The sequence below is a fragment of the Perca fluviatilis genome, chromosome 19, assembly GCF_010015445.1.
Source record: "Perca fluviatilis chromosome 19, GENO_Pfluv_1.0, whole genome shotgun sequence".
NCBI classification, from domain to species: Eukaryota; Metazoa; Chordata; class Actinopteri; order Perciformes; family Percidae; genus Perca; species Perca fluviatilis.
This window is the reverse complement of record NC_053130.1, coordinates 25,915,557-26,022,353: the sequence shown is the minus strand read 5'-3', so window position 1 is coordinate 26,022,353 and position 106,797 is coordinate 25,915,557. Positions and strand designations below refer to the sequence as shown.

Here is a 106,797-nt window from a genome sequence, read left to right as displayed (position 1 = left end):
CTCTAGCTCCCCCAGTGGGGTGGCTGAGGTGTCTCTCAGGCATACTGCATCCGTTTGTCATGTTCTTATCTGTCATCCATTAAAGCATAATGGAGAGCAGATGCCCTGGAGATGGATAGCTAACCATAACACCCACCTACACACGTGCACACACTAAAACACACACACACACACACACACACACACACACAAGACATCTGCAGCATCTATAGAACTAGGTATAATAACGCAACACTTGCCTCGCTCCCTGTGGAACACTGTCAACCGTGCCAGGCTTTCCTAAATCAAGAGATGCTGGGGTGATAAGTGACACCCACTCACATAAATATACAAAATGACAACTTAAATGTACACAATGCACACTTAAACAGAAGGAAGTGCATACAAACATTTTGCACAAATATACAAACTGACTGAATATTCACGAGCAGGAAAAGGCAAAATGCACGCACCCAAACTCGATCGGTCACACATTCAGATGCAGTGATGTAGCGATGGGGAAATGGAAGAACAATTAGCTTAACGCCTTGGGAGAACAACGCCTATAAACTGCTAAGGACGCACAGCCAAGAATAGACCGTCAGAGAAAGGAAGAGAGAGAAAGAGGGGAAAATGTGCACTGTCACTGGGACTGAACCACCATCAAGCCTCGTCACCTGCCAAGAAAAACAACCATCACCAACAACACAGAAGGAGAAAGAGGAAGAGAAAGAGAGGAGGGAGGGAAAAGAAAAAGGCAGACGGGGAGCAGAAGCAGAAGGACAAAGAGAGAGCTACAAAGGGAAAGAATAGGGAAGCCAATGTTAGATGAATAGTTTGCAGTCAGAGGTCATTGCTAGAGGGACGACGTAATTGGACGGCCCCCTGAAAGCAATGCTGATGATGATGCCGGGCGCTGATTGGAGGTGAAGGGCCAACGCTGTGAAGACGGGGGCCAAAGTGACCGTCCGTTTACAGGGAAACAAACATTGTTATGAGTACGGTTTGTCCTCTGATGTCATCCTGCTGCTTCTCATGGCCTGGCCTTCAGCCATACCGCCGCTCTGCTGGTAGCACACACACGCAAACACACACACACATACACACACACAGTGACACACTAACATACACAAAAAAAAATATACGAAAATGTAAATAATCACATAACTCTACAACTCTACTAACTAATACAAACACACACTTTAACATGCAAAAGTGTGAAACAGCAACAAAGACCTTATAAATTCAACACCACTAGGACCACTTGCTATTTAACCATAAAACAACAAAGTGATGATGATGATGATGATGATGATGATGATGATGATGATGATGATGATGATGATGATGATGGGGATGGGGATGGGGATGGTTATGATGATAAAAAAAAGAGGTTCCATTAATGGAAATGCAGCAGGGAAGAGTTGAGAACTTTCCGGCTCCTTCTCTATGGAGATTTAAGCGTCTGAGCAGAGGGTAAGTAAGCCGTCTTCCCGCTCCAGGCTCGGCTCTCGCTGACTGATTCTATGTCCTTCTGGGTTTGGCGAACGCTGACGGATTCTGTCACCATTGGCAACATGGGTCTCCACATGCACAGTCACTAGTCTCCACCCTGCAGCCTCTTAACACACACACACAGGGAGCAGGACATATACACAGTCTACTGGCTTTTGGGTAGCATGAAAACTATCTAATGCAACATGATTTTCTAGTATATTCCAGACATGTAAAGAGTCAACCTTTCCATTAAATATGAAAAGACTGCAAATCATTCAAACTAACATTCATCATGCTAATGTTTTCGTATATGTAAGTAATTACACGCAATTGGTATTATACAGAGACAGCTGGAATACTTTCATGCCAAACGACTTACATAAAGTTTTTAGCTACAGTATGTAGTACGCTCCGAAAGCCAGCCAAGTTGGGTCAAGTTAGTGGCCAGCTAGTGAATTAAAACAAGAAGTTCTTTCTGAGATGTTTGCATGTACAGGAACAACTGTACCAAGTTATGTCATCAGAGAAACCTATATGTTCAGTTTAAAAGCAGATTGATAAAGGCATGGCCAATGACTTCATAAGATCTTGATCAACTTGATCATTTTCAGATTTCACACTGAGCGGTATCAGATGTTAGATGGTACAGGAGAGTTAATCTGTGAGTTATAACAGCTTCAATAATTGATGTTTTCCATTCATTATTTGTCAGTTTTGAGTGTTTGTTGTACTATTAACCTTAACGGCTCTGAACCATGGTTGGGAGACCTCTGATTCAAAGCTAATTTAACATGGCTCGTAATAGTAACATAGCTGAAAACAATAACAAGATTTCTCTTCTGTGGCTTCAAATACAACACATGTACTAGGCTTTATTCAGAGCTTTAGCCTACTACTGATGAACAGTATAAAAGCAGGGCTACTACAATGTAGTGACACTTCCCATGGACACATACGTTGTAAAAGTCTTGCAGTGAATTAGAATCATCAGAATCAGAATACTTTATTGATTCCATCAGGGAAATTATTTAGTTGCAGTTGCTCACAGTCACAATCAAGGTAAAATAAGAGTAAGAAAGAGCAAGTCAATAAGTGTATACAGTAAATAAGTAACATATCTACAATAAGACATAAATAGCAATGTTAAGTAAAAGTAAGTGAGATTAGTTTACCAGTCAGATTAGGTTAAAAAGATTGTTGTGGGCTGCTAACCCAACTACAACACAGGTACAGATACAGTAACTCTCTCAAAGGGGCATGCATTTGCTTCTAGTGACTGTTAGAGGTCCATCCAGCAGAGACACAAGGAGCCTGACAGTGGCTGGTCATGGCTGGTTAGCTCTGACTAACAGCACTGTGTCACGCAGGTCCCTATCCATGTGCTGAGGGGTTAGCTCAGCCTCGTGTCCCCACACCCAATGGACCATCACTCACTATGTAGCGTGCCTGACAGATGTTTGACCTCCACCCACCCCGCACTTCTCTGTTGTATTTTCTTTTACATTTACTGGAAGGGAGGGTGCTGGCAGCATTTGATGGGTTTACTTACTCTTTAATGGCTATTTGAAGAGGTTTGAGGGGTGCAAACTTTGGCTGATTTGCTTTGAGAATCAGCTCAAACCTGCAGCACTTGGGCTAGGTTTGGGGCAATGCTGGCTGGCACCCAATATTGGACCAGTGTTGGACAGACTCTGAAACCTGAGACCAGGTCTGGCGTCAATCCCAAAAGCAGCCACAATGGATTTAGGCTTCTGTTGGGCACATTTTGGCCTCCTGGGAATCTAATATCATCTTCTCTTAGAAACAATATTGGTAGCTTGATTGGGTAGTTAAAATTAAATTAAAATCAGTACATTTTTAATGTCATATTTCATATAATGTTTACCTGTCAAAACAACCGGACTAGCCATATCAACATATTAAACACACGATTCTGAAGTGCTAGGAGCCATCGTCCTACACAGTGTATGCCAAGCGATTTACATGGGGCACATGGATGACGATGGTTGACTGTGACTTTTTCCTACGGCTAAACATGTCCAACAGGCCAATTTACCTGTGTACTCCATTAGAGCAGAAAGGAAATCCCAGTTGCTGAAGAGCAGCAGCCAGAGCTACAGTTACTGAACTCTGCTGTAGGTGAGGCCAATCAAGACTCGACCTGCTTCACGCATTGGATTATTAACACATGACTGGATGTGTTCTTGTTTAATTAGGCTGGTTGATCTGCAAACAATCGGAGCAGGTTTATTTTGGTTAATGTGTCATCACTGACTGAGTCATGTCTTGACAGATGAGGTGATCCAGGTTCTTAAGCTAATTATGCCTATAGATTGTGTGATTCAAAATGTCCTTTGTTTTGTTAAGTCCGTAATGTTGTCATAGACATCCAGAACAAGATAAAGGAAGCTATCATATTTCAGACAGTTGGAGTCAACAGTATTGGATATTGGATGAATTACTGAAGGCAGTTCAGTAAGCGTCCACTCTTCATTACCGCAGTAGCCTGAGGGCAGCAGTGAGTTTGATCCTCCCTTCAAACACTCACAGCTGATGGCTGCACTGCAGAATCACAATTACATATCTGGGGACTTGAACTAGCAGCCAGTAGGTTGGCCTGGTGTTAAGGAGTGCCGACCTGTGAACGGAGGACATAGGGGGAGTCCCCTCACCACCCAAAGGGATGTATATACCCGTTAGGATGTCTTTAAGCAGGGCGCCATATATACCCCAACATATATGGATATCTATGTGTGTCGCAACGCGTTGGTGCATATTTTTTACCTTTTGCATCAATAAAGGCTTTTTAGCTTTTTCTTCCACAAGAGTGCCTGGGTTTTCACGCTGTCATGATGCTATTGGATCAACCATGCACCAACAAGCACGTTGTAAGACTTTTTTCAACCACCACCAAAAAGAAGCGCTCATTTTCTCTGTCTTCCCACATATATGGATGTTTATTGAAACAAACATAAGGCAAGAAGGCACCACAAGATAAGCAAAGTGTAAAGGTCAAAAATATTTTAATGACAGATAGAAAAGTAATTAAATCAGGTTTATAATTACATGTTTAATTGGAAGTGGTTTAATAGATGACTATGATTAAGCAGCCTTATCGGTTTAACCTCTAAGCCAAACTCTTTATAGTTTGTTTATACTGGTAATACGGCGACCAAAGTGCTCTGACAGATATGTAAGTGTTCTCCGGGGCCTGATTGGGTGGGTAGGTCCTATGGGAAACCCAGATAAGTGAGTCATACATTTGTATAGCTTTCCAGGGGACTGAATGTTTTTTGGGCAGAAATGATTGACTGCCGCTCCAAGGGTCATTATTTTCTGGGTGAGTGGCTACATCTTAGAGGAGACAGCGAGTAACTCATGCCTCCAGGACCAGGGCTATAAATCTGTGTGTTCGCACGAGTGTGTACGGATACGATATGTTTGTGCTGTATCTCTCTGCGTAAGTACGTTGCCTCAAGGCTCAGTCGATGCTGATGTGGAGTTTGCCTTTTGCCCATCAATCAATTCTCACTTTATAACTGTAGAGTCTCGCACAGAATCAGGGTAGAGCCAAATGAGTTACCTCTGACCTTAAAGTATGAGTGATTGGTGGATTCAGACGTTAAACATCAGAGTGCTGGAGCCACTTACTGTAAGATGTCTAACTATTCTCTCCCCTAAAGCCACAGGTGGAAGGTTGGGATGAAAAACTGTGTGATACATGAGGCCAATTACATAGTAGCAGGTGTTGGATCCACAAATCTAACTGACTGACTGTGACTGACTGACTGACTGACTCTGGCCCTGCTTTCATGGCACATTAATTAAAGATGTGAGGAACAAAATAGCTAAAAAGATTTCAAAGATAATTTTTTGGGGCATTTCCCTTTATTCGATAGTGACAGAGGATAGACAGGAAAGGGGGTTGAGAAAGAGAGGGGACGACACGCAGCAAAGGACTCAGCCTACATGGGGCGCACGCTCTTACTGGGTGAGCTAGAGGCCGCCCCTTTAAAATGTATTTTGTATTTTAAACTTTAAATTCAACTACAGTAAAAATGCACTAAAATGTTTTTGTATAACTAAAGTTGTACCTCTTTTTTGTACTGAAGGGATGTTTTTTTTAAAAGCAGGTGACCTACAGCACAAACAAGTTATTATTATTATAATTATTATAATAATAATTATTATTATTATTATTATTGATGTGACAGTTATATTGAAATATATTGCTGCAGGTGGGGTTGTCTGTTTCTTTGTCTCTATTTATGTAAAGGAGTGTAATCATGCAGACATGTGGGAGTGTTTCATACTTAATATTTGAGTACTGTAGTTTAGTTTTTAAAAAACTTTTAATTGTTGAAGTTAGGAGTTTGAAACTCCTACAAAATAAAGATTTTGCTGCCTCTCCACCAGTAATGCACAACTAAAGTGGTGGTGATACTCACTGCAATAATATTAAAATGTGTCCAACATTGTTAACATTCAAACAGATGTCCTACTATTCTGTTAGCCTGGAGGTGGGGTCTTTCTTACTCCCCTGCTAGATAGCATGATATGTCTTGTCATCTAGCTATTATTTTAACACTGAATTTTAAGACCTTTACTACCACCAGAGTCAAACTCCAGCAAAGCTTGAGCAAACTGTACACACTGACCTCTGGTTCACAGACACACACACACACACACACACACACACCCACACACACACAAACACACCCACACACACGCACACACACACACACACACTATGTGTATAACTGTCACATTGCATGCACTCCCCATAACTGCCTTTACTGGTTACCAACTGATGTTCTGAGACATGAACAGGCCTGTAGTTGGCACATTGAGGATGACTCACACACTCATAATAACACCCTCTGCCGTGATGGGCCTGAATCAATCAAACCTCCACAACAACAATCAATCTTCTTTGACCTTATACAACTGAGATTTGTGTAAACTGGGTCACAAAACCTGCTTGCCTGAAGACTTAAGACTCCATAAGTCAATAACAGGAACATATACAGCATATAATGTCACTATTACAGTTTTTTCCAGTTGCTAACAAACTAAAATGACATGCATAGCACAATTATTTAAACTGACACACAGAGAGCAAAACCTCAAGTCTCCAAAACTCTAAACACATTTTCTGCTTTACACACATTTTGCAATTCGAAATGGCACTTTTTAAATGCACTGAACACGGTTCTCTGCATAAGATACAACAATCTGACATAAAGTCACATGTTTGCCATTTCAAAACACTGCCATTCAAAATGACACTACCTGAGCTTATTGGCCAACATATGCACCACCAGGCCAAACACCTCAATGCTTAATTGTTACCACTTCAATCAGGAAGTAAGCACTATAAAAAGACCACATGTGAGCACCTCTTTTTTTTCTATATATTTTGTCTGCAATTTTCTTTTTCAGTTTACTGTTTGTTGTGAGCATATTTCTGTTCAGTCCTATGTAAATATATCTGCTGTGCATATCTTGCACTGACTTGTTTGGTGAAAAATAAAAAAATAAATGTTTCAACAGCATGTGTGTATATCTGCAAATATTTAGATAGATAGATAGATAGATAGATAGATAGATAGATAGATAGATAGATAGATAATAGATAGATAGATAGATAGATAGATAGATAGATAGATGCTTTATTCATCCCGAAGGAATTTTAGGATCCAGTAGCTTACACAACCTTACAGTAACACAACAAACACATATACACACATATATCACACATACATAAGAATAAAAATAAAAATAAAAATCACGCACAGAAATGCAATGACCATGATAAGATCTGTGCATGTGAACAATCTGACGAATTTTCTACAATTTGAACTATTTTAGTATTATGACACAGCATCCTAAGGATGAGAGTGCTTTTCATTATGCCCAACAGTGTGTAGTTGGTTAGACAAAAATCTGGTAATATGAATGAAGAGTGTGCCATGTGGTGTAAAATTTTGATTTTGATAATGCTATATGTAGTTTAGGTTGCAGTGCTTCATTTTGCAGGATATATGAGGTATTTTGCAGTTTGGATGTGTGGTTTTGTGAATTGTGTTAAGTATTTTGATAAAACCACACTAGTTTGCAAAATTGTGTTCAAGCTATTGGAAAAAACTGTAAATGCGTTTCTAAAGACTTCATGTGTTGTCTATTGCCTAGAGTGGTTTATGTCAACTAAGGAGTTATGTTCCTCACTACTTTATCCAGCAGCATATACCATTGTTTATTTAAAAATGGGCAGCCATTTTGTTGGTCAGCCATATTGTTTATTTATAGCTGTGTGAAAAAGACGTCATACAAGGAAACGTCAGCTCAGTCTGCAGTCTTGTATTCCAGCCCCCCGTCTGCTTCACAAAGATACTATCACATTATTTCTCCAAATAGCAGGAAGAGTCTAAATCATTGTGACGTAGGCAGAAAGCAAGGACGCGGTGAATGGCTCGATGAAAACCAGCAACAAAAACAACATCTCTCTGTGAATGTGAGAAGGCGGCGGCAGCCTCTGGATCTAGGAAATGCATTGTGACAAAAGCTGCGTTCTCGCTGTTATTGTTATGATACAGCAAGACAAAAGTGAAAAAAAAATTCTCTTTGCCGAAGGAGAACCGCTCGGCTTAGTGCACTCCAGCTGCTTCGGTTTCCTCCCTCGCCCACCTCCCCCCAGCAAGACGTCTTTCATGCCATTGTGGATGTGGCATGCTGGAAACACAATGAAAGAAAGCATGAACCCAAACTACACTTCCCCTGGCACCAGCACTACATTGTGGGACCCAGTGGGAAGAGATGCTGGGTCAGGGGAAACTCAACGTGGTCCTTTGCACCCACAGCTAACAATTTACAGTTGAGAAAGCAAAGACAAAGGCAGCCATGTCGAGGTATATTGGCCTTCTGGCTACTAATATGTTACTACCAATCTCCTTTCATGCTTTTCAACTTTACAAAGTAAATTCTTTCCATTTTACTGTCTGGTAGAAGCCAAGTATGAGGAGGTGACATGGGCAGAAATCAATCAAATGATCCCAAAAAAAGAGAGGAAAGTTAAAAGATGGAATTACAGGTGTGTGAAGCGACTGCCTGATGTTTTGGCTTCACTTTTACAGTCCATGCATCAACCTCTGGTCCACACATATGGACCTTTCACTGCACTTAATCGCGCCTCAGTGTGTTCACTGTGGCAGTCCTCCGAGCTACAGCTAACTCCCTTGACTGACTAACCAGTCAGTATGCGTCAGTGACTCCTTAAACAAAAAGTGACACTGTGACAATACCAACTCGTTGTCTGGGAGCTGTCCGGTTTAGCTAGTCATCCACACACTCATGCTAATGCCAAACGACCAGCTTCAACAGAACCAGCTAACAGCTAGTCTGGCTCAACGGATGTACATTGCTGGGATAAAGCTTGACATCTGGCGCATCCTCTTTCGCTATCTGGCTATTTAATTCAATTCAATTTCATTCAATTTTATTTATAGTGTCAAATCACAACAGGAGTTATCTCAGGACACTTTACAGATAGAGTAGGTCTAGGCCACACTATAATTTACAAAGATCCAACAATTTTAATTTCCCACGAGCAAGCATTTGGTGCAACAGTGGCGAAGAAAAACTTTCTTTTTTTACAGGCAGAAACCTCGGACAGACCCAAGCTGCTGCCAGTTGGGACACAGAGACACTGATACAGATATACAGGTATAGAGAAATATGATTCATAATAATTATAGCCGTTGGCATGATGCGCCGTGGCACTTAAAGTAACAATAAACTTTAGTAGAAGTTAGAAGATAATAGAAGTTTGACTAGAAATAATAACGCAGGGCGTCGAGCATCAGGATTTAGTGCCGCCCAGGATGGTTGTGATTGGTTTAAAGAAATACAAGCTAGAGCGATTTTTCCCCTACACTAAAATAGATAGGCGGTGTAGCCAGACTATACTCCATCACTGACACAGTGCTGTGGAAACTCATCTGGCAATGCCAGATGAGCTAACAGCTGCTCAAGCACCACTGAAATTGCGGTGCTAACACTTAAAGGTCCCATGGCATGAAAATTTCAATTTATGAGGTTTTCTGATCTGGAATCTCCTCCTTATGGCGTCATAAGGAGGAAGGTTACCTCCCCTTTCTTTGCTTTGCCCGCCCAGAGAATTTGGCCCACCCATGAGAGAGAGAGACAACATGGCTTTCAAACGAGCAAAGTGGCAGTTGGTAAAGGCCACACCCCCACCCTCCACCATGCCCCCCCTCTCTCTTCCTCAATAGCTACAGACACAGAAATGGCACATGCTAAAGAAAGCTCATTGTGGACTACAGCCAGTCCTCTAGTGGCTGTAATTCTGCACCAAGGCTGAATTTTGGGAAAGAGACTTCAGATACAGTATTAGGGGACCACTAAGGCCTATATAAAAGAGACTTCAGATACAGTATTAGGGGACCACTAAGGCCTATATAAAAGAAACTTCAGATACAGTATTAGGGGACCACTAAGGTCTATATAAAAGAGACTTCAGATACAGTATTAGGGGACCACTAAGGCCTATATAAAAGAGACTTCAGATACAGTATTAGGGGACCACTAAGGTCTATATAAAAGAGACTTCAGATACAGTATTAGGGGACCACTAAGGTCTATATAAAAGAGACTTCAGATACAGTATTAGGGGACCACTAAGGTCTATATAAAAGAGACTTCAGATACAGTATTAGGGGACCACTAAGGCCCTATAAGCATCCAAAGAGCACCATGTCATGGGACCTTTAAGACAAGCATTTAATCCAACATCATCAAAACTAAATTCATTAACTTTCTTTGTGATTTGCTTTGGGTGTAAATTCAATTTACTGGTGAAGGTGAAATGTCGAAAAATGAAAAACTTTAACTTTCAACACATCCAGAAAACATAGGAAATTTGAAATTTGCAGCCCTAGTTTTAGGAGAAGTTGTTGCAACTGTTGAGTATGCATGTGTTTCCCCAACCCATGTAGGAACAAAGAAGACGGCCAATTAGCTGCTTACACCCAGAGCCTTGGAGCCAAAAGATTTAGTTGGCAATGTAATGCTTTGATTATTGAAACACCCCCCAGGCCCACCAGCAACACCCATTTACAGTACAGCTCATGACCTCGCCCCAGAGGGCTCTATGGGTAGCAATTACAGCAGAACCACACTCACATACCGTTCCTATCCCCCCTTTCTCCTGACCATGACCCCACTAGCCATCCCTTGTATCTCCTCAGCCTCCCTGTCCTTCTCTCTCAGAGAGATCAGATTACAGGCCCATCTGATAATGGTCTGGGCTGGGCCTTTGAGTACGTCAGTGCGTGTTGGGGGATGAGACGGCAGTAGTTATCAGTGTACAACAAGGGCTATCGCCATGCCCGGTTTGCCTTTTTCTAGAATGATTTCGCCTTTTCTAAGAATATGAGCGCGTGTGAGTCTGTGTTGTCGGGCGTGAAGCACGATGGCCATGCTCCATGTGTTTAACTCCATCATCCGTTAGGTCATGGTCTGTTCAGCCGTGACATCCAGAACGTTCTGCCCCTGCAATCGAGCCAGCCAATTACAGTAATTCCAATTGATCCGAAACACACCTAAGCCCTCCATTACATGTTATCTGCAGGACGGACCATAAACAGCAAGGCAGCCTTTCACTGTGTACATCTTTGCGGTGAGTCGTTTCTCCGAACGCTGCCTGATATTTATTAAAGATGACATCTCCAATCCAAATCAAGCCCTACACTCGAAGCCTCCCCCCTTCAGAGTTTGAGTCAGACTTCTTGGTGAGGCAAGAAAAAAAAGCTAAACGGCTGCAGAAGCGTTGCTGTGGTTATGTACAGCTGTCTATTGCACAGACACGCTGGATTTATGTTTACATGCTAGCCTGGTTTAATCTGAGCATTCTAAGTGGTGTGTAAAAGAGCTGGAGTTTGGTGGATGTTAATCAAAGACACAGCTGACAGGAGAAAGACAATCATAGCCTGTCTGAAGAGTTTTTATTCAAGATTGTTGTTGTTTCTTCATCTTGATGACTTGATGGTCGAGTTGCCAAATTGTGTATTATTTTACGGCATATGAAATAGGGTTTAATGTGACCAAGTAATCTAAAAGACGAGTACTGATAGTGTAGTACTACACTGACTTTGGTTTGGTTTGACCGTTTGTGTTTTGGTTTGTTTTTTCTGTCAGCAGGATTATGGAAAAACTTTTTGCCCCACATTAATGATCCTTGGTGGAAGAGTGTAGCATGGTAAAAGGAAGAACCCATTACATTTTGGGTAAGAGCAGAAACGTCCGGCTGGATAAATTAATTATTTTTCCCTCATGTTAACGTTGCAAGATAGGGCGTGATTTGGCAGAGTTGTGCACTCCCCAGGTGCCCTTCTAGTTAAACCTAGGTCAGCAGCACTTTACCTAAGCTTAGCATAACGACTATAAGCAGGGGGAAAAAACTTGACCGCCTGACATTGACATCCCTAAAACTGTGTGGCTAATAAAAGGTAGGATAAATTAAGCAAGGCTAAAGGTACCCTCGAGGCAATGAGAGGCTGGATTCACTACAGACTGAGCAGCAAAATCCTTCCATACCAATCTGATGCCATTTTTTCTGAAAATGAAACACACACCCTTTAACTGGAATTGTGCTTAGGCTATCGCTATAATTAGACCAACGGATCGGCTTTGGACAAAGTGTTATCAGATAGGAACTTCCAACTTTTCAGAGACAGACAACTAAAATGTCTGACCCAATAGAATATATCAAGTTATACTGTATATGGAATTTTGGGTCCTCTTCTTCTGGGAATTTATGCTCAATAATATTGGGATAAAGTTAGATACTACAAAAAGTTATGTTGCTAAATATTAAAAGAAGGTCCAACAGAAGCATTGTCTAGCTCTATAAACAGATAAATACTGTAAGTAGCAGAGCTTATGTGCTGAGTGTTAACAGATGGGCCACATACCAGTGTGACAGGCCTGTTTCCATAGAACAGAACAGGAGTCCTGTGATCACCTGCTGCAGTGGGGTGGGACTCTCATCCGCTGCTACAAGAGCGCTGAGAGATGGACAGATTGGAAGATGGGAGGCCGGATTCCTCAAACACAATCTCACACACAAGCACACACCTGAGATCAAATCATCACCTGCAAAGATAGACGGACACGCAAACACAGATTAGACCCCCTTTCACATGTACTCGCACACACACTCAGGCCGGCACACTCCAAATGTACAAAGGACCGAAAGGAGTGCAAATTGCAGTGACATAAATGCCGAAACCTCTAGGATTAGACTGGATGGGCTGCAACAGGTACTGTGATTCAAAGCAGACCTGTAGTGTTTGCAACTCATTCTTGTGGTTTGTTTCATTGCGCTGGGATAATAAATGTACCCTTTTTTCCATTTTCAAAATGTTCTTTTGTGTCGAATCAAATGTTTCATGGCCACAATTCATCTCGTAGCTGGTTGAAATAAGCATTTAATTAAAAGTCAATTTAGATATTAAATGGGGAAATTCACCCCTGGAACTTCAGAGAGTGGGCAGTCACTGTTGAGCTCTATGCAGGCCATTGCCAGACCTATCTCCACAGTGCTACGGAGGAAGGTCTGGCCCCTCCATACATACATACACACACTAAAAACGGGTTGTTTGCGTTTCTTTAGACCAATCACAATCGTCTTGGGCGGCGCTATGCCGTGGCTCTGCTAAATAGTCTCGGGAAGGAACTTGTTTAGGTAGAACATTTGCACCCAGCAAATTAAAACGCCACATACAATGTTAAATGAAGTTAACTGTTTACACAATACAGTAACGTGAGCTATTTTAATTAGCTGGATACATGGCTAAACCTCATTAGCTCTTACCAGTGTATCGGAACTATCCGGTAAATGAACCGTTGTCGATCCAGACTGGGAAAGCGGTGACATCACACAAACTTTTCTATACCTATTCTGGGATTATCTAAACTCTTTGGTCGTCATTCCAAGTAAATGCTTTCAAGCCAGGTTTATTTCAGATGATGCCATCCAGGAGGCCATTGCATCTGCTACTTCTAGCTGGGAGACACACAAGTTGCATAATGTACTCTTCATCCTGGTCAAACACAAACATAAACACACACACAAGAGCACATGGAGTCAGGAGGCAGGCGGCCCCTTGTAGGCATTTCTGTGGGCAGCTGGGGCTCTTTAGTGGTCAAGGCAGACGCAGACACAGTCAGAATCAGAGCAGCATGGAAATCTAAGGCCCTCATTACCACAGATGATTCAGCCCCTTTTCACAGGGCCATGCTGTGTGTGTGTGTGTGTGTGTGTGTGTGTGTGTGTGTGTGTGTGTGTGTGTGTGTGTGTGTGTGTGTGTGTGTGTGTGTGTGTGTGTGTGTGTGTGTGTGTTTGTGTGTGTGTGTGTGTGTGTCCAGTATTGTTTATAATGGAAAGGGAATGACCCCCAGTTCTTCCAGTTAATTTCTTTCCTGCGTAGGTGCCAGGAACTAATAGTATTATAACGCTTTCTGCAACTGCCGTCATGTTTTCCTCATCTGGATTGTCCTCATGTAATCATTTGAACATAAACAGCTTGAAACACAGGTCGAGGGCGCCTGGGTAGCTCACCTGGTAGAGCGCACACGCCCATATATAGAGGTATACTTTTCGCGGTTTCGCCTGCGGCCCTTTGCTGTATGTCGTTCCTCCCTCTCTCTCCCCTTTGTCCTCAGCTGTACTATAAAAATAAAGGCCTATAATGTCCAAAAATGTATCTTAAATAAAAAAGAAAAAAAACAAGGGTTGAGATTAATATGCAGCTACTGAAGCTCTTGAGGTCAGAGGCCAGTAAGGAAGGCTGCAGGTGATGCGGATGACAGAGATGTGTTTTTACTTGTAGCAGGGGGTCAAAGTTCACCGCAGCAACTGCCACACAACACCGACAGTAAACTATTGGTAATGACACACTAACAGTGGTAACTGTTAATAGTGGTAAAGAATTAAACTAACAGTGGTAACTGTTAACAGTGGTAAAGAATAACAATTAAGGAGGAAACGAGCTGCTTTCTTAACTGTTAACTGTACAAAACTAGTTTCTCATTTCCAGACCTATCTCCAGTAAGTAGTAATGGCCAGTGTTGCCAACTCTTTCCCAATGAAAGTAGCTAGCACTAGCTCCAAAAGTCTAAAAGTGGCTAGATTACATCATGTGCTCATTTGCATATTGGTGATGTCATTGTCGCAAAGCAAGAGGGCGAGAGAGACTCTACTGTGAATACTCTGAACGGCACGCATGGAAATTAGGGCAGTCAGAATTGACGCGATAATAACGAGTTTAACACAAACGTTTTTACCATACCTAGAGATTGGCATGGTTTTATTTCAGTTAGCCTAATAGCTGGTTTGATTTGCACTGAGAGATGATATTGTGGAAAGTACCCCATGCTAATATCTAGGTATGGTGAAGGGTATGTGATAATGTGTGGCTATTTTAATTCCAAAGGCCAAGGGAACTTTATCAGGATGCATAGTATCCTGGATCCATGAAATAACTGGCCTTCAAAAATAAAACTCTGCCTTCCTCTATGGGAATTTAACATAGGGGTATGTATACTTATGCCCCCCTGTATTTTAAGGAAGAACATTTTTTTATTTACAATACATTATTCATTCACAAAAAAAATTGGTGTCCTTAAAAGGTCGGACTTTTCCTCATTTTTTAAATTAAGGCATTAAGATCAATTTCCAAAAGATGATTTTTTTTATTCCTCTTTTTAGTCAACTTTAGCATGGGTATGTAAACTTATGAGCACAACTGTAATTTCAACCTTTCAAACTCAATCTTTAGTATGTTTTCAACGGCAAATGAAGAAATAATTATGCCAATTTCAAGGGATTCTTGTTTAATAGTGTGTTAAAAAAAATGCAAGAACTAAAATGAAAATGAGACTATATTTGGATCAAGTAAATTCTCAAAGTACTGAATCATTATTATCATCCAAGGATAACTGGGCAGACGTTGGAGGACAGATGGTTATCTTTTTCCTAAAATTGGCAATGGAACTTTAGAGGAAGATCCTTATTGTACATGTGTCTGTAGGTGTGGACTGAAGCTTGACTTATTGGACTAAACCCTTTAATTAATGCAGCCCGAGGATTGATGAACAATAGGCCTGACTTCCTCGGGTAACCTGAAGCCAGCTCCGCGCAAACACACACACACACACACACACACACACACACATACAGTACACACCCTGCTTCTCCGACCACCTGAAGCATCGTGGGATATTGGAACAGCCGCCCCCATCCTCCCCTGTTTCTTGTTCCCCTCCACCCACCTCCATTAAAACTCATGCTACTGGAGGAAACACCCACTTCCTCCACATTCCACAAGGATTTTCCATACAGAGAATAGTAAACAAACCTCTGAACAAAGAGCGAGCGGGGGGGGGCGAGGGAGGGGCGCACGGACAAGTTAATGTTATTTCCTTCGTGTAGTAAATCAAACTAAAGGGCGAGGGGGAGGAAGGGGGAGATTTCTTCTGTGAGGTTGGTGGAGGTGTTTACCTTCAGCAGCGATGGCGGCAGGAGTAAGAGAGGGAACAAAGGTCTGAGCGGAGGCCTGCATCACCCTCCTCATCCTCCCACTTACCTTTCCCAATTGCCCACGTACAAACACACACACACACACACACACACACACACACACATACACACACACACACACACACACAAAACCACACACTGGAGCACCACATGGGAGGAGAGAGGAGTTGGCAGTGGGAGGAAGGTTTCCTTATCAGCTTTCAGCATGGGAACCTCTGTGTTGTTCACTGACTCGTGTCAAAACCTTGGCCTGAACTTGACGCAGAGGGAGTGCTTGTGTGTGTGTGTGTGTGTGTGTGTCTGTGTGTGCGCGTGCGTGCATGTCTGTGTGAAAGAAAGAGAGAGAGAGAGACAGAGAGAGAGAGAGAGAGAGAGAGCACAGTCTCTGGAGAGACAGGAAGAGATGTCTGTCGTTAACTGACAAGTAAAAAACTGTTAGCCCAAGGGACAGACAGCTTATTCCCAGTGGGACTGACAGACGGGTGAAAGTTTGATCTGTTAACCCTATTGTTTATGTATGTATTTGTGTAGAAGAAAGGGGAAGGACCTCAAGCGACATGTAGCGTTTTTCCCCGCTGCAGGTGAGTCTTTGAATTTTCCAGTACTGAGGGGTCACGCTGGCATACAGCTGTTGACTTTTAAAAGCGCTGATTTGTACAGTCGTACAGACGCTTCCTGCTGGCACGCTGGCAAACACACTCCTACAAAAACCTTGGCCCACACAAACCTCTGGGCCTCTAAAAAAAAAAAAAAAAAGTCTGCTTCCTTCTTTAAAGGTCACTCCGCTCAGTGCTGACAGTTTCAGAGGGCATGCAAATTCAATATTCATCTAGCATCCAGAAACAATAAACCCCCGTTCCAACCTTAAACCTCTGAGCTGCAGAAAATATCTGCTGCGTTCATGTAACACAGGAGACCCGTTAAGCCATGTTTCAGCGTCATGAAGGTTATCGCAGGATGTGTGAAAAATTCATCTTCTATCCTGCTATCTAGCAAGGGCCTACTAACTGTGAGTCCTGACCTGCTGCTTGCTCTGACGACGTCCATTTTTTTTTTTTTTTTTTTTGCTCAATCCCTCAGAGGCCGGCCTGTAGCTGTGGATCCTGCCCCGGCTTGCACACTGGAATGTACTATTGAGAAAGCGCCCCACCGCAAAACCCTCCCAGCCATTCCAACCCGTAATCAGATCCAGCCTGTCATCCCCCATCCTGTCTCCAATCTCTCTCTCTCTCTCTCTCTCTCTCTCTCTCTCTCTCTCTCTCTCTCTCCTCTTCTATCCCTCTCTCTCTAAATGACATGCACACACGCAGAACACAAACACCCACATACAGAACAAGCACTCAGACACCCACACAGAATCCCAGACACCAATTTGTAGACATGTAGGCTTGTGCAAACACGGTTCTAAAGTCACAGAGACTTACGCAGTGACTAGTAAATGCAGCTCTACTGGGGGAAGTGCACTGTAGTGATTGTACACAGAGAGATGACTGTGAGAATAAACTAACTACCAAAATTCTATCATATCCACATATTAATTGGATTTCTGGAAGTAAGACACCTACATTAGCTTGTAAGGTTTTCTATTTTCCCTGTAATGAGTTATTGAAGTGGACGAAAAGAAGGTCTCCAAGTTAGTGAGCTTGCTAAGCGTCTGCTAGCTTGTCGGGTAGCTCAGTTGCTAATGGGACAATGGACCTTTTTCACAGCAGACATTTTGACTTGTCATAGTAGGAAAAGCACAGCTGAAATTGATAACCTCAACAATGGCTCAATTCCATCAAGTGTCCCAGTAAGCTATTTCAGTGAGTCAGCATGCACAATACCAGGGCCTCTCCTAAGTGGAATGCAGCCATCATTAATGGTTTTGAATACACCTGTGCTTTTCCAACTATGACATGTCAACATGTCTGCCGTGAAAAAGGTCTATAAGTTCACACAGTTTATTCAAAAGACCTATTTGTACCATGAACATCTGACTCTTTACTGTCTGTGAACCATACCTATTTTGTGTATCATTTGACTAGGGTGACCAGATTTCCTGGAACTAAAACCGGGACACTTTGCGCGTGACCATAGTGCTCGTGCACGCACATGCTTTTTAATGTAAACATGTGCCAGCCCAGGTCAGACATAGACACAGGCAGATTAGACACAATTTTGCCAAAAGCACACGTAGGCTTACTGCTGGTATCTCAGTTAATATTCATGAATTGTATTGGTATGTAGCCTACATATCTAAGAAATAATATTAAAAGACATTGCATGAGTTTTGTGGGGGACCAACTTTATTTTTCAGAATTAAAGCATTCTTTTGGAAAATGCACCCACTGAACTTGTGAAAAGGTATTTTTCATTGCATGGCACTAAACAAATTATTTGGAACTGCTGCCACAGGCTTGAACTAAAGTTATGGTAACACTTTACGGGAATGGTACATGAATTGTGAATTAAATCATGAATTAATTCATAATTTGTGCATTACTTCATTCCTTTATATCTTATGAATCATCAGGAATTGACATGAGTTCAATAACCTGTTTTGCCTTACATCACTTTGATTATTTGGAATGGTATAGGGGTGCAACAGAGCACAAAACTCACAGTTGGATCGGATCACAGTTATGAGTCACAAATCGGATCAATTTTCAGATCAGCACAAAAAAAGGGGTGAATTTAAATGATTTATTAACAATGTAATAACAATCACTTTTAACAATAACTTCTTTCATCAGTTAATTGCTGTTAAATGACAAAAACAGATGAGAAAAGGGTATTGTACAATAACTGTGAATGCACCATGGGTTTTACCAGTTTTAAGTAAACGCAACCTTTATTCATGTCTGTGTTTTGTACGTCCCGCTGTTGGAATCCTCTACAATACAGTCACACTTTTACACCCTTTAGCTGTCAGCATTTTAACCATTTAAAGTGATGGTTCGGAGTAATTCACCCTAGGGTCCTTTGCACCATGACCTCGAGCCAAACACCCCCCCAGAAGCTTTTTTCACCTGGGTCTAACATTGGGAGAGTTAGCGTAGAGTAGCGTTATCAGCTGAATAGCTTAGCGCAGGGGCTAACGGACCCACGTTTGTATCTCGTAAATTACCCCACTAATAATGCCCGAAATGATACCAAACGTCTACAAGTAGTACAAATAGGTTATGCTCTCATAAAACGATTTATGTAAATAACACTTGCCTGCTGGCTTCTGCTCTCTGCTGTTGTTGTTGCTGCTGTAAGACGAGTGCTTAGGGCCGTCTACAAATTACAACACCGAAAAGAGATGCAACAAAAATATTTATTAATTTAATGTTTTTTTTTAAGTAAGTGCTGTAGTATAACTAGCAGGAGACAAGTAATAATTGAGGTAAGTTTGGAGACATTACCTTATTTAATCATTGAATTAATAAATATTTTTGTTGTAACTCTTTTCGGTGTAGTAATTTGTAGATGGCCCTAAGCACTCGTCTAACTGCAGGTAGCAGCAGCAGCAACAGAGAGCTGAAGAGAGCAGGCAAGTGTTCATAAACTTCTGGTGTACTTACAAACTTTCCAATCCATCGTTTTATGAGAGCATAACCTATTTGTACTACTTGTAGACGTTTGGTATCATTTCGGGCATTATTAGTGGGGTAACTTACAAGATACAAACGTGGGTCCGTTAGCCCCTGCGCTAAGCTATTCAGCTGATAACGCTACTCTAGCTAACTCTCCCAATGTTCGACCCAGGTGAAAAAAGCTTCTGGGAGGGTGTTTGGCTCGAGGTCATGGTGCAAAGGACCCTAGGGTGAATTACTCCGAACCATCACTTTAACCAGGACAATTTCATAGTGGTTGGTGTAAACCGGGACATTTTAGCGTCCCGACAGGCTTTTGTCGGGACCCGGTACAAGCAACTTAAAATCCGGACTGTCCCAGTCAAACCGGGACGTCTGGTCACCCTACATTTGACACTTTTACACTGACAGAGAAGGTTAAATAAAACTGGATGAGCTAACATGACTAATAACATATGATAGCTTCCTCTATTTCTCTCTCTGGTCCTTCAAAGGTCAGCTCTGTCAAGACGGCTTGCTATTGGTCAATGTTTGGCAAAGTTCAACCCGACGCAAAAAATGTGATGTATTTCACCCTCTAACTGCTGGTGTGACCAGGTGAGAGTGAGTCGCACAAAGTACAGTGTACACCGCTTTTATGAGACAAGCACACATAGGGTTATTACACTTCCCATATGTTTTGAATTACAAATTTGATTCACATCTCATTCTGGTTCTGAGAATTCACGAATGTTTCAGTTTACTTCCCCCTACTTTTCGTATTCCGGTTGTCCCATGTACTGTATTTTAGTAACACATGTTTGTGCATGTGTTTGCTCACAATTGTAGATTTGTCCTCTTGATGCTAGAAGAAACAATAAAAAATGTAAGAATTCTTGCTCATTATGTTTTATCAGAGGCAAATATTTCAGATTACATGCTTAAGTTGGAGTTTCAGTTAGTTAACCATTCTAACAATGAGCAATCTCTCCCTCCTTCTATCTCTAACCACCAGATCTATTCATCTCTTTCCACCTGACTGGCTATGATTGCTGCTGATCTTTCCCACTTCATCTCTCCATCTCCAGATCCTCCCTCTCCTCTCTCTTTCTGCCTTTTCACTGAGGCGGGATGGAGAAAAGTTCTTTAAGCACCCTTTTCTCTATTCTCTCAGGAAACTCTGACTGCAGGGCTGTTTTGCTGGCTTTCAATAAACTCTTGGATCCTGCGCCTCTTTGAAAAACCACAGTTTCGATTACAGAAAATGAAGCACCACACAACCCTGGGCAACCGAAAGGTGTTTTCAATAATTACTTATTATATGTGTTTGGTGAATCAGAAACATCTGCGGCGAATTTGACTGAAAGAGCCCCAAAACAATTCTAAAATAGGACTGACGCACGCAGGCTCTGAGACACACACTAGCACACACGCACACACTGGCTGGCTACACTGCGCCATTGTCAGTGTGGGTCTATTTGTGGGCTGTTTTTTTAGCTGGCCACAGCTGCGGAAATGAATATCAAATGTGGTTCTGCTTCCATAAATCAAAACCGTTTGCCGTGTTCTGACTTTCTTTCCCCCTGTTTAAAGTCATTTCGCAGGGGCAGTGTTCATTACATTTACACCCCATGGCTTAACTTATTCCTCTGACAGAGTCACACAGGAGTGTTCAGGAGCTGGAGGTTAAGAAGAGGCTGGGGGGGGGGGGTATACATTGTCTTGAATGTAGAGGCGTTAGAATGCGCAAATGGCAAAGGAAGCCTGAAAGCATTGAAAGTGCTGGAAATGAAGGGCATGAAGTGATGATTACAGAAGGAATGACATCTAGTGGAAATAGTTTTTTGGGATTTTTTTTTTGAAAGCATTCTTTGTACTTTTGAGAATGATGAATTGGCCATCTCATTTAAAATGTTGGGGTAATACTGCCTTGTATCATTAATATATCTTATAATTGGACCTGGCTTTGTGGTAAAATAATATTAAGTTAGGTCAGGATAAGGGTAAAGTCCAAGAGTGCGGTAGGGCTGGGGTTAAGATATCAAATTCAAGTTCAAGTTACTTTATTTGTACCCAAAGGTAGATTTTGTTTGCAGTAGAGTCCTCATACACACATATGTGTGTGTATGTAAGTTTTTATTATCCAATTTGAAGAATTCCTGTTAAGACTGGGTCACACTAGCAATGAAAGCATTTCAAGTTGTTGTGGCAAAACTAAAGTCACTCCCATTGAATTGCAGCAATCGTGAATTTGCCAGCGGGACAAACTAAATTCCTGCTCATTGTTCGCGTCTAGTTCAAGTTTCTTGAACTTTGACACACGAGCAATAGCAAGCCAGTGTTGGCGGTGCTGACCTCTGAAAGAACGGGGAGCCAGAGAGTCCAAAATTAAATGACTTATTGTCGTCATTAGACCTGATGCACCACCCACTTTTATTTCCTATTTTTGAATCGAAACTGCCAAACAAAAGCAGAATGATTTTACAGACAGTTATAAAATCAGAATTAATGATACAATTACATCTTTTGATTAAACTGTTTGGAGTTATTCTCTTAGACAGCTTTTTTTTGCCCCCCTTTTCAACTTTATTGGATGAAATGCACAATCCTGAGAACAAAATGCCAGAGAAGAGTGAATGACTATAAGTACTGAGACATTTTAAAGAAGCTTGAAAGCTCTTGTGACTGAACACCACTATATAATAATGTAGCACAGCAAATATGTTGTGAGAATGCGCAGCGATGAATGTTGCTGTGCCACTTTCTGGTGTTACTGTGCCTTTTAGGCAATCATTGCATTGTGTGTGTGTGTGTGTGTGTGTGTGTGTGTGTGTGTGTGTGTGTGTGTGTGTGTGTGTGTGTGTGTGTGTGTGTGTGTGTGTGTGTGTGTGTGTGTGTGTGTGTTTCCAGGTGAAGGAGGAGGGTAAATCACTGAAAGCGCCGGAGGTCCTGGACTCGGCTTTACTTCTGCTTTTCAGGGATTAGAGGGGATCCAGTGCTGTCCAAACCTTATCCTAACCTACCGCCCGGGCCAAACCAACACACACACTCCAGATCAAGCTGTGGGACAATAGAACCGGCCTTCTGTTGGTTTAGCAGGTCTGGATGCTTGCTAAAGGGGGATTGGGGAGGCCTGCTCTGATGTCCAAAGGCCAGAGAGGGTGAGGGAGGGAGGAGGGAGTGAAGCATTGCCAAAGGGGAATGTGTGTGTGATGGTGTGTACATGTGGATGTTCAAGGAGGGCAGGATGGAAAGGGGTCACATAAGGCCGTGGATGTGAGTGTGTATGTTTGGGACAGTGGAATGTGAGGGAGCAGAGGGGGTACATGCAGCAAAGGGACATCCCATTAATACCAGACCTAATCTCCACCCTGGGCACTGAAAATACACACACACACGCACACGCACACATACACACAGGACACTGATGGACAGACAGAGATCCAGACAGAAGGAAGGGGGGAGGGAGGTGAAGCTCATCCAAACAGAAATGGAAAGGAAGAGGAAATGCTTTCATTCCATTTGATATAACCAATACCACACAGTCAGAAATTTCAGGGAAAAGATCTGAGAGAAGTATCAGCATAACTTTTACTTTATGTGAGTTTAACCACTTTTACAGCTTTACTACACGTCATATTGATTCTATGCCTTTTTGCAAATCAGATATCATCTAAATCTCATGATTGTTCTCATTAGGTCGCCTGCAGATTGCTTGGATTTATTGTGTTAAACAAATAACTATACAATAAGCTTATGGTTTCCTTATTTAATCAGCTGTCACACTACTTTGGTACAGTGTTTTTTAGACCCAAGTTTCTTTGTCACTTTTAAATGCACTTCTTTTCAGACCAAGGCCAAAATAAGAGTGATAAAGTGCTTGAAAGGTTTGTTCATATGTCTAACATTTGTGTTGAGTTACTATGGCTTAACAAATTTTAAAAGAAGGCTTACTTCCCATCAGCTATTTCCCAAAGTCAGACTCGTGTGGATGGTCAAATAAATTCCAGATTGCACCTTTAAACCCTATTCAGTGAAAATGACTGCTTCACCCGCACTGTGCTGTCAGGCTTCATAAATTTCCCCTGAAAGCATGTTCTTTGCATGCGGCCTAATGTGTTTAAGCCCCGAGTCTGGGCAACATGTGCAAGCAAGTGCTTACTTGTACTGTAGGGCCTACCCATGCACTCACACACACACACACATACACACACACACACAATGAGCCCCCCCCCCCAGCCCAGCTTTGCCTTATTAATATGGGCAGATTTACAGCTGATGTTGAGCCATAATTAGAGGTTTCACCAGGAGTGATAATGCAGCAGTGTCAGCCCTATGCTCTGTAATTAAACAGGAACTTGTGTGTGTGTCTGTGTGTCTGTGTGTGTGTGTGTGTGTGTGTGTGTGTGTGTGTGTGTGTGTGTGTGTGTGTGTGTGTGTGTGTGTGTGTGTGTGTGTGTGTGTGTGTGTGTGTGTGTGTGTGTGTGTATATATACAGTGGGAAATGGCACAGCTCCTGTGAAGTGAAGCTCCATAGAAGTGTTTGCTGTGGCTCCAGCTCCTCTAAGCCGAGAATGGCAACAATAACAACCCCCTCGGTACTGGAAGGAGTGATGTCAGCCTCTCCCCTCCCTTCACACACACACACACACACACTCTCACACACACACACACACACACACACATACAACAACAACTGACACACCCTCAATCGCTCAAATCAGACACTGGCGCAGCAAACTAGCCTACCTTAGCCATTCCTTACAAAACACACACATGCAGTTTCCTTCGCTTTACTCTCCTTCCTTGCACCCTCCGCTGAATAGCCACATTCATAGCCATCTGCAGCGAAACATTAAACTCTATTAATAAAACAGCAAGGGCCTGCTGAGTGACACCTGCCTGGCCCTGCCAATGTACACGTAAACCCGCTCCAGCAACAAGTGTTATCATAGTCAGCCTCTAGGGAAGGTGTCATAAAAATACGTTACTGTTAAAAAAAATATTGGAAAAATCAAGATCCTGTAGGGTAATTTGTGTGTTGCTGTGGGGGGCGCACCGCAGGATGGAAGAACAGTATCTACAGCCAGGTGTGTGTGCATGGACTGCAGGTTATAAACACCAAGCGTCAAGTGCTGGAGGTGATAGCCAGCCTGTAGACACTGTGGGACAGAGAAGAATGGTGCTACATAGAGAGCCAATGGAATAAACCGGTATGGAGCACAGAGTGAAGATGAAAATGGGTAGGACATATTGGTTTAGAGAAAGACCAGGGCCATGAGGAGTGACGATAGGGGTTTTTATTTACCCTCTGACCTTTTCTTTAGCACCAAAATCAATCCAAAATGTAAAGTTCACAAAAAAAGGTCTCTGGTTTGGTTTCAAATAATGCCTGTGTCTCAAATAATAACACAAATCAATAAAGGCTGCCAATAAAGGCCTCAGGATTTGTAATTTCAGCAGTTTATTAAATGTAGTTTTCCTTCAAGTTGCAATAATGAACAGGTATTTGTCAAAGGCAAAGACGAGTACATGTAGAAATGACCCTGGAATGTTGCTGGCTGTTTTTATAACCTTTTCCCTGGTTAATGAAGTAAATTACAGTAATGTTGAATTTGCAGTGACAGCAAGTGCAACGGTAAAACTAGCACCGAAAATATTGGCATAGATGGAGGTCAGAGGTCAGGTGGCGAGGTGGAGTCAGAAGACTTTTCAGCCAAGTTCACATACATTTTCCAAGTTTTTGGACCGACCTGATGTGAAATGTTCACACACTAGACTGCACTCCGTGCCGTCCATCAGCCCTCGGCTCTCGTTGAAATACACGGGATATTGTTGAGCTTTTCACGACAGATCACAGAGTCTGGCGTATCACGCAGCCTGAGCAGCGCTATATACAGCACCTGTAAGTCCACTTGCCTCCCTGCCTGTAACAGGCAAACACAGGGGGCAGCAGGGTTTTCCCAGGCTTGGCCAAGGTGAATATAAAGGCCGCTCTGTTCGCTCTCTGCCTCCATCTCCTGCTCCATCTCTTTGAACTGGGCGGTCATGTCAGCAGCTCCCAGCCCCCAGCCACCACACCGCCCTTCATGTGCCCACGGGGAGCGATAGGCTGGGCGCCGACAGATCCACACAACACCCGGGACTAATGCGCACGCGCACACACACACACACACACACACACACACACACACACACACACACACAAACACACAAACACACACACACACTTGGTTGTGCCCTGTCTGCCTACATGAGACACTTATAGAGCCATGTGCAGAACCCATAAGACAGAGAGAAGGGGGAGGAATATGGGGGCCATTGCCTGTATTTTTGAATCACGCATTTATTAAGTTACACACAGGCTTTGAGCCAATGAACTCCTTAAAACATCAACATCAAATATCCCATCGCTACAACATCCCTGTGCCCAAATGTTCCATAAACCTGGCTCAAAATGAGAAACTTCATTATTACGCTTTGATTTGTAACACACAAACATACATAATCATCGGAGAAAAAAACTGATTATGCATTCAGTCATATAAACACGGGTTAAAATGTGCTTAGACACGCCAATGACTTTGCCTAGGCAAACAGTAACAGACAAGCAAATACACAAATTCTCTCACACACAAACACAAAATAAATACACAAGCACACTAATCAGGCGTCTTGTCCTCCTCTTCCGGCCGCAGTGACGTTAAGCTGGCCCGAGCAGGTAGAGTACACAATCACGCTGGCGGGGGATCAGACGGTCGGCTTCCTCTATCGAAGGTCATCGTTCTGTTAATTATACCATCCGTATCTGACTCACGCTGTGATTGTTACGGAGTGAGCAATGCGGACACAATGGACGCATTATAAATCATTGAGTCCATATTAAGCATTTGGCGGATTGATGAAACACACCTGGCTCATGCCAAAATGAAGATTGCAGTGTTTGTCGTGGCAACAAAGCAGCAAATACACATAGTCATGGTGACCGGAGGGAAGCGCGCGCGCGTGTGTGTGTGTGTGTGTGTTTATGTCAAGGTCTGTTGTTGCAGAAGCAGATGTTTTAAAGAAATTTAGAAATGTTAAGCGTTTATCTGCACATGCAAACTATTCATGGGAAAAGACCAGTCAACAAGAGTCAGAGAGACAACTGTGCAAGCTAGATAAATACACATTGGTGCTAACGACGAATAAAAGCTCTCCTCTCTCTTTCTGTGATGAGTTCAGGTCGGTCCAGCCAAGAATGCTGCTTGGCTCAGCCTCTCAGGAAGGACCCTTTTAGGGATCCTGGCCCTCCATCAGGTCACACACTCTTCCTCTTCCAGAGGGCTCTGAGCACACATAAATCAAACACTCCCAGCGCTCCCCCCATTATTTGTGACATCTATCTGGATGGGCAGGCGCGCAGTAGAGGATGTGGTCGTTCACTAGGCCCCGCCAGGCCAGAAGAGAGGGGTGGAGGCTGGAATACAAACTAAATCTCTGGCTGGGGTGATAATACTCCCCATGCTGTTTTGCTTTATGCTTGACAAATGAAACCTTCAGCTTGGGAAAATATAGGAAGTTGCAAAAAGTGAAGGAGTTTCAAGTCCAACGTTCATGCTACTCTGCAATAGTTTGCTGTAAAGTTTTAAGTATAAGTTTCCTGGATATAAAACAAGGGAATGAGCCCATTCATGAACCCCCCTCCACCCCCCACCCCCCACCCCCCCATCCCCCTCCCTCCAACTTTTTTTTGTATTAGGCAAACTATATAACACTCAAACAAACACTGATTCATACAACATGTTGCGAACCAAGAGTCGGTAAATGAAGAGTGAAGTACTGCAAATCCTTTAAAACCACTGTAATTTCCAGGAAGACTGTGTGTGTGTGTGTGTGTGTGTGTGTGTGTGTGTGTGTGTGTGTGTGTGTGTGTGTGTGTGTGTGTGTGTGTGTGTGTGTGTTTGTTTGTGTGATTGGAGCTGGCAAAGGAGCCAGGCTGTTGGAGGGATGTTTAATTAGGTTAAGGAGGTGCAGCAGGGAAGACAGCCAACTTGCCTTACACACCCTTGTCCTCAACACATACACACACTCACACTTGTACACACTCTTCTTAAGTGCATTTGGCTCCTCGGGCCCAGCACAGGTTTTAGGACACGTAAAACTTGGAAAACTGTTCTAGCTGCCACCTGCTGCTGTACTCACTACTATCCATTCCTCCTGAGAGAGAATGTGCAGCACACACGACATTAAACAGCAACCTTTCTTTTACTGTTTAGTGTCTGTAGAGCTTGACAAAGCAAACCAATATGGAAAAGACTGTTGTTACCCTTAGAACGTACATAGTGTTTCAGCATATATTGTCAGATTGCTCTTATAATATTCTTCTGCATAATAATATAGACACACACAAACCTGGGAATGTCTCCTCTCATTTCATAGGTAAAAGCCTTGCTTCGTTGAACTTTGGCAATAGTTGTAGACTTGGGGTAGTAAAGCCGTTTTTAGCACTGTGCCACAAGACACGGCCTTCCTTCAGACAACAGTTTTGGCAGTAAGAATGGCAGCCAATGATGGAGTCCTGGACTCGGACTCAAGTACGACTCGAGTCTCTATTCTCTGGACTCGAGTCCAACTCAAGACTCTATTCTCTGGACTCGTGACTTGACTTGGACATGCGGACTGATGACTTGTACTTATAAAATAAAATCGAACTTGAGCATTCATTAAAAAGGACTCCGTTTCTGACTAAATAGGTAATAAAATATTTGATGTAAGATGATACACTTTTCCTGTTTCGGGCTCCAAGACCGGCCGGGAAGCAGCTGGGCATGGCAGATCTGCCCCCCTTGTCGTCTCCACCTCGTGAAGCCAGCCTCCATTTTATTCAACAGGAGTAGATTGCTTTGGCCCGTTCCAGGTCAAGCGAGGTCAGGGTACAGAAAAAAAGATGGGGAATAGTTTTTAAGTGTATGACCACCAGGTGCATCCACCTTGATGTGCTGCCCAACATGGATACCGACTCGTTCCTTATGTCACTCAGAAGGTTTGTGGCTAGACGGGGAACTCCCTTCGAGCTTCTCTCTGACTGTGGGACCAAATTCCGCAGAGGGGAGCACGAGCTCAAAGCAAGTTTTAGGCCATGTGCGAAGAGCTGCAGACCAAGTTGGCTAAGCACCAGATCCATTTCCAGTTCAACCCACCAAATGCACCTCACTTTGGTGGAGCCTGGGAGCGGGAGGTCAGATCCATTAAGGCCGCACTCTACGTTACTCCGGGAGCACAGACAGTGACAGAAGAAGTCTTGCAGACAGTTCTGATTGAGGTAGAGGGAATCCTCAACTCCAAGCCACTGGGCTATGTGTCGACAGATGTAGCCGATGTGGATCCCGTAACCCTCAACTACCTCCTCATGGGAGCGGACTGACACTTCGCTTCCTCAAGCGGTGTACCCTGAGTCTAAGATTCTCAGTCAGAGAAGATGGCCACACAGTCAGGTGTTAGCTAACCAGTTCTGGACCCATTTCATACGGAACTACTCACCTTTGTTGCAGTCAAGGCAGAAATGGGTGAAGGACACGGAGAACCTCACTGGTGATGGTAATCGACCAAAGGTTACCTCGTGCGCTGTGGCCCGTGGTACGAGTCACGAAGACCATTAGGAGTGTCGAGGGTGAAGTGAGGACTGCTGAGGTGCAGGTGGACGACCTACACCAGACCAGTGGCCAAGCTCATTGAGTTGCCGGCCAGCCCAGAGAATGCCTCGACGACAGCTCCTGTGGAGCTGCTGTTGAGCCTTTCCAGGAGATAATTCACACCGTGAATTATGGGGCGGCTGTGCAAAAAAAAAAAAAGGCTCAAGTGACGTGAGTGTAATAAAGGGGGGGGGGGTTGGTTGTATGGCGCGAATAAAGTAAAATATAAAATTGCGCATAAAAAAGGGACGACAACGCCACCTAGGTTTTGCTTGAGGCCTAGGACCTAAAAACTAAGGTAAAAGATTAAAAACACGTTCTTTGTGCCAGGGGAGAGCAGTAAATCAGTGTATTTTAAAACAATGAGTAAAAACAATTTGAGGAATAACACATTTATTTTAAAAGGATAAAACAAAAATTCCTCCTTAAAAAAAGATTTAAAAAACAAAAAACACAACCACTAAAAATAAAGTTAAAACAGTCCAAAGGAACAGGAGTCTCGGCTTTAAAATGTCCACAGGGCTCAGCCAGGAAGCAGCCTCCTTTTCATCTGTGCCCTTCCTTGGGGCATAACCTGCAACAGAAACTCTGGCCAGTAAAACGTCCTTAGAAACTGCTACCGCTTCTTACACTTCACCACCACCAACACCGGTCTCAAAAGGGACTTACGCGGGAGGGAGAGGTTTTACGCTCTCCCACTTTTTCCGCTAGCTGTCGGTGTTTGTATTTTCTTCGTTGTAGCTTCAAGGCCTGTTCACACGAATTTCGCGCGCGATATTCGCCGACGTTTAACGCCTCGTGACTAAACAAAGGGTGCCAATGTCCGACGCACCAACCGACGCGAAAAACGCCATGCATAAAAGCGTCATTTTTTTTTAAAAACGCCTCGGGTTCGTTTTTTTTGGTTTGACGCGCCGCATCAAAAACTATCCGACCAATGAGATTGGCGCTTTTGCTCACGTGTCTGGAGCTTCTGAAGTTACAGTAAACACAACTTGGGGGCGCTCAAAAACAAAACGTTCTTGCCGAGCACACATACGTAACGGCGAATAAGACGAGGAAGATGCAAGGCAAGATGAATGTAGAGCTGCTGGTCTCGTTGGTGTCGGAACATAACGCACTTTATGACAAACGCGACAGCGACTACAAAAATCTTGACAAAAGAGAACTGCTATGGAGTGGTATTGCAGAGCAAATGGGCCTTGATGGTGAGTTTCATTTCAATTAATTGTCTTTCATTTTTATTCCCTAGTTTGTAAATATTTTGTTAAAAAATAAATAAAAAAAGAGCGTGTAGAGAAAATCTCTAAAAGACGTGATCGTTTGATTTCTGAGGAGGAAGGAGAGGCTGGGGGTCGAATTGAAAGTTAAGCAAAAGGTTTAATAAAACAACACGATGAAAACGACATGAGAAAAACAAATGATACACTGCAGCTGACAGCGGACTGAAATGACATGCCTCCTCTTCAGGAATTTCATCAATCAGCCCTGAGACATTCTCAGGTTCGGAATTATATTCCTTTGGAATTGTGGGCGTTTCCCTGAATGGAAACTGTCCCAGGTTAAAGACACACCTCTGATTTCAGGTTTACTCCAGGTAACAGCAAAGGTCGTTTAACATGGTAGTGCCGATTCTGTTCAAGTTTACAGAGTTTGCATTTCCTTTGTTCTAATGAAGTCTGGCCCCGCAGGGAGTGGCTCCCCAAAAGTTGTTTAAACAATAAGTCTTCTAGAGCATCTACATTCATGCTAAATAACAGCCATGACCTAATTAATTCTTTAGAAACTTGAGTAGGTGTGAACCAGACCAATGCTGATTAGGCTTAATCAGTATTGAAACATTCCTTCACTCAGTCACACAACAGTTTACATTTTTTACCTAAAAGTATATTGTACTAAAACATAAGCATGGTTTTAACTTTTTTTTATCTTCAACACATGTACATAGGCTTGTAACTTTTTCCCACAAACGTTTGACAATCGCCATCGTTTTTGTGCTGTAGTGGAGGAGGTAAAACAGAAATGGAAAAGCCTGCGAGAGACAAGAAAAAGCGGCATCTAATGTCAGGGAATGAATTTGCATGTCCACTCAGCTCATCGTCAGCGAAAATCGCTTGGGTGTGAACACAAAAAACGCGCGCTGATATTCGTCCCGGTGTGCACGGGCTTTCAGGGCTCCTCTTTTTCCGTGTCTCTTCGTCCGATCTCCTGGCTGCTTCTCCGCCTGTTCCGTACGCTCTGTCGTGCTTTCAGCGTCTTCCCTGGTGTGCTCTCCTCCATCTTCTATGTGTCTCTTCTCATACTCTCAGGCCTCCCTCATGTTCTCCATGGCCTCCTCCTTCTCCCATGTGCCTGTGGCCTTCTCCTTCTCCCACGTGCTTCTTTCCTGTTGCTGTTCTGCTCTTTAAAAACCAATCAACCCCTTCTGGCTCTCAGGTGCAAGTCCTTAGCCCGATTACCACTGTTCACTGGCGGAAGTCAACATTAAAAACACCACACATTTCAGAATAAAAGCATGCAATAAATAAAATAAACTTCCACCCCGTGACATGAGCATGGACAGAGCATGTACAGCGAGTGTTCGCTCAGGCCACGCCCCCTTTTCCAACATGTTGCAACATGCCCCGGCTCAGTTGAGTTTCAGTTTATAAGTTAAGTTTCAGTTGGTGTTCGTGTGCATCAGTGACCACAAGTAAGTTATAACTATATCATCTACGGTAGATAAGTTCATATTCACAATTTGTTATCGAGTGAGCAAGTAAGTAAGTGACAGCCTTTATTGTAGCCGTTGTATGTGTAGCTTGTATGGCATTCTTATTGTAGTTTACGGTTTCAGGACATCTTTGTGTGCTCATATTATGCTTTTTGGCTTTTCCCCTTTTCTTTATTGTGTTATATATCTTTTTTGTGTTTTTGGTTTACAAAGTGAAAAAGCCCAAAGTCCACCCCAAAGGGATTTACCATCTCCAACAGACTGCTCTAAGCCACCATGTCTTCCAAGCTTCTTGTTTATTGTTAACTGTTAACTCACTTTATATCGTATTTGGGATCTCTTTTTTCTCTCTCGCTTCTTCCTCACAGCCACACGTACGTTTCTCAGTCGGACACCGCCACCGCTCGCTCTTCTTGCTTGACAACACACTCACCGACGTCACTCACTTAACGCTGCATTCTCGCTCTTCCTTTCACTTCTCTCGTAACAAAGGAATTGATACTGATATGTGCAACTGTATAGTGCATGATCCGCGGGCTCCCTACTACATGTTCACATTTGGAAAATGCAGAGAGATGCGCCCCGGATCGTGAAGTTAGCCTACACAGATTTTACATCCAATGCTGGAAAGCACCACTAAATGTTGTTCAGAAAAAAGTCACTAAATAAACTCCCTTTAATCAGTCATTTAATAGTCATTTCTGTTTAATGTAGACCCTCTTTTATTAGTATATCGGCTCTTTAAAGGTGCCAGAGTGGAGAAATGTAGGCAGTCTTGGAATTCAACACAAACTCAACCTTGATGACTCGACTTGGACTCGAACACTGGGGACTCGAGACTCGACTCAGACTCGAACTCAGGTGATGGTGACTCGACTCGGACTCTTCTTTGGTGACTCGGACTTGGACTCGGACTCGAACACTGGGGACTCGAGACTCGACTCGGACTCGACAGTTGGTGGCCATTCTGTTTTGTGCAAACGCACATTCCAGGTAAATTACCTTAAAGGTCCCATGACATGGTGCTCTTTGGATGCTCTTAGTGGTCCCCTAATACTGTATCTGAAGTCTCTTTCCCGAAATTCAGCCTTGGTGCAGAATTACAGCCTCTAGATCCAGTCCCACAATGAGCTTTCCTTAGAATGTGCCATTTCTGTGTCTGTAGCTATTGAGGAGGAGAGAGGGGGGGGCAAGGTGAAGGGTGGGGCTGTGGCCTTGACCAACTGCCAATTTGCTCATTTGAAAGCCATGATGTCTCTCTCATGGGTGGGCCAAATTCTCTGGGCGGGCAAAGCAGAGAAAGGGGAGGTAACCTTGCTCCTTATGACCTCATAAGGAGAAGATTCCAGATCAGCCCATCTGAGCTTTCATTTTCTCAAAGGCAGAGCAGGATACCCAGGGCTCGGTTTACACCTATCACCATTTCTAGCCACTGGGGGACCATAGGCAGGCTGGGGGAACGCATATTAATGTTAAAAAACCTCATAAGTGAAATTTTCATGCCATGGGACCTTTAATAGCAAAGTTGTACTGTTTTTTTGTGGGGTTAAGATTATTTCTTGGGCATTCTAGGCCTCCATCTACACAGGACAGCTGAATACACGAAAGGGGAGAGAGAGGTGGAATGACATAGACCAAAGGGCAGCAGGGCGGAGCCGAACCCGCGGCCTCTGCGTCGAGGAGCAAACTTCCACACATGGGCGCCCGCCCCACCAGGTGAGCCACCCAGGTGCCCAAAGTTGTACTGTTTGCCTCACAATCATTCCAGCGAAGGATAAAATCCATGTCACTTGGATAACTTTCCAGTGTTCGAAAAAAGCTGTCTCATAACATCATAAACGGCTGTGTAGACGTCTGTTGTCAGTTTAAGCATTACATATCATGGATATGTTGTTTTAACTGTACTTCCTGGAGCATATTTCTCTTCTCCCACACCAATAAAGGCTGTTCCCTTATAGTGCAGTTTTTGCTCAGAGCCCTCGCCAACTACTGTTTCTCTAACCTTTACACTACAAATACGCAGCATAAAGTGAAGCATCTTGTATGAACCACAGCCATCTGGGCAGAGGTAGAGCTACAGTATATCCCCGTCTCATCCACTGCATCAGAGCTATTCCAGGAAGGTTCCCAAAAAAAAGGCTGTGTGCTGCTCTTTATCTGAGGTGGGGAAGTTAACCAGACAGAGTATTTGATAAATCAACCCGTTGGTCTTCATCCTTAAAGCCTTCTCTCTTGCAATCTGGAACATACGAAGTTGACTAACCTGTAGTGCTGCTGAGCGTCTTTCAATTTCCTCCCATTCGCATTGATTTGCTTTCCACATTCGTCTGTGTGTGTGTGTGTGTGTGTGTGTGTGGACAGCCTGTAAAGGCCGTTTCACGGTTGTGCACAAACTCCACGCCGTATAGCTACACTTGCATCCTAGATGATGATGATGATGATGATGAAGTGTGAGAGATCTTCACAGGTTAAAAAGTGGAGGTTAAAAAAATGTAAATGAGACATGTGGGAATTCTTCACCAGATGCCCCTCAAAATTCCCACTCTTCCCATGAACAAAACATGATCACAAGTCTTTCTCAAAACTCTAAAATCTCCCTGGCTGTAGGTTGTATCCAACACACACTCTCTCACACACACACACACACACACACACACACACACACACACACACACACACATCTCCCCCTTTCTGACAAGACACACCTTTGACCTCAAAGTTTGCTGGTGTTTGTCCAGGCAAAATGACATCACTACTTGTTTGCAATGTGACAGCTGCTTCATCAGTGAAGTCGCTCCGGGCTTGAGCGAGCAGTAGAAAGGGGAAGAAAAAAAAAAACTAGAAAAAAAACTAATAATGATAATAATTATACCTTCACACATAATGAGCAGAGCCTACAGGCAGCAATGCATAACAGCTGGGCCTGGGAGCTGTCAGACAGCTAGATAGTGAGTGAACACTCGATGCTAACCAAAGGCAGATGTGAATTATAGCTTGTGACACATGGCTGTGTGGTTTTTGCAACGGGTCAGGGGCGGACTTGAATCTAAAGATCTTAATATACTGTTGCAGGACGCCTTTCAGAACAATGAAATGCTTTGCATTAAAGCTTGGAGTTGTGGCTCAATCTTTCAACAGTCGTTACATTACGATATCTGTGTTTGTGCTACATTTTAAGGGAATTTCAATGCATGTAATGTATACTCTCCCACAAACTTTTTGACATAAAATGCTCTTGTAGGAAGCAATTCATTAAAAAGTTGATCCATTAGTGCATTTATCATTTATCAAATAAAACCTTGTTTTAATCATGAAAGACTACATTGATTAATAGTATTTTGCAGTGGTGGTGTGCCTGTGTCTGTGTGTGCGTGTGCGTGTGCATGTCTGGATAATGAGAGGAGGTGATTAATGCTGCAGGCCAGATTCGTGCAGAGATATGAGAACAGTCCTTGCCTCAACACCTCTAGACTTGCAGTTTACGGTGCCTTTGGGTTCTGTTTATTCTCAGCTCTCTCTTTCGTCACACACATAGATTATTATGTTCTTTCTCATCATCTCACACAATCCCACTCTTCCTTTCCCATTGTCCCATCGCAATTTCTCTCGTTTAATTACACTATCCCTCGTACTCCCGCACACACACACACACCCCAATTACTCCTCTCCATTAGAATGAAATGGGTCAGCGGGCTGTATGTTCGAACACAACCAAAGCTATTGTATAGCTAAAGACAATGATGACCCACTTCACAGACAGACAAAATGTTAGTTACAGTTTTTTTCCAACTGCTTGCACACGTTTTCGAAACTATGTATCCTTTTTTTCAAAACCCGACACACAATTCCCAAAACTGCACACACAAAAATGCAAAATGCCTCACATCTCCTTCAAAACGAAACACTGCATTCAAAATGCCATAAACACATGTCAAAATGAAGCATTTGCATCAAATGGCAAACACTGTTATGTTATTCATAATAGTACATTTTTGGATATAATATGTACACACTGTTGTTCTAAATCTAAAGCTCTTTTGTCTTTCATAGGCTTATATATCTACATTTACAATGTTCTAGAGGGAAATGAATCTGCTGAGAGGGGTTGAAATGTGCACTGTAAACAAGAATGTAATGTTACAGTAAAACAGAAAATATTGATTGGGCAAAACATTACGTTTGTAAGAGTAGCACAGCGTCGTATACGTAGCATATATAACATATGTAAACCAAAGGTATCATTTTTAGAATAAAGAATGTGTGTGTGTGTGTGTGTGTGTGTGTGTGTGTGTGTGTGTGTGTGTGTGTGTGTGTGTGTGTGTGTGTGTGTGTGGGTGTGTGTGTGTGTGTGTGTGTGTGTGTGTGCATGTGTGTGTGTGTGTGTGTGTGTGTGTGTGTGTGTGTGTGTGTGTGTGTGTGTGTGTGTGTGTGTGTGTGTGCGTTGGTAAATAAGTGTAGCATTTTCATTGGTTGTGTTTGGAAAAGGAAGCAAGTCACTTCCTGTTAGATGTTTGTGTCTTAGGTAGAGAATTGTGTGTAGTGTTTAGAAAAAAACGTGTTTTATGCTTTTGAAAACTGAGTGAAAGGCTGAGAAATAGCTTATGGTTTTGGAGATTTATTGTGTAGTTGTGCACTTTGAGTGAGAGGTTTCAAAAATGGTGTGACATAGATTTTGTGTATAAGCAGTTGGAGAAAAAAAAACTGTAATATGAACCTTACTGTATTACCAATACTAAACCAAGTTTAGCCCACAGTTGAATCCATGCATTCACTTAAACATACACTGTGTGTTGAGAGACACCATGCTACACTGGTATAATGTTGAGAGACAGTATGCTCTGAGCTAACACCTTTGCACACACCACATTCACAGAGTAGACAGCACGATTATATTTTAGAACATGCTATGTTGATTGAGAACAGACACCGTGATAAAACGTTAGCGCACACACTATGTTGAGATGCAGTAGGTCCATTGTTTATGCTAAAATGTTAGCATTTTCTATGTCACAGTATGAAATAGGCCACAGTAGGCGAAACGCTAACACTTTTGTTTAAACCATGCTGAGTGATAGTTTTCATTTAAAATTACTTTTCTTATCTCTTTTTCTTCATTGTTTCCTTTATTACATACAGTAAAATGCTGCATGTCAATGGATGCTGTCTCGATAACTGATTGAAGTGCATACTTTACACACCATTTTACTTGGTCTGCACTTTCACTTTAATTCTGACATACCCAAAAACAGTACATCTTGTGAGCACGCTGGGAGCCAAGTGAGGGGAGAGAAATCAGCGATGGGAGTAGGGGGAGGAACGACAACATTGAAAGCAAAATTGAAAAACTCCTCCAACTGTTTGAACAAACAAGTATGGCACGGTGATAAAAAAAAAAGTGTGTTTACATGAGATGAGACACAGTGTCCATTTCCCCATCCCACGTAAACTATACTCCTAACTAATAGAGTACTCTTTGTACACACACACACACACACACACACACACACACACACACACACACACACACACACACACACACAAAAACACACACAGAAGCAATTTTTCATCTTTCCATGTTGCCCTTTGAAAAAAAAAAGCTGGGGGGATTTGAATGGTATTATGTATGCATGAATGGAAATATGGAAAGATATGATTTGATGCAGTCCTCAATTCAACATACGCTCCCACACACGGACACACACACACGCACACATTTTTTTTTAGCAAAATGGTGATCTCATGCACATTGCAGCTGGCCTCAAGTGATCATTATGGAGCAAGTTAAAGTCTCCAACCAGACCATGTTTTCTACATTAGCCCTGTTCTTGAGCTTGTGACAGTGACATGCATCTTACTCATCCACCTTGGGACTGTGTGTGTGTGTGTGTGTGTGTGTGTTGTGTGTGTGTGTGTGTGTGTGTGTGTGTGTGTGTGTGTGTGTGTGTGTGTGTGTGTGTGTGTGTGTTGTGTTGAATTGAGGACTGCATCAAATCATATCTTTCCATCTTTCCATTCATGCATACATAATACCATTCAAATCCCCACAACAGTTTTTTTCAAAGGGCAGCATGGAAAGATGAAAAATTGCTTCTGCAACTTATATATATATATATATATATATATATATATATATATATATATATATATATATATATATATATATATATATATATGTATATATGTATGCAGGAGCACCCAGATGACACATTCCAAAGGGCACATTTTCATTAACATGCCTAAAAGAAATCATTCAGACATTCATATGTGGAGGTCTTGCAGCAGTTCCCACTGTATTATCTATAAAGTGGGCTTGTGTAAAATGTAACTGCATGTGTAAGAGATGAGAACACACACACACACACACACACACACACACAGAATACATAAAGTGCAGAAGTGGGAAGAGCAAAGCCAGACCAACTGTTTTCATTCAAACAGCAGAGTCAGCCAGTCATATTCAAGCAGTCACATCTGCGTCAGAAAAAAGAAAAAAAAAGACCAGCACATCCAAACAGTGGGCAACAACGACCCCTAGTGGTAGGACACGTCAAGTCACTAATTTATTGAACATTATTACTGTAACACCTTCTGTCACCCTGACTCATGATCTGATCACTATCATGAGATTTATAATTGTTTTTGCATTCCTCTCATGAGGTATAAACCATGTTATATTAGATGCATTTGAGCATGCTATGGGTTTGAAGCCAGAAAAATGCCTGCATGGAATGACTGAATTTTGTCTATATCAAATTTACAATGCAAATATACAAATATCTTGACTTAAATATCTATGAATTGAAGAATTATTTTCTTCAAAGATTATTTTATAGGAATGCTGTGAATTCTGATATCCTTATTTGTGAATTGATATCAAATCACACATCATACATTCATTGATAGCCCAACATTTCATATCCATGTTTAACTGTTTGTAAATGATATGATGTAAATATAGAGTCAGCATGCTGGAAGTACACACGTGACGTGACTTTTCACAACACTTTCAAAGATTGGATCTTTGCAGAGATTGAGATACACTGCCCCTGTTTTCTGTAAAGCTGAAATACTAAATACCTCTTAAGATTTTGTACTGTTAAGAATACTATGAGTCATATCATACATGCCATACCTACTATAGATTTTGTTTTTTTTCAGATGTGTCACAAAATATTAATATAAATTAGGTATTAGGCCTATGTCTTTTTTTTGGTGGGTTTTCAGATATGAAAATAATGACAAGTAATATATTCCATTGCCTCCCAAAATATATAAAATGTCTTTCTTTAATTTATATTTATATTGACTTGCAGTTTATTAGTAAGAGTGCCTTTGTGCTTTATATTTCTAGCTGCATCTGTACTTATTGTGGTTGAGTTCATTTGGTCACAATGACACACACAACATTTCCGTTGTGAGTATAATTTCTAGTAATTGTAATATATAATGAAGTAGATTCGCCTAAAACATTCGGTACCAGTACACTAAAAGACTGCTCCAGGTGAGGCTCGAACTCACAACCTCGGCATTGCTCTACAATGTACTGTCATATAAGTACCGCGCGCTAACCGATTGCGCCACTGGAGCTCACTGTATCCACCTTGTAGTTGGGTTTATAAACGTGCAGTAAGAAAAACAAAAATATATACATTTTTTTATTTAGTTTACTTTTTTTAACGCTGTTGCACCACTTCCACACAAACGTCTATGTTTTCGTTAATGTCGACATACAAAAAGGCAATAGCAGATTCAATGATAGTTAAATTATTGCTGTTTGTTACACGAAGCGCGAAATAAATCGTGTCAGCAGGGTCACAGAGCAGAAGAAATGCTAATAATAATAATACGAGAGGTGCCATAATAGAACAACATTTCAATTCATTGCGAAATAATGTAGCAGTAGTTTCATGTTACTCTAGCGTCATTCAGCACTACTCTCCGCTGACCGTGTGACGACCGTGACGACATACCTCCTAGGATGGCGAGGGAATGTCCCGCCCTACTCTGCCTCTGATTGGCTAGTACTCGTTGCCTTCATTGGTTGGATTAGTTAGGTCAGAGACGGTTTAGAACCAGAGGATCTTTGATAATTCTTAGCAGCATACAAATAAATAAAATAGGCCTATTTAAAATAACATAAAATAATAACAAACAATAACAATACAAATAAATGTTGATAAATTAAAATAAATGATCAAATTAACTCAAATTAAATAGGAGGGAGGAGCTTTAATCAATACATATAATTCAAGTCAATCAACAAGTCTCAAGGCACTTCTTTTCTCCCATCTTTTTTAAAGACAGATACTTTAAGTCATTTTTTAAAGCAACAAAGTTTGTAGTATCCTTAAAAAAAACATTTGTGGATTTAAAATGGTCATAATAAAAACATTATTGCGCAAATATTCAACTTTGTTTTGCATAAAAATACCAAACTTTGCCATGTGATACTCAAAAACAGGTATTACATGCTCATGGATTCTGTCCCAGAAAAGCTTCACAAAATTACAACTATACAAACGATGTTCTTGAGATTCAATTCATCTACATGACAAAATGTACATTCGTTGCGATCAAAATAACTTCCTTCATTTTTGACAACAAAGGAAAAGACAGATAATTCTAACTTAGATTGCTTCTAGCTTTGAAAACCTATTAAAGTTATAGTAACCAATAAACATAGAATCAGATGTATACTATGTTACGCAAATCCGCCTTCGCTCCACTAGGTGTGTGTGTGTGTGTGTGTGTGTGTGTGTGTGTGTGTGTGTGTGTGTGTGTGTGTGTGTGTGTGTGTGTGTGTGTGTGTTGTGCTGGCTGCTCTTTGTGTTGCAGGATTCGGGTCAAGGCAGAGGGTCGTCTTGAACTTCGTGAGCCACACCCTCGCCTGGTGTGGTTGGACGTAAACGCTCATCACCTTTCCAAAGAGTGTTTGCTCTTCCCTCACCGCAGCTGTCATTTTGATTTTGCTTGGTAGGCCTACAGACGTTTCCACACACCTATAACATGAGTACTGACATACATGTTTCTGTTTTTTAGTGTGGTTCCTGTAAATAAATGCCTATTTTACGCTAATACCTCGTCTGGTGTCCTATCTTTAATGCAGTGTATGAGCCAGATTGTACATGGATTATAAAGCTTGGCCTGCAAGAGAAGCACAATGATGTCATGCTCGTAGCCACTGCAACACACAAGGAAACACAGACAGACCTTAATATTTTCAAAGTAAAACACTATTCAATTAGTATTTGTAGTGTGATGTGCCATCCTCTTCTAAACAGAAGGCAAACGGTGTTGATAGCCTTGCACTGTCAGACCTATCTCCACAGCGCTGGAGTATGGTCTGGCTACACTGCCTATCTATTCTGGGATGTGGGGAAAAACACTCTGGTTTATTTGTGGAAGAATTTCCTCCAAGGTGATGATAAAGTATCTATAAATTCAGTCTGATTATCAGTCTTAACACAACTTGGATTGCAAATTACTGTTTGTAATTGTACCTACAGTATTAAAGCCAAGTGTCTTTGCAAACATAATACAATTATTCAATTAGCAAGGATTGGCATCATCTTTCCTTTCATGGTTTATCAAATAAGGCCCACAAATCAGTTGTTTTGTAGTCACATTAGACATCAGCAATCCAGTTAAAAGTATATGGGAAGGGCACATTTGAGGAGAGATTGAATATAATAAAACTGTCAACAACTAAATAATGACACTAAATCGCATTGCAATTAGGAGAGCATTTATCATTATATTTTAAAGAGCTATGTATTGTTTTCCTTTGACAAATATTTAATTTAACATTACTGTTTTCCCTGCATTATCCTAAATACTTCTGACAATAGCATCAGTAGACAATTTATATAGAAAGAAATAGATGCAACGCAACAATTTAACAAACACACAACATTTTATTGCTTATATTGACATTGATATCCATACCATACAGTTTGAATATAAATATTGAACATTTGAACAAACTCCACTGGTCACTTTATATTCTGATGTTATGGAAGTAGTAACAAAGCTCCCTCTAAAAATGCAGTGACTGCCAATACTTGCAAACACAGAACTGTCCCTATCAGGACACTTCCCTACTGACACGGTACAATGGCGGACTTAAATGCACTACTCTGAGAGGTATCACAAGTAACAGTCGTTATTGTTCTCACAACAAAATGCAGGCAGAAGTACAAAAACGGCAGGCAAAAACTCGTAGTTGATAACCAAGGCAAAAGGTCTAGAAACACTGGAAAACAAACACTAGGGAAAAACGCTGGAGAGAGTGACATAAGTTCAACTACAATCTGTCACTGGGAAGTGGGACTGGCGAGTATTTATGAACGGAGACTGGGGAAGCTGAAAACAAACAGGTGAAACACATTAGGGGCGGGGACGGTAATCAAATAGGCGGGAAAGCAAACAACGGGAGGAAGACAAGTGACCTGGGATAAGGACAACTGATGATTTCAAAATAAAACAGGTAATGCAAATAAACACACAACACACAATAAAAGCAGGAACATGACACCTGCAGCATTTCTGTCATCAATCTAAAATATAAATACACATAACTGCAGTTTAAATATTTAAGCCGTGCCTGGGGTTTCCCTAGGTTCGTGGAAGACTTAGGTGCACGTATCTGGCGGAGGACTTGGGGCCCTCCCTCAAGAAAATGTAACATTATTCAATAAAATAAATGCATTTCCACATCATTTTGGACAAATATAATTATCATATCTGTGTCTAAATCATTGGAAAAGCTAGAGGAGATAATAAAAAATTTAATAAAATAAAAACACTAAAAAATCTTAAAGACAAAACTTTCTAGAGAAGTCCTCTGGGGATCAACTACAATCCGAGGAAAGTCATTTAAATGCTCACATTGAATTTACATTTGTTCGGCTTAGGTGGTGTCCAAAACGGCTTGGGTGTTGCACCGCCTTATAATGGTAGGGATGTCTGGGCCTCCATTTTGTTTCTGGGTTACCTACAGAGTGGTTCAGCATCCTAACCCTAACCATCAAGACTCTTCAACAATGGCGGTTGAACCTATGACCTAGTTCTGGAGTAGTTTATCCATTATAAATTGACGTGGTATTTTATCATTTTTGTTAATGGTTGTTGGCTGATCTGACATTCTTATTCACAAAGCTTCGGTGTCTGAGGGCATCACGAAAGCTGGAACTAGAGAAAGAGTAGATGACAGGGTCCAAAGCACTGTTGAGGTAGGTGAAGCCAACGCACATCTCAAAGAGCTTGGTGATCAGCATGTAAGATGTTTTGTCCATGGGGTGGAAATACTTGATGTACACCCCACCCAAGCCTGTGAGGATACTTGGCATAAAGCAGATGGTGAACACCAAACTAATCACCCATACTGCCCGTATGGCCCTCCGTACTCTCTTCTGCCTGTCCATCCGCCTTTGGTGCAGGTGGAAGGCAATCTGGCCTGAGCAGAATAGCAACAAGAACCAGGGCAGGATAACCTCTGCGGTGAAGGCCACGTAGTATACCTTTATCGACAAAGGGATTATTTTGTAGGAGTGGAAGCTACGACACAGGGAGACTTTGCCATCGGTGTGGAGAAGGTCGTTGGCCACCAGGGGAATCCGTAGGGCGATCACAACAGTCCACATCAGGCCTGCGAGCCAACCCACCTGAGTCAAAGTCAAATGGCTGATGTAGTGATGCGGATGGACCACCATAAAGTAGCGATTCAGTGCCACAGCTGTCATGAATGCAATACTGGCAGAGCGATTGACAGCCAGCATGAAGAGGTTGATGCGACACCAGACCGATCCAAACACCCAGTCTCCCCGGAGGTAGTTGTTGATGCGGAAGGGCACGCTGATGAGAAGCAGAAAGTCAGCTAGAACCAGGTTAAAGAGGAAGAGAGTGTGTGGTTTCCAACATTTTATGCGGAAACAGAAAATCCACAAGGCTACTGTGTTTGCTGGCAGGCCCACAATCATCTCAATGATCATGACAATAGACAGGCTCAAAGATGAGTAATTCATGTTAGTTTCATTTATTGCCACGGTGGTATTGTGCAGCAAATCCATTTTGGGTATGAATGCAGTGTGATCTCTCTGGTTGTTCCCACGGCTCCTTATTTTCAGCAGATCTTACGTTCTTGAAATTTCCAAAGAGGAGAGAAGGAGAGAGAAAAGCGATTTAGACCTTAATATTTCATGGATCAAATAGTTACAGCAAAGGTTTGACCGTATGGAAAATACATGCAGCTGAGTGTTGCAGCACTTATTCTCAAAGATCTGATCTACTGTGGCTTGGATTGTACCTCATTTGTACGTTGCTTTGGACAAAAGCATCTGTCCAAATGAGTATATATGTAAATGTCAATACATGTGCTTTCTTGTCAAGAGTTAGATAAGAATACTGATACCGCTCTCACCACCTAGTCATGTATTTACATGTAAGTATGTGCAATACAAAATACAGAAAAAGTTAAAAATGTCAGCACTCACCAGTTGAAAAGTGAAATCCTTGGCTCCCTCTAAAAAACCTCAACAACCTCTTTTTCAGAAGTCAGAGTTGTCTTGTCGGCGCATTCAGCAGATGAAGACAATAAAATGTTCAGCTCTCAGGCTTAAGTAGTGATCTAGTGAGACAAGATCACTATCTCCGTTTAAAAGCTGGTTTCCTCTGCGGGCTTGTCATGGCATGATGGTTCCAGGAAAAATAAATTGCAAGCTCACATCTGGCACGTAAGTGTAACTGTATATTGTTACACATTCTTGTCCAACGTTTGTCAGGGAATGTTACGTTGATAAATTAGAATTCGTGATTTAAAAAACAGAGGACTACAGCGAGAGGACTACCCATTTTGTCTCACTAGATCACTACTTAAGCCTGAGAGCTGTACATGTTATTGTCTTCATCTGCTGAATGCGCCGACAAGACAACTCTGACTTCTGAATAAGAGGTTGTTGAGGTTTTTTAGAGGGAGCCAAGGATTTCACTATTCAAAATGAAAATTTTAACTTCTTAGCTTGTGGGGCAGGCTGGTGCAGGCTGGTGCAGGTTGGTGCAGGTTGGTGCAGGTTGGTGCAGTTTGTTTTTGTTGACGTTTGCAGAGGTGGGTAGAGCAGCCAAAAATTGTACTCAAGTAAAAGCACTGTTACTTCAGAATAATATGACTCAAGTAAAAGTAAAAAGTAGCCATCCAAATAATTACTTGAGTAAGAGTAAAAAAGTACTCGGTGAAAAAACTACTCAAGTACTGAGTAACTGTTGAGTAACGTCTGATTTATTTTTTAACATAAGCATTCAATCAGACGGACAAAAATACTAAATAATCATCTTTTGGCAAATTATAGTTCATCCAATCAATAAAATAAATAAAAATTAAATAATTACAAAATAGCTTACATTAAAATAATCCAGGTAAATTCAAGTACTTAAAAAATAAAATACATAAAATAATAATACATAAAAATAAATAAGCACAAGTAACACAAATTTCCAAACCTACTTTATTTTACCAGGCTCTGCAGGCAGAACTAGAACAAGATAATGGAGCTGCTGTTTGGCACTTTTACTAAAGGTAAACATGCTTTCATTATGAGGCCAGAGGCCTGGACTACGAAGCAAGATTTGGGGTTAACAGCTAACTTCAGGTTCAACCCAGGGTTTTCTTTATCACGAAGGTGGATCACTTGATACCGGGTTCAATCGCCGTGGTAACTCATGCTGGACGCCTAACCAGTCAGGAGCAGGTTATGTTGGAGATCAGAGATCAACCGGTGTAAAAGCACCGCCTACTGACCAATCAATAGGCCTACTCGATTGATAACGGCATCACCGTTCTTATAGAAGATCAGGCGGAGCTCGGTGACGAGAGAGAGAGAAAAAAAAGAGAGAGAGAAAAGAGACGGGGAAAAGTGCGCTCATAAAAGTTAAAACATTTAGCAGACCCAACGCCGTAAACATTCCCTGATGGATATATTTATGAAATATATAGATTTGAATGGGAGGGAATTACATATCGGCTATTTCTCTGCTTCTTGAGCCAATGCGCACAGTGGTTTGAATTATGTTTTTTATATTTTTTATTTGCTCTCACGATCGCTTCCACTGGCAGGATTGCAACTGAAATAATAGGCTAATTACGGCAGTTTATGGAAAGCACAAGTGTAATTATGGTCAGATCTTGGTCCTGACTGATGGGGAAGTGATATTGATAAGCGTTGATTTACGCATCAGCGTCGCCTATTTTTTGTTGCCAGCTGACGAGACTGCACAACTACGTTTGATTTGAGTCACGTACGTGGTAGAGCCTTTGGCGGAAGTCTCTCTCTCTCTCTCTCTCTCTCTCTCTCTCTCTCTCTCTCTCTCTCAAAATAAAACATTAAAATGAGGCGTTCGCGGGGGAATACAAACAATGACGCGTAGAATACCAAAGAGGTAAAAAGAAAAGTAACGAGCTCATTGTAGCCCAATGTAGCGGAGTAAGAGTACAGTTTCTTCTTCACAAATCTACTCAAGTAAAAGTAAAAAGTATAGTGATTTAAAACTACTCCTAGAAGTATAATTTTTTCAAAAACTTACTCAAGTAAATGTAACGGAGTAAATGTAACTCGTTACTACCCACCTCTGGCCGTTTGTGGAGCCTGGGCTGTCTACAGAGACCGCGTTTTTTTACAGTGTGTTCAGAGGACAGGCAGCTAGCGCATAGTGAGGAGATGTTTGCTGTATGCGACGAAAAATGTTGTAGCCTAAAAAATGCGTCACATCACTTAGAGCACCTTTAAATTCAATCTAATTTAGGTCGGTTAAATTTACCATACCTGACCGACTCAACATTGATGATAAGCGCCTTGAAAAGAGCAACTAGTGGAGGCTCTCTGTGCTCCCTGAGAATGAGAATGCTAATTTCCCTAACCAAATTTTCTTTGGTGACAATTCACTATGCAACAATGTAACACACATTCACACACGCACACAAAGTCAGCCCAGGTAACCACTGTGTGAAGAGTCCAACCTTTGTCAGCTCGATAACTTTATGGTCATTGACTCTCATACAGCGGCGCAGTCACCCTTCACAGACCCAAAGGTGTGTTTGCTAGAATCACTGGACTCTGATCTGAGGGTCCGCCATTCATCCAACTGTTTTATTAGAGTACACACAAAGCAAACACACAGGACCCAGCAGAGGCACCATGTCAGGACTGACATCTGCTCCCAGGGACACTTTATGGTTACACTGTACGCTCTGCATCCATATTTATAAATGTGTTTATGTGTGTGTGTGTGTGTGTGTGTGTGTGTGTGTGTTGACAGCTTTTAGTCTTGCTGTTAGTGCTAAGTAAGTCAATTCTAGTTAGTCATTTTTATGATGGCAGATAAATGACTAATAATCTTTACAAGGTATAAATGTCTTTACTGCCTGTTCAACTGTTTAACTGCCTAAATAACCATAATGAACAGACAAGAGAGGCTAAAAAAGTGTTTAAAATTTCATTGACATTTTATTGAAATTTCCAGTACATGCAGACTTTGCAATCTGAACATATCACTCACTAATATGAAGTGTGTGTTATTTATAACTCCAAAAATAACCTTGAGAACCTTTTGAATAAGTTTAGTCTGGAATTTGTTTTATTTTAATGCCAGGAAATATGAAATCTTTCACAAGACAAACAAATATAACATCAAAGGTAAATCTGAAATATGATACACAAATATGAATCTGGTGGAAATTATATTTTAATCATATTTAAATATGACCTTGCAAATGTCCAAAATATGCAAAATTGCTGGAAGGTTGGGAACCAAAATTGGAAAGAAAAAATACAGAAAATGTTGATGCACTGTAAATGTTAAGATAAAAAAGTGTTTTACAGCCGGTTTTGTCATCTATTAATATGCGTATTGCCTGGGCAGCTTCCCAGACACACCCAGCTTCTGCGTTTCACTGATAACTCCAAGTCTGCCCTACTTAAACACACATCAACACATTTGCGCACGTACTGTATGCTTGAATGAAACTATTCACATAGCTACAGTCTCACACTGTGAGATCAATACTTTTATTGGTACTACATACACATTACATTTGTTCCTCAGGAAGTCCAGGTTTGCTTCCTAGGTCTCTCCCTTGGTTCGCGACCTCAGCCGGTGACAGTGACATCCCTGATAACATAGAGCCGCTTAATGTTTAGCCCAAGATCCACACATACACACACACAAACACACACACACACACACACACACACAAACACACACACATACAGAGACCGGCAAAGGGAAGCAGAGGGATTACAAAAGCACAGTAACCCATATGCTGCCCAGTGATGGAGGCGAGAAAGCTAAATGCGAGGAGAACACAAGGTAGTAATGACCAAGGTGAGAAATATTTCTGTTTGTTGTGTATTTTTTGTTAGTAATTGTGCAAGGCAACACTTTGAGGCATTGCATTTATTGTCACTGCATCCTAATCTCAGTTAAAGTCAGCCAAGTGATGTGTTGGACTCTTGTAATGCTATTGTGAGACCATCGTTGACTTTGTTTTGAGGAGGAATAATTTAATGACATGGGCGGTCACCAAGTTGATTTTGTAATGGCTTCGGTGTAGTGCAGAGTGAAAACCTGTTGAAGATTTCCCAAGGTTTTAACTTGCTAAACTGGGCTATTAGCCTGTTAATCCACATTAGAGCTGTCCTGTGGCGGAGGACCCAAACAGGACTGTATACGCACTGCAGGTTTTGTAATGTGGCAAAGAAAATCCAGAAAAAAGATGAGTTCCTCCAAGAAAACATACTACCGCTTTAATGATATATTATATACACATTAATTGTAATAACATTATAATATCATTTTTGCATTATTTTTTAAATGAAGATCACGGTAAAAACAAATGCTGCAACAGATGATAGATTCCCAGGAAACACTGGGTGTCTCCATAAAGAGATTGGTTTATTCTACCCATTGAAAAGCAATTGAAATAAAAATGTAAGATGAATTGTTTAGACTGGGGAATTTTACGATTAACAGTGTCAATGACACAACTCTCAGTAAGCAAAATAGCAGAAACAACACGCCCTTAATCCAATAGTTGTAACTTTCCTCAATATTGCAATTGTTGCAGTAATGAATTTACAGTAAGACTTTACTTGAAGGTATCTACATAAGAGTGACGTGACACTGTCATGATGACAAATGAACCCTAACCATAACTTGTCATGACAAAAACCGAATGACACTTACTAAAAGAAGCGTTATGTCATAAACGTCTATGACTTGTTTATAATGTTTATGACAGTGTCACGTCACTCTTATGTAGATACCTTCAAGTAAAGTGTAACCAATTTTAGGGCCTTTTTGTGGCCTTTATTTAAAAGGATAGCTGAATACAGGAGAGAGAGGGTGAATGACATGCAGCGAAGGGCCGGGGGTCGGACTCAAACCCGGGCCGCTGCGGTAAGGACTGAGCCTTTGTAAATGGGGCGCATGCTCGACCAGGTGAGCTACCAGGGAGCCCCGAACATGTCATTTTTTGCCAAATTTTGTATATCTTCTAAACAAAAATCTCCAAATAGGTCAAAACACATACTGTAATTGCAGTTCCTTTGTGACAGGGACTGGTGTTGAAGATGGAGCCACAGCAGCATCACATGGGCGCGTCTCAAGTCGTCCCCTCTCTGCTGCAGCTCGTCTCTATGTGTACGCACTGCATGGCTGCCTCTGTGAGGTGGCCTTCACTGCTGTGTGGGACTGGTGCGGCACCCAGGACAGGAGGCTGGCAGGTCACAGCAGCCTGTGGGCGCTGCCTATGTACGCCATCGCTATCTATCTCCTAGAGATCCTGAGTGCCCGGCTGCTGTCTCAGCATCTCCCACTGCCAGTGCGTCTGACGGCCTACACCGTGTTCATCTACCTATGGGAGTTCAGCTGGGGGACGGGGCTGAGGCTGCTGGGGGCCTGTCCCTGGGACTACTCTGGTTATAGGTACAACCTGGGGGGACTGGTGACTCTGGAGTATGCACTGCCCTGGACTGTGGCAGCATTTATAGCTGAGCAACATGTGATCAGGAACACTCTGAGGATAAGACTGGCATAGCTGAACTGATATCAATCTGGAAAACTGGGCTTCCAAAAGCAACTACAAAGCATTTATGGACATTGTTTTTAAGAACAACACCACACTATTGTGAGTTTTTGACATTTTGATGTTAAAATGTTGGTGCATGTGCATCTCACTGAGCCATGTCATTAAATCTGACAACCTTTTCAGTTAAATCTGTCAGTGTTTTTTTTCCCCTCACAGACTGAAAGGCCTATTGTATGTTAGCAAAACTGTTTTGGTAGCCTCATAACTGACTGTGTGACATCTTTTAAAAAAAATAGTGTGGCAATTTGGGGGGAAAAGTTAATTAGCTTTTTTACTAAAAGTTAGATATGAAGATATGGACACCACTCTCAGATCTGTGTGTTAAAAATGAAGCAGCCAGGAGACCGTTAGCTTAGCTTAGCACATAGACTAGATAAAGCGCTAGCTTGGACAAAAACCAAAGTGTAAAAACAGAAAGTTGGGGTTTTACAGGGTTTTTGTGCTAGACTATTACGTAGCTAAGCATAATGACTTCCTGGAGTATCCGCTTGTTGCCTGTCACTGCGCCCCCTGCTAATCCCCAAGAAATTATTCCAGCACATAACTCCCCGTAAAACCACAAATTGTAATTTTAACGTTTCTATTTGTGAATAAATGTAACAAATTAGATACATGGGTTAGTTAGTGTGTTTAATGGAATATTGTTTTAACTTTGGACCAAGCCAGGTTAGCTGTTTCCCCCTGCTTTCAGTCTTTATGCTAATCTAAGCTAATCACCTCCTGAGTCCAACAATTTTCTTAAAGGGCCAGGTCAACCCAAAATCAAAAATACATATTTTTCCTTATACCTGTAGTGCTATTTATCAATCTAGATTGTTTTAGTGTTGAGATGTCAACCTTGGAGCTGTCTGCCTTCTCTTCAATATAATGAAACCAGATGGCACTCTGGCTTCTGGTGCTCAAAGCTCCACTGAAATACATTTGAAAAACTCAACAGCCATGTCTCTTGCCATACATCATGACCTGGTTACTCAAGATAACCCACAGACCTGGTTGTGAGCACTTTCATGTAAGAACTATCTTCTTTCTACTAGAGATGGCCCGATACCACTTTTTTGCTTCCCGATACCGATTCCGATACCTGAACTTGTGTATCGGCCGATACCGAGTACCGATCCGATACCAGTGTGTCATATATTTTATTATGTTTTAACAGCTGTATCCCTGTATGGATGTGATATTATTTCTATCAGGTTAAACTCTTTGTGAAACATGAACAAACACAAACAATGAATGCCGTAGAACTTTCTTTTATTCTCCAGTTTGACAGTCAGTTATAACGGAAAAGAACATAAATAAACTACTTTAATGTAGATTTTCTTTAGGGCTTTATTACGTGGTATCGGATCGGTGCATAAACTCCAGTACTTCCCGATACCGATACCAGCGTTTTAGGCAGTATCGGCGCCGATACCGATACTGGTATCGGTATCGGAACATCTCTACTTTCTACCGAACTACACCTGCCAACGGTATCACCGCGCAGCTCAGATTTGTATCGTCTAGTCTCTGAACGTATAAATAAATGTTCAAAATCAGTGTCCTAAAAGTGTAAAGAAAGTGAAATACAAACTGTAGGCCAGAGTTACAGTTAATAGCACACATTTAAATAGTATTAACTTAAAAAATAAAGTCATATCTGTGAGTAAACAAGCAGTTCTCCATTGAGCAGTCGCTGAAATACAAAAAATACAAATTGGAATCTGTGCTGTGTTCAGTGTGGTTAGTCCTGTCTGAGTGAGCTAATTTAAATAGTTGATTAAATCATGAAACTACTCTAACACAAAATCACTTATCATTCCTATATTATTGTTGCACTTTTGCATGCAACATTACCTACTCTGTAAGGGCAGCTGCAGTACATAGTAAAAGTAAAAAGAAAAAGTATGCGATTGGGAACTCAGTCCATGTTTCATTTTAGAAGGCGGTGAACAGGTGAAGAGGGCTATCAGCTGCGACTTATGGCTACGATCCTGAAAAATCACTGGAATTGTACCTCATATAATTTCATGTGACAAATAAAATTGATTTAATGACTGCAGAATGAATAGCTTTTTTACCTCCCAGTTTGTAGTCAGTTTAATGCACTGATAAATACAGTTTATAGTCACAAAAACTGATTATGCTGTCCATGATCATATAAATAGCAAACATTGATATGTGATCCATGTGTTTTTGCAGTTTTCTTTATTTTTCTACAACAAGCCTTATGTTTAGTCAATAGAGCTGAACCCATTACTGGAAGACAGTTTTATATTTCAGTGGAAAAATACATCCAAGCACATCGAACAGACAAATCTGCTCGAAGAGCATGCCCAGTCAGTTCTGGGTTTCTTTGGAAAAATATTACATGGTGAGAGTAAATAAGAACCTGGCAATCTGAACTTGGCATGCAATGCATGAATATCATTTAACAACATGGTGATTGTTCATAAAACTTGTTGAAACTTGTGTCCTTTAGCCAATAGGGTTCTTACACTAGGAATTTCAATGCAGTGTGGAATTGTTAACATTCCAGAGAGTGATTTTCTTCTCTACTGTTTTACTTCCATAGAAAATCTACGTAACCTATCAGTTCATGAGGCAATCGAACTGAGATTTGACACAGTTCCTGTGTAAAATGGAGGGAATGAACACCTACCCACTGCAGTAGAGGACAAAAAACACAGAGAAATGTAGTAATTGGGAAAATGTGTGATTAGATAAATAATCACAGATGTATTTATTGGATTTCTCTCATGAGTAAAGATACATTTACATGCAATGGTATGGTATATAACTATGACAAAGTGCAATTTACAGTTTCAATTTCAATAGCTTAAGGTGTTTATTAGTACTGTAATCGGTCAATGTTCACTTTCATTAACAGCAGCAGCAGAAGTGAGTGTTTTCATTTACTTACTGTATGTAATTTCCTTACATTGAGTTCTCCTCCCTACGTATACAAAATACTATATATATTTAATGTGTGTGTGTGTGTGTGTGTGACTTGGCACGTGATGGTCAGGGTCTCTTCCGCTCAGGGTTTTGGACCACAAACAGGGCAACAGTCCCCTCCTCTCTCTGCCACAGGTACCTACAGAAGAAGAAACCAGTTTCATTTTTTGAGGGCAACTAATGCCAAATTACTACAACTACATCTGAATATTCAGGAAGCAGAATTGCAACACTTTGACCTAATAATTTGAACATTGATGGGAAGAGTTTGTTATTTATTGTTAGTATTGACTCACTGGCTGTGTTCAGGAATGAGTAAACTGTCTCCTGCAGAAAGAGTGAACTCCTGCTCGTTCATAGTAACTCTTGAGGATCCCTCCTGAGAGATGAGAAAAGAAGATGATAAGAAAACGGCTGACAAACTGAGAGTTTAGTTATTACCAACCTCTGGGTCGGAACGATGAAGCCAGTGCGGAAGTGTCAAAAACTCTAAAAGAGGGTCAATCCCTATAGATTTTATAGATGTTAAAATGCTCAATTTTACAGCAGAAATAAACATGTTTACAGCCTGGTACTAAAAAATGTTTGGTCTCTATAGCTAAGTACCCCCTTTATGACAATTATAGTCAAGCTTAAAGTTCTGCGTAATTAAGGACGTGGTCACTTTGAGTGACAGGTGGGCTGCCGTCACAGGAGGCGAGCATTGACTGTAGGATTCATTCAGCCCGCCTCAGCTTCATCCACGCTCAACCTCTTTGCCCATTTTTGGATTAGCCAACATCAGGCACTGCCAAGACGGCAACGGCCTCTTCAGAAACCTATAGGGGTTAGGTAGCCTAGGAATCTAGACGCACCGTAGCGGCAGCAAATGTAATTTGCAGCCAGGGTCAGTCTAGCAACACTCTGTTGGCTTGCGAGCTGGAAAAACCAAACTCTGGCCGGGCCAATCACATTGTGTATAGAGTCGGTGGGCGGGCTTATGGCTGCTGCTGCTGGCGAACAGAATCGCCTTTGGCCACGACTCTGGAGACTTGGAGTTAAGCTTTTCTTTGAGAAAACAACAAAGAACGGCACTGAAGTTATTCTTAAAAAAGGGAGAGGTGTTCGGAGTTTTGCCGACCGGATAAGGCAACGGTTTAATCTATCAACTAGCTTCGCTACCTTCTTCGTTGCTCTGCCTGGTTGTAGCGCTATCCTATTGCGTGCAGAGGGAATTTGAATAGACAACCATTATCCCGCCCTTTGGATTGTGTAAGAAATAAAAATAATCAGTCAAGCTGGCTGTGCTGTATGAGGATACAAATTATAGTTGAATAGTATTGTGTGTTTAGTGGGAGAAAAGGATACTGTTGTCAGAAAGCAGCACCGTATGATGGTGGTCAGAAAGCAACAAGAGTGCAGCAACGAAGTTAATATCAGTTTGATATCAGTTTGACCATGAAAGTAAGTTACTTCTCAATCTGTGACGGACAACAGTGGCGCATTGTTCTTTCTGACCATCAGCAGCTAAAGTCTGCCTAACAGCTGATGAAGAGGGCGTGTGCCAAAAGACTGGGACCAGTCTGTGCACCAACCAGTCTAAACCACGGTACTCCTCCAACTTTTAATAAACAAATCAAAATGCTCTTAGAGACTGATATATGAATTCACGTCTAAGCCAGGAAATTCAGTCTGATGAGAGAAGCCTGTGTGCCTGCTCAACTCGGACCCGTGTACACGTTTATGCTCTTATGATTTTACTTAAATAAATACTTAAACTTTTAAGTCCTCTCTTTGTCTGCTTAGTGGATTTGTCAGGCTATACTTCCTTATGTTAAACAGTATATGGTTATTACACAGAGGGACAGACATGGATATATCATACTGAGGGACAGCAGCATTTAAACAGCACTGAGAAACTGGTTGGACATATGAAGTGACAGAAAAGATTTAGTGAACATACCAGTTGCCAAATCCACACATCACTTTGCCGCACTGTTGTCTCTGTCCTCCCAGGTCCAAACACCATTGCCTGTCATGGTCATAAGATAGAACATTATTACATCGCTTCCATATCACCATCATCATCTATAGCACATCACATCGGCTCCGGTTGTCTCAATGCCAACTCTGTGGTTTGTTAATTTATAATCAAATCCACTTATTTTCAATTATAATGCAATACTGAACATCCAAGCTTAGTCAGAGAGCATGTTTGACATGTTTCCAGCTCACTTTTAGGTCATGGTTTTAAAATTGACATTAGGCTACACAAGTTTCCATTAGAGCTGGGTCCTGTTTGAAATCGTTCACTATACTGCCAATATGATACCTGATTGTTGCTACTGAAGGTGCAGTAGGTAAGACTTATAAAACTAACTTTCTGTCATATTTGCTGAAACTGATCCAATGTTCAAGTAGAACTACATGAAGCAGGTCATTTAAAAAAAAAAAAATCTGGCTCCTCTGACACCACCTACAGCCTGTAGTGCGATTTGCAAGAATCCACAGCTCCCTGTTCAGATGCACCAATCATGGCCAGGGGGTGGTGTCTAACTGCGTGTCAATCACTGCTCATGCACACGCATTCATTCTCCCTTGTGGGGGGAGGGGCTTAGGAGACTGTTTGGGGATTCAGCGGAAAGTGGGGAGGGACTGAGAAGTTGTCAGTGTTCAATTTTTTTGGCTAAGTCCTGGATCTTCGCAATCCTACCTACAGCACCTTTAAGAAATAAATCTTTTTTTTCATTATTTAACAAAAAAAAGCCTAAGTATTAGTGAAAGTAAAAGTAGTGAACATCTAAACAAATGTTCCATACTGTAATTTTACTATAGCGTATTTTGGTATATTCTGTACCCACAATCTCTATCTATTACATGTCTGTCCATCCTGAAAAGGGGCTCCTCCTCTGTTGCTCTACTGTATCTGATGTTTCTTCCTTGTTAAAAAGGGAGTTTTTCCTTATCCAAATCGAGGGTTTAAGGATAGTGGGTGTCCTATGTTGTACAGATTGCTAAACCCCTTGAGGCAAATTTTATGAGTTTGGGCTACATAAATAAAACTGCCTTGACTTGACTTAACCAAAAGTAGCTGTACAAGAATAGTAGTAGTAGTATTAGTAATAATAGTAATTTTAGAGTAGTCTAAAAAAGTCAATCTGATCAAATAATAAGTGAATGAGATTACAAATGTGAGCTGAACAAGAGGCTGAAAGTGTAGAACATTTACGAAAGCACATCTGGTATGATGATCCATAGTACCTCTGTCTCAAACTGAGCTCCGAACATGTCGATGGGCCTGCCGCTGGCCAGGGACGGCCTCTGTTTGTCCAGCCAGTCTTTAAAGGAGAAGGGTTGCATCACGTTCAGGGTGTTCATCTGGAACGGAGGTTCTCTGAAGACTTCATCTGTTCATCCAAAGATGAAGAAGACCATGATGTCACCAGTTAAACATTTACAGGGATTAGATATTAGATTAGACCCAAGATATTTTAACAGGAATCACATGAAAGTTCAGAACAACTCACTTGGATCAGGCCTTCCTGTTTTGCCCTGCTTTGATGCCATGAACCTGCAAGTAAAAAAACAAACAATCAACCAACAACAACAAACTGTATTAAAACAAATCTGTATAGACTTTTTGTAAGTAGAAAGCAATGTCGATGGGAACATGTCTCTTACTCTTTGATTATTGGCACCAGCTGGGTTCCAAGATCGTGACAGTAAAACCATTTCTCGAATAGGGTGTCAGTGGTGTTGTCCACGTAGTACCTGAAGGCACCAAAATGTTGTTGTTAATGCTGCTCTTACATATATGTCTGTTTTGTTACTTTCTCTCAGAATTGTATGGGGTTTTTGGACACAGTGTACTTCTGGAATACATAGGAAGTCTTTGTATTGCACGTAATAGTTTAGCATATAGTTTTTCTCCACTGATTTGATGCGTTTGTGCCAACTGTGTTCTAATACTAAAAATGCACTGATCCCTTTAAATGTATTATTTCTGGTTCTTTTCACAAAGTTTCTTTACTTTTTTTTTTTTACACAAATAGCACATAGAAAATGTACTTAGTCTCTTCTGCTTTTACTTCAAACGTGTTCCCAATAAAGAGAACTGAATGTTAGCAAACAAATCTAAGAAGATCCATTGTCTTTCTCCCTCAAAAAAGCAATAAAAAAAATATTTGGTAGATTTGATTTTCAAATGTGTGTAACACTACTGAATGACTGCAGGTTTGAACTAATGATTTGATGCACTGCGTTGAAAAAGATGGTCGCTTTTCTTTGTTCTGCCTTGAGTGAGGAGTTATTTTTTTCTTACAGATTTTTCTTTTTAGACACATGTATGTGATTTTGAAGATTAGTATTAAGAAGAGTTTTGAGAATACAAAACCTTTTGGAGCATGTGGTTGCTGTTTTGCCAATGGAAACACAGTTTGGGTGTTTGTGTGACTTACACTCTCAGAACTGCTCTTTGGTTTCAAACTATGCATCAGAAAAATCGAGAAAAACTGTAATTGTAATTTGGTTCATTTCTCAGGTTTGTTTTTTTTCTTCCTGTATCCCCTGCTAATAGAGAGAAGAAGAGAAGGAGATCCAGTAGGTAACCTCAGGCAGTCAGTCTCAGTCAGCAGCCGTCTCCTCTCCACCACCAGTCCCACAGTGTTGGCCTGTCTCTGGGGGGAGTGGGGGATCCGAGCTGGCAGCAGGAACATCTACAAATAGAGACGAAATCAATAAATGAGACAAAGTTCACCGCTCACGTTTTAGTTACAAAGGTGCACTGGAACATTGTACATGTGACCAGTCTATATTCAAGAAAATCCTAAACCATTGAACGGAGCAGTGACAGAGTTAATTGTACCGCCTTAAGTTGGACTTTATATATAGTAATAGTGTTATAATTGACTTTCTATGAATATACAACAATGCCAAAGAAGAAAAAACAGTATGTAAAAGCATATTATTTTACCATCTAATTAACCTGTGTATTAACGCCTCCCTCATGAGTGATGTAGCCTATTTCATCTTTTATTATTGCTTGTTACTGCTTTGCATGCAAGAAGATGGCTCGGGTCTGTGTTTCTTGCCGTTGTTTTGATGCTTGCATGGCTTCTTATACTGAATGGGGATACTGTTGATGTGTAACTGTGCTAATGTCTTGCTGTTTCCTGTTGCTCTGGTCTAAAATCATCTGGCCAAAGGCCTACAGTTGAAAATTAGCCAGCTGGCTAACACTGGCACATTTACAGAAATGTTAATTAATGTGTGTTGTCCTTTATAAAATAAAGAATAAGAATATTAGAGCTCACCTCTCCCTCCTTGATGTGCACATCCTTGTGTTTGCCATTTTCTATCAACTTCAGACACATGTCCCCCTTCACCTGGTAGAACAGCTAATGGAATGGAAGAAGAAGAAACATCGCTAGATTAAAGGGGAAGTACAGTGATTTTACTGCACATCACTTCAGGTGATGTCACTTGAGTCAGCGTCGATTGGTTTAAAAAGTTAGGGGGGTGGATGGAAGAAGAAGTAAGCGTAGACCTCTGTACCCCACCCCTCATCTCTACTTGCATTGTGGGTATGTAGGCGCCAGGTTTTGACAAAAAAGAAAAATGACTATGTCCCTGATTACATAACTGTATTATCAGACATTATTAAAGACACATCTAGAGCAGAGATCTTCAACAGGGGTCCGGGACCCCTAGGGCGTCTTCAGAGTTAGTGTAGGGGGGCCGCCAAATGATGTTAAAAATATATATTTTGGAAACTTTCTTATTTCAAAAATTAAGATAAATTGGCCTATTTGTGAAAAAAAAAAGATTTACACATTGAAGATAAGATTACTATAAGCAAGTTAGCCACTTTGGTTGTCATACAGTTAGGCTTAAAGGGTCACTGTGCCTTCCAGATGTATGTTTGCCATTAAAACATGGTGCATAAAAATATCCATTTATTTTCATTTATTCTGCCAGTGCAACTCAATTGTATACAATATATGCTATAGGGGGTCCCTACTCGGTCTCTTTTTCAGCTTAGGGGTCCCTGGCCTAAAACATGTTGAAGACCCCTGATCTAGAGGATAGTGCAGATAATGACCATAACTCAAATAAAATATTACTCAAGTGTCACTGAGGAACAACTTGTTACATATTTCTTGTGCCTGTCACCTGACACCTGGGGGTGAGTCTAGAGGCAGTCAGTATGTGGGGAGATAAAAGTTGGCAGTTAACTGTGCTGTGGAGCAGTTAAATCGAGAAGTGAAGGCTAAAAAAACAGCAGGAATTTAGTGTCATATTGACTCTCAAATAGCTCTCCTACTCCTGATGATGCGCAATTGATGGAAAAAGTTTTGTTTTGTTTTGTTTGCATTCAATAATCTATGGTGGAAGAAAGACATTATGCAGAATAGATCAGTACATGTCTCTCACCTCCTCCCCTTCCTCTATGTGATAATCCTTCCTGGTATTAGGACCTCCAACAAACATGATATTCAACTGGGAAAAATGCCTGAGAGAAAGGAATTAAAGAATCACTACATTTCCTCAGTCAGTGGAAATCTGTTAGTAGGGTTAGGGTCTATGCACCAAAACCGTACACAAAGATATTTTTCCATCTGGGTTTTAATCATGTTAAAACTTGTTTATCATATTAGCCAATATCCAAGTTGCAAAGAGGAACCCACCGTAATTACACACATATGTAAAAATGGGGCTAAAATGAAAGTGAAATTACTCACATGAGCTTGTTGCACACTGGTGGCAAAAACGCATTATTGTTCTCTGCAATCCAGTTTTCCACATTTACAAGAAGAGGTCTGTTGCTCATTTTTCAAACTGATTGGGCTTTGTGCTGCAGTATAAAGTTTCTCTGACCAGTTTGCTGGTCTGACTATAGTTTAAACAATGTGACTAACACTGAAAGTCCAAAATGCAGAAGTGAGGATATAGGCCAATGGGGGAGGAGTTCAGTTTCCTAGCTGAAAGGTTGCTTGTACCGTCATAATAAGTAACACAGTGTTGTCTTGCAGTGACTCTGCAGACCTATTGGAATCCATTGCAACACATGGAAGTCAAGCTGGCAACAGCCACACACACACACTAGGTTTCTCCTGGAAAGCCAATACAAGATGTAACCCAGGGGCATAGGGCTTAACCGGAGCAATCCCTGTGAGATAAGAACATCAGAACTTTAACATTGGGCAATAGAACCAACAGAAAATGGCTCAAAATAGGGATGCATTGGAGGTTTAAAACTATTTTTTTTTTGCACAATATTTTTTACTTAGCCTACCATGAATCGTTTGATGTAAATGAATACAACTCATCAAAGCTCAAACCACATTTTGAAGAGATATTTGGTTATAAAACAATGTTTAGTAAAGAATACACAGATCATTTACAACCAAATGACCTATTTGAGCTGAATTCAATCAAATGTATTTAAAGTGTAAAATCAGCAATAATAAACTATACAAAACCAGCAACATAAGACAATAAAAGGATGGTGTGTTATGGTTGGCTATAAGTAGCGGTGGGTTTTCAATCTAGATTTAAAAATGTCAACTGAGTGAGCTTCTTTAACCAGCATTAGCATTTTTTTAATTCCATAACTTTTCCAGTTTTTTTCAAAACGTATGAACCCTATCTTTAACACGTAGTGGGAGGCCAGTCCACAGATGAGGGGCCCGGTAGGAGAATGCTCTATAACCAACTGATTTTTTGAATGACCTGGAGACCAGCATCAAGGGAGCGACGAGAGTGCAGTGTATGTGTTGCCCTTACATACATTAAATAACCACACGTTACAGTCATAATACACCAAATATGTCCACTGCATTTATTAATTGTTTGCTTTACAAAGGCTGTGCTCCACAAAAAAGTGAAATGGCAGGTTTTGCAGTGTAATTTCACATGCCTGCCCTGCATCATCACGTGTGCAGTGTCATGTCCTTAGGATACACGTTTGCAGAGGTTTAACAAGGACTGTAACCAATTAATGACTATTGACTGTTCACAATGAACTCATCAAGGTTGATGATGAAAACTATTTATTTGAGTTTATTTAACACCAGGTGTAATGATTTAAAATGCCCACTAGACAGCGCTGTTCGCCCTGCCATGGTTATATTTTCAACACTGTTGAGTCAAACATTTGAAAAAAATCTGTTTCCAGGAAAAGTTAAACACTGGAACAACTTTCATAATACCTTGTTTACAGTGCAAGTTGTGCCATTTCATTTCAACACACGACAGACAACTGGCAAACAGTTTTTCAAGTATGCTAACCTATTCACATATACTTTTCTATATATTAATGTCAATTTAAATGTTGGCAATTGCAAGAATATCTGTTATCGATTATCATATCAGTATGAGCTACAACAAACAGATATTTATGGTCTGTTACAATTATTGGCCCAAAAATTAAATACTGGTATACCTCATCATTTATTCATCTAGTTACTTTTTAGTTTATACCTTTATCCTTCCATTTATTTATTTGTTCTGTGAGTAGGTGCTGCAGGGTGGATACATCAGTACAAAGCAACAGTAAACATGTTATTATAAAGCAGGTTGAGGTGCTTTTATAAATACCGTGAAAGTATCAAAATGTTCAATCTACAGAGAAATGTACACAACCCTTATTCAGAGACACAGAGAGCACAGATGCAGAAGATCCGGAAACGCTGACCAATCAGAGCAGACTGGACTTTTTCGGGAGGGGGGCTTGAAGACACAGGGGCTAAAACAGAGTGTTTCAGAGGTATATTCAGACAAACAGTATGAGAAAAATAATATGTTTTTTGGACATTATAGCATGTAAACATGTTCTAGTAGTAACCAAAAATACAACTTCGAACCTGAAAATGAGCATAATAATATGACCTTTAATTCTTAAATGACCACCTGTAACGATGGGCTTATCATTTAGTTGGTTCTCAAAAAGGTTTTGTGCAGTGGGGAAAACTTCTATGGCCTACTTCTACCGTTTTAAATATGCTGTTGCATACAGTAACGTTACATTTAAGTCATCACATCATGCTACCATTATTAGCTGAAATACATTTGGCCGACGTAGCCTCTCACGAAAGTGTTATACTTTAACTTTTATGCTAATTTGTTTCTCTCCATATATACAATTATATTTGTATTGTTATATCCCACTTCAAACCCACCTTGTGTGAGAGGTGTAGGTAACATGTTGCAGCTATAGATATATACCTATATCTAGCCATGTATCTATATCTATGGTTGCAGCTAGCTAGCTAGCTATGCTCGAGTGTGTTCTATTTGTACCATCATGCATCAGAGCAGCAGCAGGCCTCGTGGTCACGTGATTTGTGGCCTGTGAGAGGCGGTGCCTTCTGACGATGTTTCGCCCAGCGTGCTGCGCAGACGTTGTCCCGACAAATGCCGTTACATTTGTAGTTTTGAATAAATAAAAAAGTCCTAAACTATTAAACGCGTGTCAGGTGCTAGGATCCAACCAAGTCCTGTACGTTTTGTAAAGGAATTAGATATGAGTATTCTTTCAGGATTACGCGCTGATACGTTATCTTATAAGAAGTGATTCCGGTTCAGGGGGAAGGTTTGAACTGCTCTCTGCAAAGTGACCATTGTTGTAATCAGGTCGAGGCTGTTATCATTTCCACTTGCTGACTTTCTTAGTTTTTTACGGGATTACAGCGGGAAAAACCGTACAAGCTTTTTAGAGTGACATGAAAGAAATGTCAAGGTAAGCCATGCATGTGGTACATCTTTCATTTATGGACTTTTATGTTCGCGTTTTAGAGAGTCCTAAAGAATAGGCTAAAAGCTAACGTTAGCCAACTGTCACAACAACCAAACAAGGCCTGCAGCCACCATTTGTTGGCTAGCTCGCTTGTTTGTTGTTGGGTATCTATGGTGTAAATATGGCTAACAAAATGAACGGATTTAACTTGTTTTTGTTTGAGAAAATGTCAACCCTTAAATAGGTCCAACCGGAAAGCGAGTCATTAGTTAAACCAATTCTTCCGTAACAGCCAGCTAACGTTTGCTAAATTAGCCAATTTGTTAGCGCTTCCAGCCTGTTTGTAGCCTCACGGCTAACGATCGTTCGCCGCCAGCTATAATAGTGACCTAACGTTAGCTCATTTCAAACAAGTTTCTGTAATTTTAGTTAATTCAGTTTTCAATTTTGATTTGCATACAACTATGGGGATATTAATAGGCTTGTTAGTTGAAAGTACATTGCTCTCGAAGCTTGTAGTGTGTTTACACATGGGTTCGCGGTAGTAATAGAAAGGAGGGGAACATAAACTAGCAAAGCATAACACTACAATAACTAATGACTGATAAATGCCTTCACCTTGACTTGGTAACTTTAATCAAGTCTTTTTTTTTTCTTTTTTTTTTTTTAAGACTGGGTTTGAGAAACCATGACATGAAAAAATATCGTAATAACGTGAAGTGTTGTAGCTGTCATTTCATGTATTGCTCCTTGTTCCCATGTCTGTTCCCTTGCAGCACCATGCCTGGTGGGCAGCAGCCTCAGAAACACTATGGCATCACTTCTGCCATTAGCCTTGCACCCCCACGAGAAATAGACCACCAGTACACCAATAAGCTCTGTGATGCTATGAAACCTTTTGGGGTGTTTGAAGATGAAGAGGAATTGAACCATAGGTAAAGAACATTCAAGTATAATTTTATATTACCATAACACAATTATGGGGCATCTTGACTGCATACACTTAATTGCAGCAATCACAACTACACTTTTAAGGGGTGCACACAAAAACTTGAAAGACTTGTAATATAATGCACTTGCACCACTCAACAAAAATGGAAACTCCAAAGGTAGCATTTATTGTAAGATTGTTCTACTGCATTGCATGTATATATTGCGCGCACACACATACCTATCTATCTATCTATCTATCTATCTATATATAAATAAATAAATAAATAAAAAAATAAAAAAAATGTGCATTGATACTTGAATGCACACCTTAACATCAACTGGATTGTGTGGTTTACTTATATACATTTGTTTCTCACTATTGGTGTAAGGGCTAGATTGTGAATAAAACGCCCACTAAAATTTGTATCTCTTTTTAGACTTGCAGTCCTTGGGAAGTTGAATGACTTCGTTAAGGAATGGATCGCAGAGATCAGTGAATTAAAGGTGGGTTCTGTTGTGTTAAATGCCTTAATATGTAGTGACTATTAAAACAGAGACACAATAAAGCTATTGTTATGCAATAAAGAGAAAAAAAAGTCCTAATTTGATTACACTGTATATGCTTCTCTCCTCTACAGAACCTCCCACCATCAGCTATAAGCTGTGTTGGGGGCAAGATATTTACATTTGGTTCGTACAGACTTGGAGTGCACACAAAAGGTATGTCTAGTCATTGCAGCTACATCATCGCCATCAAATCACTTGGTTATGCCTTGAAGTTGTCTGACAACATTGAACTTTAATGACCACACCTGTACTGTGTGCTTGGCTATATTGACATCAAAAGGAGCAAATGGAGATAGAGGTATCAGAACATTTCTGCGACACAGCACTCAACCCTGTCTGAGCAGGCATATCTTGTTGTTTTTGAAAAGCTCAGTTCACCCTGACCACACTAAAGCACAAGGCTGTTATTGTCAGATTCCTCTGCTTTTGAGTGTTTTGAAAAGACTAGTTCTGGGGTCTGAAAGCTGTGTGAACATTGGCTTACTGTCGACTGAAAGCATTAGTGTGAATGGGGATGAGTACATCCTTGCTTTTAACAACAAACGCAAGTGAGATCAAAAGATTAAAAAAAAAAAAAATCTTAAATACATGCATAACAGTGAAATGCATTGCTCAGTTTTTTTTTTTGTTTACCATTTGTTGTGACATTGTTGTGTGACTCAGTTATGAAGTTATTAAATTTACAATAATTAAATAGATTTTTAGGAAAATCCATCAAACTGCATAGTGTTTTTCCATGAATCTGAGTAAGTAAGGATGATCCAAGCTAATCGGCAAAATTGATAATTGTGCTTGATCAATTTCCAATGCCTTGTTTATAACAACCTGTTGCACTTCTGGTTAAATCAAATGTGATAACTGGCACATTATGTTCTATTAAATCAGTTGAACCTATATCCCATAACCCATATCACAGTTGTGAGCAAGTGGACTGCCGGGAAGATCAAACACATGAACAGGGGCTGAAGTTTCTGTTCACAGTATCTACAGAGACAAGTGTAGGCCAGCACAGTGAACTCAGCTGTTTTGAGTAAAAACAAAAGTCCCTCTCACAGGTGACACCCCCACATTGTTTGCTGTTTAGAAAGCACATTTGAATCTCTGTATTTTGTTCAGGCTGGAGATAAAGAGAGGCTGTCCAAACATTCCTGTCGCAACAGATCACAGAAATTAGGGCTGGGCTATATTGCCAAAATCTTCTTTCCCGATATAGGTCATTTCGTATCTTGATAACGATATATATCACAATATGACATGTTTTCTGGTAACTTAATAAATAGTACATATGACATAACCACATGGTAAAGCCTCGTTTTGTATACTCCTGTGTGAATTAAATACTTTCACATGAAAACGTACTGTGTGTTTTCATTTTATTTAGAACTTTAGTGCCAAATGAACGTGAAGGTGGAGACACACCACAGAGACTGTCAGCACAATTTGGGCCTGTTGGTCACCCTAGTTTTGTGCGGTATGTTATTTCGGCCCGATTCAACGCGGAGCAGTCAGTGAGAGGAATCGCTCTGATTGGCTGTGCACCTTAAGCAAATTAGTGCACAAGAAGAAAAAGTGAGGCAAGCAAGCAAATGACAAAGTCAAAAGGGCACACCGAAAGCTCTTCATCTTGATCTGAGCACTCCAATACACATGGGGCTGTCAAAATTGGCCTTTTGGATTCTTAAAATAAAAAATAAGTACATACTATTCAAATATTTATTTATGCATATTATGTCCATAAGAAGGCAAACATGATACATAACTACTTGTATAGTTTATTTATTTCAACATAAACATGCCTTTTAAAAGATTGCCATACCTATACATTACAAAATAAACTAATGTCCTGTACCATAAAACTTTAATTTTAGAATTAAAGCTTTAGTGCGTAACTTTTTGATATTAATGAACGTCCGTTACATTGAAGCCATTTCCAAATGAGTTGCTACAAAGCTAATTAAGACTATCAGCTCCACACACAACTCTCTCTGGATTTCTCAGTATGGCTACATTCAGGAGATTGAGTCGCCCGGTGACTTTAACGCGCAGAAGCTCGAGTGATAATTACCTCTTCTGAAGAGTCCATGTTTTTTTTGAATCCTCCGTGTCCTCCTTGGCTACTAGCAACTGCATGGGGGCGCGTAAGGCTTGTATCACGTGGACGCGCCGACAGTGTTGTTGTCATTACTTAGAATTCCTCATGGGGGAGAAAGAAACTATGCACTATAGCTTTAAGAAACATAATAAAGGCCATAGACCTCTCTTTCTCTCTCCCTTTGCACCGTGGTTGGTGCTAGACTGAGAACTGAGCCAAGCTAGCTGACTAGCCGGCTGGCCACTAAATTTAGTAAAATGTAACAACTTATTGTTTCCTTGACACACTCTTGTCACAGTGTAGGAAAGCACATTGCGATCACCTGATGAGTTGTTCGGCTCATTTTTCTGTAACCAGTGTAGCATGAAAGCTTGGTGGGTGGAATTAGCAAGCTAATTAGCCAACCAACCGCAGCGGGCTGCCTGGTCGCTCCACTTCCCTACTGCAGGTAGTCTTCTCTGCCAAGAGAACGGATGACAGCCAGGGAGATGGACAAGCTAGCTAGCCATCTCCCTTTGTCGTCCCAAAGGGGAGTGAGGCAATGGACTGTAGGCTCTGCACTGGCACTGGCTGATTTAGGTAACCGCTGTTTTGTTGTGTGTGTATATCATAGCAACGGTTTCCAAATCCGCTTACCCTTTTTGGATGACAGATAGATTACCCCTGTCTGCTGGCACGGAGAGTTATTTCCTCACGCAGGCGCAGAACGTACATGCTAGTTGGCCATCGACTGTAGTCTTTGCGGTGTTTTCACGTACAACTCTTTGACCAAGACCAAGGCGATGTGAGGCGCCGCCACTAATTCTTTCCTGTCTAGTGTGTCTATGTATGTATGTCTGTACATATTTTATGTCTGCATGTATGTATGTCATATAGCCCAACCCTAATCTAAATTGAATTGGCTTTACTAGTGTTATTGTAAGCCTACTTTACACTTGGTAATACATAATTGTGTTCATTTTTTTGAAGGAACAAATTCAAACACGAGAAGTTGGTGTGTAAAATGAATGATGAATCTCTCTCTGTGTAATTGTGTTCTGACATTTGTTCAGCATTTCATAATTTCTCAGTTATTGTAGAAGATGTATATTTCACAGTAAATACTAAAAAGTAATACTTGGGACCCCACTATCGGAATTCGATTTCACAACTACTTCTGGGATGTCGGGTATAATTCAAGTCTCAAGGGACATTTTCAGCAGAATCAGAGTCACTGTTATTGTTGCACAACAATTAGTATGGAGAAATGGTTATGGAGTCAGAGCATCAGATGGGAGATTTACACTCACCTCTAGTCCTATCAACTTTTTAAACAAATATTTGAAATGGTTTTCATTTTGACTTGCCTTTTTACACGGTTCACTAGAGGTCATCAGTCTAGAGAAACCACTTCTGTGTTTAAAAAATAAATAAATAAATAAAGTAACATTTTATTGGCTGTGGCTAGGGCTGCACAGTTAGTCGCAATTTTATCGAAATCGCAATATGGACTAGCAATATGTAAATCGCAGGAGCGTGCAATATTTGTTAAAGGCCAAACATGTCAAACCATTTTGAATTAATTATTGTTGTCCTACAGAGACGTTACAGCCTACAAAACGTATTTTACAGACCAAAGAAAACTTCACGCTTTAAAAAAAAGAAAAAAAATATATATATATATAATTAATTTATTTGAATATTTTCAATGAGAGTGATGGTATAAAATGATCATTCCCTCCAATATCGTGAATCATATTGCAATCGCAATAACAGTCAAAATAATCTCAATTAGATATTTTCTTCAGATCGTGCAGCCCTAGCTGTGACTGTGCAAAGCAGGTCCAGGCTTTATTAGTTGGACAGTCACTGAAAACAATGTTAAAAAGTTGCTGCACTTGACTTTAGCTGCTCTACTTGTTTATCCGTTATGTGTTATAGCATTAACACTCTAGCCTTGAATGTAGCAACTTTGTTCATTGAACCTATCAGATTGTCATTGAAGTCGTCAACTATTTAATCTACAGGGCAACAGATTACACTGCTAAAAGTAACGTGTTTCTTCCAGGAGCTGATATTGATGCCTTATGTGTGGCTCCCCGCCATGTAGAGAGAAGTGACTTTTTCCAGTCTTTCTTTGAGAAATTCAAACAGCACGAAGAGATCAAAGACCTGAGGGTAAGTCTTTGTGGCGTCTCTGGCCATTTCTCAGTTTCACCTCTAGAGTTTATAAAAAAACGGACGAAGATCAACGGACCGCTTACATCACCGCTCCTGGGTAAGAACTCCACTCTCTAGGAGAGCGGCGTTCACTGTATTGGAAATGCAGAACAATGCAATACCTAACATTGGTAAACATTGCTCAATTACATTTTTATGGCTGAGTTTAAGTGAATGTTTGCTGAATAGATAGACAGGAGTTATTATGAAGTAACTGCAGAGAGAAATACCCAAGAGCATTGCCAATAATGTTAGGTCTGCTGGTCATGTTAATTACCCAAGGTGTGTGTCATCATTAAAATCAATATACATAATGAAAAAGTTTGTGACACTAAATGTATTTAAATAAAATTAACAAATTAGCTGCCATTTGTTTATTTGCAGTTAAAAAAATGTATAGTGGTGGAGCACTTACTGAGAGTACCCGTGTGTTTATTGGATATTGAAAGAGGAAGATGATAATTTAGTTAAATATTGAAACACTTGGCTCCAAAGACATCCATAGGAGCCCACATTCCATGCTATGCTCATGTCTTCTGAATTTGAGCCCACTCTCATTACGGTTATCAGCTTTTCAAAGCACTGCAGAAGGAGTGACCTGCTGGAAGCATTACTTTACATGTCTCTTTACAAGCTCTGTGTTCTTGACTTTGATTTTCACCATATTTTTCAATGATGATGCCAGTCAGCTGTAAGACTACGTCTTGACCGTGTTGGTGATATTGTCTCTTTTGGTGTTTTCTCAAGGCTGTCGAAGATGCCTTTGTGCCAGTGATAAAATTCAAATTTGACGGAATAGAGGTAAGTCACTTTGAGATCCAGATGTTCCTCCCTGACATTACCATTTCCCAATTTGGAAATCATTAAAGTACATTTATTTATATACTTTTACTTCCGTTCAGCTGTAGCTGTCTCCTGCAATAGGTGGTCTAAGAATGGTAGTTTTGGACAGACTTTAAAAAAAAAAGACAGATTAAAACATGTTTTTCTCAGGCTGAGGTAGAAACTTCTTGACACAGATTGGTCCAGTTTGTAGTTCAGGTCCAGGAAAACTACAGAGCAGGAAAGCTGATATAAAATAAGGTGACGGAGATGAGCAACAGCATAAGTGCTGTTCTGCCTAAAATGTGAAACCTCGCCACATGTTTGTAGTTGGCATATGAAGTATTGTATTCTGCCTTTTTTTTTCTTCTTCAAAATAAACCTTTCCGAATCATTTAAAAGTTCATCCTCCTGTGCCATGCTACTTTGGACTTGCTTGCCATTCCCACGAGACAGAGGGGTCAACCTATTTATGAGCAAAAAAATGTTTTGTTGCATTTTGTTTGCCTAGTATTAACCTCCAGGTTTCTAATGTATTGGTCTCTGATTTTGTCTGAAGTTTGAGCCCCCCCTGCTATACTCCGTTTCACCGGTACTTTCTTACTACAGATTGACCTGCTGTTTGCCAGACTGGCCTTGCAGTCCATTCCAGACAACTTGGACCTGAGGGGAGACTCCATCCTGAGAAACTTGGACATTCGGTGTATCCGCAGCCTTAACGGTACACTACATGGCCTCTATTGGCTCGTACACATACAGTAGAGAAGTAACGATATTGACTTTGATGACTCTTTAACCTTTTAAAGTTTCTCTTGCGGTGTACGCATTAACTGTAAGAGTGCAACACTTTTCTCGCAGTGTTTCAGGTTTCTGATGGTTGTCTTACAGGCTGTCGAGTGACCGATGAAATTCTGTACCTGGTGCCAAACAAAGAAAACTTCAGACTGACATTGAGGGCCATTAAACTGTGGGCAAAACGTAAGTGGTTTCAAATGTGTTTGTAATGTGGTGTGCACTTTAACAACTTTACTTTATTATGTCTGATTTTTATTGCGTCCTTGTGTCATGTTAAGTAGTTCTCACAATTTTGTGTTTTCCCCTATGCGCTGCTGCTCAAATTTCGCCCGGTCAATATCTTCTGCTCTCGTGTTTCACCACGTGCAGGGGACTGGCAAAATGCACAGGCACGAACACGTCTGCCGCAGCATTGCCACAGCACCCAGCCGCCGCCACAAAGCGGTCAACCTAGGGGGAAATGTATATCAAATATATACATGATCTAAAAAGTGATTGTAACAAATTTGTGTGCAGAATTGAAGATTTTGACCTCCCAACAGGTGTCCTTCCAGTTTAGCGTATACTTGGAAAAACCCACACTCATCGTTTGGGTAGTCTTGCATTGCCAGAACTATCTCCACAGCGCTGTGGAGTAAGCTCTGGCTACACCACCCATAATGTACGTTCTGGGATAGGAGAGAAAACCGCTCTGGGTCAGGGTTTTTAAACCAATCCAAATGGTCTTGGGCGGCGCTAAGCTCCGGGCGCAGCGATGGTGGCTCTGCAAAATGGTCTCGGGGAGGAACTTGTTTTTGTGGAACATTTGCACCCCGCAAAATAACACGCCATATACAATATTAAATGAAGTTAACCGTTTACACAATACAGTAACGTGAGCTATTGAAATTAGCTGGATACATACAACTTAATTTGCGCTTACCACTGTATCGCTGTGTATTTTGTCGATAGGAATCCCCACCTGTCGGTCCCAAAAAAGGCCCAGTTGGATAAAAATGCAGTCAACATATTTTTTGTAAATCTTTAAAATCATTCCCCCAAAGAACCAAGCAGGCCTGCCTTGTTGCACGATCCAAATTTTCTTAAATTACCATTTTCAGCCTGCTAGCTCGAAGTTTGTTGTTGTTTCCTGAAGAGAACAGATTTAACAGTGGCAACTCACAGAGAGTTGAAAGTGAGGGACACTGTGGATGTCAGGCAATTATCCTGGAAATGTACTTCCATTGATCCAGGCTATCTTTTGGGTAACACCAATATTTTGAAGATGACTCCGCCTTATTGCACTGCCCTCTGCCTGCAGGTCGTGGGATCTACTCCAACATGCTGGGGTTTCTGGGTGGAGTGTCATGGGCCATGTTGGTGGCCAGGACCTGCCAGCTCTACCCAAATGCTGTGGCTGCAACGCTGGTCCACAAGTTCTTCTTGGTGTTTTCCAAATGGTGAGCCTTTATCTCTTGCAATTACAACCTCCTATTTGTCCTGTCCACTTGATGGCAGTATTTCCAAGCCTCGTGCGATGCCTTAAATTTCAGTATTCACATTTTACCACATTTGACTACATTTGTCATTTCCATCCTACAGGGAGTGGCCAAATCCTGTCCTATTGAAACAGCCTGAGGACAGTAATCTGAATTTACCGGTGTGGGATCCTAGAGTGAGTATGACACCAGTGTTTTATTTCCACATGTTAATGATGTTGGTATGCCTCCATTTTATATGTTTATTGCTGTGTAGACACAGGAAACACTATCTGGACAGACTTAATCTGCTGAATTGTGAGTTTGTTGCTGTTTGAAAGTTAGCTCAACAAATGGTAGTATAGGTGCATTTATTTTCTCTTATTTCATGTCTCCTCATTCCTCTGTCCTCATGTGACCCGGAAATTGATCGGGTCCTCTATCTTGAGTTCCAATGTTCTTAACTCTGCTCGGAGGAGGCTTCCCAGAGCATCTTGGAGCAAGGAAGACTTTCTACGTGGACGTCTTTTATCAGACAGACACACTCCCTGAGTAAAACAATGCATTAGCAATTGAATAGCCAAACAGATCTGACCTTTGTTTAAATCCCATAACAACAACAACAACAACAGTAAACTGTGCAGTAAATATTTGTCAAGGACACCTTTACACACTCTTGTTGCAGGCTATCCATTTGAATCGCCTTTCCTTGGCCAGGGCTTTGATATATTTGTTTTGACTTTAGTTTTGCTATTACTGTTTCTCCTAATATTACCATACATTTACTTATCCTAAACTAATTAGACTAATAGCCTTCACTGAAAACATTCTAGCTGTTGTAATTGCTGTGTCATGCTTGTTGTGTCCCTTCAGCAATAAACACATTTTAATTATCTATTGGTGTCGTTTCCGTTCAGTCACAGTACGGCCAACAACCACCGTGCATTAGGCAGAAAGTATAGTTTTGGATATTATGATTTCCCAAATGTTTAGGGTACTTTTAAGTATTTCTGTTTTACTGTGAGACATGCTCATCATAATCTAGAAAAATGACACATAATTGCATGGTTAAGGCTTTGCTGCTGGCAGAAATGACTTGAAGTTGGTGTCCAACAGCCCCTTCAGAAAACCGCTAAATAGCTCTTGGTGGTAAGGAGGCATTCTCACAGAGTCCCCCTTTTTAACACAGACAAGCTGGAAAAGGTCATCGAATGGCTGACATCCGATGTAAAACAGATGTAAACTAGGCATGTGCTATGTACAGTGTACATCTGCACACAGTTTAACTACAGGTGTGTTATGCATGTGTTGTCAATCAAGCTGATATTAAGGCTCAATGCGCACATGTAGTATTTCAAATTAGGTTTTTGTCAAGTTGGTGAACATTGAAATTAAATTACTAAAATGAATATCCCCAACAGTGGAGACTGTTGGGTAGTTGGCCACATTCTGTCTAAACGCATACTCTAATGGAAGATGCTAAAGCTCTGTTACTGTGGGGGGTGTGGGTGTGATGAGGTGTGTGGGTGGGGGTGTGAGATGAGGTGGGGGAAGGGGGGGGTGAGATGTGGTGGGATGTGTAGGTGGGGGTGGGAGGGATGTGTGCCCTTGGTTTAATGATGCCATTCAGTAAGGGGGTGTGAAGTTGCCCCTAAACATTCAGTTTGCCGGGATGAGTGTCCACGTGTTGGTGAAGGCTCTCATTTCTGCAGCAAAACCAATCTTGGTCCATGTGCGGTGTTTTTAGGTGAACCCGTCTGACCGATACCACCTGATGCCCATCATCACGCCTGCCTACCCCCAGCAGAACTCCACGTACAACGTCTCCACGTCAACACGCACCATCATGAGCGAGGAGTTCAAATACGGTAATATAAGCTGCGTGACTGAAACAACACAAAATGTAATGTCTGTTCACCTGCATTTCCATTTCTTCAAATCTTGTATCTTGTCTATCTTGCCAAGTATTTACAAAAAAAATAGTGTCACTTTGAACGTTGAATTGTTTAGCCTGATGCGTCTTTTTTTTATTTTTTTATTTCCACTGTGTCTGACATGAACAGGCCTCAGCGTCACAGATGAGATTCTTCAGGGAAAAGCAGAATGGTCCAAACTCTTTGAGCCACCCAACTTTTTCCAGAAGTACAAGTAGGTGTTGATTTTGTCAGAGAAATGATTGATGGATGGTACATATTATTTACCAAAGCAAGATGAATGAAACATAGAGCTGCTTGTTTTCTATATCTATTTATCTAGCTAGCTAGCTAGCATTGGTCACACTTCTTTAACATGCAAGTTGTTTGTATTTCATTTACATATTTTATAGCTGAATCATGTTAAGTTTTGAGAAGTGTGGAAATGACTTAACAGTTTTAACAGGCAATAGATTGTATTTGTGCAGTTGAAACTAAAACGGGATGATGCAAGCTTTTGCTTTTTTCTACCAACTTATTGTTTACACATTTTGAGTTGGGGCAAATTTGAGTCATCCTAACTGTGGTCAGTAGAGTTGGTCGACTCATTTTGTTTATGAAAGTTCCGCCCACACAAGTACCACAACTGAGTTTTCTGCCTTGTTCTGTTGTTGCTGCTGCTTCACCGTTGGAGCTGCATTACCTTGGCTCTGGTGTGAATGGTTATAGTTAATGTTCCACTGTGTAGCACATTGAGTTCCAGAGTTTTGATGATCAAAATACGATACAACTTTGTCAGTTTACACTGAAGTTAATTTTGCTCCGCTCAAAAAGAAGAAATAAAAAGAAAAACGCACAGAGTTAGACAACAATTACACATATAGTACAAAGATGAAGACATATCAACAGCCATGGCAAAGAAACATGTTTCGTGATATCCTTGGGTCCAGATCTTAATTGGCAGCAAACTGATTTTGGTTTAGCAACAGGATAGACTGATGCATAAGAGTTGCTAAGCCTGTTGTATCTAAACAAAGGGACTCTAGATCACCTGTTAGAAGGCAGAAGTTGTTGTTCATAATTTAAAACATGCTGCTGAATCACCCCATTTAATGATTTATATTGCATGTACGCTAGAAGTTAAGCTGAATCATACATGTAGAGATGTACAGGGGCGGGACACAAGATCATTATGCCCCTCACGTTAGTCTTTCAGTAAATGCTGATTGTTTTTGAGGGAGGTTTTCATTCACTTACATGTTCTTGAAGCTGTTTTTCATCATAGATGCACCTGGGCAGGCTATAGCAGATGTTGACATAATGCTGTAGCGTTTAGCTACTAAACAACTCTGATTTTCTGTTATGTGCTGCAGGCATTACATCGTTCTGACTGCCAGTGCCTCCACAGAAGAAAACCACTTGGAATGGTAAGCGTCTGTACTAGAGGGTGACACGGGAATCAATTGTCGCTCCCATCCCATCCCGATCCCACCAAAATACTCTCGTCATATCCCGATCACGTGACTGCCCCCGCCAAAAATCCTGTCCTGCAATATCCCGAGAGAAAGACCTGCTCCCGTTTAGTTCCCTATGTTGTCTAAAGCTATCAGACTCGGTTGCGCACTCTATCGCGGACACATGCTTCACACCGCGAGCAGGCTCGCATGCCACCCGGCAGAAAAGAGAGAAAGAAAAAGAGACGTTGTCCGTCGCTGTCTGGAGGAGAACTAGCGAGTTGATATCGTGTGTGTGCGCGTTTGCTTAATCGCGGTCAAATCACTGAGGTTGCCTCGAAAATTTAGGCTCCACTATACATGCATTACCTGCAGGCCTAGGCCATTTCATTGCGTAACTCCTGAGATCTTCTCGCACTCAAAACGCACATTTCTCCGTCCCGCTCCCGCCCGGTCCCGCTGATTTATATGCTCTGTTCCGTCCCTATCACGTTACCAACAGTGAAATTGACTCGTATTCCCGTGGGAGTCCCGAAAAATTGTCACCCTCTAGTCGGTACTGAGTGAAATTGTACTGCAGTACTGTGAAGAAAACTTAACCGGCACCTCTGTGAATACATCCTTATGTTTTTCCCTCAGGATCGGTCTGGTGGAGTCAAAGATCCGTGTTCTGGTGGGAAACCTAGAGAGGAATGAGTACATCACCCTGGCTCATGTCAACCCCCAGTCCTTCCCTGGGTCCAAAGAGAACCGCAACGAGTGAGTTCAGTTTCATCCATACTTAGAAACCGCTCAGGGAGAACAATCTGAATTAGTGAAGGCCAATCCTGCTAATCATTAAACATTGTTTTGTCCTTGAGTAACTGGAACACACTGCCTGTTGACAGGTGTGAATACTGCTAGTGCAAGTCAGTGAGTCATGAAGTCATTGTTGGCCAGGGTTTTGTTATTGATTATTATGCAGGGACATGGCATTCATTGAATGCTGCTTTGGGAGTACTGAAAGTGCAAATGCATTTCTATCACACTGATTTGCTCTGCTATCACACGCTGAAATCAGCTTAAAAAAAACATGACTAACTGTTATGTTCATGTTGCTTCTTATGTGTTTCTGTAACAGGAACGATTTTGTGTCCATGTGGTTCATTGGGATCATCTTCAAGAAAGTGGAGAATGCGGAGAGCGTGAACATTGACCTGACGTACGACATCCAATCTTTCACAGACACTGGTAGGTCCGGTCATATCACTTCTGTCGGCGGTCGGGGAACAACCTAGTCAAAAATACTTATACAGATAAAACAAGGCTGCAGCACAGGGCTTTTCTAGTATACAGTACACTGCAAGTATGTAAAATGTCTATTAATGGGATAAAAACCCGTTCAGTATAAATGCAGTGAATTCAGGTCTTCGGAGACTATTTCTGCTGTTTTGCTTTCTTGACGAAATTAATCAAATTAATCCACACAGTTTAAAGGACAATTCCGGTGCAAAATGAACCTAGGGGTTAATAACATGTGTACCGAGTCGACCGTTCTCTGGGACATGTTCTGATGCTAATCGAATGCGTCTCTAGCTTTAAACAACCTACCGCAAAATCATGGTTAGCTGCTAACGCTAGCTTTCGGGGCTGATGGTAAATCACTATTTCTATACCACTAACAAGGTTCAAACACTTCAACGGTAGCATAATGAGGGTTCCTTCATGTAAACCGAAGCATTGAGAACTTTGTAAGCGTACAGACGGTTTATTAAAAAGATTATAAAGACAGTAACATTTGTGTTTACATTCTTAGAAAAAAGTCATGACCACGAACGCCGTGCAACCAGTAGCATAGCTCAAACAGAGCGTTCGTGGTTTGACTGCTCATGACTGTTTTCTAAGATGGCGTTAGAATATAAACATGAATGTTACGGTCTTTGTGCGGTACTATTTTGAGCCTTGTTAGTGGTATAAAATAGTGATTTACCAAGTGCCCGAAAGCTAGCATTAGCAGCTAACCACCAGTTTTACGGTTTAATGCTAGAGACACATTCGATTAGCATGAGAACAGATCCCAGAGAACGTTCGACTTGGTACACATATGTTATTAACCCCTAGGTTCATTTTGCCCCGGAATTGTCCTTTAACTAATCACACGCAACATATGTTTATTTTTTCGTCTCGTAAGAATATAAGAGAAAATTCAGAATTCCAGCCTGTAAGACACTTTCATTTTATTAGGAATAACATGGAAATATGTTTTAAAAGCATTTTTTTATAGGCAAACTGTCATATAGTGTTATATGAACAATGTGTGTGGAGGTTTACCATGTTTAAAATCTTGAACATAGTGGTTTTGTAGGAAAATGCTACGCAGAGGCAACCTGCAGGAGCGTAAGCCATAAAATGGTTTCAAAATCGAAGAAATGGCCAGCAGTCAGTTGGACTACGCTAAGAAGACAGTCAAACGTGTTTATGCATTCATGCCGGTAGTGAATTAACCTTGGCACGACATGTTCTCTGCAGTGTACAGACAAGCCAACAACATCAACATGCTGAAGGATGGGATGAAGATTGAAGCAACACATGTGAAGAAGAAACAGCTCCATCAGTACCTTCCTCCTGAACTGGTGCAGAAGAAGAAGAGGGTGAGATTTTCCCGTGCAAGTTGGGACAAAGCCTTGATGATTCTCAAACATTTTTATCGTGATTTGTCTTAATAAGTTTTCCTCATTTTGTGTATTGATTGCGTTTCTGTTCATTTTCCCCGTGCCTTCTTTGCTGCAGAGCATAGCTGAGTTGAACCGTAGCTCCAACGGGGGCAGCTCGAAGCGGATCTCTCTGGACAGCAGTCACCTGGACAGCTCCAGAGACACAGACTCAGGGACTCCCTTTACCTCCCCAGCCAGCAAACCCTCTAAGCCTACTTCCGACACGGAGGACAGGTATGACGCACCTTTTTTTTTTTTTCTACCTGATGCATTGTAGTGTTGTTTTGAATTGCATTTGAGTTTTTGTATCACCCGATGTTCTATTCTAATGCATGTCCTATTTTTTTTGCCATATATTACTATTTACAACGACCAGGCTCAACACCACCATATAATGCTGAGCGAATGTTTTCTGTCTCTCTTTGTATTTTGCAGCGTCAGCCCTCCCAAGCAGATTTTTGCCGAGGGCTCACCAACACCCAGTGCGGCAGCAGCTGCTCCAGACCAGGGCATGTCCATCCCTGTCATTGGCTCGAGTGAGTCAAATTTCCCAGTGACTATTACACAGATACGGTCATTTTCCTCTCTGGGATAGGCTGTTCAATGTTTCAGTAATTGTATAAAGAGGCATATGGCATAATTGATAGTCCCATTACCTAGGCAGCATATGCATACTGCAGACCTTTTCACAGATGTAAACGTAGATGTATGTGAACGACAGGAAGTTAACAAGGGGCCAGGCTGTTGCCTAGCAATTGAATTCCATTGAAACTGTCTATACGTAATAATAAGTACCAACCAAACTCTTTAAATCAAGAGAACGATATTGATATACAAAAGGCATGTTGATATCGGAAATGTTGAAAGCATCATAATAGGGGTATCAAAGATGTGGATAAATGATCCTGATCTCATTTCTTCTGGTCTGTCTCATTCTGTAGAGCCAGCGGTTGCAGCAAAGTCTCCTTCCCCACCAGCCAGCAGCTCCGTCCCCACGGTGCTGAGTGGGGACGTGCAGCCCAACGCCACCAGCAGCCCCAGAGAGGAGCCCAACGGCCTGGAGGACTCCGTCAATGGAGCTCCTGTCAAGAGACCCCACTCGCCAACACAAGAGGACCTCGCCAAGAGGCACAAAGACACAGAGGTGACCAGGGTAGAGGTTAACCATATCTAGTCTGCTTTGACTAGATTTGGTGTTGGATTTAAAGGAATACGCCGACTTATTGGGACTTTGTCTTACTCACCGTATCCCCCAGAGTTAGATAAGTCCATACATACCCTTCTCATCTCCGTGCGTGTCGTAACTCTGTCTGACGCCCCCACCGCTAGCCTAGCTTAGCACAGATCCTGGAGGTAACCGGCTCCATCTAGCCTACTGCTCCCAATAAGTGACAAAATAACGCCAACATTTTCCTATTTAACCGTATACAAACTGGGAACTATATTCTCAGAAAGGCGAAGCACTGCTACTTGGGCGGAGTGATTGGCACAACACCTGAAAAGCACCCGTTGTTACTCTCTGCTCCTCACCACGGGGCTTCTCAGGTGCTGCGAGCAAATCACTCCGCCCAAGTAGCAGTGCTTCGAATATAGTTTGAGATAGAATATAGTTCCCAGTGTGTGTATATATACGGATAGAAGATGGCTGTGTCTCATGTGACCTTTTTATTTGTACACGCTGTGACTATACAAATCACAACATGTAAATAGGAACATGTTGGTGTTATTTTGTCACTTATTGGGAGCAGTAGGCTAGATGGAGCCGGTTACCTCCAGGATCTGTGCTAAGCTAGGTTAGCAGTGGGTGCGTCAGACAGTTACGACACGCACGGAGATGAGAAGGTTATGTATGGACTTATCTAACTCTGGGGGATACCGTGAGTAAGACAAAGTCCCAATAAGTTGCCGTGTTCCATTTAAACTGAATGGCAGATTTAATTGGTACTGTACTGTTTTTGCTGCAGGTGGTGTCCAATGACGACTCTGCATTTAAAGAGCCATATCCACCATCCTTCGAACCCCACACACATGGAGAAGGACCCAATATTGTAGGTGTTATTTACTCTGGCTGCCTCTATTGACCGTGTAATGGCAAAATGGCAATGACAAAACAATATTAACGTTTTCACGTTTTTTCCCACTTCACCATTAGACCTCCCTTTCTGAGTCAAAGGCTAAGCCCATTCCAACCCTTGATACCTCAAGAACACAGGTAAGGTCTTCTTTGTTAACCATTAGCTTTATTTTATACCTGAATGGTTTGATTTGAAACCCACAGTCCCGCGCCCCGCCGCCAAATATTTTACGTATTAAACGGAACTGACACTTCGCTGCAACACAAACAAATACCGTATTTTCCGGACTATAAGTCGCACTTTTTTTCCTGCTTTGGCTGGGCCTGTGACTTATAGTCAGGTGCGACTTGTATATCAAAATATATATAATTTAACATGTTTTTACATGTTAATTCATACTGAAAACATTACCGTCCACAGCCACAAGAGGGCGCTCTAGGCTTGTGACAACTAGAATGCTGCTCCTAAAGACAACTGAGAAAGAAAAGAGATAACAAACTGCAGCCGAAAACGCTAATCGAGCAGCAGAAAGGAAGTTTGAAATGAGGGAGAAACTTGTGAGGGACTGGCGAAAAGGTGACTCTTACTGCAATGAAGAAAACAAAGAAAGCTAATCGCGGGCTGAAAGCAAGATGGCCAGAGCTGGAGGAACGAGTCGGGAGGGGCTTGTCAACGGTGCAGTTACGTCTCCACGCCTTTTAATCATAGACAGTATATAATGCATCCATGCTCCACGCCCTGGTAGCTAGTTGTTCTGTGTGCTATTGTATAGTTCAATAACTGTTAATGTGTTACGTTAACATACCGGACACCTACCATATTCAGCCTGTTGTTCTGTGTGCTATTGTGTAGTTGACAGATGGGAAAAAAAGAAAAATAATCTAAATAAATGCGACTTATAGTCCGGTGCGACTTATATATGTTTTTTTCCTCTTCGTGACGCATTTTTTTGACTAATGCGACTTCTACTCCGGAGCGACTTATAGTCCGGAAAATACGGTATATTTATTCACCTCTATTCAAACACAATGAGGCATATTTTCATTTCGTTTTGATTGAATTGTATTTTTGAGGAACTGTAGGTCTACAAAATGAATTTTATTTTAATAAATTCTTCATAGGGAAACCAAAACCCAAAGTAGGCTATAGTATGAAACTATTCATAATGAAACTAATTGCGTATTTGCCTCAGTGGCAAAGTTGGCAGCCTTGCTGTGTGCATTTGATTTTTCTTGGCTTTTGGAAAAATAACTCCAAGGCTCGGTTATAGGGGAATTCAGAAAGAGGTGGCCCATTAATGCTGAGTAGCATACATGCTGCTAGATAACACTGTATTAAATGATTTTTTTAAAAAAAGCTTACGGACGTGTTGTGATTCATCATGTCCCTGTTTCCTACCTCAGAGACTTCCCAGCATGGAGCTGCCAGATGCTTCCTCGCCTCTCCCAGCAAGCAACAGTTGTCGCGTCGTGAAAAATTCCATTAAACTGGCCCTCAACCGCCACAAGTGAGCTTCAACTATTTTGCCGGCACCAATCACGCCAATTGAAAACTGCTAGTGTTCATTTGACTTTGTAATGGCTTAACGTTGTGCATTTCTTGGCCTGTCTGTTTCAACTGAATGTAGCATCACACCTCCCAAGCCCCCAGTGTTTGAGGCTACCCTCACCCCTGACGCTCCTCCTGCCAGTGAAGAAAAGGGCATGTCCATTCCTGTCATTGGCTCTAGTGAGTAACGAATTGCTTTTTCAGTCAATTATCAGTTCTGGTAATTCATCAGTGTGCTCATCACTCAGATTTTGTTTTTGAGTAGTATATAGTATATAGATATATTTTGTTAACCTTTTTTTATTTTAATGAAAACCAGACTGAAACTGTAAAAAAAGTAAGGATTGATAACAAAGCCTTTTGACAAAACCGTTATTTAGCTGTTTGACTAATAAGCAGCAGAACAGTAACGTCTCTGCTAGTAATGTTAGCTAACACGTGTCTGGACTAAATGAGTCCACAGTCCCACTGAAAATGTAACCACTGCAACAAACCATAAAAACATGCAGGACGGCACACTGATCATTTTTATTTTGAAGTAAGCTAACGTTAACATGCCATTAACAACATTCATACAGCATGTGGGTTGTAAAGTGAATTTTACTTTCAGTCAGCTGTTTTTTTTTTTTTTTTGTTTGTTTTTTTTTCTGCATCGGTATGACTGCAAGATTAATGTTAGCTGTCAGCTATCTACATAAAACTTCCTGTAGATGTGCTCCTAAAGGCTTATTTTTTGTTTTTTGGGGGACTAACTGTTGTCTAACATTAAAGATGCTTGTCTTAAGTTAAACCGAGACATTGAACAGTATTTAAGTGAACAAGTGGGTCGATCCCAAGAGCCGCACAAACATACGCAACAAAGATGAAGCGACAGAATTAGAAAAGCCCAACAAAATTTAGAGATGGCATTTTTATTGAAGAAAACTAGACTAAATCGAATGACTAATATGTGACGACAGTATAAAAAACTTGCATTCATTTTTAAAATCCGGCGCCAAAATGAACACTCCCTTTGTCCTTCTCTTTCTCTCTGTAGAACACGTGGCATCCAAACACGCGGCGGCGCCCCCCGTGGGCAGCTCCATCCCCACATTAGTGAGCCGAGGAGCTGACCCACTGAACGGAGCGACCGCCAAGAGAGCCCACTCCCCCACTCTGGAGGAGCAGGCCAAGAGGCTGAAAGAAACAGAAAAGGCCAGAATCCACATAGCTTGAACACATACCTATAGACTGGATTTATATACACACAGAGTTGGGGGCTTTACAGTTCAGTCAAACACCGAGAAGATGACTTCACACAGGGGGGCAGGGATTGTGTTCAGCTCGGTCCATGTCTAGTGTGAAGCAGCAGCAGCAGGACGGACACCTCACCTCAAATCTTCAGAGATTACAGATTTGCCTGTGGATAGGTGATTTTGGTCAAACCAGATGTTGTGAGCGCCCTTCTGTCCCGCTCACAGTCAGAGGGCATTTACAGTAACGCAACAATCACGGAGATATCTGAGAACTTAAGCCACCGTTTTTTTTTTGTTGTTGTTTTGTTTGTTTTTTACTCGTCTTCTCCCTCACCGTAAAAAAAAAAAAAAAAAAAATGTACACAGTACAGATGGAAAATGAGCTGTTCTTCTTTTCATTTTCCCTTTTTTTTTTCTAGCTAACATGTTTTAAAAAACAGCCCAGAACATTTATCAACGCTTGCTACACACACTTCTGGTGTATGCTGATTCTTTTCTTTTCTCCAAAACAGAAACCTGTACAGTAAATGTTGATGTACATAAACTTTTTTTTTTAAAAAAAAAAAAAGGAAAAAAAAAAAAGATCACTGTTAAGTCTTTTGACCATTCTATTGTAGTTTTATCTAAAAAGGAAGAAAAAAAAATGTTTAAAAAAAATAATTATTTTTTTGTTTTTCCTCTATTGCTTGTCAGATAATTGTCTCCAGCCCTGGATTTTTTTTTTTTTTTTTTTTGTAAACACTGTATAGGTTTGGATACAGTTGCAGGGAGGCTTTATGAGAGTTTGCTTGGATATGACGGAAATCACCACCACGAACGACCCTTTTGGACCACCACAACTACCCAGAGAGGGCTTCAGGTTGGTATTGGACTTGCAGTGTGTAGGTGATTACAGACACCCAGTGACAGCAGTGCTTCTCAGGTGCCGGTAAGAGCAAGACCATTGTCTTGGGGACAACAGAACATCAATGCGTCTTCTGGGAGTGGTGAAATGTGTCTTTACGGTTATTGTTCAGCTCTTGAAAGAATTTAGTACCTAGAACATGAGAAGAACCATATCAATAATGCCACGCTAATCCTTCTGTCCAGTGTAGCTTCAGTGTCAAAGTGCCGCGTTGTACGTCTTGGATTAAAAGAAGGTTGAGGAGTTATCTGCTTACCTTTTCTTGGTGCGTTTTAAGCCCTAGATGTCAGATAGGTGTCGTTGAAACAAATGTGAGTGCTGGACGGTTTCGAAGGGCACAAAGTGTTTGAATTTCCAGTTTTGTGTACGCACCTGTGATCGTCTCGACACCTAAAATCAATCTGTAGTCCATCAGGAGGGCTGAACAGCTTCTTTTTATTTTTTTTTAAGAAGAAAAAAAACTTAATTTGTTTGGCTTGCCCCTCCGCCAGTTCACCGTGGTCTGTTTACTAGTAAAGCCGATGAAGCGAAGTCCTGGTTGTTTATGCGTCCATGTCCATGAATGACTTTGTGGTGCTTTTGTGAAGAAAAAAAATGGTTTGAAGCTTTTTGACAAGTTGTGCTGGTTGTTGTGTATGCATGCGTACATGGTTGATTGTGTGTATGTGTGTGTGCGTGTGTGAGCGAGCGAGCGTGCATGCAGAGATGGTTGTCTGTGTTGGAGAGAGACGGGAGTTCCCTTCGTTTTGGGTGTTAACACTGCGCCTCCTGTGGAGGTTCTTAAAAGGCATCTCCTGAGGCCACAGGTGGGGGGGACAGGGGGTCAGGAGAAAACTTTCTTCCTGCCTTAGGCCCCAACCTTCCATCTTTTATGGTCTGAAACTGAGTGACTGACTGCACAGAAGATGTATGTGTACAACAAAGTATAAAGCGATGCTGACGAGGCACCATCTTCAGAGCAGGTAGAGACACAGGGACACACGCGCTTTTTTTTTTTTTTCAGCATCCGTTTCCCCAAATAAATGTACAGAGAACAGTTTTTTTCAAAAGGCATATACTTCATTATTCTGGGTTTTCTTATCACTTTATTTATATTTGCATATTTGTACCATGTGATCTTTTTTTTTAATAGCATTCATAGCAGGTAGGTCTCTCTTGAATTAAATCTGCACCACTCTGTTTCAGACAACTCATGTTTTGCTGTTCGGAAACATTTAACAAAACCGTTCATTTAGATGTTTGTTTCTAAAATGTATTGAAAGGGTATTTTTGTATGTGTTTATCACTTCCTTTTAAATGACTCCTTACCGAAACCCATTAAACCCGTAAAACTACACTGGTGTCTGTGTTCTTTGTTACATATTTTTTTTACATTGTACGATTTGTAGTTTCCACATGTAAAGCTGTGCTGGCAGTAATTGGGAGGGGTTTATTTTCCTGGAAGAAGTCTTGATGTCTTTAAAGTGTCAGTTTACTTAAATAATAAAATACATCTCACTAATCAAACTTGGAAATGACCTTTTTAAATAACTCAACAGCTAGTAACTCCAGATGTTCCACAGATTCCATGTTTGTTGTTCCCAAAAAAATTCCCTTTGCTTGATTGACAATGAGGTGTACAAGTAATTGAATTTTATATACGAAAATGTATTCCCGCTACTAAATAGACTTTGTGCTATTCCTTTAAAGGTCCAATGTGTAGGAATTTCTCCCGTCTAGCGTTGAGATCATACACTCCCCTAAAGGATTATTAGGAACACCTGTAAGATTTATTTATCAACCAATAACATGGCAGCTGCTTCAATGCATTTAGGGGTGTGGTCCAGGTCTAGACAATCTCCTGAACTCCAAACTGAATGCCAGAATGGGAAAGAAAGGTGATCTAAGCAACTTTGAGCATGGCATGGTTGTTGGTGCCAGATGGGCTGGTCTGAGTATTTCACAATCTGCTCAGTTACTGGGATTTTCACGCACAACCATTTCTAGGGATTACAAAGAATGGTCTGAAAAAGGAAAAACATCCAGTATGCTGCAGTCCTGGGGGGTGAAAATGCCTTGTTGATGCTAGAGGTCAGAGGAGAATGGGACGAGTGATTCAAGCTGATAGAAGATCAATTTTGACTCAAATAACCACTCGCATTTGTGAAGCCACAACACGAACAACCTTGAGGCGGATGGGCTACACCAGCAGAAGACCCCACCGGGTATTGCTCATCTCCACTAAAAATAGGAAAATGAGGCTACAATTTGCACAAACTCACCAAAATTGGACAGTTGAAGACTGTAAAAATGTTGCCTGGTCTGCTAAGTCTCGATTTCTGTTGAGACATTCAGATGGTAGAGTCAGAATTTGGCGTAAACCGAATGAGAACATGGATCTGTCATGCCTTGTTACCACTGGGCAGGCTGGTGGTGATGTAATGGTGTGGGGGAAGTTTTCTTGGCACACTTTAGGCCCCTTAGTACCAATTGGGCATCGTTTAAATGCCACAGCCTACCTGAGCATTATTTCTGACCATATCCATCCCTTTATGACCACCATGTACCCATCCTCTGATGGCTACTTCCAGCAGGATAATGCACCATGTCACAAAGCTCCAATCATTTCTAATTGGTTTCTTGAACATGACAATGAGTTCACTGTACTAAAATGGCCCCCACAGCATTAGCAGCACCTGTGAGTTTATCACGTGACGGCGGAAATGCGAAAGGCGGAGCAGTATGTCCTGTATGTCCCTTAACCAGCTTATGTATTTCAAGATGGCGCATGAATATGAACAACTAAACACATTACACACTGGACCTTTAAAGCCGGCGTCTTCTTCTTAGCTGAAAGAGAGACCGAGTAGGGACCCCCTACTGCATATACTGTATAAAATTGAGTTGCGTATTAAACTCGGCCGACTGGATGAAAGTAAATGGTCATCATTTATACATCATGTTTTAAAGTTAAACATACATGTGGGAGGCACAGTGAATCTTCACGCTTAACTGTAAGGCTACCATAGTGGCTATCTTATCTATAGTAAGCTTATCTTCAATATGTAAATATATATTGTTTTCACAAATTTAGCTGCAGTATTGACATGTGGGATTCATATTAATGTATATTTTAAGACATTTAAATAAAATAAAAAAAAGAAACTTTCAAAAAAAAATTTAAATAATTTGGCAGCCCCCCTGCACTAACTCTGAGGACCCCCTAGGGGTCACGGGCCCCCTGTTAAAGATCTCTGCTTTAAAGACATGTTTTTTTTTTTAAGTATACTGGTATAGATTGTTTTTTATAAAAACAGATGGTTAGCTCTGTGACCCAAATGTAATGTTAATACATGAGAGGTAATAACCTAGGGTCATACAGTACAGTACATACACAAAAGTAACAGTGTTGGTTGTCATTAGGCCTCCAGCCATTCAGTGAGTATGGTGCTGTGTGGTGCATGTGCTGACATGCAGCAGGTTCGCAGTAGGCTACTGCTAACAGTTGAATATCTTGACCCATTAGACTTCACTGTCACTTTTACTTCTGTTTTGTAGTTGCTATTATTCTTTTTTCCAAACTCAAGGCTGCAGCCATGTGTCTTTTTTTTCCTCCACATTTTCCGTAGTCAGTCAGTCTCTTCACTTGGAGCTCAAACACTTGTGAGTTCGACGTACAGCAGCACTTTCGAGGCATAGACAAACAGACAGTGTGAAGAAGTGAACGAGTGAATCATGCGGCTCCTTATTGGTCAGTTCAGATGAAGGGGGCGGTGACGGAGGGGAATTCCCCCCCACTTGCTCGTCTAATTACTTTTCCTGTCCACCGTCACTCATTTAGCTCGGGGTTCTCCATAAGACAAGAACCTGTGAAACGAGTGAGAGTGTGTGCATCATGGCTGGTGAGTAACACCTTTATTTACTGTATAATAATAATAATAATAATAATACGAAGAAGAAGAATAGTAATGGTAACCCGTAGAGTGAGAGGTTAACACAATGTAATAAATACTAACAAACATGCCTGTGATGTTCAAGAACATGTAGTGAGGTGTAAGTTTAAGTGTCTATACAAACATCCTAAGCCTAAATGTACGATAGCAACACAAATGCTTAATTCGTAAGTTAAATAGTATTTGGCAATATTTATTATAAATCTGTTCAGCAACACAGTGAAACGTCTTCCTTGTTGCAATGATTGACAGTGTTATTGGAGTAAGTGCATAAGTGTGTAAGTGAATGAGCTTACAAAACACAACAAACCAGTTTGAGTGAAATGTTATCGCGTTATTATATGACAATCGTATCAATCGTTTTGTATCCAATTTGCATACACCTTTGCCTGATATCTTCCTATATGTCACATTTTCCTCCCCAGTTCTTATGCCCATGCGAGGGGACGATCCACACCTAAGTAAGTACATTGTAATACCTCTTTTGTCAAACTTTGCTGCCTGTCTCCACAAGTCAGAAGTTCTAAAGTGCTAAACAATCATGCATTGCAGTGTCTTTCACTTCCTCATTTATTTTTATTGTTAAGCATTGTAAGCCTTTTTTTTCAGACCTGTGGTGTGAGAGTGTGTGTGTGTGTGTGTGTGTGTGTGTGTGTGTGTTTGAAGCAGAGGTTCTTGGAATCATCATTTGTATAGATTGCTGGGTATGACTTCATATATAGATAGCCTATATATATATATATGGGTTATTGTGTTATAAAACTGAGAGATTGCGAAGTTCACACACATAGACATATTTATATATATATGTCTATGCGTATGAGCTACGTAATCTCTCAGTTCTGTGTTTAGAGCGTCCTCTGCTAAAGTAGCTGCAGAATGAGGAAGGCAGGACATGGCCCAGCTAGCTACTTCTTTGGCAAAATGTGCATTTTTTTTTTTTTTTTTTTAATGAATCAAGAAATGTAACTGGACCTGTTTCATACTGGCCTACTTAACATCTACGTGTGAGCGGTGATGCACTTTGATTGAAGTGCTTGTCGCTCTGCTGTCATGTCCACAAACCCACACATTTTTTGTGTTGTGAAATCGTTGGAAACACTATGCACCGTAGTTAAAGACACTTCCCCGGATCAGTTTTAGTTCCTCACTCACACAGGCATTATGTAAGGCAGGTTTTGTTTCTTGCAAAAGGGTCAAAGTAGTACTGACAAACCCATTTCATGCTTTGTTTGGAGTGCAGAACGGATGAAGTTTGCCTACTCAGTAAGCACTGATTTAATGATTTGCAGTCTATGCGTGTGATTGGGCTAAATCTGCAGCCATGTTTTCAAAAACCTTGGCAAGTATTCTTGGTTTCGGGCGATCTGATTCCATCTTCATGCCATCTCTCTACATCCGTTGATTGACTGTTTTCTTCATCTGTGCTCTCTAGTGGCTGAGCCGGCGATCCAGATCTTCGAGCAGCCCAAGCAGAGGGGAATGCGCTTCAGGTACAAGTGTGAGGGTCGCTCAGCCGGAAGCATCCCCGGCGAGAAGAGCTCTGACAACAACAGGACCTACCCCAGTCTGCAGGTCAGTCAGTAGGACTCAAATCTCCTCAACTGCAAAGATTGGCATGTTTATTTGTACATAAAAGCACATATGGAGCACATTTGGCTGTATTGGTACTCCTACTGAAAAATACACTAAGCCCATAAAGGTTAAAGCCCCCTAGGTTCTCTCTCTTCTTTACACAACTGCATGTGTCTTTATATAGATGTTTGCATTACCTCTAAATAGGGCTGTGCAATTAATCAAAATTTTAATCGTGATAACAATTTCGGCTCCTAATGGTCACAAAAACTCGAGAAAAAGGATTATTTTGCACGTTACGTTTTGCAAGTAAACTCTTACTTTGTCTCGTGTTCTGAATGAAAAGAACCAAGTTCAAATGGGAAAAGTATTAAGGGACAGTTTAGGTGTTTTCACTGTTGATGTGTTTAACTTTTTCACTGTTTTTTAAGTTCAATAATTGCAACATCTTTTCAAAAGTCAATAATCGTGCTCAATAATCAGAAATAAAAGCATTCAGTCCAAAAAAAAATGTAACCAGGACAATCAATTCATCCACTGAAACCAATTCAAAGTCTTCTTGCTTTGACAAACTGCTCCTTTTGATGGTATTGCTGCGTCCTCTGATCCCTCCTAATGACCGAAATAATTGTGATTACGATATTTCTTTTCCCCACAATCGATTAGCCCTACCTTTGAAATGATCCTTTTCCTCCGCAGATCCTGAATTACTGCGGTAAAGGGAAAGTGCGTGTCTTCTTGGTGACGAAGAACGAGCCGTACCGACCGCATCCGCACGACCTGGTGGGGAAGGACTGCAAAGACGGATTCTACGAGGCCGAGTTTGGTCCAGACCGCAGAGTGATCGCGTGAGTTCTCCTCCCACAGTCACCTCCGTCCAACAGCACTCAGCACTAGCATTCATTGACTCCACTGTCGCTGTTGTCATCGGTAGTAATTATCGCCACAGTCTCAGTCTTAATCAGCACGCTGTCATCGAAACAAGTAAACACACCCTCTCTGTTGTACACACACACACACCACAACATAATCAATTTGCTCTCTATTAACAGTATTTCACGTTTCACTTGGCGGTTTCGAAAGGAATCGCTGACCTCTCAGATACAGGAGGAGAAACTCATACAGCAAATCCAACACACACACACACACACACACACACACACACAAAGCTTATTTGTCGAACTGTGTCTGTGATGAGGATGGCAATATGGGAATTCCCCAAGTGACATCATCCACTTTTGCTGCGTGTCAGAGAGAAAACAGAGGCTGTGTGTACTCGAGCATGTTTGTGTTTGAGAGTTGGAGTGAGTCAGTATCTTTTGGTGTGTATCATTTGCAAATCCTTCATGGACTTGTGTAGTAAATTCAAATGAATGTTGCCCTTCTGTGTGGATAAATCAAACTAATCTTTAATTATAATAATAGTCATTAGATTGGGGGGTAATCTTCTGGTTTACAAGCAAAGTCAGGCGGGTTAGAGGACTAGCATTACTGCTTTGGCCTTCACACACAACTTCGTACGCGACAACATTCTTGTTTGAAATCATACGTCGCCGATGTGTGGCCCCATGTGTGTGTTGTTAATTCTAATCATCCTGTTGCAGCGCTGTAAGAGCCCGTCACTTTCTCACGGCCCTGTTGTATTATTGTTATTATTATTCACACAGTTTCCAGAATCTGGGTATCCAGTGTGTGAGAAGGAGGGAAGTGAAAGATGCAATCGTACAGAGGATGACCAGAGGGATCAACCCCTTCAATGGTGAGTCCTGCTGCTTCCAATATCAATATTATTAGTCTGTTTCTGTCTTCATCTCTTCATCACGCTGACTGACAACGCTGGTTTCAACACACCTGTGTTAGCTTTAGAACTTGACTGATACTGGACTTTAAGGGTCCAAATTGGTATTGGTAACGCCTTAAGAAAAACACTTTATGAACACAAACTAAAATATATATATGTATATAAAGCCTGATATATCTTATTCCTCTCCGCCATAGAGCTCCATTGTTGTCCAAAAACTATTAAAAACACAGCAGTGAGTGACACCTTCCTTCGTTATTGTCACCATGGCGACTGTAGTTTACAAGCACCACACTTCCACGGTAGCATAATGAGGGTCCCTACATGGAAACCGAAGCATTGAGAACTTTGTAAGTTGATAGTTTAGAAAGACACTACCGTTCCCGTATACAGGCAGGCGCCATCTTGGGAAAACGGTCATGATCAGTGGAACGCCGAACGGCGTGCTTGAGTTATGTTACTGGTTACTGGTTACACGGCGTTCGTCGTTCGAGTGGTCGTGACTGGCCCCGATGACTAGCGTTCTGAGCTAATTAGCGGTTTGCGCTAAAACTGGTCACATTCGATTAGCATGAAAACAGATCCCAGAGAACGATGGACTCGGTACACGTGTTATTAACCCCTAGGTTCATTTTGCGCCAGATTTGTCCTGTGTGGTGCACGAACTGACCGACACAGTGACATTGCCATCCCCGGAGCCACGGCGATAACGTGGCTAACAACTACAGAATAACGCAAACCTTATCCTTTAAGTGAAATTACTTTAAAGATTGACTGTGTAACTTTAGAAAAAAATAAGGAATGAACACAATCCCAGTAAGACAAATGTAAAGTTAAATTCATAAGCAAGAAAATGCACTCCAGCTTAGTTCTAGTTACAGCTTTATTGGTCTGGTATGGCCAGTAGCATATGGTGGCCAATGTTAGTGTAACTGTGTGTAGCAGACATTGCTGAGTCTATTTGCTAACTTTATGACTCTTCTGTTATTAAAGAAGCTTGTTAATTATGAAATGTGCTTGTTATTAAACAGTAATAAACAAAAGCACAAACACAACAAAGTTTGTTTTAAACATGAATAAAAAAATAAAGGTCATATATGAAGCCTGTAAAACAGTGATGTACTAAAATATCTTATATTGCATATCTGCCAGTATACTGTATATGCTAATACCAGTATATCTCCATTAAGCCAATATCAGCCTATAATAACTGTTCATTAATATATCATTCAGACTCGTATGAGCACTGGACAAAGTAATTGTCATTGTATTTTAGTGAAAATACTTAGAATTCTGCTGCTGTGAGTGCAGTTGCTGTTCTCATTGCTGCTGGTTACTGTTACTGTTGTAACAGTAACTGTTTTCTGCTGTTGTTACTGTCAAACAGCTGCAAAACAATTCAAAAGAATTGTTTTGAAATGCCGATCGACCCAGTTCTGAGGCAGCGGAGATGATTTTCCTAACATCAAGTGAAAAATCCGCTCTCTTGCCACCGCACTCTCTACAGTCAGGCCATTTCCTCAATGCGCTTTCATTCTGCGGCCCTCCTCGGCTGCAGACAAACAGCGCTTCTCGTGTACAAACAGGCGTTGAGCTACTTCCCCATTCTTAGTCACAGTTGCTCAATTCAGCACAGTGCAGGATGCCACGTGAGAGCTGGGAATGCAGGATTCATTAAAAGGGGGAGGGTGGGCCGAGGGGGTTCCCCAGCTCTCAGAGATGATGATAAAAGTAGGCTATGGTTCTTTACAGGTCTGTAAAAGCATGGAGGGTTTATGAGCAGGTTTGATATAGACATACATGCTTTTAGTTTTCGTGTTCTGTGTTTGCATGTGTGACTGAAACAGCTTGAAAGCACTTGAATTAACCAGATTTCTGCTAACATTTGACATATTTGTTTTTTTCTCCAATGCTTTGATTTATGACTTTTTTTTCTGTTTGCAAAAGAGGTCATACCTGATACTTTACTTTCACTTCAAATCCTGTAAAGCTTGTCATTGACTAAAAGGGCAAGTGACTTAACAAAAAAATCGAACTGTGAAGCAGATTGCTTACGTGTGATGTAAGCCCCTAACCCTAGCTGACATTTTTAGTGACCTGCTCTGTCTACTGAGCTTCACCATATATGACCAAATGTCTATTCTCTTACCTGCTCGCTAGTTTTACAGTCACAGAACCAATTTAGGCCATAGAAGTTGAAGGCTCTTGTAGTCTCTTTAGCGGTGATGTCAGACTACACATATGAACTAACCGCTGCCTTTCTAGATATTTTATTGTTTGATTCCTGGAACGAATAAGTGAATATTTGCATAGATAATAGACAATTTGCTGCTGGGATTTTTACTCCTAAATGAGCGCTTCCTTAACAGAGCAGTTACAGATATAGATATGTAGATATAAATATGGGAGTTGCATGATCAACGTTGTTACTGGTCAGATTGCAGGTAGCCATGGCAACTCCACAGACACAAATTAAATGTATTGCTACAGATGGGCAGCTGGATGTCTTTCTTTTTTTTCCACATGGCTCAAAGCTTCCCCTCTCTACAGCTCACTTCTGCTTTGAAACTCAGCTGCTTCCTGTGTGAGGGGGAGATATGCCCCTCACACTGCTCTCACCCCAACTCACAACCACTTTACACACTTACACACTTACACGCATACAAACTCCGCGACCTCATTTCATGCATGTGAAATGTTGTTCGGGCTGCAGTTGGATAGAGAATCATGAGTCTTTTAGCATAAAAGCTCACCTCACCTGCACTAGTGATGACACAGAAGTGTGTGTGTGTGTGTGTGTGTGTGTGTGTGTGTGTGTGTGTGTGTGTGTGTGTGTGTGTGTGTGTGTGTGACGTAGGTATATGTCTCTGTATTACTGTGTCTTCTCATTCCACATTGTGCTAACTGTTTTTACACAAGTGACAGTGTTTTCTTGTCAAATTAAATTATTCAGGGTTATAGGTGTGGCAGCCTTTCGCAAAAGAAGTTCAGTTGATACAATGTGTGCACAAATTTGAGTTCATTCTTCATCTTTTTCCACATACAATACAAAGTCTTTAGTTTTTCACAGGGAAACGCTTTGTGAACATCATTTCACATGAACTGAAAATCTCCGCCGCTGCAGCTGACTAGTAACAAGAGAGTAATTGTTTTATCTCAGTATAATCAGTGTGGACAAATTAAATCATGGAGGAGAGTAATGTAGAGTAATATTGGCAGAGGTTTGGTGATTTCCAAGTTCTAGAAACCTGAATGATTTCTGACACAAAGAAGATCTGTTTGTCTTTGCTTAAGAAGAGGATTAACACACTAATCGTGTCTTTCCATTGGCTTTTTACTATTTCTAATTTTTGCCATTGCCAACATACTTACATTATGTTTGTATCCAAATCATCCACTATAATGTTTGTGCCTTAAGCAATTCCCTTCGTGCTGTAACGCAATAACAAAGATTTCAGAGGAAAATCGACCTGTGTGTGGAACTCTAACATAAACACAGCATAGCTTTATTGTACAGTGAAGGGAAATATATATATATATATATATATATATATATATATATATGATTCTGATTGCCTAAGGAGACACATAAGCTGAGTGATACAAGCTTGATGAAATTGTGAGTCATACAGTGGAGACGCTGTTTGTGGTGACAGCTTGGCACCTGCCTCCCATTCTTTCTCACTCTCACATTGTGCTCCCACATTCGAACCCACTAGACTAACTTACCCCCGCACCCCACTACCCACCCATCCAACCTACACCTCCCCACGATCCCACACACCGTCACTGTCTCCATCAGTAACCGCAGCCAATGACCTGGTCTCTCTGCAGCTGCAGCGTCGTGCAGCCCAGTCTTCTTTCCACCACCGCTACTTTTACCTCTAACCCACTTTTACTGCACCTGTCCAGCATCTGCCTCCTTCAAACACTCTCACACACACACAGACCAACGTTGTATGTTCCATCAATATTTGCTACAACAGCATCCGCTTTCATAGACGGGCAAGTGTTCATTTCTCCCTCCTTCAGTTTCTCCACTGTGTTTCTGTATCTGCCACCTACAGCAGACAAACCTGATGACCAAACAGAAAGCTGAAGTAGAGCAGAGCTTTATCGTCACGCAGAGACCATGCAGCCCACAGAAGTTGATTTTCACAATGTCACTGTTGTTGTTGTTGTCATTGTTCAAACTAACACTAAAACTCCTCCGCTCAATGAGCACACATAGCTTGCGCATGCCATGGCAATCCTTAAGGCAATGCCAACAAAACGGACTCAAAATGACTTTGCATTATTATTTAAAATATTTTCGAAGACACTGATCACCTGTTATGTCCTGCCATATGTCCTGCCATAACAATTTGTTGCATTAATGAAATAGTTTGACAGCACCCCAGACAAAAGTGCCATAATATTTTTGCTGAATTAAAGAAATTGACTCCTAGGAACTAGGTGACTGATTGAACTTTATTTAGATCGTGATGTCAAAATAAATGTATGAACAGGCTACACAAGTACACATTTGGCGTTAAACGCTTCATAAATAATATGTTGTTAATGATCAAATGCCGTTTTGTTAAGGGATTGATCTTCTCACCTGACTCTCAGACAGTATGCAAATATGCATGTTTCCCAAAATGTCAAACTATTTGTGTACGGCTGCATCCAAACAGTTGATATAAAGCAGGTCAGACAGACTGAATGTCGTACACCATCTAACATAGAACATTGTTTGAAAAAGTTAGAGCCAGGCTGACATGTTTTGGCTCAATCTGATATCGAATATCAGAATTCTTTTAACATATCTTGAAGCTTCATGTCGACACCAGACCAAGTCCAGTCTGGTGGTTACATGTTCATTGTATCATTTCTCACCAAAAATGCTCAAGGAGATGTGGGGGGGGGGTGGGGGGAAGCTAAAGACAGACACTTGGAGAGACAGCAGTTTTGCTCTTTTTCTCTGCTTGGTAATTGCATAGCTGTGGACTCAAGTGTCAAGTCACACATTGGATGACTTCCGACTGGGCAAAATCCAAACTGACCTGTGACTGCACAGATGACCTGTGACTTCACTTGGACTTGAGCCTTGAGAGGAGTAATGGCTGGTGCCAGCAGCGCATGCAGCTGTTTGCACCGAGGATGTCCAGTGACACATTCATTAAGGATGAGGAGTTTCCCTACATCTCGTGTTAACTGCACTGCGCTTTTGTTGAAGGTGTTTCACATTGTTAGGGACTCAAAAAGCAAAGTTTTAAGACTCGAGTTTTGACTTGTCTCCCCCACTTTCACACACGTCAGGAGCCCTCATGGTCACTCGTGCAGAGAGTCAGGTCTCTTGCTTCTTTGTTGTGCAGACACTCACACACATCACAGACGCACACATACACTTCTTTCCACCCTGAGGTGACGTCGCTGAGCTTCACCGTAGCGACAAATTGTAGGCAGGCATGGCCTCGGCATGAGCGCGAAAGATAGAAATTGAGAGATGGAGGAAGAGAAAGTAGGCAGATGTGAAAGCCTGGTGTGCGTGTGTGTGTGTGTGTCTGTGTCTGTCGGTGTGTGTGGGCGTCTCTCAGTAAAAGCCGAATCTGCTAGGTGTGTGTTTGTGTGTTGCCTCTGAGGGCGGTATGTGTGACGCTTGCATGTATGTGCGTGTGTGTGTGTGTGTGTGTGTGTGTGTGTGTGTGTGTGCGCAGATGAGAGTGTAGGCTGTGGACGCTTGAAAAAGCTTATCTGTGACGTGTTTATGTTGATCCAAACTTGAGGTTTTGGGGACAGCCTACAGATGTGTCAAGCATGAGAACATCATAGATGATCTATCTCTCTCTGTCTATCTATCTATCAGTCTATCTGTCTACCTTTCTTTGCTTTGATGGTTTGACACGTTTGTCAAATAATCATTACTAATTGTTTAACATACGATTTTGTTGCAGATTTGATTTATTACATCATTCTGTGATTATATTAATTATAATACAACTGCACCAAAATATATACATGTATATACCCATCTTTAAAACGTTTCATTTGTTTATGGTGGTCACAGAATTTAACTACCTCTGACAAATTCAACAGAAAAAGTCTATTTTCGTAGATGTCCTGCTAACAGATACTAAGGTAGAAGATAATCCACAGACAGTGCTATAACGGTTTGCAAAGGGACTATTTTCTAAGTAGAAAGTAAAATTCCTTTCACCTAAATCTGTGGATTATGCAGAGTAACCAGAACGTTGTTTCTGGAAAAACAAGTTCCTAAAATTGGTGAATTTTTCAGATGTAATTTTCCAGTGTTTTAAGTGGTAATTGCTGCAGAAATCTCACAGACAGACAGGTGGAATGTAACTAAGTACATGTAATCAACTACTGTACCTAAATACAAACTGTAATACACTACTCCACTACAATTCAGAGGGAAATATTGTACAGTTTGTACTTTTTACCCATAATAAAATAGTTCAAATTAGCTCCACCTCAACCAATTCCAACTGTAAAATTCTACTTAAACATTAATGCATCAATGATAACCCAATAATATAGCATATAATAGTATAAAAGGGCCACATATTTGCATTGTAAGTGTTTTTTTATTAGTAATATCCTTTGCTTCTATGGCTGGTTCTTTGTCTCACGTCAGTGATGTACCTCACCTACGTAGCTGTGATACTGACACCCATGCTTCGCCGTTTTTGTGTCCTCAGTGCCCCGCGAGCAGCTGCTGCAGACAGAGGAGTACGACTTGAACGTGGTTCGCCTGTGTATCCAGGTTTACCTGCAGGACGATAACGGCCACTGCACCCGACCGCTCAACCCCATCGTCACCAACCCCATCTACGACAACAGTGAGTGACCGAGCTCCGTCTGCAACAGCAGCGTGTTCACGCTGACGTCATGTTAGGCAATTGCATGTGTCGAGAGCATAACGACATAGCCATATAATTGTACTTACGGGAATACAGGCTGCCTGAGGGGTTAGGCGTGTCTGCCTTAGGGTTGAATTGATAGTGGAATTCAAGAGACGCTGATAATTATGACATCAATTAAAGCTGCAGTTATTTGGTTCTAATCATGTCCTGTCACCTATTGTTAGGAGACAATCCAAACATGCTTGTTTTGTGGTTCGTATCCTATCGTCTACCAACTCGAGCTCTGTGAGTTGATTCTGAAAATAGTTACAAGATCTCGGAGAACAAAGCGACACGAAGCAGGGTTCAGTTCACAATGTTCTCTAGGTTTAATGAGACACACGAGGATATATACATTTTCTAACAATGGCTCCATTCACTTAGATGATGTGAGAGTAGATAGATAAGAAAGAGGCGCCAGAGGCAAGGAGGATTGGTTCAAGGTAGGTTCGCGCAGATAAATCTTCAGAAAGGAAGACAGTGTAACAATTTACTGGATGATACAAATGTATGATACCAATTCAAACACATAAGAGAGACTTGGTTCAGAGTTTTTACAGAATGGAATGTATGTAGGAATGTAACATATTCACCTAGAATTGTATAAACATCCTACTAATTGACATGGAGCAATAATACTATGCAAGAATTGAGAACTTACACAAGTCGCTGTGGTTGCACATACAGTTCATACAGTATGTAGCTGTAGCTGTGCAGTCTGTGCATGCTAGTGTTTGTTGCATACTTGTGAAGGTGTGTCCAGCAGATATTCTCTCAATGCGGTTTTAAATGTTGCACTTAGGGAACTAGCTGAGAAAGGGGAAGTTCTTTATACACACTAACCCTCAAGTAACAGCGTTACCATGGAGCACTTCCTCTTCTGACACCAAGCATGTGACATGGGACTCAGTCTGCTGAGGCTTTAACCGTAAACTGAATGTGGTCTTTTTCTAAACTGAGGCGAATATTGAACAAGTTACACTGAGACCGCTAAAGCTGGTTTCTCACAACAGGACATCAACTAGATCAAGTAAAGGCAGATTCTGACATTATCACTCTCGGAAATAAAAATGTTGTCTCACTTGTAGAATGCAATCAGTTAGATTTTTCACGTCTGTTAGGTTGCATGTTTACAACTTGTTTCTGCATCACCAGGGGCCCCAAACACAGCAGAGCTGAGGATCTGTCGAGTCAATAGGAACAGTGGCACTGTCAAGGGAGGGGATGAGATCTTCTTACTGTGTGACAAAGTACAGAAAGGTACATACTTACAATGTTCTGTAGGCATTTGCAATCAGGATTTTATTATCTTACCCATTTTACAGTATTCTGTTTTCATATTGCTTGCATCTATTTTCTCTCCATTCATCTTCATTCAATCCATTTATCCATGAATCCATTTCATAGCCGTAGTGCCTATCTCATAGCCGTAGTGCCTATCTCATAGCCGTAGTGCCTATCTCTTTGCATGTACATTCAGTTTTCCATTCCTCTCTTCCCATCATCCCCCTTTTCCTCCAGATGACATTGAGGTGCGATTCTTCTCCTCCGACGGCTGGGAGGCCAAAGGCTCCTTCTCCCAGGCCGATGTTCACCGCCAAGTAGCCATAGTCTTTAAGACGCCGTCCTACTATAACACCTCCATAACGGAGTCGGTCACCGTGCAAATGCAGTTGCGCCGACCTTCCGATCAGGAAGTGAGTGAACCGATGGATTTCAGATATCTGCCCGACGACAAAGGTTAGCAGCGATTACCTCCTTTTTGCCATTAACTCAAACTCTCATTATTCCTCTGTGTCGTATATGGTAGTGTCCAGGAACTGGGGCTCATGTTCTCAGTTGGATTCAAGTGATAAATGTGAACATTTTGTTTATGCTTTAGATCCTTACGGCTACAATGCGAAAAAGCGCAGTCGAGAGCACTTGATGAGGATATCAGGTTTGTCAGGTAAGAGTCATGTTGCTGTGTACACATTACAACCCATCTGATATGTAGGGCTAATACTAGTGATTATTTTCACTCTCAATTAATCTGTCGATTATTTTCTCAGTCAATATATTTGTTGTTTGGTCTATAAAATGTCAGAAAATTGTCTTGTTTTGTCCACAACTCAAAGATATTCAGTTTACTGTCAAAGAGGAGTAAAAAAAAACGAATTAATATTATAATTAGTTTAAACTAATATTTACATTTAAGAAGCTGGAATCAGAGAGTTTTGACAACTCAAAATAGTTGGTGATTAATTTAACAGTTGACAACTAATCGATTCATCTTTGCAGCTCTGCTGATAGGTCCACATGTCCTTTGTATGTTAGTATATATGTATGCATTGTAACAAAGGTTTCTGGCCTTTCTTTAGGTGGTCATTTTGCTGGTCTGTCTATGAACAGGCCAAAGGCGGTGCCACAGACTACCATGAGTCACACGCGGAAAGGTAACTGGTTTAACTTGGTTTCCTCTTAAATAGCAATGATTAGATGTTTAAGCCAAATACAACACTTCCATCCAGATCAGGACAATACTACCCTGCTATCACACTAAATGTCACTATATGTTCTCCAGACCTCAACAACATTTACCTGAGGCAACAGCCCACACCTTCGATGCAGCAACAACCCTCTGTATTCAACCAGCCCTACCAACAAGTCACTCAGAATTTAATGATGACATCACAGGCTCCTAATGTGCCAGTCAGCCATTCGTGGGTAAATCCCAACCCAGCACTCTCAATGGATACAGTCACCATAAACCAGTCTGGTGCCATGAGCAATCTTCCACCTCCTAATAGCAGCAGGCAACAGCAGCCCAACCGTGGACCTGGTTACCCCCACAGCAACTTTGAGAATAACACCCTCCCTCAGCTCTCCATGAGGGACTTGCAGTGCTTGGATACAGTCCCCCAGGCCCCTGGAATGGGCCAGTTGGAGACCCAGTCGGTCTTCCACCTGCAGCACCAAAGGGAGGAGCTTGCGTCTGAGTCCAGGGCCCAGAACCATCTAGGCAACCAGAACCAGGGACTCCAGACCGTGTGGTCCAATTTCAATAACCTTAATCCAGTCCAGAACACCTTTAACGGGTCAGTACCTGGAGGTGGAGGTGGGTCAAATACTTTCTCCTTCCTAGGGGGACTAGAAGGGGATGATTTTCTGAAGGGCCTGGTGGGAGGAGGGCCTCAGACTGGCTTCCAGCTGAAGCAGGAGCCCCAGATCACAGTAGGACAAGAAACCCATGCTTCTCTCATGCAATCCCCAAGGGAAAGCCAAGAAAATACTTACACCAACTTGCTTCCTCGTTCTATGAACAATAGCACCAACATGGATCCAATGAGGCTTGACGGTAGTGGAAACACCCAGCCTCTTAAAAATCTGCAAAATCCGTACTCAAGCAACGGCATGGCCTCTGAAGGCCACTATCCAACTTTGGCTGACTGGATCAAAGCATCTCGCCAAAGCGACTAAAAGTAGTGACATTGTTGGTATAAATAAATAAACAGAAGCAGCTCAGAGGAATACATTGGTCTGTCTAAGCCAGTAATTCTCAGTAGGCATTTGCTTGGGTTATTACATCAGTAGGCAAACGCCAACGAAATTATTGGCTGCCAATTGGAATCTATAACCAGACAAAGGCATTGTTTCTAGGCGATACAATTGATCACAGACTAGTTCCTTCTTTAAGAAATCCCCAATAATGCTTCTTACACCTGATTGGCCTACTGTTGTGCTCGATAAGCTGTCATTGGTCTTTGCTTCCCATTATTAATCTGGAAAGACACCATTCTCCTAAACATGATCAATCAAATTTGCTTTCTTGGTAAATTTGAGACAAGAAATAAACCATGCAGTTTCAGAACCTTTCCACATATATATACAATAAAATATAATTGGTGCAATTCTGTTTCAGGTTTCACCCCAACCTTTAACTTCTGAACTGTTGGGTTGTTTCAAGAGGCATAAAGTTGAAATGTGATTCTAATCACTCCCCCTAATTCACTAATTGGTTTCCCGCTGCTGGTGTCATGGACCTCAGTAGATATTCTCCAGACTGGTCAATAAAAGTGAGCTCACATGAGTTAATCTAGCTTCTGCAAGGCTAAGACCTGTACGTGGATAAAACATGCCTTAGGTTGTAGGGCTGTGCAATTAATCGAAATTTAATCGTGATTATGATTTTGGCTCCCAATGATCACAAAAACAGAATAATCGAGAAAAACAATTATTTAGCTCATTACGTTTTGCAGTAAACTCGTATTTTCTCTTGTGTTCTGAATGAAAAAAATATAGTTTAAATAGGAAAAGTATTAAGGCAAATTTTACAGTTGTGTTTTTTTACTGTTGATTTATTTAACTTTTTCCACTGTTTTTTTAAGTTCAATAATTGCAACATCTTTCCAGAACTCAACGAGTAATAGTGTTAAATTATCGTGATTTCAATACTGACCAAAATAATCGTGATTATATTTTTTTCCATAATCGAGCAGCCCTATTAGGTTGTAAAGATGACCAATGGCATGCTGATGGTTTCCAAGCCAAAGTTAGATTTCCGCAGAAGTGAATGTACTACTTTCTTTCTTTCTTTGTCTTTCTCAGGTGAAGTTTGATTCACTGTGAACATACTGTATAGTATTCAATGTGTTTGATCTTTTAGAAACAACAACAGAGGGTAAATGGATGTTAGGGATTTGAAAGTACAGCAGAAAGAAATGGCTTATTATCATGGATTTAATATTTGTATTGCTTTGAAAAGGATTCTTACATATTGTACTGTTTTATCGATTTTTGGCAGAGTATTTGCTGTTAAATGCGTTCTGTACTTACATGTTAGCTACAGTTGAGGGTGAAAGCAATAACTTGCTGAAACGCTCAAGAACTGGCAAGGTACTGAAATTTCCATTGAGGAAGTGGGAGGAAGCACATTTAGTGTTGTCTTTCCTTTGTAATGACTATGTCATAACAGTGATCACATGTGTAATCCAGAGTTCTCAGAGCATTTCTGCTAGATGTTTTATAGATACAGATGTAAATTTTCTTTGTTTCATTCATTCAGCTGAGGCTCTTAGCGATAGCTTCACAGAGCGCCTAGCTTGAGGACAATATGATTATAGCCACATGGTTGATAATGAACAAACTTTCAACTCTAGCCTAGCTCATCCTAGCATGTTGTTTTTGTACTTGTATGCCCTCCAGAAGCTTTGTGGTTTTAAAAGAAAGTAAATATTTTCATGACTACTTTGGATTTTGTTTTTTTACAGGATCAGATCTTAATAAACAGTCTGTTTTATTCCACATCTTTTGTCATTTAATTATCACCTTTATACTATATCTCCTATACTGTATACATGATCTTCACATGCGAGCATACAGAACAGTTGTGCAAATGATAAAGCATGACCAAATGGCCTGAAATAATGTATTATCATAATGGAAGAGGAAGAGGAAGAGGCCAAGTGCATTATTTTCTATATTGGGACACCTGAGAGGGCATTGTCATGCTTATGAAATGGACAGTTATAGGAACAAGTTATCAATAGCATTCTCATGTATGTGCGGTGAATATGTAGCTAGAGCCAACCGCTAGTTAGCATAAAGGGAAATAAATAAATAGCTAGCCTAGCTCTTTCCTGAAAGTTACTGCCTCTGGCCAAGATATAGAAGAGTGTGGTTTAATATAACCTGATAAATTCAATTGTTTGAATTAACACCTGCCGGCCAGCCAATCAGAAACATATTATGCTCAGTCATGCTATAGATATTTAGACTTTTTAAAAGGTATGCTCCCCAACTTTGATAAAAGTCTCCGAAAGTGCGCCAAAATCCCGAGATTTCCTCCTAGCTTATGTTTTGAGGTGCAGCTGTGAGATAATAAGGTGATAGCCTGACAGTGTAGTCTGGCTATCAGCAGACCAAGCTTAATCCTACTGCAGGGTGAAATCAAATCACCGGCAGATCGGGCTGGGTTTACCCAGTCTGCTGACAGTGAGCATGTCTTCGTGACTCTGACTAAGGCATGTCTCAACAACAAAGTGATGAGTAGACTGAGCCACATGACTTTGCACTTTCAGTTTGAGTTACACTGAAAACTTTTTCTTCCTTGTCTTCTAAATTAGAATCAAACAAAGTGAGAAATAAAAACTAAGCTAGACTAAACTTGAAGTGAAAGTCTGAGCAGTGTGAGCTTCTGACTGGCTAGTAGTCCTTACCTAGGTACTGCACATTTGCGACTCCCAACACAGATGGAACCGAATTGAGATGCCTTGCTCTGTAGCTAAAACAGAGAGCTCAACACAGGGTGAAAAGAGGAGCTGCAGCAATGTGCAGTACAACAAAAATGTTGTGTTTTTTTGACAATTAAACCATGTAAACCTATTCTGGTACAACCTCTAAATACAATTTTGAACCTGAAAATGAGCATAATACGAGCACTAATGTCTATTCAACAATGAAGAAGTGTTTAGTCCTTTCAACATTATAAATAATTACATCACTTTTGAGTCTTCTTCAGGATTACATTTTACATTTGGTGCCCAAAGCAAGCAACCAGATTGAATATTAGTAAAACAATATCAGACCATTGAAACAGGAAAAATGTCTTAAAGGAATAGTTTGACAAGTCACCAGTTGCATAATGAAGGAAATGTAGTGACTGTAATTACAGTCAGTACTGTTGAGCAATGCCAGTTAAGTAAATGGATACAGTGTTTGGCCAAAACACTTTTAAACAACTGTGTTGCTCTCTTTTCAACTTCTAAAACCCCCCCTGCACAAAACCATTGTACATCAATCATTTATTGTGGCTTATACCAAATGCTTAGTAAAAATACATGACTTCATTTTATACAAAATGTAGTTAATGTTAGAATCACTTTTTTAAACATTTTTATAGCTTTTTCAGATGTTTTGGTTGTTTTTTTTCAACGTTTTTGACGTTTTCTTTCGGTGTGCTTGAAGTTCTTATTGTTGTTTTTGTCGCTTTTTCAAAAAAAAATTACGTTTTCTACATCGTTTCTTTACCCAGGAGTTCTCGCGAGAGCACAATTTGAATTTGCTCAGCGAGTCACTCTGGCATTGAGTAATGATGCTCATTAAAATATGCCCTTGTAGCCGAGCTGCACCAATCACATCGGTGTATCTGATATAGGCGGGCCAGAGGCGAGCTTACCAGATGACGACAGTATAATCTACCAGTTAGCTTCGCTGGTAGCTAATGGGTACGCTCTGGATATGTCACCCCGTGTATTATTGTGATTGGTCGTATGTTATCCAATTGCGTGCAGTGAGATTTTCAAATGCATGCTTGGTGCCAGCCCTCGAGTTGGGCCATTTTCATTACTCAATGCCAGACCCTAATCTTTCGGATTTGGGTCTGGATTTCCAGTTGTTTTGTCACTTTTCAACATTTTCGGGACTTATTTCGACGTCCCATATATTGTCGAATTTGACGCGAGGACAGCATGAGGGTTAATAAATTTGCTTTAGTACTAAACTGCTAAAGGACTGTTTATTTTAATCTCTTATTACTCATGTAGTTTTGAAGATGAGTATTCCTCCCTGTGATCTTTGCGGATATTGGCCTAACAGCTCTCTACAGATGACCCTTTTAAATTCCTCTTATTAGCGTTATAGTGCAATTTACAATTGAACTCTATCAACCCACCTTATATTATTTATATCAAATGTCGTTGTTTGCAACCATAGATGATAATCTACCTCATGCCTTTGTTATGACATGTCATCTCCTGTTGTTTGGGTTACAGCATTGGGCGTAAAAAATGACGTGTAATTCTGACACATATGAAACTGATCGTTTCCCCAAGATTTCAATAACGGGTGGCAAGAATGTCAAAATTTCTATCTTACATCTTCAGACTCAGCTGCTGGGGTGTCTTGCTCAGTGGAACGTCAACAGGGCAGATGCTTGCTGACACCGGTTAGACAGACAGACTTTCTAGACTTGGCCAGATATTTTATTTGCTTTTAGTACTTTAGTACTGGTGAGATATTTAAATAACTTGCATTTTACAAAGCACACCTTTCTTTGTTAAGCAAACCAATAAAGCAGTTAGGTCCTTTTAGGCCTTAGGTCTTGGTGATTCTTAGTAGTAGAAGAAATGATTGAATGGGATCCTCAAGTTTAAATAAACTGTGGTAATTATTTGAGATGGATCTGAGTATCAATCACCTGTTAAAGACACCAGAATACACAAAAATACATCTACTCTTCCCCCCCTACCGTTGACGTTAGCTAGCGCTAGCTGATACTAGTGATTTCTAGTCGGCAACATATTTTGGACTTCATTTAATAAACATAACCTGTAGTAGTACACAATCGTATGTGTATTGTTTTGATTACAATGAGCGGAATTACTTTACGTTGCCTATTTATGTCTATTTATTTCTATTTCTCACTGTTAATCACCGGCGTCTGTGCAGCATCAACGGGTCAACATTGTTGTTTATGTTTATGTGTGTGACGTCAAAACTGTAACTGGGAGTACAACGATCTGGTACGAGTTCACGAGTAGTAAGACACGGTTTTGACTGCTGTTCCAGGGCGTTTTGACGGGTAGAAGGTTGTGAAAACACTGGTTACGGGTTGCCTGGAACGCAGCATTACTGCCGGTAGCAGTAGCAGCAGAGAGCAGAAGCCAGCAGGCAAGTTTTATTTAAATAAACTCCTGGTGTACTTACAAACTTTCCAATCCATCGTTTTATGAGAACATAACCCATTTGTACTAGTGTTGAAGTTTGGTATCATTTCGGGCATTATTAGTGGGGTAATGTACAAGATACACTCTTGGATCCATTAGCGCCTGCACTAAGCTATTCAGCTGATAATGCTTACTATCCCAATGTTTCGACCCAGGTGAAAAAAGCTTCTGGGGGGTTGTTTGGCTCGAGATCGTGGTGCAAAAGACCCTAGGGTGAAATTACTCTTTTAATGCATTTAATGCCAAAAGATTACAAAATCAATACTCACAATCTTAGCATACTTAGCTCTGACTCATCCAGACAACTATACCTACTCTGTGAATGTGTTGTACAGTTTCATATTTACATCATTGTTGTTCACATTTTTATCATAAATTGATG

At 41.1% G+C, this 106,797-nt stretch overlaps 5 protein-coding genes and 1 non-coding gene across 8 annotated transcripts; 3 read left to right on the top strand and 3 right to left on the bottom strand.

The window, feature by feature from the left end:
* Nucleotides 1-39,515: 39,515 nt before the first annotated feature.
* On the bottom strand, nucleotides 39,516-39,609 carry trnai-uau. The gene is made up of 2 exons: nucleotides 39,572-39,609; nucleotides 39,516-39,551 (listed from the first exon to the last, which is right to left on the bottom strand). It is a non-coding gene; the product is annotated as a tRNA-Ile (tRNA).
* Nucleotides 39,610-41,916: 2,307 nt separating this feature from the next.
* On the bottom strand, nucleotides 41,917-44,897 carry hcar1-3 (hydroxycarboxylic acid receptor 1-3). Its single transcript, XM_039783140.1, has 2 exons — nucleotides 44,514-44,897; nucleotides 41,917-44,160 (listed from the first exon to the last, which is right to left on the bottom strand). The coding sequence occupies exon 2, from the start codon at nucleotides 44,088-44,090 to the stop codon at nucleotides 43,140-43,142; it is 951 nt and encodes a 316-aa protein (XP_039639074.1). The 5' UTR covers nucleotides 44,091-44,160; nucleotides 44,514-44,897; the 3' UTR covers nucleotides 41,917-43,139.
* Nucleotides 44,898-48,003: 3,106 nt separating this feature from the next.
* LOC120547572 (transmembrane protein 229B-like) lies at nucleotides 48,004-50,286 on the top strand. Of its 2 annotated transcripts, none has more exons than XM_039783047.1 (2): nucleotides 48,004-48,378; nucleotides 49,626-50,286. In XM_039783047.1, the coding sequence occupies exons 1-2, from the start codon at nucleotides 48,342-48,344 to the stop codon at nucleotides 50,105-50,107; spliced, it is 519 nt and encodes a 172-aa protein (XP_039638981.1). In that variant the 5' UTR covers nucleotides 48,004-48,341; the 3' UTR covers nucleotides 50,108-50,286. The 2 variants fall into 2 exon arrangements, with proteins under 2 accessions (XP_039638981.1, XP_039638980.1); XM_039783046.1 differs by having other exon boundaries at nucleotides 48,009-48,393.
* Nucleotides 50,287-52,837: 2,551 nt separating this feature from the next.
* On the bottom strand, nucleotides 52,838-59,999 carry haao (3-hydroxyanthranilate 3,4-dioxygenase). The gene is made up of 10 exons (XM_039784661.1): nucleotides 59,815-59,999; nucleotides 59,507-59,585; nucleotides 58,387-58,470; nucleotides 57,683-57,789; nucleotides 56,756-56,845; nucleotides 56,602-56,645; nucleotides 56,336-56,481; nucleotides 55,038-55,106; nucleotides 53,392-53,474; nucleotides 52,838-53,234 (listed from the first exon to the last, which is right to left on the bottom strand). The coding sequence occupies exons 1-10, from the start codon at nucleotides 59,901-59,903 to the stop codon at nucleotides 53,162-53,164; spliced, it is 864 nt and encodes a 287-aa protein (XP_039640595.1). The 5' UTR covers nucleotides 59,904-59,999; the 3' UTR covers nucleotides 52,838-53,161.
* A 2,556-nt stretch (nucleotides 60,000-62,555) lies between these two features.
* On the top strand, nucleotides 62,556-83,161 carry papolg (poly(A) polymerase gamma). Of its 2 annotated transcripts, XM_039783766.1 has the most exons (24): nucleotides 62,556-62,813; nucleotides 63,587-63,745; nucleotides 64,181-64,247; nucleotides 64,382-64,463; nucleotides 68,450-68,559; nucleotides 69,349-69,402; nucleotides 70,033-70,144; nucleotides 70,312-70,401; nucleotides 71,519-71,657; nucleotides 71,800-71,872; nucleotides 73,423-73,543; nucleotides 73,739-73,823; nucleotides 74,962-75,015; nucleotides 75,682-75,801; nucleotides 76,163-76,272; nucleotides 77,551-77,672; nucleotides 77,812-77,969; nucleotides 78,171-78,271; nucleotides 78,677-78,879; nucleotides 79,700-79,783; nucleotides 79,888-79,947; nucleotides 81,214-81,317; nucleotides 81,438-81,538; nucleotides 82,395-83,161. In XM_039783766.1, exons 1-24 carry the CDS (start codon nucleotides 62,797-62,799, stop codon nucleotides 82,571-82,573), a joined length of 2,505 nt encoding a protein of 834 aa, XP_039639700.1. In that variant the 5' UTR covers nucleotides 62,556-62,796; the 3' UTR covers nucleotides 82,574-83,161. The 2 variants fall into 2 exon arrangements, with proteins under 2 accessions (XP_039639700.1, XP_039639701.1); XM_039783767.1 differs by lacking the exons at nucleotides 71,800-71,872; nucleotides 73,423-73,543; nucleotides 73,739-73,823; ... (10 more) ...; nucleotides 81,438-81,538; nucleotides 82,395-83,161 and having other exon boundaries at nucleotides 71,519-71,661.
* A 4,122-nt stretch (nucleotides 83,162-87,283) lies between these two features.
* Nucleotides 87,284-101,943, top strand: rel (v-rel avian reticuloendotheliosis viral oncogene homolog). Its single transcript, XM_039784291.1, has 11 exons — nucleotides 87,284-87,378; nucleotides 87,855-87,890; nucleotides 88,865-89,004; nucleotides 89,704-89,852; nucleotides 90,672-90,763; nucleotides 97,507-97,647; nucleotides 98,866-98,970; nucleotides 99,232-99,450; nucleotides 99,593-99,658; nucleotides 100,071-100,145; nucleotides 100,274-101,943. The coding sequence occupies exons 1-11, from the start codon at nucleotides 87,372-87,374 to the stop codon at nucleotides 101,167-101,169; spliced, it is 1,926 nt and encodes a 641-aa protein (XP_039640225.1). The 5' UTR covers nucleotides 87,284-87,371; the 3' UTR covers nucleotides 101,170-101,943.
* The last annotated feature ends 4,854 nt before the right edge of the window (nucleotides 101,944-106,797 follow it).

Bases quoted from the DNA above. Each gene is read 5' to 3' on its own strand.
- hcar1-3 (XM_039783140.1), bottom strand. From the start codon at position 44,090: ATGGATTTGCTGCACAATACCACCGTGGCAATAAATGAAACTAACATG.
- LOC120547572 (XM_039783046.1), top strand. From the start codon at position 48,342: ATGGAGGCGAGAAAGCTAAATGCGAGGAGAACACAAGGTAGTAATGAC. The intron at 48,394-49,625 runs GTGAGAAATATT...CCTTTGTGACAG, and splicing joins ACAAGGTAGTAATGACCAAG to GGACTGGTGTTGAAGATGGA.
- haao (XM_039784661.1), bottom strand. From the start codon at position 59,903: ATGAGCAACAGACCTCTTCTTGTAAATGTGGAAAACTGGATTGCAGAG. The intron at 56,846-57,682 runs GTTACCTACTGG...TGGTGCCTTCAG, and splicing joins ACTGAGACTGACTGCCTGAG to GTACTACGTGGACAACACCA. The intron at 53,235-53,391 runs GTGAGTCAATAC...CTTCTTCTGTAG, and splicing joins CTCATTCCTGAACACAGCCA to GTACCTGTGGCAGAGAGAGG.
- papolg (XM_039783766.1), top strand. The intron at 70,402-71,518 runs GTAAGTGGTTTC...CTCTGCCTGCAG, and splicing joins CATTAAACTGTGGGCAAAAC to GTCGTGGGATCTACTCCAAC. The intron at 71,658-71,799 runs GTGAGCCTTTAT...TCCATCCTACAG, and splicing joins TTCTTGGTGTTTTCCAAATG to GGAGTGGCCAAATCCTGTCC.
- rel (XM_039784291.1), top strand. The intron at 97,648-98,865 runs GTGAGTGACCGA...CTGCATCACCAG, and splicing joins CAACCCCATCTACGACAACA to GGGCCCCAAACACAGCAGAG. The intron at 99,659-100,070 runs GTAAGAGTCATG...GCCTTTCTTTAG, and splicing joins GAGGATATCAGGTTTGTCAG to GTGGTCATTTTGCTGGTCTG.